The 144179-nt window shown below is 39.1% G+C and overlaps 4 protein-coding genes and 2 long non-coding RNA genes across 8 annotated transcripts; 4 read left to right on the plus strand and 2 right to left on the minus strand.

The window, feature by feature from the left end:
- Positions 1-2172: 2172 nt before the first annotated feature.
- Positions 2173-7314, plus strand: LOC144901682 (uncharacterized). The gene is made up of 3 exons (XR_013629737.1): positions 2173-3608; positions 3644-4266; positions 6346-7314. It is a non-coding gene; the product is annotated as an uncharacterized LOC144901682 (long non-coding RNA).
- A 5447-nt stretch (positions 7315-12761) lies between these two features.
- ranbp10 (RAN binding protein 10) lies at positions 12762-38500 on the minus strand. The gene is made up of 15 exons (XM_058075465.2): positions 38213-38500; positions 31566-31677; positions 30929-30981; positions 22207-22374; positions 22065-22087; positions 20180-20364; positions 19967-20079; positions 18372-18480; positions 18062-18210; positions 16483-16699; positions 16264-16403; positions 15971-16122; positions 15063-15174; positions 14556-14697; positions 12762-13433 (listed from the first exon to the last, which is right to left on the minus strand). The coding sequence occupies exons 1-14, from the start codon at positions 38409-38411 to the stop codon at positions 14567-14569; spliced, it is 1863 nt and encodes a 620-aa protein (XP_057931448.2). The 5' UTR covers positions 38412-38500; the 3' UTR covers positions 12762-13433; positions 14556-14566.
- Positions 38501-39646: 1146 nt separating this feature from the next.
- nutf2 (nuclear transport factor 2) lies at positions 39647-46472 on the plus strand. Of its 2 annotated transcripts, none has more exons than XM_058075467.2 (5): positions 39647-39750; positions 42604-42716; positions 44134-44205; positions 45470-45568; positions 45745-46472. In XM_058075467.2, exons 2-5 carry the CDS (start codon positions 42615-42617, stop codon positions 45856-45858), a joined length of 387 nt encoding a protein of 128 aa, XP_057931450.1. In that variant the 5' UTR covers positions 39647-39750; positions 42604-42614; the 3' UTR covers positions 45859-46472. The 2 variants fall into 2 exon arrangements, with proteins under 2 accessions (XP_057931450.1, XP_057931449.1); XM_058075466.2 differs by lacking the exon at positions 39647-39750 and adding an exon at positions 39764-39911.
- An 840-nt stretch (positions 46473-47312) lies between these two features.
- On the plus strand, positions 47313-75419 carry edc4 (enhancer of mRNA decapping 4). Of its 2 annotated transcripts, none has more exons than XM_058076170.2 (30): positions 47313-47514; positions 48918-49083; positions 49211-49322; positions 49627-49726; positions 51502-51688; positions 51921-52071; positions 52643-52747; positions 52887-52999; positions 53089-53172; positions 53282-53377; positions 54015-54114; positions 54207-54387; positions 54461-54527; positions 55497-55585; positions 55716-55897; positions 56972-57054; positions 59714-59837; positions 59918-60210; positions 60342-60542; positions 62159-62260; positions 62345-62500; positions 64118-64154; positions 64310-64457; positions 65971-66123; positions 66950-67065; positions 67207-67372; positions 69517-69703; positions 70390-70609; positions 70754-70917; positions 74628-75419. In XM_058076170.2, exons 1-30 carry the CDS (start codon positions 47427-47429, stop codon positions 74809-74811), a joined length of 4155 nt encoding a protein of 1384 aa, XP_057932153.2. In that variant the 5' UTR covers positions 47313-47426; the 3' UTR covers positions 74812-75419. The 2 variants fall into 2 exon arrangements, with proteins under 2 accessions (XP_057932153.2, XP_057932154.2); XM_058076171.2 differs by having other exon boundaries at positions 62357-62500.
- Positions 75420-80874: 5455 nt separating this feature from the next.
- Positions 80875-141778, plus strand: nrn1la (neuritin 1-like a). The gene is made up of 3 exons (XM_058076445.2): positions 80875-81084; positions 123686-123836; positions 141037-141778. Exons 1-3 carry the CDS (start codon positions 81021-81023, stop codon positions 141326-141328), a joined length of 507 nt encoding a protein of 168 aa, XP_057932428.2. The 5' UTR covers positions 80875-81020; the 3' UTR covers positions 141329-141778.
- On the minus strand, positions 131133-132394 carry LOC131131601 (uncharacterized). Its single transcript, XR_009130211.2, has 3 exons — positions 132277-132394; positions 131656-131784; positions 131133-131484 (listed from the first exon to the last, which is right to left on the minus strand). It is a non-coding gene; the product is annotated as an uncharacterized LOC131131601 (long non-coding RNA).
- Positions 141779-144179: the final 2401 nt, after the last annotated feature.

Below are 144179 nucleotides of genomic sequence, written 5' to 3' on the forward strand. Positions count from 1 at the left end.
ATATCGGACAGCAGCTTTATGATGGGTTTTGGGCTTGTTTGAGACTCGACTTGTGTTGTGTTGTACCTCGCCTACAAGCGCATAAAAAAAAGGCTCAGCAAGAAGAGAGCAGATATGAATTGAAAGATATTGAAGCAGGGACTAAAGAGCTGTATGTGTTCATGCTAGCGTATGCGTATGGGTGTGTGTTCTTTTCAGGTCTTAAGAGCTCTTATGGCCGAGCGATAAAATATAGAGCATAGCACTCCCTGACCTTGACGGTCATTTCATCTACCTCCAAATGTCACAATTTCACAGACCTTTGTTGCATCTTGTCTGTGTGTATGTGTGTGAGGGGGAAGTAGGGACAAGTCACTTTTGTTCCTTTCCATAAGCAGCACACCTACAGACATTATATACAAAGACCACCCATACATTTTCTGTGTGGGAGAATGGACTGTATGAATTTTAGGTAGGTTCACCACTGGAGAACCTCATCCACACCAGAACTCCGGTCAGAGAGCGAGTCCGGACACAGTAGCAGAACTGTGTGAACTTTATTACTTTACAGTTCAATTTCCATCCAACAGATTAATTTGTGAGTCGTATGTCTTAATGGGTCTGGTTTCTGTAATGGATAATAATAATAAAAAATACATTTTATTTGTATAGCGCTTTTCAGAGTACTCAAAGACGCTTTACAGTAGAGAAAAAAAAATAAAAATAGAGTTGAGTAAAAACAGAGTAAAAGATGCATTAAAATACAATAACCAAACATTCATTTATTTATTCATTTTCTACCGCTTATCCTCACGAAGGTCGCGGGGGTGCTGGAGTCTATCCCAGCTGTCTTCGGGCGAGAGGCGGGGTACACCCTGGACTGGTCGCCAGCCAATCACAGGGCACACATAGACAAACAACCATTCACACTCACATTCATACCTATGGACAATTTAAAAAATTTACAAAATAAAATAAAAATAAAATAAAATAAATAAAAAATGTAAAAATTAAAAAAATGTAAAAATTAAAAAAATGTAAATTTTAAAACAATTTAATTAAAAATTTAAAACAATTTAATTAAAATTTAAATAAAATTTAATTAAAATAAAAAAACTTCAACTATATTAGGAAAGCAGGAAGTGAACAAATGTAACAGTTACTGATTGTAAAAGTACCAGATGGAGGGGTAGGATTTAATAAGCTTTGCTTCTTCCTACTCCTTTTGGACATGTGGAACTGTGAACTGATTATGTGATGCATTCAATTGTAATCTGATGCATGTTCAAATGAAATTAAACCATTACCATTACCAATTAACCTAGCATGTTTTTGGAATGTGGGAGGAAACCGGGAGAACATGCAAACTCCACACAGAGATGTCCGAGGGTGGAATTGAACTCGGGTCTCCTAGCTGTGAGGTCTGCGCGCTAACCACTCACCAACCGCTGTGCAGCCTTCCAAACATTGATTCAGAGCTAAAAACAAGGCTAAAAGCGAGGCGGGGCGTAGCAGTCAGATATAAAAAATTAGACATTAAAAACGGATTTAAACAGGTGGGTTTTGAGTTGTTTTTTTAATGAACATTAGCATAAATGCAAGTCACAAGCTTAGAACAGCACATGCTAATTTACACACACACACACACACACACACATATATAATGTAATTGGAAAGGGCGGCAACAGGTTTTAGCTAGCACTTGAACTGTCAGTACAATACACTGGCGAACACAAAACAATGGGCGGTATTCCCCCCCTAATTTGCATATAAATAATGGTCGCGAACGATCGTTAACGGCCCATTAACTTACCTTTATCACGAACGCAGACAGACATATACAGTACGAGAGTAAGCATTCTGACTTACCGAATGGCTACCTGTGGTCCTACTGAGGACCCCTTAGTTGCCCTGCAAGTCGCCTGGTACAAACTCAAGTCTGCCCTGAAAAGTGCCTGTACAAAACATGACATTAACAATGAGATTACATTAACAACAACTGTTGTGGAAAGTTTGTTTTTGATTCAAATTAAATTTCAAGACCGGACGAAGGAAAAACTGTCAATACGGAGTTATTCCAACAAGTGAAAGAAAAACTCGAGGAAGTCGGTGTCACGTGATGTTGGTGTTTACGTTTTACTGCGCATGCCCCGTTGACTATTCTGGTTGAATAGACACACGATTGGATTTCCATGTATACCATTGCTTTCGGAAAGAGAAAAACTCCTCATGTAAATGTGGCTATTGACAATGTTAAACAATTATTTCCGGGGTATAATAATTACAAACATAACAACAAAATATAACAAAATGGGAGCACATTTCTCAACACATTATCTCTGCTGCTTATCCTCACTGGGGTCGTAGGTCATACTCACATTCATAAATATGGACAATTTAAAGAGTCGCCAATTAATGTGGGAGGAAAGCGGAGTACCTGGTGAAGACCGAGAACGCAAACGTAGTAACTCAATTGAAAACAATTCATATGATGTCGTCATGTTTCAAAGATACCCTAACGTTCTAGTTCATTTCATAGAAATAAATAAGAAGCAATGAAGTCTGTAAAATTAAATAATAATAATAAAAAAAATTGTTACAACTATAATGATGAAAATGGTAATATTAATGATGATTGTAATAATGGTGATAATAATAATAATGGTAATAATGCCAAAGATTATAACATTCATTCATTCATTTTCTACCGCTTTTCCTCACGAGGGTCGCGGGGGTTGCTGGAGCCTATCCCAGCTGTCTTCGGGCGAGAGCTGGAATACACCCTGGACTGGTGGCCAGCCAATCACAGGGCACATATAGACAAACAACCATTCACACTCACATTCATACCTATGGACAATTTGGAGTCGCCAATTAACCTAGCATGTTTTTGGAATGTGGGAGGAAACCGGAGTACCCGGAGAAAACCCACGCATGCACGGGGGAGAACATGCAGCTCCACACAGAGATGGCCGAGGGTGGAATTGAACCCTGGTCTCCTAGCTGTGAGGTCTGCGCGCTAACCACTCAATCACCGTCTGTAAAATTAAATAATAAAAAAAAAATCCAAAAATTGTTACAACTTTAATGATGAAAATGGTAATATTAATGATGATTATAACAATGGTCATAATAATAATAATAGTAATAATGCTAAAAAATTATAACAATAATGATAATAACAATAATAATATTACAATGATAATAATAACAGGGGAAAACAAGACTATGCAAAAAAGGGGTAGGCATTTATAAGCTTTTGCTTCAGCATACAATACAAATGTAAATAATGGAAAGTTATATTTTAATTGATGTAAGAAATGCACTGTAATGTTTCATATATTTGCCCAAATAAAATTAAAAAATAAAACTAAAAATAAATCAAAAATAATGACGTAGCAGTGCAATATGGGCTAATATTGTGGTGCATTTTTCTGCTATTAAAGTATAGAATAAAAAGCGATGAATGTGAGTGTGAATGGTTGTTTGTCTATATGTGCCCTGTGATTGGCTGGCGACCAGTCCAGGGTGTACCCCGCCTCTCGCCCGAAGACAGCTGGGATAGGCTCCAGCACCCTTTTGAGGAAAAGCGGTAGAAAATGAATGAATGAATGAATACCAACTGCGAGGTCAGATGCTTGGATTATTAACAGGAAATAGGAAGTAGCCGAGTTTGTTTATAAAAAGCCATTACCATTTCATTTCCAGGATATTTGACATTCGCAGCACAGCCTGAACCGCCAGATCGTTGCCGTCGGTTGTCTCGACTCAAAATAACAACATGAAAACAGTTAAATCGCAATCATTTTTTGCACCTTCTAGTTTACTTTATATTTATTTTTTTTATGTTTTCCCTTCACTTATGCTTTTACTCCCTTTCATCCTTCCTGTCCTTTACTTTCTCTTCTCATGTATGTCCTTTTATCCCCGCCTTTCAACACCTTACGGTCCCTTCATTCCTTCCCTCCCTCTCCTTTATCTTCCTTATCCTGCGGAGATCCAGCTTTATTGCTCGACCTTTAGATACCAATACCGGAAGATTAAACTTGTGTGTTTTAGTGTTCTGTTATTAAAAGAGACGCTCCGCCACACAACTGTGTGCGGTGCCGTGTGTACATACGGTACTTGTCGCCACGCTGTAGCTCATCTTGTAGGATTTGCATCTGCTCTGAGGTAAGAATTGGGGTTTTGTTAGCGGCTGTGAAGCTCCTGAATGAATTGAACAAAATTGCTTTGTTTCTCAGCAGGTTAGATATCATCTCACCTTGATGCTTGGTGCAAACACAGGTGTGTGTCTTTCTCTTGTTTTTATATCTCAATAATTCATGAGTGGAGTGTAATGTGCAAGCATGATGCTGTTGATGATTCTACACTTTCTATGCTTTATATTATATTTGTTATATGATAAATGTGTACCTGGCGATGGTTGGTGCTAAAATCTGTGATGAAGTGTGACACATTGTGGAAGACTAGTGATTTTGTTGTTGTACCTTTGCATCTTGACAACAAGTCACAGTCTACCTCACTGGGCCTCATACGTACATCCTTCCTAACTACGCTTCATGGTAATGGTTGTATTTCATTTGAACATGCATCAGATTACAATTGAATGCATCACATAATCAGTTCACAGTTCCACATGTCCAAAAGGAGTAGGAAGAAGCAAAGCTTATTAAATCCTACCCCTCCATCTGGTACTTTTGCAATCAGTAACTGTTACATTTGTTCACTTCCTGCTTTCCTAATATAGTTTAATGTTATTTTTAATTTTTAATTTTTAATTTTTAATTTTTAATTTTTAATTTTTAATTTTTAATTTTTAATTTTTAATTTTTAATTTTTAATTTTTAATTTTTAATTTTTAATTTTTAATTTTTAATTTTTAATTTTTAATTTTTAATTTTTAATTTTTAATTTTTAATTTTTCTATCAATCGATAGAACCCTCTCTCTCTCTCTCTCTCTCTCTCTCTCTCTCTCTCTCTATCTATCTATCTATCTATCTATCTATCTCTCTCTCTCTCTCTCTCTCTCTCTCTCTCTCTCTCTCTCTCTATCTATCTATCTATCTATCTATCTATCTATCTATCTATCTATCTATCTATCTATCTATCTATCTATCTATCTATCTATCTATCTATCTATCTATCTATCTATCTATCTATCTATCTATCTATCTATCTATCTATCTATCTATCTATCTATCTATCTATCTATCTATCTATCTATCTATCTATCTATCTATCTATCTATCTATCTATCTATCTATCTATCTATCTATCTCTGTATCTCTCTCTGTATCTCTCTATCTCTCTATCTCTCTCTCTCTCTCGCTCTCTCTCTCTCTCTCTCTCTCTCTCTCTATCTATCTATCTATCTATCTATCTCTCTATCTCTCTGTCTATCTATCTATCTATCTATCTATCTATCTATCTATCTATCTATCTATCTATCTATCTATCTATCTATCTATCTATCTATCTATCTATCTATCTATCTATCTATCTATCTATCTATCTATCTATCTATCTATCTATCTATCTATCTATCTATCTATCTATCTATCTATCTATCTATCTATCTATCTATCTATCTATCTATCTATCTATCTGTCTATCTGTCTATCTGTCTATCTGTCTGTCTGTCTGTCTGTCTGTCTGTCTGTCTGTCTCTCTATCTCTCTCTCTCTCGCTCTCTCTCTCTCTCTCTCTCTCTCTCTCTCTCACTCTCTCTCTCTCTCTCTCTCTCCCTCTCTCCCTCTATCCATCTATCCATCTATCCATCTACCTCTCTCTATCTCTATCTCTCTCTCTCTGTCTATCTATCTATCTATCTATCTATCTATCTATCTATCTATCTATCTATCTATCTATCTATCTATCTATCTATCTATCTATCTATCTATCTATCTATCTATCTATCTATCTATCTATCTATCTATCTATCTATCTATCTATCTATCTATCTATCTATCTATCTATCTATCTATCTATCTATCTATCATCTATCTATCTATCTATCTATCTATCTATCTATCTATCTATCTATCTATCTATCTATCTATCTATCTATCTATCTATCTATCTATCTATCTATCTATCTATCTATCTATCTATCTATCTATCTATCTATCTATCTATCTATCTATCTATCTATCTATCTATCTATCTATCTATCTATCTATCTATCTATCTATCTCCATCCATCCTGGCAGCTCTAAAGGCAGCATCCTTCTACCAATATATTCACTATCTCTCCTCTGACTTTATCTCCAAGGCCTCTAAACATGTCATGTCCCTTTTATGTCCCTTTTTATGTACTCATCCCTGATCCTATCCATCCTGGTCACTCCCAATGGGAACCTCAGCATCCTCATCTTTGCTACCTCCAGTTCAGCTTCCTGTCTTTTCTTCAGTGGCACTGTCTCTAGACCAAACAACAGTGGTATGAAATATATATATTTGAAATAAAAGAAATCCCACAGCTATGAAGGTGAGTACTAAAGACTAAACGTGAGCTGATGTGTTCATTATACCCTGTACACGTGTGAATAAAACAACATTGGAAGTACTGCTCATGACTTTCCCCGTGTGTACATTATGGACTGTACCTGAAATAAAGTGACAAGCTTCAGTCTGTTGGTGTGAGTTGATTAATGTTCCACGTTCTCCATATTTCACCCCATTGTACATCGCGGGCAGACTCCTACTGTGGCAATCAATTCAATCAGCGGCGCTTATGAGCCCATTACAATCTTGCTGAGAGCAGGCGGGGGCTGCATCCTTCAAAATGGCCTCACAGTCATGATTATTCAGTCAAGGCCCCAGAGAAGGAAGCATGAATAGATGGAGAACCGGGTGACGAAAGATATAAAACATGTCCCCCCGATGACTGTTGTGTGTGACTATGAATATGCATTAAAAGTGATTGGGCAATAAGAGTGGGTGTTGTGTATTTACACCCCCCCCCCCCAGTTGAGAACATGGCTAGTTGCCATGGTGATTTCTGTGTCCCATAGCAACCACGCTAAATGCTCCATGCCCAATTCCGAAGGCCAAGAGGTCTCACAGCGCCTGCCGAGGATGTCAACATCCTTCAAGGGTTCAATACAAAAAGTGTGAAGAATCCCTGCTGTGCTCACCTTGATAATAATTACAGGCTCCGCTCTCTGACTGAACAAGAAAAGAAGTTCGGCGACGCTCTGAGTGAAATTTCCAGCTTGTGTTTGAGATTTCTCTTGGCCTTGTGCTTATTCCACCACGGTTAGACAGCGGGACAAGTTTTTCAAGACTCAATACGCTCAAAAAAACATAAAAATAACATATTTTCACCATATTTAGAAGGTAATTGGAACCTGCAGATTCATCCAACCAGATATTTTCTATACTGCTTATCATCATTAAGCCTATAAGTGAACTGGAGCTCATCCAGCAGACATTGTGCAATACGCAGGGTACACGTACTGTATAGACCAGGGCCAAATGTGGCCCGCAGGACACCAGTTTGAGGCCCCCACCTTGATATGAAAGTTTAATGTTAGTGCGGCCCGCGCAAGTTTGATATGGATGCTGTATGGTATCATGTACCCAGAAAAAATTATTACGTTTGATTAATGTTCATGTTAAAGGTTAAATAACTGTTAATAGTTATCCTCCCTATCCGTGTGGAAGTGGTAAGCTTTTGGCTATTTAAGTTTAAAGGAAATAACTTGAAGGCAAGCAGCTTACATGTGCATTACCGCCATCTGTGGAACAGAATCTAAACCAGGGGTCTCAAACACACGGCCCGCGGGCCAAATGTGGCCTGCAGGACACTATTTTGAGGCCCCCGCCTTGATACGAAAGTTTAATGTTAGTGCAGCCCGCGCAAGTTTGATATGGATGCTGTATGGTATCATGTACCCAGAAAAAATTATTACGTTTGATTAATGTTCATGTTAAAGGTTAAATAACTGTTAATAGTTATCCTCCCTATCCGTGTGGAAGTGGTAAGTTTTTGGCTATTTAAGTTTAAAGGAAATAACTTGAAGGCAAGCAGCTTACGTGTGCATTACCGCCATCTGTGGTACAGAATGTAAACCAGGGGTCTCAAACACACGGCCCGTGGGCCAAATGTGGCCCGCAAGACACCAGTTTGAGGCCCCCGCTTTGATATGAAAGTTTAATGTTAGTGCGGCCCGCGCAAGTTTGATATGGATGCTGTATGGTATCATGTACCCAGAAAAAATTATTACGTTTGATTAATGTTCATGTTAAAGGTTAAATAACTGTTAATAGTTATCCTCCCTATCCGTGTGGAAGTGGTAAGCTTTTGGCTATTTACGTTTAAAGGAAATAACTTGAAGGCAAGCAGCTTACATGTGCATTACCGCCATCTGTGGTACAGAATGTAAACCAGGGGTCTCAAACACACGGCCCGTGGGCCAAATGTGGCCCACAGGACACTAGTTTGAGGCCCCCGCCTTGATATGAAAGTTTAATGTTAGTGCGGCCCGCGCAAGTTTGATATGGATGCTGTATGGTATCATGTACCCACAAAAAATTATTACGTTTGATTAATGTTCATGTTAAAGGTTAAATAACTGTTAATAGTTATCCTCCCTATCCGTGTGGAAGTGGTAAGTTTTTGGCTATTTAAGTTTAAAGGAAATAACTTGAAGGCAAGCAGCTTACATGTGCATTACCGCCATCTGTGGAACAGAATCTAAACCAGGGGTCTCAAACACACGGCCCGCGGGCCAAATGTGGCCTGCAGGACACTATTTTGAGGCCCCCGCCTTGATATGAAAGTTTAATGTTAGTGCGGCCCATGCAAGTTTGATATGGATGCTGTATGGTATCATGTACCCAGAAAAAAATTATTACATTTGATTAATGTTCATGTTAAAGGTTAAATAACTGTTAATAGTTATCCTCCCTATCCATGTGGAAGTGGTAAGTTTTTGGCTATTTAAGTTTAAAGGAAATAACTTGAAGGCAAGCAGCTTATGTGTGCATTACCGCCATCTGTGGTACAGAATGTAAACCAGGGATCTCAAACACACGGCCCGTGGGCCAAATGTGGCCCGCAGGACACTAGTTTGAGGCCTCCGCCTTGATATGAAAGTTTAATGTTAGTGCGTCCCCGCGCAAGTTTGATATGGATGCTGTATGGTATCATGTACCCAGAAAAAATTATTATGTTTGATTAATGTTCATGTTAAAAGGTTAAATAACTGTTAATAGTTATCCTCCCTATCCGTGTGGAAGTGGTAAGTTTTTGGCTATTTAAGTTTAAAGGAAATAACTCGAAGGCTACCGTTTAGGTCGCTAGCTCTCTAGTTTGCGAGTTAGCATGTGTCTCAAGACCTTGCAGTTGCGCAATATGTTGTAAATAAAAAGAGTATAAATGTGACTATAGTCGTGTTTTGTCATGTCTACAGGGCTCTAATAATGCTTTGTTCATTTTAATCTGAAAAAAATAGTTTGTCTACCCACCAACTATATGTGGTTTCTTAAGTTTTTATTATTTGCCGTTTTATTATTATTATATTTATTTATTTATTACTGATTCATTTTCTTTATTTTTGATTTGTTTATTTATTTTTCATCTTATTTTGTGCAGAAAAATAAAAATTAAGATATTTGAGAACAGTGGAATGTTTTATCAGAGCTTTTATTGTAGAAAATCGGAACCAAAGCACTGAAAAAGTTTGTATATTTTTCTGTTTTTAATAATTTTTTTTTTTTTTTGAAAAACCTGATGCGGCCCAGCCTTGCCCAGACCTTAGCTCCAGTGGCCCCCAGGTAAATTGAGTTTGAAACCCCTGCTTTAGAGCATCAGTAACTCCAGTGGCAGTGGATGATTTAATAATATCGGAGACCAAAACTCTCAAATATGTTATTTCATTTCAAAAATGTGAAATAAAAGGAGGGAATTGTGAGTCGATATGTGTTGGTTTAGCTTTGACCGCTAGTTAAGTGATGGTGCGAGATGTCAAAGCCATTAGGTGCATAATTATAATAATCAGTCAATAAAAAGTATGGAGCTACAGCATCATACATTCTCTAGTCATTGCTGTGTTTGCTTATTTGGTCCAATCATCTTGGAGTTTACTACAGTGTCTGCCAGGTCAACTGATGCCAATCAAAGTGCTGTACTTGATGGCTTTTAAATAGCCGAGTGCTGCCATCTAGCGTCCAACCTGGATAAGACATGATGACCATTAATAATGACAATATTCATTGGACTAACTTAACTAACAAGGACAATAATAACTTTTCAGATCAAAATGATGCATTCAAATGATTTGTACAAAAAAAAAACACAAAAAGCCATCAGTCATATGCTCATGGATGTATTTTAATAAAAAATAATTCTGTCAAAACAGAATACAATATTTCTTTATTTGAACACATTTCCGGTACATACCCCCCCTCCCCCCCATTATAATGTTTAACTTTTTTAATAGATCATGCTAAGTAGACGCTTAACTTAAAAAAAAAATCCTTTATTGTGCTAAAACGTAAAATATGAAATCAAAATCACAAATAGGAGTCAGTTTTGCACTGCTTTTTACGCGATGCCTTACGCCAATTCTGCAGCCTCTTCAGGAAAAATGGCTGTGAGGCTTTGGAACTTTGGACTCCGATCAGTCACTATCAGACCAGTGGTCGTGGTCTATATGCAAGGAATCAAAGCAGACCCGGACTCAAACAACGGCAACGGCAAGGAGCTTGCTTCCTTCAGGGATGAAATGGAAGGTTTTGTGTAACAACAGTCCTATGAAATTGAACAGTCTGTGAGAAGAGAGTCAAGTTCTTGACTTATTACACGAGTGGACGTGGATCCATGTGTCATTTGCCAGGATGGAAAACTCATTGGAAAAGTCTCCAATGTGGCTGAATTGCAACAATTCTGCAAAGATGAGTAGGCCTAAATTCCTCCACAGTATTACAGAAGACTCACTGCAAGTTATCTTAAACATTTGATTGCAGTTGTTGCCGCTAAGAGTGGCGCAACCGGTTATTAGCTTTGTCATTGACTCATATCCTAATTTGTTTGATGATCTCAAACACTGAGTACAATAACAAATCGATGTGGGGGGGAAGCATAGCATAAAAAAGTACAGGTGGTCCTTGGGTTACGTTGTTGCCTGGTAACTTATACGCTCCCAAAAACTTTTTAAAAAGTAATGAATGTTCGACTATCACGAATACAACATTAAGGATGAAGATCGAATCATTCAGCATGTTAAAATGTTATTCAAGCGACAGTAATCACCAAGCACCGTGGTCTTGTTTTAGTGGTAGTATGTGGGCTTTAAAAAAAATAAATAAAAAGGTACAGATTCTGGAAGATCTAGAAAGCTATTATTGTGTGTAACTGAAAAAGATATTCATTCATTTTCTATTTATCCTCACGAGGGTCGTGGGAGGTGTTGGAGCCTATTCCAGCTGTTTTCGGGCGAGAGGCGGGGTACACCCTGGACTGGTCGCCAGCCAATCACAGGGCACATATAGACAAACAACCATTCACACTCACATTCATACCTATGGACAATTTGGAGTCGCCAATTAAGCTAGCATGTTTTTTGGAATGTGGGAAACATGCAAACTCCACACAGAGATGGCCGAGGGTGGAATTGAACACAGGTCTCTTAGCTGTGAGGTCTGCATGCTAACCACTCGAACGCCGTGCAGCCCAACTGCAACTAGCTCACTGAAAACAAGACAGAAACTACAGTGAACTTGGAAATTTGGGAATTTTAAGTGACCTTAAAAACCTAAAAACAACAGGATTTGTTGGAATTGAACTCAGGTGTGAGGTCTGCATGCCAACCACTCGATCACCGTTCAGCCCAACTGCAACTAGCTCACTGAAAACAAGACAGAAACCTAGTGAACTTGGAAATTTTGGAATTTTAAGTGACCTTAAAAACCTAAAAACAACAGGATTTGTTGGAATTGAACTCAGGTGTGAGGTCTGCATGCCAACCACTCGACCACCTTGCAGCCCAAGTGCAACTTCAATATGTTCAAAATATAAATATTATTATCAAATGCTTACATCTATTGTATAAACTGATGCGATTTTGATGTAAAACAATATCATTAAATATCTTGCATACAATAACCAGCGCAGTTATAATTTTTATCTCTGAAGCAGATCAAAAATATGTAGGTCCTGAAGGTACAAGATCTGATTTGCACCAAAACACGACTTATATCTCGGCCCAGGAACAGAACCTGAACGTAACTCGAGGACCACTTGTACAATTCAGATGGAAACTTGCTTCCAGATGAGCAAATTATCTTCTAAATCATCCAGTTATGTAACAGAATTACAAGTTTAGGGCTAATTAGGACATTATATATTGATATGAATAATTCCCTTTGTAGTAGTCTCACACATGAATCCCTATAGTTTGTATTTACCTTACATAGAATGGTAAATACAATAGAATAGACTGGATGCAGGTGAAGAATACATTCATTCATTCATTTTCTACCGCTTTTTCCTCACGAGGGTCGCGGGGGTGCTGGAGCCTATCCCAGCTGTCTTCGGGCGAGAGGCAGGGTACACCCTGGACTGGTCGCCAGCCAATCACAGGGCACATATAGACAAACAACCATTCACACTCACATTCATACCTATGGACAATTTGGAGTCGCCAATTAACCTAGCATGTTTTTGGAATGTGGGAGGAAACCGGAGTACCCGGAGAAAACCCACGCGTGCACGGGGAGAACATGCAAACTCCACACAGAGATGGCCGAGGGTGGGAATTGAACCCTGGTCTCCTAGCTGTGAGGTCTGCGGTGAAGAATACAGACGCAATATATTATTAAAAAGAGTTACTGTAAGTAACAATGTCGATTTGCATAAATGAGTAGCGAATGTAGCTTATTTCTGAAAGAAACGTAAAGGCGTTGACCACAACGGGCTAGCATTGTGCTGTACTCTGCTTCTGATTTAAATTGTGAAAACAACATGGATACACTTCCAAGTGTACATTTCAGGGACTCGTATCTTATTAAGGGTGACCTACAGGTGTGATAATCACCATGGTAACTAGCTGTGAACATCGTGATGCAGGATATGGTGAACATCAAAAGTGAAATATTTATTTAGGAGCCAAAATCCACCCATGAAAAAAAAAAAAAAGGGGGATCATGACTGAATGTTTGTCGGAAATGTGGAAATGAGCACAACAAACTGACAAAAAAAAAGAAATAAAATGTCTAGATAAACAGAAAATTGAATTAATATTCTTTAAATAGTGTCACACGTTTATTTGATAATACTAAATTAAAAAGGAAGCTTTCTTTTCTACTCTCTGCTCTTTTTGTCTGGGCCACTGGCTCCGCTTCTGATAGTCAACCAAACACACCAATCACACGCATGCTTTCTTCTCCGTCGCTATGACAACTACCTGCTGGACTTGCCCTCTTTCAGTGCAACCGTAATATAAACCTGTGGAGACACAAACATTGGTTTCAAGAGTAGCAATTTGATATAACATTTGTTTCACAATGAAAGGCGACTTGCTGATTTAAGATCAGGCTACTGATGGGTTCATTGGAAATTATTCCATTATTTTCCTGTGTCTTTAGTTACTTTAGTTTAGGGTTATTATTATGAATATGAGTTTACATGACGAGTTTTCCCTCTTTCCGTAAACAATGGTATACATGGAAAGAAATATTCCAATCTCTTGTTTACATGCGCCGCTATAAACAAACAGTATAGTCAATAGGGCATGCGCAGTAAAGCGTTAAACATCAACATCACGTGATACCGGCTTCCCCGAGTTTTTCTTCCACTTGTTGGAATAACTCCGTGTTGCGAGTTTTTCGTCCGTTCAGTCGTGAAATAATTTAGTTTGTATCAAAAAAACTTTTCGCAACAGTCCAGTGCCGAGTTCTCGCCTCCATTTTTTTACACAGAAAGAACGTCTCGAGCTGCGTGTTACGTCATATCCGAGCATGCGCTGAAAGAACGCACTCGCGATAAATGTAAACAGGAAATGATAAAATTCAATCTTGCTAATATTTTACAATTAAACTCGGGACATGTTTTATATTGATATATATTTTCTTTTTTTAATAAAAAATTGGACTGCTTGCCAACCGCCAATAAACAACAACAACAGAAGAAGAAAAGCACTACGAAAAAGAGCAACTTTTTGCTAACTTTCCGTTTGAGTGGGTACAAGCTACTTCAATCGGATTGGTGAAAGGAATATTCCACCCATGTGAATCCGATTATATATTCATTCGGATTGGCACTTTTCTTTCGGAATGAGGTGTATACAAAGGTTAAATTCTTTCCGTTTCAGCAAATAAACCGAATACAATTGGAATATTTGGGTCCATGTATACGCGGCTACAAATGTTCAAACCATGACACCACAGACAACACACCAGAGCTGCTGGTAAAAAAAAACAAACACCTCAGGAAGTGCTGGATTAAATAAATGGAATATTAAATGTATGGGTATTAAAACTATCAGCAAGTACCAATATATACAGTATTTTTGATTAATTTTTGTTTCAGTTTTATTTTCAATTTCTGTTCTTTCTAGTACATACTTACCAACACAGGGGCTAGAGCAAAAAGTTGTCTACTCTGGCAAAGGAGCAGGAACCAGATCGAACCCGAGCCATAAGCTGTACACACTCGGTAGCCTGACCCAGCGCTAACACCAGAGGAGGCTGCTTGGGCAGATTTTGGGACTCTGAACATGATAAAACACAAAAGGCAGAATGGATCTATGTCAAAATTGAACTATGTACACATGTTGTATAATGATGGTTTCCACAACAGGGACTTTCTATCAGTGTTATATAATCGATGGTCTGGGGACAAATGATCTCTTTCGGTATTGGTACATCGATTTCTTATTTTTTTTTCTTCCAATTGTCCTTATTACAGTACTTTCTAATGGTTTTCTCATTTAGATGTGATAATAAAAGTAACATAAATAGGCCAACACTATTTTGGGCTTATTTCTTCCAGTGCCGCCACTTCGCACACACACACACACAGACATCGTTTTGATTGTACACAACACATTCATAATCAGCGAGTGCTTTTCTTTACCCAGTATGGCGCTGTTGAGTGCGGAGCAGAGTGACTCTCTCTGTGTGGGGTCTAACTGCTGGCCCACAGGGCAGTTCCACGGATCCGAGTACGCTAGCAGACTGAATGCGTCCTGCACAGACACACACACAACATCAACAACATTGCAGTGTCTTCATTACCAAGCAGAGACTATGACCCTCGAATAAACATCACTCTTTTCTGTATTATAAAATATTTGAATTGAATACAGCTGCACGAGTGGTTAGTACGCAGGCCTCACAGTTCAATTCCACCATCGGTTCTCCCTGTGCATACGTGGGTTTTCTCCGGTTTCCTTCCACATTCCAAAATCATGCTAGGTTAATTGGCGACTCCAAATTGTCCATAGGAATGAATGTGAGTGTGAATGGTTGTTTGTCTATATGTGCCCTGTGATTGGCTGGCCAGGGTGTACCCCGCCTCTCGCCTGAAAACAGCTGGGATAGGCTCCAGCACCCGCGCGACCCTTGTGAGGAAAAAGCGGTAGAAAATGAACGAATGAATGAATGAATTGAATACAGCTGCACGGCGGATGGGTGGTTAGCACGCAGACCTCACAGTTAGGAGACCCGAGTTCAATTCCACCATCGGTTATCTCTGTGTGGAGTTTGCATGTTCTCCCCGTGCATGCGTGGGTTTTCTCCGGTTTACTCCCACATTCCAAAAACATGCTAGGTTAATTAGCGACTCCAAATTGTCCATAGGTATGAATGTGAGTGTGAATGGTTGTTTGTCTATATGTGCTGTGATGTTCCTCTCGCCGGAAGACAGCTGGGATAGGCTCCAGCACCCCTCATGAAGGAATGAATTTAATACACCAATACAAGTAGTAGTATAGTAATGTAGTTTGTGGAAGCAGAGTTGTGTGCTTGTGTGCGAGTGCATACCTGCAACATTTTCTTGTGTGTTGTGTTCTTGCCGTAATCGCGACACAGCTTTTCGTTTAGTGCCTGCAGCTCCCGTCCAAACTGTATCATCCTCTCTGTGGCCGCCTGGTTCCCTCCGCAAAGTTGTCTACTATTTCTATAACCCTCATCCTCTGGCGCCCAGACACGCATGTGAAAACACAAATGCACGTATTAAGCAAGAATCTTGTCGGATGATAAACATCCAAATGAACAAATGAAAAAAATGTGCCAATTATTTTAAGCATACCGCATATCTGCATGGATTTGCGTACCTGTGACACCATTGCCAATGCTGTTGTCATCTGGCTGAAGGATCTCTTCGTGTTTATATGTGCCATTCATGATCCGAGCAGACGGCACCTCAACAACTCCATTGGTGTAGTGTTCTGCTTCTATTTCCATCTCACTGTCACTACACACGCACAAACAGCCATGTAATCATGGCAAAAAAAAAAACTTTTTGACTTTTTTTTACTTGGCATCCTCCCTACCTGGTTTCTTGGTTGCTATTGGCGCTGTGTGGCTGGCTCTTGGTGGAGTCGGAGGAATTAGATTCTGAGTAGTTGATGGATGAAGGTGAGGAGGAGGTGGACGAGGAGGCTGAGGAGGACGTGCTGGGGTATTTGACGATGCTGCTAATAACGCTGCTGTGGCTCTTGGATTTTTTGGTGGGAGTCACCCCATTACTGCAGGTTGGGCTGTCTACACCTTGGTACAGAGAAAAACGCATGGATTCGTCTTTGTGGTTGGTTTAACAATAATGAAATACAAACTTAAGGCCCTTTCCACAGCCATGCTGGCAAAAAGTACAAAAGACATGAAAAAAAATCAGAGACCCACAATTAAAAAAAAAGTAGAAACTTACAGCTTTTTCACAAAATGCTTAAATACAATACAAAAATACAGCTAAAAACACCAGGAGTCTCTCTATTTGTGAGAAGGGATGTAAATCTCTTTGTGGTAAGCGATTTTTCCATCAAAATATACGTATTAAGATACGATTCAAAAACTGAATATTTTAAAAACAGAATGTTTCTATATGATTTCATACATTCTCATACATTCTAAGAATGTAACCTGGCAAATGTTCAGGGGCAATGGGAAAAAAAACACCCAACTAACAATTACTTTTGTCGTACTTTGGTACGTGAAAAAAAAAAAAAAACTATATTATGAAAGCAGGAAGTGAACAAATGTAACAGTTACTGATTGTAAAAGTACCAGATGGAGGGGTAGGAATTAATAAGCTTTGCTTCTTCCTACTCCTTTTGGACATGTGGAACTGTGAACTGATTATGTGATGCATTCAATTGTAATCTGATGCATGTTCAAATGAAATAAAACCATTACCGTTACACCAATGTGGAATACCCCATTCAAAATTGGAATTGTCTTCTAAACGGCGTATTCACTGATTCATGCTTTATATATACAAATTGCTTAAATGTGCATATGTATTTAACCATGAAACAGCATGATTTGATTCATTTAAACCATGATAGAGTTAAGCTGCAAAATGTGAATCACAATATTATAAACAGTTACAAACATCAAAAACAGTTCAATATAGTAAAATACGGGCTGCACTGTGGTTGAGTGGTTAGCGCGCAGACCTCACAGCTAGGAGACCCGAGTACAATCCCACCCTTGGCCATCTCTGTGTGGAGTTAGCATGTTCTCCGGGTACTCCGGTTTCCTCCCACATTCCAAAAACATGCTAGGTTAATTGGCGACTCCAAATTGTCCATAGGTATGAATGTGAGTGTGAATGGTTGTTTGTCTATATGTGCACTGTGATTGAGTGGATGGCGACCAGTCCAGTACCCCGCCTCTCGCTCGAAGACAGCTGGGATAGGCTCCAGCACCCCCCTGCGACCCTCGTGAGGATAAGCGGTAGAAAATGAATGAATAGTAAAATACTGTACCAATCAAAACAAAAACAACCTGAGCCTTAAATGTGCATATTGGTCAGAATTCAATTGAAACTGAAATCAAATTACAAATTACACAATATTACACATGTATTGGGATGCAGCTGAATGCTTGTAAAGTTTATATAAGCAGGCGTACCTCCAGTGTGTGAGTGTGAATTTCCAGCTCCCTGACGAGGGCTAAGATTGGGTGAGCCAGGGTAACTGCTCTGGGACTTGGGAGAGCGGATGGTCAAGCAGCGGACCTCGCTGTCTGTACCGTTCACCATTTCCACAAACTGACGACACCTACAAGACAGAGCATAACAGTTTTATGATAATAGTTTAGATAAATTTTTTCCATGTCTGTATATGTATAACAACATGTACAGTATATTATATTATTATCCATGCTAGTGGTAACACTGATAGCATTTCATTCATCTGTAGTTGTGTTGCTTTAAACTTACTTCAACATAAATAGAAGGTTTGGGTTGTGTTCTAACAGGCCAGGATAAAGTTGCTGAGTGGCGTCGATGGCTTCGCCCACACGTCCTTCCAGCACCAGTTTCTGTATTCCTGTTGGGCAAAACATAACTCGATGTTATTTCCAATAGAATGTTTTCAGTGCAGGTTATTGTCTGTAGCTTCTCTATTGGAGTCTCAATACTCAATACAAAGTAGGGGTGTAACAAAATATTGTTTCGGCGATAAATCGCAATACTTCGTTCCACAATACTGTTTCGATATTAAAAAGTATGATATGGATATTTTTAGGCATTTATCATAGACTGTATATGGTATTTATGCAAGTGCAGACACGGCAAAGGTTCATTTCTGATTTGAATTGAAACCTCCGATGGTTAGGTGGCAGCACTTACGTAGTCAATTAGGCAAGGACGTTGAACGAGATTGACAAGTGAAACGTCCTCACACATAAACACAGTTCAACATGGCGGAATGCCAGCACATAACAGCGGCGTACAAGGTACTGAAGTGCGGACACATTTTGGATTTCTACACAAAAGTAGGGTGTGCAGAAATGGACAAAACCCATGCCGTTTGTAAAATGTGTCGTGTTTCCTGAATAAAGTATTGGGGAAACACGACAAATCTGCGAGTCCACTTAGCGAGACACCATGAGGACCTGCCGCTAGCAAGCAATGCCAAGGTCCTTTTGTATACTACAAAAGTAGTACTGTGATATTGTTTTTCAAATTGATATCACTATTTTGTTAAATAATGGTTATTTCAAGCATCCTAAAAGGACTTTTTACTGATGTTAGTTACTTTGTTCCACAAAAATACTGTTCTGATGGTGGATAAGTCAGGGACTGTATACTCTGCATTTTTTCACAGCTAATAGAATGGGAACATTTGAGCAGGATCTTGACACATAATTTAATTTATTTGGTTTATATGTTCAATTCCACCCTCGGCCATTTCTGTGTGGAGTTTGCATGTTCTCCCCGTGCATGCGTGGGTTTTCTCCGGGTACTCCGGTTTCCTCCCAGATTCCAAAAACATGCTAGGTTAATTGGCGACTCCAAATTGTCCATAGGTATGAATGTGAGTGTGAATGGTTGTTTGTCTATATGTGCCCTGTGATTGGCTGGCGACCAGTCCAAAGACAGCTGGGATAGGCTCCAGCACCCCCGCGACCCTCGTGAGGAAAAAGCAGTAGAAAATGAAGGAATGGTTTTTATGTTTTTTTTTTAAATTATGCTACACTTTTAAGTTTGTGATACAGCATAACATACTGTTATAATCGAATAAAAATGTGTTTAGTAAGTGCAAATTGCTGGTGTAATTCAGTTTTTCCAGGAAATGATCTACAAGATCTAACTACAAGAAAAACAACAAAAATATCGCCTTGTTAACAGTATCGTTATATATCGTATTGTGAGCCTAGTATCGTAATATCGCCAGATTGTTGCCAATACACACCCCTAATAAAAAGGGTCAAAAAAAGAGTATAATAGGTCGCCTTTAAGTGTAAATGTAGACCACTACACTACACAGTTTGCGCCAAATAAATGAATTTGAGTGTGCTTCATTCACATACTCTGTCTGTTCTTTATAGATGTCTGGTCTTCTTGTATCATCGTCTCTGTGGCTCTTGCAAAGGTTGTAGCAGTGGCATAGTATCCATGGTGGACTAGGTAACTGGATACCATACTGGAGGAAAAAAAAATCACTTTTGAATGGAACTTGGACCCATAGCTAAATACGTATATTAAACTAACTCTGACCTCATATTTACATAATGTAAACTTACTTTTGCAGGACAGCTTGCCAATCACCCAGCCTTTCTCCGATGGGAAAGCGAGCGATCATACCATGGATCTTCGCTCGCCATTCACTCATGTAGTCCTCAATGTCAAAGACAAATGGCTGCTGTCCAAAGTTTGCATCTACAATCTCACCCGGTGTTTGAAGCCCCACGGTGGGGTACAAGTTGGGCTGGTAGAACAATCAGAAGGTTGTTTGAGTTTCATCGAAATTGGGTGTTATGGAAGAAATATACAATGTACAATACAGTGGAACCTTGGTTACTGTCATTAATACATTCTACAAGATTAGATTAGATTAGATTCAACTTTATTGTTATTGCTCATGTCACTGGTACAGGGCAACAAAATGCAGTTAGCATCCAACCAGAAGTGCAAATTTATAAATACCTTATTAGTAAGTAAATGTAGAAATACAGTAAACCTCGGATATATCGGAAATTCGCTCACAACGGACAGATAAAAAAGAACCGATTTTCTGTAATGCATTTCCAATAAAAAATTCATTGCATATATCAGATTTTTTATAACGGATTTCGCCTATTTCGGACAAAATCTCCAGTCCCGTTCCAATTTCCCTCGCATATATCGGATGGCCGCATCGTGTCTTTCTCCTGGCTCCAGATTTAGGACAAATATAAAAGTGAGTGACGTCAATAATACTAGCACAGCAGTGAATGAGATCTTAACCTCACTATTGGAAATAACGTAGGCCTGACGGGCGTAACAGGGCCTAGCTTAATTAACAATTTGTTATGCTCAGAGTCCAATAAAGTTAAATTCTCATTACCTTACGTCTCTTTTCATTGCCCAGTCCAGGTACATTGGAAACATAGTCAAGGAAGTGCCTTTTTATAACGGATAAAATCCGATTTACGCATATACCGGATATAAATCCGATATATGCGTAAAACGGACATTTTCCGGTATACGCATATAACGGATTTCGCTTATATCGGACAAAACCAGTGGGAACAATTGAATCCGATATATCCGAGGTATACTGTAGAATAGAGCTGTAATTGGACAGATATATGTACAAACTATAACAGGCTATGACTATGATACAGTGTGGATATATACAGGGATATACATAAATGACTATAATATGGCTATTGCAGATTATAAAGATTATAAACCGTATGTATGAATGTGATAAGATATAATAACAGATCTGACTGTAACCAAAATGTACGCTTACCGAATCAATATCCTAAAAGAAATAACGTAGATCCTATTGCATTGTAGAAAGAACAGGAAGATGGTGTCTGTGTGCTGTTTCGCTGCCACATTGTGCCTTTGGGAACAGTCATGTCTCCAATAAAGGTACATAAGTGTAACCTTAAATATTCGTTTATCCCTTTCCTTGATCATTTATACGCATTTAAATTATTTTATGCGGGTGAAAACCAACAGCATATATGTATCTCCAACTCAAACACTACGCTGCTTTTAAGTATGCTTGGAAAATCCCCCAAATAATACACTCAAATCATGAATTCAAGTGAAATAACTTGGTGTCTTTGAACGCGACCCCACTTGAACCAAAGCGGGTTTCAAATGTTCTGCTACTATTAAAGAAAACCAAAGAAACGTGTGCTATCATTTACCTTGATTTAAATAGACCGTTGATACATGCAAATAGGGTTGAGCATCTTTTGAATTTGAACGATACCGGTTCAGATTCCTCGTTCTCAAGTGAGTCGCATGGGTGCTAACTCGAGTTCTTTTGGATGAAATATATATTATAATTGTTTTGTTGTAAAAGCAAATGCAATGGATGCTGAAACAGTAATGTGCAAGGATCCATTGTATATCAAATATGCCAATAAATAGTTGTGTGGCTGGCATATCGGAAATGCTGATACTTACCGGGAGGTCTGTGAAAGCCACACCTTTGAAGCAAAAAAAGAAATTTCTGTGAATATGCATGACGATTCTAAGAAAGTTTACAAAAATAAATCAGGACTTCATAATATTATTTTGTAATTCATGTTCATCCACTTCCACTGACCTAAACTGATGCCATTTTTGGTGTAGAAGCATGTGTTGTTGATGAGGTTGACGCAACAGCCAATCACGTCACCCGTGGTGAAGGTTGGTCCATATGGTTGGCCAGTCCCAGAGGAGCAGAAGGAATGGCCGTCATCTCCATGGTAACCATATGAGTGCTTGTCCCATCCTAAAATAGGGCAAGGATTAGGATTAGCTTTTACTTTGTACTTTCAAATCTTGTGGGGGAAAAAAAATGCTGTTGTCAATTCAAATTGCTGCAACTTTCACTTGAATCGTTGGCTGTTCATTTAAACACAAATATCCTTGAAGGAAGGGTTATCGTATGGAAATCCACGAGCTTTCTGTGGTTGTGATGCAGTGCACGACGCTGGCTGAGGTCATCAGTGTACATGGAAATATTTTTAATGAAATAATATCCTCATTATGAAACTTTGCTATTATTTTGCACATCACTGCTCTGTCTGTGTTAATGCATCACACATTATCCACATTTTCTATGTCAACATTTTGGTAAATGACAACATAATTTTTTTAAAACTCATACAAAGTGCAAATAAAGCATACATCAAAAACGGACATAAATTAGAGCATTTTAATCAAAATGCTGTAATTGAGATTTCAGTAAACAGTGGCCTACTGTCATGAAATATATCAAAATTTAATATTTTATAGTTATACTTTATTTTAACATGCAAATTGGTTAGAAAATCACTTACATGTTTGTTTGCTATGACACATTTTAGTATTCCTACCAGAAGAATGACCAATATATTCATTCATTCATTCATTTTCTACCGCTTTTCCTTATGAGGGTCGCGGGGGTGCTGGAGCCTATCCCAGCTGTCTTCAGGCGAGAGGCAGGGTACACCCTGGACTGGTGGCCAGCCAATCACAGGGCACATATAGACAAACAACCATTCACACTCACATTCATACCTATGGACAATTTGGAGTCGCTAATTAACCTAGCATGTTTTTGGAATGTGGGAGGAAACCGGGGTACCCGGAGAAAACCCACACGGGGAGAATATGCAGAACATGCAAACATGCAAAAAAGGTGGAATTGAACCCTGGTCTCCTCGCTGTGAGGTCTGCACGCTAACCACTCGACCGCCGTGCAGCCCTGACCCATATATGTCTCAACTCACTCCACTATTGCTCTCTGGTTCTACCACATCTTACTTATTGTGGGGAAATATGGGCTAATAACTATTAAAGCAATCTTCACTTGTTAAATGTACTGCAAAAAAGGTCAGTAAGGATAATTCATAATGCCGCCTACAGAGAACATACCAACTCCTTATTTCTAAAATCACAAATACTTAAACTTGCTGATATAGTTCATCTTCAAACAGCTAAAATAATGCATAAGGCTAAAAATAACCAATTACCTAAAAAATGTCATCCAATACTTCTCTACAAGAGAGGAGAAATATGATCTCAGGGAAGAACTACATTTGAAACACGTATATGCTAGGACTACGTTAAAAAGCCATAGCATTTCAGTATGTGGAATCAAACTATGGAATGGATTGAGTAAGACCCTCAAACAATGCACAACGATGAGCCAATTCAAGAAACAATACAAGCAGTTGATGTTTGCTAAATACAAGGATGAAGAGTCTTGAACCAGTCATGATGTGCTATATATATCACTATATTGACACTTACTATGGTACCCATTATGTCATTGGATGCTCATATCACCTTGTACTTCGGTACGAGGTGCATTATTAAAAAAAAAAATCTTAAACTGTATTATGGAAAGCAGGAAGTGAACAAATGCGACACCCACAATGCACAATGCATGTTGGACATACTTGGCAAATAAAAGATAATTATGGTTCCATATATGCTTGAAACACACACAGCAGTAGCCAGGCCAGCTCCAGGCTAAGACAGTCCCGGCACAAACAGCAATCATGCCAACTCCAGGCTCAACACTACTAGCAGCAGCAGCTGCCAGGTCAACTCTAGCCTAAGCCAGGCCCAACACCACTTTCAGTATCAGCCAGGCCAGCAGAAGGCTGGGCCAGACCCGACACCGGCAGAAGATGCAGCCAGGCAAGCTGCTTGCTAGGAGGCTAGCATGGGCCTGCAGGGAAAATAGATCACTGCATACAATATGACATGGAGGAAATTAAAGTTTAAATTCCATGTCTGGGGAGATTTTCAGACTAACAAATCGACAGGAAAGCCTACTAACGGTCGCAAGCAAGTTTCTTTCGGCTTTTTACTGATTTAATTTGACAAAATGAAATATTCATTCATTTTCTACCGCTTTTCCTTGCTGGAGCCTATCCCAGCTGTCTTTGGGTGAGAGACGGAGTACAATTTGGACCCCAATTAACCTAGCATGTTTTTGGAATGTGGGAGGAAACCGGAGTACCCGGAGAAAACCCACGCATGCACGGGGAGAACATGCAAACTCCACACAGAGATGGCCGAGGGTGGAATTGAACCCTGGCCGCCCCAATGTTAAGCATGTCTGAAAGAATATACCATACCACTCTGTGTATAGGATTATCTTTAAATATAAAGTATATTCTTATTTCTCAATAGCAGTCATTTTGCATCACTTTGTATGTGTTTGTGTCATGTGGGCGTGGTCTCTGTATGGTGAGGTATTAGATTAATCTGCTGACAGGGATATTGCCTCTAAAGCCGGGCTCACTGCTCCAACATGCTAATGAAATGGGCAGGTCTCCCACAGCGGGATCAGACACAGAGGTCACCAGTAGAGAACACTGTACTATATTAAGGGAAACACGTGCAAAGATGCAGGCGGCACCTCTCTTGCTGGCATGTGTACATATGGGAACAAGAGAAGTACAAGCGATAGAAAAGTACTGTTTGTGGATCCAGAACTGAATTTGGCTCACATGTAAACAGCCAAACACAAACAGTACTCATTCAGACTTAAAGCAATCAGTAGTATCTATCTAGCAGGGCTACTGTCCATTGGAATGCTAGCAACCAAAAATATTTATGACTAAATGTTTGGACAGGGTCAGAAAACAACATTCATGTGTGCAACACTGTTCCATGCCGTTCCACCCAATGACACATTGTAATCAAGAACCATCTTTGTGTGCATATGCATCAAGAGTCAGATGAACCGGCTGGCCCCCTTGTGTCCACTGCATTCTACAAACCTCGACCGACAAACAGATCTTAGCTGGTCAATAAGCAGGTCAAATGGCCCCAGACGGGGCTGGAAGCTCGGTAATGTGACTGGTTGCAGCAGAGGTTGTGATGTAATCAGGCTCTCGGCTACTATATGGCCGTTACTCTTCATCCTGTGTGCTTAGCTTCTTAGATGTCTTTGTATGTGTGCAAATCTGTCATTGAGATACTGTTGTGTGTATGTAAGCTTGTTAAATAAAGTTTGAAAGAATTTAGCAGACGGTGCTTTTTTTTCTCGCCACAGTCTCTCACTTTTCCAGGCGGTTTTAACATGCAGTACAGTGTATCATAAACAGGAGAATTGCACTTAAGAGTTTATAGTTTAAACAATATTGGAATTTATTTTATGACGGTATATGGTAATGGTGTTATTTATTATATTTTTATTTATTTTTATTGAGTGCATCACATAATCAGTTCACAGTTCCACAGTTCCTACTCCAAAAGGAGTAGGAAGAAGCAAAGCTTATTAAATCCTACCCCTCCATCTGGTACTTTTACAATCAGTAACTGTTACATTTGTTCACTTCCTGCTTTCCATAATACAGTTTAAGGTTTTTTTTTTTTCCCAATAACGTACCTCGTACGATGTGATATGACCATCCAATGACATAATGTGTACCATAGTAAGTGTTAATATAGTGATATATATAGCACATCATGACTGGTTCAAGACTCTTCATCCTTGTATTTAGCAAACATCAACTGCTTGTATTGTTTCTTGAATTGGCTCATCGTTGTGCATTGTTTGAGGGTCTTACCCAATCCATTCCATAGTTTGATTCCACATACTGAAATGCTATGGCTTTTTAACGTAGTCCTAGCATATACGTGTTTCAAATGTAGTTCTTCCCTGAGATCATATTTCTCCTCTCTTGTAGAGAAGTATTGGATGACATTTTTAGCTAATTGGTTATTTTTAGCCTTATGCATTATTTTAGCTGTTTAAAGATTAATTAACTAAGATATCAGCAAGTTGAAGTATTTGTGATTGTAGAAATAAGGAGTTAGTATGCTCTCTGTAGGCGGCATTATGAATTATCCTTACTGACCTTTTTTTGCAGTACATTTAGCGAGTGAAGATTGCTTTTATAGTTATTAGCCCATATTTCCACACAATAAGTAAGATATGGTAGAAGCGGAGAGCAATAAAGAGTGTGGAGTGATTTCTGATTGAGAACAAATGTTTACTTTGTTCAATACTGAAATATATCTGGCCACCTTATGTTGTATATTTGTAATATGAGGTTTCCAGCTCATATTTTCATCTACTGTGATCCCCAGAAATGTATTTTCTTTCACCCTTTCAATGTCTACACCGTCTATTTGTATTTGCTGGTGTGTGTCCTTTCTGCTGTTATCAAACAACATGATTTTTGTTTTATTTAGGTTCAAGGACAACATACAACAATGCTGTATATACTGGTGCTCTGTGTATAATACTGAATGTGGTTCTCCTGGAAAGCTGCGCTCCTCGCTCAGCGAGGAGTATTGGACTGTTATCTTTGCTGTTTAATTGTTAGGGCTCGAGCACTGACCAGTGCGAAAGCCCTATTGTAATCGTTCCGTTTTTTATTCTGACGAAAGGACGGCCATTTTGAGGGCCTTAACATGCCCGAAAACTCACCAAATTTTGCAAGCGCGTCAGGTCTGGCGAAAATTTCGATCTGGTGGGGGTCCCGAAAACAATGTTCCAAAATTGACTCTCTAGCGCCACCTTTAATTTTTGAAAAAATTGGCCCCCGCCACCAGTTTCACCTATCGTCACGAAACTTGGTGGAGACGTCTATCGTGACAGGACGGACCAAAAAGTCTCAAGAACCCATATTGGAAAACGAACAGGAAGTTGGCCATTTTAGATGGCGGCGGCCTTTTTCGTGCCAGAAGTTGGGGTCGTATCTCGACGAACTCCTCCTAGGGGGTTTGACCAAATGAGTCCGTTGTTGCATCAACGGACACTAGACGGATGGCCGACGTTAAATTGCGAAGGATTTTGGGATATTCCATACGATGTGGGCGTGGCACGCCCCCAAATTTTGCCCATTTTCATATGTCCGGGCCTTGCACGCTGAGCGTAACTGTAGACGTGAATAACTTGGCTCCACGTGGTCAGATCTTCATCATACTTGGTACATGTGATCATGGCCCCGCCCCGAAGGTCCCCGTAGGTCACTTCCTGATTTCGTCGCAGCGCCACCTATTGGCGACAGGCTAAAGGCGTGTCATCTACATGAGGCCTTTTCTGCCAGGAGATTCATCAGATGAACATCGGGGTCACAAGGTCACTGCCTGACAGCCTGGTGAAGCCTGTTGATGGACCATGATGCAGGAAAAGCGCACGTGGTGGGCGTGGCCTGGCGGCGAATGCTCAGGCCTCGCCATTTACATAGAAAAGGTCATCATTCGCCCGCAAAAGGTCGCATGGGCTTGAAAACTCATAGGGGGGGTCAGAATCCAGGCCTGAGCGGCCTGGTGTGGCCCCCATATGAAACCAAGCCAAATTGACTCACTAGCGCCACCTAGAAGTTTTAAAATAATTATCCCTCGCCTCCCGTTGCACGTATCGGCATGATTTTCGGAGGAGACATCACTCGTGACAGGACGCACAAAAAAGTCTCAATAACCCATGTTCTAAAACCAACAGGAAGTCGGCCATTTTAGGTGGCGGCGGCCATTTGGGGGCGGATGTATGGGTCGTATCTTGACGAACTCCTCCTAGGGGGTTTGACCGAATGAGTCCGTTGTTGCATCAACGGACACTAGACGGATGGCCCACGTTAAATTGCGAAGGATTTTGGGCCGCTCCATAGGATGTGGGCGTGGCACGCCACCAAACTTTGACCATTTCATATCTGGCCCTGCCTGGTGTCTGGCCTTGCCTTGAAGCAATGTACATCAAAGTCAATACACAGTTTGACTGACAGACTGATGATGTCAGTTGATGGACTATGATGTGTGTAAAGCACATGTGGGGGGCGTGGCCACGCCGAATGCTCAGCCTTCGCCATTGACCATCGAAGGCTCTTATTTTGCCCGCAGAAGGTCACAGGCTGCTGAAATCTTACACGTAAGGTCATAATCCAGGCCTGAGCGCCCTGGTGGTGCTCCCATGTGACACCAATCTAAATTGACACACTAGCGCCACCTAGAAGTTTCAATTCATTATCCCTCGCCACCCGTAGCACGTATCACTATGATTTTTGGTGGAGACGTCTATCATGACAGGACGCACCTAATGCTCCAGAAGCCATGTTCTAAACACAGCGCCACCAACTGGTGGAAATGTATATCTGCCGTAACTTCCTTATGCATGGTTGGATCGTCTCCTAATTTTTTTGGGTGGGTTGGGTCACCCTCCTGTCTGTGACTGTGTGTGTATATAGACTCTATAGCGCCACCAACTGGTGGAAATGTATATAGCCGTAACTTCCTGATTCATGGTCAGATTGTCTTGAAATTTTTTTTGGTGTGTTGGGTCAATCTCTGCTCTATGACTGTGTGTGTACATACACTCTATAGCGCCACCAACTGGTGGAAATGTATATCTGCCGTAACTTCCTCCAACATGGTCGGATCTGCTCGAATTTTTTTCTGGTGGTTCGGGGTACCCTCTGGTCTATGACTGTCTGTGTACATAGACTGTATAGCGCCACCAACTGGTGGAAAAGTATATCCACCGCAAGTACCTACCACGCGGTCCAATCACCGTGAATTTTTTTACGGCGGTTCGGGGCGTCGGACGGGATGTGACCGCACACCCGCCTCGCCACCGGTGTCGCCCCCTCCTGGCGGAAATTTGTAAATGCCGTAACTCCCTTACCGCTTGTCCGATCGCCGCGGTTTTTCCTACGGCGTGTCCGCGCGCCTGTCCGGTCACGCACGCGCCCGTCCGGTCCCGCGTGCGCCCCCGACCCGCGCGTACCCCCGACCCGCGCGTACCCCCAACCCGCGCGTACCCCCGAGCGCGTCGGGGTGCTCGAGCCCGCTCATCACTGCTCGCAGTTTTAATTATCTTTGTTCTTTAATTTCATCACTGTGTTGTTGGAAAAAGTAAAATCTTTACCCAGAGGTAATGACTATTTCTATTTCATTCAACTTTCTGTAATTATACTGCTTTATCCAGGCACAGTCACTTATTGAGACCTAACTAGCATATGGTCGGGATCTGCAAATCAATCCAACATCACAATCTGCAGATGTTTATTAACTGCATTTTACTTTATTGCCGTCCTCCATTTTGACTCTATTGTGATTGCCCAGCATCTCAGGCACTGCTCATGCAAGCAAACATTAAGACAGTTATCTCTGACAATTACAATAGCAGCACAAATGATTGGTCCCATTGAGTCTCGCTGTTTATCTGGAGCGTTTAATCGTCACAATCACAACATCACTGAAGAATCAATTGAGTGAGCTTTTTGTACTGAAAATAATTATGTTGTTGTCAGGATGCATTTTCCTCCAAATATCTCCAAGCAGAGAATGTTCCTGCTCAAACCTTACAAATACAAGGTATAATTACTAGCAATTATATTCATCTATGTTTTATATTTCTTAGACACATATTTATGTTTAGGGACAAGTGTTAAAGAGATGCAAGTGTTTTGTTTTATTTTATTTTTGTGGCCCCTAGGCCACACCTTGAACACCCATGTGTGTTTCGCCAGAAAGTCGAGGTGCTGCCAGGCGACAGAGGAGTGTGCCCAAGCTCTGGTTGGGTTTCATTGTGGAGGGGTTTGTGCCGCTTTCACACCAAATATAACGAACGTAAATACAACCGCCTTGTGATTAAGTGTGCATACAAGTGCTAACAACTACATGTTAGGGGACCTATTATGCTCATGTTTTAGCAATTTGTATAGAGTTGTGGACTATAGAGCAGCTACACGTGATAACCAAGCTTCATAGATCTTCCAGAACCTGCACCTATTCAGCTGTATTTATTTGTATTTTCTGGTTCCCGCTGTGGTTGGTCACACTCCCACGTGCATAGAAACACTTCCAGTTTGTGTCGCTAATGGTATATGAGTTGATAATAAACAGCTAACGGCTTTTAACATACAGCCATATCTGTTGGGTCCTGAATCTGATCTGGAAGAAGAGACTGGAGAGTCTGAAGTTTTTCAAGAAAAAGAGGTTACTTCAAGATGTCTCTCAATGGTAAGTAGCTTTAGCATTTTAGCGTTAGGTTTTCTTCAGCATCGGTAACGTCTAATGTGGACTACGGTAGGTTGGACTGCATTGGAAGAAGGTGTGGATCCAATAATATCTGCCACTTCCATATTACATTTATTATCATTCATAGTAGTGATGCCAAACTTCAAAGTCTGATTAGCTTCTGGTTGTCCTGTTATTGTGAGACAGCTTTTCTCCAAGGGAGAAATTCTCATTTTTATCTCACAAGGTCTCATGACAAATTTCAAACACAATGCGGAAAAACAGACTTTTCAATGGTGTAAAACAGAAGCAATTTTACAACAAACAAGGTATACCTACCAAACACAATTTTCAAATATCAGTCACTAGTTACTCACCAGGCAGTCTGTTCATGTTGACTCCCTGAGCAGACAAGCCGATTCCCATGTAGCTGCATTGCAAAAGGAGAACATGTTAATCATCAATGGTATGGGTGCATTTCTATATAAACATGTAAATATATAGTATGATAAACCATCAATGTTTTGGACCTGTAAATTTTCACTGTGTGTGCTGAAAATATTCCTATTTGAAGCTCTGGGACAGTATAAGCAAGAAAAGGTATTTTTAATTAAAAAGGTGCTACCTTGGATAGGTACTGTAAAGGAGGTGAGAACTTTCTAATTATAGCCCGGCCTCTTCCTGTTTCTACACAGCAATTCACACCGCATCAAAAACACTTGCATGTACATTAGTTATGTTTGTAGTCAGCTAATAATAGCGATTTGACAAAGTTTAGCGACTAACATTAGCTATTAACTCATGAGATGACTCAATATGATGAGATTTTAGCATAAATGTTAAGAAAATTACAATGAAATAATATAACTGCACAAACAACCTTTTTCATTTAAGTCAAAACCATAAATATTTATTGTTGCATAATATGTAATAATGCAATATTTGTTAATATCTGTTAATGCGACTAGTAGGGAATATGCACTAAAGCCGATACATAAAAAGGTATTTGCTTACCCATCTCGACCTTTACTGACAATTTTGACTTCAAAATAGTAGATCCCACAGGCAGCAGGGATTGGATGTGTGGCTCGTACTGATGCGGCATCCTTGTGGTTTTTCCCGTGGCCTACAAGTGAAGTACAAAAAAGGTGCCATGAAAAAAAGAAATGGATATGGTGTACAGTGACACGACGCTTAGATTTGGACATCTGTTGTGTCATGAGATGTTTTAATGTTAAAAAACAATAAACAATAAAGAAGCAAGAAAAAGTCGCAGTCGTATTATATATCTCCCTCACTATATTGTGTTTATTCAGAAATTAATACATGAATAATGCACCACTTGGAGCATTATTGGAGTTTTGATATTCGTATTATTACGTGGTGTTTTTTTGGTCTTAAGCCGATATGGTGCTAAATGTGTGCAGCATAGGTGACAAAAAGGTTGACAATTTCAATAAAATTTTACTTAAAAAAGGTAATTTCTTTTTTATATCAAAAAATAGCATCAAACCTTAACACAAACGTATCGAAACAGAGAATTTTGTGTATCCTGTGTGAGCTCAGATTTTAAAAAAGGACTGAATAAGTCTTGGATATTGAATGAGTTAAGACATGAAGTCCGCATATTCGAGTGAAAAAAGGTTCTTCTCCCATTCCGTGGGGAAGTGGTAAATTTTGGCTTTTTAAGTTTACATTAAATCGATTTGACGCAGGCTGCACAGTCGTCGAGTGGTTAGCGCGCAGGCCAAACAGCTACAAGACCTGAGTTTGATTCCACCCTTGTTCTCCCCGCGGGTTTTCTCCGGGTTCTCCGGTTTCCTCCCACATTCCAAAAACATGCTAGGTTAATTGGCGACTCCAAATTGCCTATAGGTATGAATGTGAGTGTGAATGGTTGTTTGTCTATATGTGCCCTGTGATTGGCTGGCCACCAGTCCAGGGTGGACCCCGCCTCTCGCCTGAAAACAGCTGGGATAGGCTCGAGCGACCGCGACCCTCGTGAGGATAAGCGGTAGAAAATGAATGAATGAACAATTTGAGGCAAACGGGTTAACTTGTTAGCTTATTAGCTTTCTCACTCACGATCATACTAGCAAGAGACCGTCTTGAGCAAATTGGAAAAATGTATTAAAGGTATTAAATGGGATTTGAAATTAAATCAATCAGGTATCTTTTAAAACTGAGGAACATAATAAAATGTAAATAGTTGGTTTGTGTGAAAACAATACATTTTAAACACTGAATTCTGAACAGTAGGGTCATAACACTAATGTTTAATATCTAGGGCAATTACACTCGAACACAAGCCATTACGATGTGTGATTTCTTTTTCAGATTGCTGCTTATGCAACCCCCCAGGTCATGGCAGAAAGTGGCTACCACCATTCAGCAGTGTGTTGTGTAACGGCCATTCAGCTTCTAAAGTGCGCTCGTGCATCTGAGATTGACGGGTACGTAACGGGTCATAGTAGTTCCATTATATGAATCCACATGTATAGCTACATAGCGTTGACGTAGCCGGCGATCAAAGGTCAGTGTACCTTTACATGTTTTCTGTATTGCCGGGAGTCGCTCTTATATGATTATTACAGTAATAATGCCACTATCTGCATACACATATGCTTGTGTTTCGACTGGCCAGTTGAATGAGGTGCAGGAACATCTATTTTTAGATTATCTCCTGAAAACAAACCATGGTGGGGGTCAATTTCTGACAAACACCAACATAAACTGCATTGCCAAGTCAAACAATGACTGTTTTGTGATCACTTTTGGCCAGTTATAATATGATAACTGCCACCTTTTACACATTAAATCAATAGAAAGACTATGAAATAATCCAACAAATATGGTTTTTCGCTACTCCCCTAATTTGATGGTGGGGGAAATGTTTGAAGAATATATATACAGTATATAAGCCGTGCGGCTAATCACGTGATTCACATTCCAAATACATGCATGTTAGGTATTCGCCCCAAGTCAGCTGGGATAGGCTCCAGCATACCCCCGCGACCCTAATGAGTTTGAGTGGCATAGAAAATAGATGGATGGGGTTGTTGCCATGTCGACGAGAACTACTACTTTTTGAAAATGATGATGTCTCTGTATGTAATTCTACTTTATCGTGAGACAAGCCTTGGAAAGCAGAAGAGTGCCACAGTACGTATGTATTACAGTATGTATTACAGTATGTATTACAGTATGTATTACATTGTTTTCACCAGATGATACGTTCCCGCCTGGATGCGCCTATTTACTAACCTGGCACAATGTGGACGTGAATTATATATTTTTTTTAATTAAAAAAAAATATACCAGGAATGTCCTTAGCAGGTTTCAGCCCCGAAACCCATAACACATAATGCAACACAATGCTAATACATAATGGTAATGGTTTAATTTCATTTGAACATGCATCAGATTACAATTGAATGCATCCCATAATCAGTTCACAGTTCCACATGTCCAAAAGGAGTAGGAAGAAGCAAAGCTTATTAAATCCTACCCCTCCATCTGGTACTTTTACAATCAGTAACTGTTACATTTGTTCACTTCCTGCTTTCCATAATACAGTTTAAGTTTTTTTTTTAATAATGCACCTCATACCGAGGTAATTAATATAGATAGGGATATTGTGTGATAGATGCACCATATTCAGGTTTTGAGGACTCTAATATATAATGAGGGAGGTATAATTTAGCTTGTTTCCAAACGTTTCTAAAAGTAGTTCCCTAGCCAAGAATATTTATGTTCCTCCAGCATAACATAGGTTACCTTATTTATAGTGTGCACCTTGGAAAAATGTTGTACAGTACAGTCTTTTGTGATTTTCATGATTCATGATCTAGTTCAATGTGTCCTACAAGACAGTGCAGTGCAGTGGGAATGTCGACTGTTGGGGTTGTTTTGAGGAGTAATTAGGTTCTTGTATAACTGAACAAAAAGCTTTGTCTTCTATCCGTGGCACTTTGTTTTATGGACTGGCCAGTTTGGAGGATGCTCATTGCTCTTTGGTAACCTCAACATTAATGTCAGATCTTTGCATTTGCTATTTTTCTGTCAGCATTGTCAAACTGTGACCTACTTCACCTAGGGAGTGTGGCAAAGGATGTTTAGTAGAGTGGCTGTGGAACTTACACGGTTTATTCTAAAAATAAGTGTTATTTACTCTATTCACGTTCAAATTAACTGAAATACAAAAATAAGGGACTCGGAAAACACATACAGTAATGTTGACATGATGATATAAATAGATTATCCCCCCCCCCCCCAAATTACATTAGATTTTTTTTTTGGTTTACATTTTCTCCTGTTCTCTCCTTTTTTTATTCTGTTTTTGCCCCATCTTAAATGTATCTTACCATCATATAGTATGTGATTTAGTGATTAAAATGTCAATTAATTCAATGCAAAAATAATGTATTAAATATTTATCAATGCAGTACATCACTGGCCAATTTTCCCCAGTAAATTACAAATGGATGCAGTTTGGCTGACTTTTCAGGGATTTCAGCCTCTGCACACACATTGCTAAAAATGCTATGCTTGTGATTAAGGAAGATGTAGTCACCAATGCAATTCCATATGCATTATTAATGTAAAAAAAATGTATGACAACACCCTTATTTTGTCTATACAATGAGATGAGATGTGGCAAAGAGTGCTCTTATTTTGAAGGCTGTGTTTAGAATGTCTTTTCACGGTTAAGACGAGCTCGGTGCAAGAATAAACCTGCCTCTCATCGTGTAAAACAGGGGTCTCAAACACGCGGCCCGCGGGCCAAATGTGGGCCGCAGGACACTAGTTTGAGGCCCCCGCCTTGATATGAAAGTTTAATGTTAGTGCGGCCCGCGCAAGTTTGATATGGATGCTGTATGGTATCATGTACCCAGATCAAAATTACGTTTGATTAATGTTCATGTTAAAGGTTAAATAACTGTTAATAGTTATCCTCCCTATCCGTGTGGAAGTGGTAAGTTTTTGGCTTTTTAAGTTTAAAGGAAATAACTTGGAGGCTACCGTTTAGGTCGCTAGCTCTCTAGTTTGCGAGTTAGCATGTGTCTCAAGACCCTGCAGTTGCGCAATATGTTGTAAATAAAAAGAGTATAAATGTGACTATAGTCGTGTTTTGTCATGTCTACAGGGCTCTAATAATGCTTTGTTCATTTTAATCTGAAAAAAATAATTTGTCTACCCACCATCTATATGTGCTTTCTTAATTTTTTATTATATGCAGTTTTATTATTATTAGTATTATATTTATTTATTAGTGATTGATTGATTTTCTTTATTCTTGATCTTGTTTTGTGTAGAAAAATAAAAATGAAGATGTTTGAGAACAGTGGAATGTTTTATCAGAGCTTTTCTTGTAGAAAATCGGAACCAAAGCAAAGTTTATTCATTTTTCTGTTTTTAATAAATGCGTTTTTTTGGTTTTTTTTTTTTAAACCTGATGCGGCCCAGCCTCGCCCAGACCCGAGCTCCAGTGGCCCCGAGGAAATTGAGTTTGAGACCACTGTTGTAAAACGTTCCTTACATTAAAGTCGCGCGAACACACAGCCGCACTAGCATGCTCTACTAAACTATGCTAACCCCGCTAGCTTCCATTCACGCTCCTCAGAGGAGTTCCCGACAAATTTTTACAGTGTTTTAGGTCGTTATTTCAACATGTTCAGTCCATGAGGGGGCGGTTTAATGTTTGTGATGGCAGTCCTTCTCCGCATGATGACATAGTAGTTTCATTCTCATTTTCAATTTCCGCATTTAACAGTAAATTTACTGGACAATTCGGAAATTTAGTTAACTCAGAAATCATAGGGCCCTAGAAACTCAGCATTTGGTGGTGTTCATTGACTTCTAAGTATAAAAAAAAATAAAAAATTAAAAAGTCAGTCACATTGCCCAAATTTGAAGCCCTTGAAAACAGAGGAACTAGCAAATGAAACACATTGGATTGGGGACACCGCTACCAAGTACGGTTTCCAAAGTCATCCAAGCCTTTGGGAGACATGCAGCATTTTAAACAAATAAACAAAAATTCAGATTTTTTTTTCGAGAATTTAGAAGTACATTGCACTTTATAGTTTTGTCTTATTTACAGCTTTATGTTGGCTGATTTTTGTCTTTTAAAACTATACATTTAGGATAAACGGATTGTATTCTGACAGATTCTCCGTGTTCTGTATAAAAAGAATGTCTCCAGTGATATTGCATGCTATTTGGCTTTGAATTTGAAAAATGATTCTAAAACAAATAAATTATCGAGCAATATAGTATTTGTCATGGAAATCTAATAAATTAGCTTTGTTGGATACAAAGTTCAAAGTTCTCTCTACACCGGTATCTGTCTTAAAACGGAGAAAATTGGCACTTTGGTCAAAATAGCATTCAAACCACAAGAGTGAAAGAGCTAGAGCAACTAGAAGTGGCCTATTAATGTGTTCTCCCTGAACACTTTTCAGTCACATTAAGAACCAACCATGACATGGCATGTTTTGATTAACATGGTCTCCGTTGAATTGAATGCAACAATAAAACAATCAGAAGTATTGTTTATATAATAATAGTACATTGTAATGCATGATATGTCTCTGCATAACAGTGTTTTTCAACACATATTAGGCTTTGGTTGCTATTCATAAATAGACATTTAGCAGGAATGTGCCTTAAATGGGTAAAACTGGTGTCCTACCATGATAGGTTGAAGTGATGACAACATGAGCTAAATCTCATGTGTTGACTGACCTAAAGAAAAAGTAACAGAAAAGAATGCCAGAATCCCAGCCAGGCTTGACAGAATTGATGCCGTGATATCTTTATACAATTACATAACAGACAATTTACTCATCGGCGTGCGGAACTGATTAAACAATTTGTTTATCTTGTTAGGCGAAGGACGACGATCAGATGGGCCAGAGGATCGGTGCATTTGGCCTTATGTATGCGCAGAGGCCTCCAACCTTGGCAGCAGCTGCTGAAAACGAGCTGACTGCCTGTTTGTTAAGAGGCATCGCACTGTTGTCCTCACTGCGAAAACTAGACTAATATCGTTGGTTAAATAACTAACACGCAGTCATTGAAACCAGTAATAAATACTTTGATTTTCAGTGCTTGTTCGTAAAAAAAAATTGTGCCTTCTACTCAGTGCTGTCGTGTTAAAGGTTAACACGTAAGGTTCGAATCCATCTTGTGGCCTGTTTGTCCCGTCGTCCTACACTCCCCGATGTAATGTTTATTAGTTTTTTAGTCTCAAGTAAAAACAGGTTAGTAAATGATAGTTAGCTACCAAGCTAACTAGCATGCTTGCATAAGTTATAGCTTAGCTAGCTGACAAAATAGTAGCACAACATCTCGATGTGAATCACTATTGTTGACTTAAAACTACACAGTGCCTCAAATACAATGTTTTGTAACAACAAAACAATAAGCCGTGTTACTGAATGGGTATTGTCAGTGTTATGGGGCGACTTGTCGAGGGTGAGGGAGTTCTCTAATGTCTGCTAATTTGTGAGCAAAGCAAGGTTAAGACCAGAAAGGCAGCTATTACAGACAGTCAACACAATTGCAGACTTTAGTGACAAATATGAGCTATGATACTCTTGTCAGGTTAGAGGAACGCTACCACCACAAATACTTCATCCTAGGCCGGATTCTCTAACCTTTGTAATGGACCCTCAGGTTGTTCTGTGACAGCCCGATGTAGCTGTATTTATCCTTGGGGCTCCAGGAACGAGGTAAAGGGGTCTCTTCTTCGTTCACGGCCGGGTAAAGCCGCTTGAGTCGCTCATTCAGTTCGTGTTCCTGATAATTAACAGTAGGATCCCACAACGATAGGCTCCCCGTACCAAGCTCTGCCATTTCGGCTTGTTTTGTGTCTTTAATCTCCCTTTCTCTCAACTCCAAATGTACGCTGAAAGCGAGAGGAACTGGAGAGGAGAAAATAGCAGCAGTGTGACATCCCCCGGATAAGCAGCAGAGTGTAGTCACTGTATGTTGCAGTGCCGCGTGGGTGTTGTAGTTTTTACTAACGTTCATCTCCATGCCAACGTTTCCAGAAAAGACTACAACTGCTTTGCTACCGCCCCACCGAGGGGGCCTTCACTGTGTGAGGTGCCGAGAAAATGTAGTTTTTTCCAGTTACAGTATGTGGGCTAATATGTTTTGCACACTTTTACATAGTTTTACAAAACTGTTTTCACTCCTTATAGTTTATTTGACATATGAGTAAAAAAAATACGATATATTAATACGTGTTGATTACTAACATTGAAATAATTCTAGATTGGTTTTATTCCTTTTTAAAAATCAAATCGTATATTTTCAACTGGAATTATGTTGATATAACGTGGACGTTTATGTTCTTTTAGGAATAGAATTTATTTCACTTGAAAAACATTCAGGCGCACCGTGGTCTCCTATCCATGTTGCTACTTCCGCGTTGCTCTTGGAAACCCATGACAATTCTGTGACGTGGGCTTGAGCAATACAGACCAATTCATACAACCTTAGAGGAGCAAGAACTTAGAAAATATCAAGTCTTAATATTTTTAGTTTTCTATGCCACCAGACAAAAGCTTCATTTTATTTTGGCAACCAAAATAACAAAAATGGCATCAAAAGCGTAAGGTAAGCAATAGGTTGTTTTTCTACTAACATCACTGATTCTGCTGTGTTGGCTTCAGTCATGTTTGTGTGTGATGACCGTGTTTTAAAAATATTTTTAATTTAGCACAGTGATCTTGGTGTCATAGTCAGAATTTATCTATTTGAACTACCAAATATTCAAATAGTTATTTCCAGCTCTGTATGCATGTATTTTTGCAACTGCACTTTTCATAGACGCATATTGGTTTGGCTTTCAATACTCACCGTTTTCCTTTTAATTATTTAAAAAGCAGATGTTTTGCTCAGTTCAAATAATATAATTTTAATTATATATATATATATATATATATATATATATATATATATATATATATATATATATATATATATATATATATATATATATAATTTTTACAAAATAAAAAAAATTCCATGCCGTTAAAACACGTTCATAACATCATAACCGATGTTTAATACTACAATCCCCACAATACACTGCGCCAAGTGACGTATCCCATTCAGTGGTATTTGGTTCGTACAAGAACAGCTACGGCACTGTGTCATCCGCATCCGGCCCTGATTTAGGATAGAGGTAAGGATTGTTGTTGTATGAAATAACGAACGTAAAAGTTTCAAAAATAAAGGTTACGCTTAGGCCTCACATTCAGTCGAAATAACAAGAATCTACTTGCGTAGTTGACTGGCTCATGAGGGGCCAAAGTTGGGCACGCCTCTGTCGGTCACTTCGTCCTGGTAAGTGCCGTATTACTGCGTGCTGTGAGCCGGGAGAAGACAACACTTTTATATTTTAATAACCACCGAAAAGCTCAACAAAATAACCAGTTATATGCCCCACGGTGGCCGAACGTGTATATTTAGTTGGTAAAGATGAAAACATAACATCGGTTATCGTCAACGCTCGCGAGGCGGCTCAACAGCTAATAGCTAGCTATGGCTAACTGTCCATATGAAGGCATGTCTGCCATGAACGTTAAAAATAGTCTGGTCATTCTTCGCCCTGTCTGTCATATGCGTGTATAGCAAGTCTTTGCTAATTTGATGTGTCTTGTTGTGCTGTTCTAAATATGCTAGAATATTCTAGCAACGTGGTAAGCAGTAGAAGAAGGCGGCAATATGAAGTGTCGGTCAAGTATGGTACTGGTTTACCGCGTGATAGAATGACACACGCCCTACTGTGTGGAGCTTGATCGTTTAATAAGATTATACTATAAATGTTGTTGTATGATTCAGGCGGTCGTACTGTACTTTTACCAAAATAAGCCTTTTAGGCCTGGCCACGACTCTAACCGTTTGCACAATGTAACCTAATACAATAACTGTATGAAAACTCTCCCTTTACAAAAATAATACTATGTTGCACTTGGTCTCCATTGGTACTATCTGCATATTACTTATGGTGTAGTTTACAGTGGTCTTGAACTGCTGCATCATCCGGTCTCATCAGTACAGTGGCCGACAGGAGCAAAACATAGAAATGATCTCCAACTGAAAACACTAGAAATGGACACATGTGGAATGTAAAGATGCATTCAACTTTCTTCTGGGAATCCCGCTCATGACTTTAATAATGGATATCCCCGGTAGCCTGGGAAATTTCGGCTTTGTTTCATAAACTTGGAGAATTTCCCTCGTGCAGTATTTTTATTTTTATTTTGCAGTGTATGTTACGTGCTAACGATGGATCTGCGCGATCGATAGCGCTATGCCCGAGATGGATCCATCGTTAGCGCACAAATCGATATATGGTATATTACTGCGCCCGGGATGGATGTGTGTAGTTTGTTTAGATGCCAACAGATGCTGAGCGTTGTTACTTACAAGAATCAACAAGAAGTCGATTCATGCAAATTTCAAATCTTTGATTAATTGTCAAGCAGTTCACTTTGGTACCGTTCTCGGCGGGGGGGAGTGTGAACCCTAACCCCTAACGCTGTCATTGAATGCAATTAACAGATCAACGATTGTCATTATATCGTCAGCGCAGTGTCAAAGCATCGGTCTCCATCGCAAGGCAGTTATATCCATCGTGAGCGCAGAAATCGATCGATTTGTGCACCAACGATGGATCCATCTCAGGCGCAGCGCTATCGATCGATCGCGCAGATCCATCATTAGCGCATAATATATGTATTTGCACAATTTGAGGTATTGGCCAGTGTAATTTTGGGTCTAGTTTGCAGTAGTGTTTAACTGCACTGTTTCTCTTGAGCTCTCCGTATGATGCAGTGCACTTATACAGCACTGCAGACTACACTCACAACAATAAACATCTTGTTTATAAGAGAATCCCAAACACAGAGAATGTCCCGGTGATGAACTCTAGGACAAACTATTGTACAGTATTGTAGACCTTAATTAAAAAACAAAAAAAATCCAATCTTTAGGGGGTTAAGTTGGCAAGGAACCAGGAAAGCTAAAGATGATAAATTAAAATAAGTAAGAATAAAGTGCTTGTGACACGAAACATTTTCAACAAAATGTAAGTACTCACTTAATAAAACATTTTGGACATACCGCAGAGAAATAGGAGTGAAATGAAGTGATTCTTTGGAACTGACACCATCTTGGCTGTGATGTTACTGCCAGAATACGTACCAGAAACCACATTCAAACACATGCCGCCCAGAAAGTGACATATTCATAACAATAACATGGTAACATTCACTGGTATTGTGTTGTGATAACTATGATATAATACATTATAGGACAGTGCAAAATAAAATGCCAGCGATTGCTGTTTATTTAGCCTTCAGGAATTGTAGTCCTTGTGTGTTTTTGTTTTTGTGTTTGTTTTTTTACTTTGCCATCTGCAGGCAGTATTGAAACATTTGTCCTACAAAGAGTTTGCTGATAATCTGATGAGGCGATGTGAACAAGCTTATTCCATCTCTTTGAGTGTTCTAGCAAAAGCCTTCAACATAACAAGTGGGCATAATATAAAAGAATATACATAACAGAAATTCATGGAGAACTGGAGCATAATAACAGGGAATGCATTGTTATGAATTGGAACTTCCGGGTGGGACTGTGTGGGGTAGACATTGCTTGTGCCGCCCAAATTAATCCCAAATGAATCCCAAATTAATCAATTCTGACTGTCTGTCTCCAGACCTGGGAGAAGTGATGAAAAATGTACACATTTCAATGTTATTTTTCACGGCAGATATAAGATTAACGTGTAGTCATAAATGGTTATGATCCAAATGACTCAATTGATGGGTTTGCTTCAATGAAATTACTTCGACATTATATTATAAATCTACAACAGAGACAACAGCAGGGTCGTAGCGGCACTTCTCAATGCTAACGAGGCCATCTATCATAATACGATTTGACCTTAAATGACCTTTTTAAATGCTTCTGTCTTGTTCCCACCACTTCTTTGTGATTGTCTTTGCTTGCTTTCCTCTTGTGTCCCATGCAGCTTCATTCAGGATGGTGGATCAGCCTCCTCTGTGGGAGCTGATAGGCACTGGCTTCGTGCGGCACTACTACCACTTATTTGAAAATGACAGAGCAAAACTTGCAGATCTGTATGTGAGTGCAACTTTGGTATTGAGTAGATTTTCCCCGCAGTGCATTGCAACTCATGTCAATGTAGTACACACGCATTCGGTATAAATGTTTAGCGTGGTTTGGAAGTTTTATCGGTAAGTCGTTACAAAATGATTACCGACATTGAAGGTTTGGTTGACAAATAGTGCAAGCCGTGCATTTCTTAACAAAATACATGATTGTTCCAAGTGATATGAAGATGCTTTATATATAAATGATGTCATTTCTAGAGTTAAACAAGATGAAATACAGTCAATATAAATGGAATGGCCTTTATTGTCATTATACAAGATGTACAACGAGATTGGAGAGCTTCTCCTTTCAGTGCAGTAGTCAAGTAAAAAAAAAAAGTATATAAAAGTAGAGTTAAAAAAAAAAGACAATTTAACAAGATATATCCAAGATATCCAAAATATACACATAGTAGTATTGCGCAGGAGCAGACATATTAATTTTAGTGCAATGATAAATGGGTCAAAAAGTTGCCACCGCACCTACCTAATTTCAGTTAATTGCACATTTGCTGTCTGACAATGTATTTCCCAACTGACTACATCACACCTATTTACAAACAATAGAAAACTCACTACATGGCTATGACAAGCCAAATGCTGTTGCTTTGTTTAAAGTGCTATAAACCCGCGAATAACATGGAATTAATCTTTAGCGCTGCTTTTTTTTATTAATAAAACTTTCCTAAATATATGGTTGCCATATTAAATAGAGCTGTGGTAATTGTGTCACACTGAAACACACGCTCAGACATTCTCATGCGATACATTATGGCTGTGTATAATAATAATAAAAAAAAGCTGCTATACTGCTATAAAATAATTAATGTAATTATTCAGGGAAATTAATATATTGTAGTTGGAGTTGAAAATAAGTCAACAAGACCTTTTTTTAGTAAAAGAAAATGGAATTGACAATAAATGTGTACCGTACCAGTGTGAATAATTTAGCCTTGAAAGTATAAAGCCTGTTATTGACGTATATTTCATTACAAACACAGATCATAAATCATAATGGGAGGATCTGTATTTGTAACTATTCATCTTCATATGAATCATTATTAATAAAGACAAAAAGAATATTAGTACCCACTCAGACATTTGAAAAATACATTGCTACTGCTGAAGCTGTCCAATAGCAGTCTTATTGTTTGTTTTTAGAAAATACTTCCCATGAAAGTAAACATTTTTTGCTTTAGACAGCAAAAATGGATGCCAATATTTTTAGAAACATGTTTTAAAAGTCTGTATTGGATAACTGCTTTCCAATAGCAGCTCCAGGAAGCAATGCCAAAAAAATGCAACATTTACACTTGGCTTGAACTGGAGTACTTTTTTTATTTTGTTTTTGAAGATGTTAATTAATTGAACTTTTGTCTACCACACAGATTCAGGAGTCGTTACTAAGCTGGGAGGGGGACATACTCCGTGGGAAGGAACCAATTATGAAGAAACTCCTTGTAAGTGTATCTGCTTAAAGTCTATTGCAAATGGAGGATATACAGTAAAGTCTCGTTATATCGATATCGGTTATAACGAATTACTACTTATTACGATACTATTTTCATTTCCCGGGAAATTTCTAGTCTTTTATGATATAATTAGTTCCGTTAGTACGATACCCGGTTATTATGATAATCCGGTTACTACGATGCCCTTTTAATCTCCCGCCTGCCTGTATAGAATCTATACACACGAGAGAAACCACGAACGCAGTTGGTTCTTCTGTTGCAGGCATGTGTTTGGCCAGCTATGTGGGGCGGGTTGAGCATGACCTGTGAACCAGGAAGTGCGGGAATCGGTGTGTGTGCTGCGCTCTGGTGGTGGAAGTGTGAAAAATAAAGTTGACTGGAAGCAGCCGTTCGCCGTGTTCTTTTTTGGTATTGAAATCCTTAAGCAAAGATTGATTTAAGCTGTGCATTATTGCCCACTTTTAATGCAGTTCGGCGAAGGATCGGATATATGGATAGTCCGGTTATATCGGTATTTTTTCCGACTCCCGAGAATGTCGATATAACGAGACTTTACTGTACTAAGTGACGGGCACATGTACACAAGAAATCTTACATGAAGTTAGGGTTTGTTTTAGGAAAATGAACTAGTCATTTTGACTGTTTGTGTATGAAATATATATCATTATCACATACTACAGTATTAATTGGCCCTGTACTCTAGAAACCGCCCATGAATGATACGGGAAAAGGCCGAAATGATACTGTGTCAAAGCCCAGGGCAGTGATACTGATAAAATATAGAGTTTAACCATGTCCAGTATCAGCCCCCGTAGCTGTCCACTCAGAGCGTGCTGCTCTGGTATTGTGCCCGTGAAACAACCAATCAAGAGAACAGCACAGGAGTGCTTAGTGCCTAGTGCTTCTCCAGTCACCAAAAAACCCAAACTTGATTAATGGAACTTTAATTGTCAGACATTGATAAGATAAGACTGTTGATAAAATATTATTGTTGAAATATTTTTGCAATTGTTTACACTGTTTAGATATAATACATGTAATAAACAAAATGGTCTTTTGATTAAATAGTGCATGATAATAAGCTCATGATTAAATAGTATGTGATAATAAGATCATCACATGGTTTGTCTGGTATCAGGCCCAGTATATTGTCCCCCGTGTGCCAGGGGCATGATACCTGCCCTGATACCAGACAGACCATGTGATAACCTATAAATATCTAATGTACTGGCATTAATTTCCTGTGTGACAGAATTTGGACTTCAAAAAAATAGAGCATACAATTACAGCGCAGGACCACCAGCCCACCCCAGACAACTGCGTCCTGAGTATGGTTGTGGGACAACTTAAAGTAAGTAGCGATACACATTTTCTGTTTCATGTTGTTGATCAAGCGATATTGATGGTAAAAAAAAAAATATATATATATATATTCCTTGTGTGTCAATGTAGAGCTTAACAGCTCAACGCGCGCATGCGTTTCGCGTGTGCATGGATAGATTAACAGACGATGTTTGTGTTTTACAGGCTGACAACGATCAGATCATGGGTTTTCATCAGATTTTCCTCCTGAGGGAAATAAACTCTTCATGGGTGTGCACCAACGAAATGTTCAGGCTGGCGCTTCACAACTTTGCTTAACCAGTTCCTTCACTCTGATGGGCAAGAATGCTGTATAATGATAAAAGAGAGGGAAGACTTGGGCTTGGAGAAGATGTTAAAAGCCCACGCTTCTATTCTTCTATCTGCTTTGTTTGTCGAACAAGCATGTGAACACCAGAATTTGGATGTCAAACTCATAGCCCAGTCCTTCCCATCCTGTAGAAATACACTTCCATATTGTTTTTTTTTGCTATCAGGCAAGACATTTGCTCTACTATTTGCAGGTTTAGTTCATTCTACTCACCTCTGATAATGTTTCGATCAGGCAGTTACAAATTAAGCTTGGCTTTATCGCTTCCATTTTGCATCTTGCCATGCTGAGATGCTACGACGTCTGCTCTAAATTGCTTCAACAACGTGTAGTAGCTGAGATTTTTTAATCTTCCTTCGGCGAGTACTTCATTACCATGCCAAGTGCTCAATTCCCATGTCACCAAAGACTCACATCAGACTACAGTATATGGTTTGACTTGATTATGTTGGACTGCATTTTTTTTTTCTATCCATCTGTCTTTTACTTTTCTTCCACAGAAATATTTGGCATTTTACTTGAACAAAAAGCCACAATTCACAATAAAACCCGGACTTTTTTTTGTAATGCTGTGGACTCATTTGTTTACATAATTACATTTCCAAAAATGGTATAGTCATACTATCATGACAAGCATTGTCTTTCATTGCTATCGACCAAGCTACTGTTTACAAACCTATAAGTGTTATGATCATACTTAAAATATAATTTTTAGTCATTGCTGCAATTGCAATTAACTGCAACTGTATGAAAAAAACATACCATTAATAGTTAAACCTAAAATACAGTCATGTAAAAAAAGATTATTAGACCACCCTTGTTTCTTCTGTTTATCTGTCCATTTTAATGCCTGGTATAATTAAGTGTAATTTTGTTGGACAGATGAAAAATAGAGAGATATCTAGCAAATTTAATGGTTTTATTGTACTGACAAGAATACTGCAGCATTGTACTGCCAAAAAATTACATTCTTATGAGCTGGTTTTGTTAAATTTGTCCAAATAAAGGTATATTTAGTTGTACCAGCCATTAAAATGATAAAGAAATATATATGCTATTCATGCAGGTGCAGCAGCAAAGCTCTGTCTTTATTTTCCCGAGTCACGTCACGTTTGTGAAGCTACTTGTTGCTACGCAGAATACGTGTTGCAATATCAAAATCCCAGTTTGAATAAAAACAATTAGAAGAAATGAAAGTGGATACGAATCGCTTCATTTTTTATTTCACTGCACACATTTGATACCTGAATCACAATTATGTAAAAACTGTTTACAAATCAAACAAACTTAAGGAAAACCTGATTAGAAATGTGATTTGTAATTCGACGTTGACTCTTCTGCACACCGGTAAGATTGGGTAGGAACCAAAATACATTGCATTGAAACTAGCCGGAGCATTAGACGTCAGGCACACCGGAAGTTTAGACCGTTGCTCCGGGTGAACGAAGTGCATATTGACAACCTCACTTCAAATCGAATATATTACTCTTCCCCTCGGTACCCCATTCCCTCGCCCATGGCGTTCAGTTCTCATATCGATGTTGAAGGTGCGACACAGCATCTCCGAGACATTTTGAAGCTTGACCGCCCTCGTTCCAGTACTGGTGAGTTTAACCGGGAATGGGAAGTAGATGCGCTGGTTTAGGCCGCGGGAGCTAGTCAAACGTTAGCTATCTTGATTGCTAGCTGGAAAATATGTTCCATCGCTCTATTAACAATAACAACTCCAGTATAAAATGAAAAAATCCGATTAATAAAATTGTTTGCCATTGTGACTTTATTTTATATAGTGAATGTCACGATGCTTCGCTAACTGCGACGCAGCGGTCAGTGTCCCTGATGCTAGCCGAGTTAGTAGCCACTATTCTGGTGTAAAATACGTTGTTTACTGTACACGGAACTGAGTAGCATGCTGTATGAGTTTAATGGATAAACATTCCTCAATGGTCGTGAGGTACGTTTTAGGCTATTTTGTCAAAACGAAACCAATTCAGTTTCCACTTACATAGTCTTGAGGTGGATCCAAGATTTATTTTCATCTGTTTCCGTCACACCAGTAATGAATGCTGATTAATTACAGTCCACATAGAGAACAGGTGGCTCTAATACAAATCCTTTATAAACAATAGCCTCTGGCATTAGTATAGCTTGTCTTTATTGTTTTCAAATATTTAACCAAGAATTTGCAGTGGTTATGAAAACAACAATGTAAGTCAAACATTACTACGTTTGGTAATTAATTCAAATCTAAAATGACCCGTTATTGTTATACATAATTTCTTGTTAAAACTGTGTATATATACATACGATAACAAAAACAATAGTGGTTATAAACACACTGGATAAACCAATTCATCTTTTCCAGAAAGTAAGAAATGTTAACACAAAACATGTTTTTTTGGTTTACATGCAGAAACTAATTTGAAATGCATACAGATGAATGAAAGACATACATCAACATTTAAGGTTATATTTACCTTCATTGAAGACGTGATTCCTCACCTGTCTGAAAATAGGAACATGGTGGTTGAGCTAGCAGCTTTGGGAAAATTCACATCTTCAATGAAGTTAAAAAAAAAATAACTTTACATATTCATTTATCCCTTTTATTCGTCACATATAACATTCTAAAATAGTTTTATGCATGTAAAACTATAATTTGTAAAAGTGTAAAAACAGGTTTTTGAGAGTCAACTGCTGATGATGTCCTGGGTGGATGACTTCCTATTCACGTTGCCATTTTGTGTAGCTAATAGGTTGCTAACAAGGACGGATATTTTGTGATTTAAGAAAAAATATACACTAATGTAGGACTCGCGCATTGTGTTAGTAACACAAGACATATGCCATATTGTACACTAACTGGAGGCAAAATTTTTGCATGAATTTTTGACGCTAATCAAGGTTCCACTGTATATTTGCTAAATAAATGTTTGTTTTTTTTATGACTGGAAATAAATGCAATGTTGTTTTTCGATCACCGAAATGTAAACATTTCATTCAACAGATGCACAATCAGGTGATGGTCAGAGAAGGATGTCCTTTAATGGAGAGCTGAACGGGCTATTGGGGACAGCAGGTCTTCTCGGAGGGGGGGATTTGTCAGCCATGTCAGACTCCACCAGACCGATCTCCACAGATCAGATCAGCGCCGCTCAGGATACCCAGATAATGTCAGTTTGGTCAATGAATTAAGTTTGTAATTTCAGCACCCTAAACTACCTTTCTGACGTGTATAACAAAACATGTATAACATTTCTAACAAAAAACACTGAATGATTAAATGTGCTGCCATTTCAGCCTCCTTTCTGGTGATGATCGATCAACCTGTATCGCCATCACCTCAGACAACGTGGAGATTGTGGCGAGTCAGGACTCCAGCATCGATAGCAAGGCTCGAGGTAGCAACATGGTAAGATTTAAAATATGTCCCAACTAACAAGTATTTATTTTGGTTTACGAGCCATCTCTCGGCTGATTTATTTATTTATTTTTGACTTTAAACTGCTAAATAAAATGTGTTAGGAGCTACTAGTTTCTGGCAGGCATAGCCGAGGACAGCTATTTGTGATGAGAATGGATGTAAATAATACTAACAGCGAACTAGCTCGTCACCGGGAAAGATTTTCAACACATCAGCAAAACATCCGTAGATTATAATGATCAAATTTACCTTATTAATTTTGAATGGTGAATTTGTTGTGTGTGTTTTTTAGGTGAAAATCCAGCCTGTTGCCAAATATGACTGGGAGCACAAGTATCATTATGGAAGACTCATTGCTGTGTCAAATTCCTTCATGGCCTATGCAATTAGAGGTGAGCGATTGACTATGAGAGGTACAATACTGAACAAAATCTTAAGACCAGGAAAAATGTTGTGCAGGTGAATTGTTAAACTCAAATTTTAATTCAATAGCAGTAAAAAGCCCAAATCTGCACTTGATGTCATTCTGTGAGAAATATACACAGTCATGACCTTCTGATGTCAATGGAAAAAGTTTATTTACATTTTTTTCTCGACAACCCTCACTGTTTTAAGGAACTATAAAGTCACAATTAGGGATCGACCCATATGGTTTTTGCGATTTATTTTCCATCACCCTTAGCCGATTTTGTTTGGGCCAATATCTGTGGCCGATACTGCTTTTGCTCCCCCAATTTACATGAAAAAATGACCATGATAACAAATATTCCAGGTCTCAAGTTTAAACAAATACAGTAAAGTCTCGTTATATCGATATCGGTTATATCGAAGTACTGCTTATTACGATACTATTTTCATTTCCCGGCAAATTTCTAGTCTTTTATGATATAATTAGTTCCGTTAGTACGATACACGGTTATTATGATAATCCGGTTACTACGATGCCCTTTTCATCTCCCGCCAGCCAATTTGGTCTGCTTATATCGATACAAAAGCAGCTTAAATCAATCTTTGCTTAAGGATTTCAATACCAAAAAAGAACACGGCGAACGGCTGCTTCCAGTCAACTTTATTTTTCACACTTCCACCACCAGAGCGCAGCACACACACCGATTCCCGCACTTCCTGGTTCACAGGTCATGCTCAACCCGCCCCACATAGCTGGCCAAACACATGCCTGCAACAGAAGAACCAACTGACATAGCATACACACCTATTCCAACGAAGACACAAGCGTACAAATACATGTATTTAATTGTGTTGTATTCAGATATCTTTTTATCGCTTGCAATAATCACTGTTTTTCATATGTACATGCTGGCGTTCGTGGTTTCTCTCGTGTGTATAGAACAATGTCGAGTGCATTATTGCCCACTTTTAATGCAGTTCGGCGCAGGATCGGATATATCGATAGTCCGGTTATATCGATATTTTTCCGACTCCGAGAATATCGATATAACGAGACTTTACTGTATTGATTGAAATGCAAACACAGTAGGATTCAGCTTTCTTAAACACACATTTAAACGGCATTATCAACTTATCAAGGCACGAATATCCAACCATGTGCAAAACATTGTGAGGGAGGGCGGAGGGGTACCGTGACTGCATGTGTTGCAGAGTCCTCGGGCAACACAAAGCTGCCCGGCGGATGCCTGTCTGTAAATCATGCGGTGTAAAAATGCATCGGCGAACCCACGCGCGTATCGGCCGATACCGATTCAATTAAAGAACGCATATATCGGCCGGCCGATGTATCGGTCGATCTCACAATCTGAGAGGCGAGAGACCTTCGCTTCTGCAATTCAACAATCTCGCCACATTCTAAGACAAAGCCTTTTTGCCATTGCCATGTGCAATGTGACTGTCTCACAAAAAACGATACAAAAGCCTGACTTTAGCACATATATCGTGACTTTTAAAGGGTTTAAACTTGTGATCAGCTGATGAACAGCCTGTTTTAGCAGCTAAAAAAATAATTCTTTATTCCTTATTTAGACCAGTTTGTTCTTTTTGCATTTTGATGCTGCACGAATACTTTTTCTAAAATCTTACAATAATGCTGTGGAGTGTACACAAGATGCATTTTTAAAATAATACACATTGTTGAGCGGTATTATACTTGTACTAATGTATTAAATTTGTATGTATACTTTGTTTCCTACAGGAGCCAACAACCAGGCAATGATACGGGTATTGAGTGTGGGCACTGCAGAACGCTCCCTACTGAAAGGCTTCACTGGTGCGGTCACAGATCTGGCTTTCGCCCACCTCGACTCTTCTATGTTGGGTTGTGTCGATGAAGCTGGCAACCTGATGGTTTGGCAGCTCACATGTACCGGAAGTACAATACTGTATCCTAACTAAAAATTATTTTTGCTAAGTCAGTTTGGTCTTTGGCCTTGCAAGAATGCCAGAATACCTACCGGAGACACGTATAGCTAGAAAAGTCTTAAATGCATTAAATCTGATGTTTAACAGATTGTTGTAACACGTTTATCATCCTCTAATGCAACTTGCTTTGGCTTAGTAGACAAACAAGAACAGTTTGCATCATTTTCTTTCCTTAATGCATGTGCCTCAAAGAGATCAGATAGTGATTCATATCCGAAGGCCACAGGACACTCCGCTGAACTCGCATCGGCGTCTCATCTGGTGCCCTTTCATCCCGGATGATAATGAGGACAACAACCAGGATGACGCCAACCAGACCTTGGCCCTTCTACATGAAGACAGGGTATATATATTTAGTGCAGATATGTGACTTTCAGATTGATGAATTGCACAAAAATGCAACCCAAAAGACTTTTTTTATGCTAGTCGTAATTTTCTCGCATGATCTGTATCCAACCTTGGTGTATCTAACAAGTAGAGGATATGATGAAAAAGCATCAAGATACCCTGGAACAATCCTACTGAAACTACAGAAGCTGTCACATGTGTAACATGCCAGCCGGGCTGTCGCACGCGTAACATGCCATCCGGGCTGTCACATGTGTACGTTGGTCAACCTCACTCTGCCTTAAGAGGTGCGCTGAACGTTTGACTGACAGTCCGGGTTTTCGGCCAAGCGGGCAGCGTTCTCGACGCCCATAATGAACGTTGTGCGTTCAATCCCCGGTGTAAAGCAGTTCCACATTGAACACATCGGATCCAAAAAAAAAACAGGAGGTTCAATACTTGAGGAATGGTTCTGTGCCACACACTTGGAGAAGCATTGCGGCATTGCCTTTTAGAATGTGGGATAAGAATTGTATCTGTAAATGATTCCTTGGAACGCCGTTCTAATGTACATTTGTTCCTTCCAGGCTGAAGTGTGGGACCTTGAAGTCTTGAGGGCCAACAATGTCAGTTGGCCTGTCGATGCCACAGATTTGAAAGAAGGCCTCATCACAGTGAGAGGTTACACTCAGGTAGGCCCCCTCCCAAAAAGTTTTTAGTGAAAGAAAATAATGGGAAATGAGTAGAATCTGTTAGAATCTAACCATTTGATACCTTTTATAGAGACACTTGCATTGCTGAAATACAATAAAAATGTTACTTTCTTACCAGCGTGTCAGTGAAGGGGCCCTATCTCCAGATGGAACTGTGTTAGCCACAGCCAGTCATGATGGCTGCATCAAGTTCTGGCAGATCTACATAGAAGGTGGTCAGGACAAGCCGAGGTACGCGATGAGTGACCCCATTTTATTTGGCTAATTCATGCTTGTGTCCGTTACTCACATTTTTTTTTTAAATGTGGTTTCTCAATTAGATGTCTGCATGAATTGCGTCCTCATGGGGGACGTCCCCTTTCCTGCCTTCTTTTCTGTGACAACCATAAGAGGCAGGACCCCGAGTGAGTAGTGAAATGCATAATATATAGCCAGCAAATAAGTTTGCTAACATTTGGCTTCATTTACACTGCAGCTATGTTTTACGGATTCTTTTTCTGTTTTTCTTGATAGTGTCCCATTCTGGAGGTTTCTCATAACCGGAGCAGATCAGAACCAAGAATTGAAGATGTGGTGCACCGTTTCCTGGACCTGTTTGCAAACAATCAGGTTATTGCTTACTTCAGTGTTTTAATTACGCCCCTATTATTATAGTTATTGTTATTGTTAAATGTGACCATTATAAAAGAAATGTCCATTGTTATTGTTAAATGTGACCATTATAAAAGAAATGTCCATCACCTGATCAGACATTTAAACTGCACCTTTTGGGGGTTCATCATCATCATCATAATCATCAAACCTTGTGTGAAACATCAACAGACATTTTGCCCTTTTTTGTGCTTTCTAAGGAGAGAAAAACAGCTAGCACAAGGTCGCTAACAAACAACTATTTTGACTATAAAGGCCTCTTAAACTGTTGTATTGTTCTGTATAAAGTACCTGCTGTGACTATGCAGTAATACAGTATTTTTGCCATAATTTGGTCATTTTTAAACATTACTGGAACTTATTTCCTCGGCGCGTTACTTTTATTCTATAGTACTGTAGGTCTTCAACTTTTTCAGCTGATGAACGTTTCAGTTTAGTGGTTGTTGGCAATAAATTGCTTACTTATTTTGAAACTTAGAATCCTCTTAAGATTTGTAATTATTCAAGCGCATTCATTATTGAACACAATGCCTTCAGTTGTATTAGAAAACATCCAACTTTGTCTGAATCTTAAATGCTCGGTGATGTTTTATAGATTCTCTCCAGATCCAGTGAACTCAACAGTTCTGCCTAGTTTGAAGGCAAGCCTGGATCTTTCTGCGGAGTATCTCATCCTTACTGATGTACAGAGGAAGGTCAGTGCAATATAATAATTTAATAAGATACAATACAATGTTGAATTTGAAAAACAAAATGATTATTCCATTTGCCGGTTGCCTGTCGACAGGTTCTCTATGTGATGGAGCTGAGACAAGACCTGGAAAAGGGCAAAGCAAGTTTCACAGCTGTATCAGAGTTTCTATTGACACATCCTGTTCTCAGTTTTGGAGTTCAAGATGTTACCCAAAGCCGTTTGCGACACACTGAAGTTCTTCCCCCAGAGGAGGAGAGTGAGAGCACAACTACAGGTGTGTACCTGAAGTCCTTAGAACCAAAGGCAAATATATATAATATATTTTATATGCATGTATTTTTTTCCAGAGGGGACTCAAGGCCCCACAGAGTCCAAATCCGGCATCCAGATTAAACTCTACTGTGTCCACACCAAGTGAGTTGGAGTCGAACACACCGTACACATTAGCATGCTAAAATACGCAATCCCTGGTGCTGTATTTTTTCAAACAGCCATTTTATTAAATTTCAACACTTCTTGCCCTCATCACCGCTTATCCCAGCTGACTTTATGCAAGACAAAGTGTACATATCGGACTGGTTGTCGGTTCAATACCTGACCGCAACCATTCAAATCTACAAACAGATCTTCCAACTAAGACACATACTTATAGGTTATCACATGGTTTGTCTGGTATCAGGCCAGGTATCATGCCCCGGTCTCGGGCTGATACTGGCACGCGGGGGCATGATAGTGGGCCTGATACCAGACAAATCATGTGATGATCTTATTATCACATACTATTTAATCATGAGCTTATTATCACGTACTATTTAATCAAAAGACCATTTTGTTTCCAGAAAATGTTCAGTTTATTACATGTATTATATCTAAACAGTGTAAACACAATAATTGCAAAAATATTTCAACAATAATATTTTATCAACAGTCTTATCTTATCAATGTCTGACAATTAAAGTTCCATTAATCAAGTTTGGGTTTTTTGGTGACTGGAGAAGCACTAGGCACTAAGCACTCGTGTGCTGTTCTCTGATTGGTTGTTTCACCGGCACGATACCAGAGCAGCACGCTCTGAGTGGACAGCTACGGCGGCTGATACTGGACATGGTTAAACTCTATATTTTATCAGTATCACTGCCCTGGGCTTTGACACAGTATCATTTCGGCCTTTTGCCGTATCATTCATGGGCGGTTTCGAGGTTACAGGGCCAATTAATATTGTAGTATGTGATAAAGTACAGTATATACTTATATAATGTATATACAGTATTTACAATGTGCATTTTTCGCTAAAGCTTTGCAGCTAAAAAGCTCAGAATGTAATAATGTGTGTTATCTATTATTTACATAAAGGTATGTGTGTACTGTTTTTTTTTTTTTCAGGAGTCTGCAGGATGTTCAAATCTGGTTCCAGCCTACTGTGGGGTCCAGTTCAAATTTCCTGTCCCATTCTGATGCTCCAGATGGTTTTGGTTTGTCACATATTTTTCTAACAAGTACAACGGGGCTCACTCAAGTGTTTACCGCATGTGTTTTAAGAAATTTCATAACATCACTCTGTTTGTGATTTTTAACTTTCCAAAAAAATGTGTTTTTAAGCAGGGTTTTCAGACCATCTGACGGACCAGAGTTCTGACAAGGACTCGGGGAGTGGTTCACAGACAGACCTAAGCAACATGCCCTCACTTTCTGCCCCTGTTGATTTCCTGTCAAATACAACCAATGGCAACGGGTCAATGCCGAAGTTGATGACTCCTGATGCCTTCATGACACCAAGCACATCGGTACAAACCTTTCACAATCCTGTGTGTGTGTGCATGGTTAGGCCATGCTTACTACTTCATTTTCTTGTTCATTTTAGTGCTTGGTACAACTAAAGGTACTGTATATTTACTGCAAAAATTGCAAAAAAATAAGTTTGGCATTTCTTAAATCTAAATAATGTTTTTGGTTCAGTTGGGGAGTGACATATCAAGTGCATGCCTGATACAAATTGGGTTACCTGATGAATACACACGATCTGTACCTGCCGTAAAATCGGTCGACTGACGAAGTACTTTACTCATGTGTAGTACAAATCGGCATGACTGCTGCAAAATAAGGCGAGTATAGATGCGTTTTGCACACGCGCCGAACCGATCATGTGGTATGGAAGGAATAAAAAATATGTTGAATGGCAGTCACCCTTTTAGTTATGTTCGAACAGCGTCTGCGTATACATGCCGTTTCCAGCGAGATCCCAATTTTCCACAGAAGGCAGGAAAAGCAGAATGCAAAAATGCCATTGAAGAAAATGATGGTGGTTAGACAATAATAATAAAATAAAATAATAATAAAATAAATAATAATAATAAAATAAATAATAATAAAATAAATAATAATAATAAAATAAATAATAATAAAATAAATAATAATAATACAAAAAATAAAATAATAATTAATAAATAATAAAATAAATAATAATCTTTTTGGCTTCCAGTAATACTGATCACCCTAGTGACAGTAGCTCAATACTGCTTGTATGTGTACTGCATTTTATCTGTAAACATTCCACATTTGGAAGTTTATTTAAGATACTCTAGTTCATGAACATAAATTAACATATCTGTTCATTCTAATATCATACTGTATTACCATCAAAGGAGTTTAACACTACAAATTAAGTAAAATCAAAACAAATGCATTTTTTTTTTGGTTCCCCGGGGAACCACTACATGGAAAACCCATCAACATCACTGCATTAAAGTCAATCATTTTAAATAACTGTTATTGTGGCATGTAATAAGAGAACAGCAAATAATTTTATTCTTGTCACATTTGTTATTGGCTTATTAGCTCACCATTTGTTTACCCTTCAGGTACCTGCATCTCCTGGCAGTAGCGCCAGCAGTCTGACAATAGTAACGGCAATCAGCAGCAACTCAACAGACTCAACCAATAGGTGAGTTGTTCTTCTGTAATGGGAATTGAATGCAAACTGGTAGGTCAGTAAAGCATTGAACACACTTCATTAGGATGTTCCATATTTTGACAAAACATCTGGCGGAGAATTGGGAAATTAGCTCTTGTTTTACAGAATAATCCCACTGCGGTGGAATTATCCCACTGTGGGAAAACCTAATAGAGTTTTCAAACATCACAGGTAAATTTACACGTGTGTAAAGTGTGGATATTTTTGAAAGCAAACATCTCAGCTATGTTATTTTATTTAACAAATGTATGTATGAAAATAAACAAATTCAAGGGACTGTTAACTTTTGAATTCAATGACAATTCTAAGATACAACTCCATAATAAAGGTGGCAGAAGTGCATTTTATAAGGGCTCATCATGCATATCTGCTATTGAAATTCATGCTTTGAACACGCGTGTCAAATGGAGGGCCGAAGCACTGCAGGTTTTCTCTCTTTAATTGATGAGCTCCTTCCCTCCAATTGAAGGTAGTGTTGATCATTAAAATCACCTGCTTTGGTGACCAGCTAGAAAGAAAACCTGCAGCGTCTCGGCCCTCCGTGGCATGAGTTTGACACCCCTGCTTTGCAGGGAATTATGCATTGAGGGAAATTTTAACACATGTACACACGATTCAGTTGCAACATTTTTAAGTATTATTTTTCTTTTTATTTTCATGTAAAACAACCATTTTTTGGGCGGCATGGCGGTCGAGTGGTTAGCGCGCAGACCTCACAGCTAGGAGACCAGGGTTCAATTCCACCCTCGGCTATCTCTGTGTGGAGTTTGCATGTTCTCCCCGTGCTTGCGTGGGTTTTCTCCGGGTACTCCGGTTTCCTCCCACATTCCAAAAACATGCTAGGTTAATTGGCGACTCCAAATTGTCCATAGTTATGAATGTGAGTGTGAATGGTTGTTTGTCTATATGTGCCCTGTGATTGGCTGGCGACCAGTCCACGGTGTACCCCGCCTCTCGCCCGAAGACAGCTGGGATAGGCTCCAGCTCCCCCCACGACCCTCGTGAGGAAAAGCGGTAGAAAATGAATGAATGAATGACAACCATTTTTTGTTTATGTTGTGGCATAGATGTTGAGACAGTTTGGCGAAATATGGTTGAATTTGTGTGAATGTTGGAAATGTATCTTTTCACAAACAACTAATATTTTGCTGAAACGTACCTATGTACTACTGCAGATTACCAAAGAATGTAAAAAGCGCAGAAACAAACATTTTTCTGAAGAAAGATTAGTCTAATCTTGCTTTTGGTTGATACCATGTTTATATAGCCCGAGAACACAATATTCTGTGCGCCTTGAAAAATCAGTCAAAATCATCACAGAGAGTCAGGGTTATGAAAAATAGCTTGGATTGAATGAATTAAGGTCATTACGACATTTTTGCAGAGCTGCGGGAAATGTGAATTTAATAAAGTATCTATCTCTGTCTGGGCCAGTGGAGCGAATTGGACATGAAACGCCTCCCAACCAGTCATACTTTTTAACCTGGTAGTCGTTCTTGTGGGTGGAATTCCCTCATGCAACATAGTGTGCACTGCGGCAGTGAGACGATGTCTGTGCACACACTTCTTTCTACAGCAGAATAGCAGATATTAGACGGACAGCATGTTAAGTCCACACTGAATATCCTTCCCTTCCGCTCCTGCTCAAACTTGACAAAGTTGTGCAAAAACATGGCATGGGTAAGGAATAGCACAGACACAAGGTGTATTCCAGGACATCGGGTTTCCACATAATATTTTATATATATAGATTTTAAGATTCTTACTGGTTTTTAAATGTCTTAACAGCCCTGCACCATCTTATTTATCTGATCTGCTTTTACCATATCAACCCCCGCGGACCCTGCGGTCCTCCGGCACTGGCTTTTTAACAATACCAAAACCCACGGTGAGGCAGCATTTAGCCACTATGGCCCCCACCTGTGGAACAGCCTGCCGGAGAGCCTCAGTACTGCGGAGACTGTTGATATTTAAAAAAAAAAAAAGATTAAAGACACACCTTTTTAATCAGGCTTTTAACTAATATTTTAAACTTTTCTTATGTTTTTATCTTTTTAGTTCTATTTTATGCTTTTAGTCTTTAGCTTTTAACTCCAGTGTTTATTCAGAGGGGATCCTCCACACTGGGGGCTGTGTCGGGTCTGCCATCCTTGGGTCCCTTCGACCCGGCCGGCTGGGGGTCTGTCGGAGTCGGGGGACCCGGGTGCTGGTCTCCAGATGGCACGGCCTGCAGCTCCTCCCAGTGTGGACGGCCCCAAAAGGGGCGTTTCCTTGATCCTCAGTGCCATGCCATGTCTCCCTACTGTGTGTGATTGTGTGTGGGTGTGTGTGTGTGTGTGTATGTGTGTCTCGTATGGAGGGTGGGGCTTTCTTAGTAATTGTTTTTCCTTTTAATTGTGGGAATTGTTTTTAATTCCGTAAAGCACTTTGTGTTGCATGTCTTTGCAGGAAAAGTGTTATACAAATAAAGTTGATTTGATATAAGACAGTTACATTGTATGCAATATTAAGTGTGCTGAGTTTTTGTTGGTTTACTTTGTCACTACTCCAACTTTAAAATCTTGACACATTACAATAAGGGTTGAATAATTTTGTGTGAGGAAAACTTAATCTTCATTTTTTTTCACAGAACTTCAGATGACATTAGCCAGAGTCCCAACAGAGCAGATAATAGTAATAATTTGGCACTCCCCGCTTCCACTAGCAGTCCAAGACCACCTTCTTCCGTCATGCCTGGACTGGAGAACCTCCAGGTAGGACTTGTACTTCTTTTCCCAGCTGTGCCTCACTTTTCCGACTGGTTCCAATCCTACCTAACTTCTTCTTTCTCCAGGCACTGGCATCCCCCAGCGCTCCAATCGGGATTGACAGTCCGCAGGTTCTAGATTCTCCACTCTTGCCACCACTTGCCTCCCCGACCAGAGCCCGTTCCCCTGACGTTATCTCGTCGGCCTCCACGGTCATGTCCCAAGACATGCCGGAGATTGCATCCCAGACCTTACAGCTTCAGCATGGTCTCGTGTCCACTTTGGACTCCTTACCTATGTCTGCTCTACAAACTGATAGCATGACGTCTGCTGCCTCTGCTCTACATTTGCTGACTTCACCCCGATCAGCCAACAACAGGTACATTGAAGTACATAGAGAACCATGATGCATGTTACCGTTTATCCAACCGGAAAAGACATCAATACAGTAATGATAATGCACATAAATTGAAATTTACATTTACATCTACATTTTTTTATTTTTCACAGCCTGTTGCCTCTTGAGCTCGGACGTGTAGATGGACCCGTCACCCATCCCCAAACCCCATCTCTACTGGAGACGGTCTTATCACAGGAAAATTCTGCACTGGGAGGAGGATCTGCAGACAGCAGCATGAGCCATACTTCTTGGCCTGCTGCTCCTGACATCACCAGAGAAACCAGGAACAGGGACAATAGTCTCGGAGACTGGTATGAACATATTTTTGGCTTTTTCACGCTTCTGAAGTATGAATTAATTGAATACTTGAATGAATGAAATACAACCGTCCCTCGCTATATGGCGGTTGACATATGGATGTTTTTTTTCTATCGTTGGTTAAACAATTCCTTGTTTCTTGTAGGTGTCCAAGCAAAGGTTGTTGTAATTTAACGTTAATCAATTGTACTTTGGAGTTGTCATATAAGCCCATCTACATCTTCAGACTCGTTTGCACCCTTAATCACCAAGCAGTTCTATTGGCGCTCATTGTATTTGTGTCCAATGTGTGGTAACGTGGCGCATTGCAGAAATATATATTCATTCATTAATTTTCTACCGTTTTTCCTCACGAGGGTCGCGCAGGGGTGCTGGAGCCTATCTCAGCTGTCTTCGGGCGAGAGGCGGGGTACACCCTGGACTGGTCGCCATACAATCACAGGGCACATATAGACAAACAACCATTCACACTCACATTCATACCTATGGACAATTTGGAGTCGCCAATTAACCTAGCATGTTTTTGGAATGTGGGAGGAAACCGGAGTGAACATGAAAACTCCACACAGAGATGGCCGAGGGTGGAATTTAACTTGGGCCTCCTAGCTGTGAGACCTACACGCTAACCACGCGAACTCCGTGCAGCCCAGTTACATTATTTGTTCTAAATCAACCTCATCACATTGTTTTGTGTGTATTCATTCATTCATTCATTCTCTACCTCTTATCACGGGGATGCTGGAGCCTATCCCAGCTGTCTTCGGACGACAGGCGGGGTACAAATAACCAATGTGGTCATGTTTGAATGCGATGTCATGTTATCTTAAGCTGCTTTGTAGTTGCTGATATTACCAAAGCATTTTGTGACTGCAGTGAGCTAAACCTCACTCCAATTAATTCTCCACCAGTCATCCCTCGTTCCAAAACAATGCAGGTGTGCTTTTGAAATGCTTATTGTCCCACAAATTGATGTTTAAATATATTATTGTCAACATTTGAGACCAAATAACCCACTGTTATGATAATATATAGTAGAATAATAATAAGTAGAATACAGACCCCGTTTTGTGTCTTATCTACACGTCTTTGTCCATTTACATCAGGGCCGTCCACTAGTCGTTTTAATAAATAATATATATATATATCTGACTGCACGGTGTTCAAGTGTATAGTACGCAGACCTCACAGCTAGGAGACCCGAGTTCAATTCCACCCTCAGCCATCTCTGTGTGGAGTTTGCATGTTCTCCCCGTGGTTTTCTCCGGGTACTCCGGTTTCCTCCCACATTCCAAAAACATGCTAGGTTAATTGGCGACTCCAAATTGTCCATAGATGTGTGTGCATGAAGGGGGTGTGAGTATGTACGTGTGCATGGACAATAGGATCTCTGTTCAAAGCGACATGTGTTTTACTGTCATCATGACTGGTCATTTAGATAGAAGTGTGACTTAAAAAATGAGTAAGGCAGCATTTTCAAAATGTAAAAGAATAACAATACGCCTGTTATAAACATGTCCTTACCAGAAATAAAAATGCTAAAGAAAGCCTGTGAGAAGTTATTGAACAAAGTCAGATGAAATGATTACCCGTATGGTTTACCTTGTCACAGCTCTAGGGATGAGTCAAAGGACAGACTGCTGAGTTCACCCTATGCATGCCGGTCCTATCACCTCACACAGAATGACAGCCAGGACCCTGGTGCCGAACAGAGGTAACACAAGTGCATTTGCATATTTTTCATATGCACATAAACAGTACATAATGCCCATATTTTCCCTGAAATTGTTTGACTCAGTGTTGGATTCAGTGACCCTGATGATGAGGTGACTGGCTCGGCATCTTCCTCAGCAAATTCCGCCACTCGCTCCTCTCATAGACTACCGGTCAAAGATTGGAAGACCTCACCAAGAGGCTCACCAAAGCTCAAGAGGAAGACCAAAAAAGATCACGGGTATGTCAATGTTCAATGTGTTATGACATGGAAGAACAGAAAATGTGATGTGACAAAATAAGCAACCCTGATGAATCCTTCCATCCCATGCTATGATTAAATTCATACATTCTGAATTTGGCCGTTGCCAGTTCAGACAATGTAAACAGCAGGTACAATTTCTATTTAATGCCAATTATATTTGCGAAAGATCTAGAACAGGGGTCTCAAACTCAATTTACTTGGGGGGGCACTGGAGCTCGGGTCTGGGTGAGACTGGGCCGCATCAGGTTTTCCCCCCAAAAAAACAACAAAAAAACGCATTTATTAAAAACAAAAAAATTTAAACTTCGCTTTTGTTCCAATTTTCTACAAGAAAAGCTCTGATAAAACATTCCACTGTTCTCAAATATCTTTTTATTTTTCTACACAAAATAAGATGAAAAATAAATAAACAAATCAAGAATAAAGAAAATCAATCAATCAGTAATAAATAAATAAATATAATAATAATAATAATAAAATGGCAAATAATAAAAACTTAAGAAACCACATATAGTTGGTGGGTAGACAAATTATTTTTTTCAGATTAAAATGAACAAAGCATTATTAGAGCCCTGTAGACATGACAAAACACGACTATAGTCACATTTATACTCTTTTTATTTACAACATATTGTGCAACTGCAAGGTCTTGAGACACATGCTAACTCGCAAACTAGAGAGCTAGCGACCTAAACGGTAGCCTTCAAGTTATTTCCTTTAAACTTAAATTGCCAAAAACTTACCACTTCCACACGGATAGGGAGGATAACTATTAAGTTATTTAACCTTTAACATGAACATTAATCAAACGTAATAATTTTTTCTGGGTACATGATACCATAAAGCATCCATATCAAACTTGCGCGGGCCGCACTAACATTAAACTCAAACTAGTGTCCTGCGGGCCACATTTGGCCCGCGGGCCGCGTGTTTGAGACCCCTGATCTAGAACAATGTGCATGTGCAAATGCTCACATACGCCTCAAGCACAGGAAAGCAACTTAAATATAGTAATATATATATATATATATATATATATATATATATATATATATATGTATATATATATATATATGTGTATATATATATATATATATATATGTATATATATATATATATGTATATATATATATATATATATATATATATATATATGTATATATATATGTATATATATATATATGTATATATATATGTATATATATATATATGTATATATATATATATGTATATATATATATATATATATATATATATATATATATATATATATATGTATATGTATATGTATATGTATATGTATATGTATATATATATATATATATATATATGTATATATATATATATATATATATATATGTATATGTATATGTATATGTATATGTATATATATATATATATATATATATGTATATATGTATATATATGTATATATGTATATATGTATATATGTATATATGTATATATATATATATGTATATATATATATATGTATATATGTATATATGTATATATATATATATATATGTATGTATACAAGTAGTATAGTACTAACCATACATATTGTTCCTGTTTTGTCTCTTATTGCAATAGTGAATTACCTCAATCAAGACAATTGGACTCTGGCCAGGTAAAGTACCCACAATAAGTGTTTGTGAAAAATCACCTTTAGCATTTTTGTTTTTCTATAGTTTCCTTATAGTTTTCTATAGTTTTTCTAAGTTTTCCATAGCAGTTTAGATTTTTGCTTGTCCTCATCATTAATTTTGTTCATGCTTGCCACAGGTCAACGCAGATGTGCAACAGGAACTGTTGATGTTCCTCCGAGGCCAACAGAGGGAGTTAGTTGAACTACGTGGACAAGTTGAGGCCATGGAGAGCTTCATAATGGCCCAAGTCGACTACGCTTTGAGCAAACATCAAGAACAAGAAGGTATCCTTCAACTCGTAACATGCCTTTTTTCTTTTATCCATTTAGTATGGCTTTTCGCAGCCTATAACCTTAGTCAGCAACTTCTCAAAACAGCTACAACTGAGTCCTAATGGTAGAGCCAGCGTTTATCCGCTGGTACGGACAAGGGCAGCATGGTACTTTTCCATATTTGGGTATAGAATCAGAGGCAGGAAGATGTACGTATGTGTGAATGCAAGTAACAAGGGAATCAGTTATACATTAATTATGGATATAAACAAGTAAATAACCATTAATGGCAAATGCATATGCATTTAATTGAATAAACTTAGCAATTATTGTGATGTTTTTTTGCCTTGTCTCTGCCTAAGCATGCTAGCAAAGCCTGAGTCTTCTGCAGAGCTGGCGTCATCTTGCGCCGCTGCTGCTGCAAGAGGTGCTTGTACAGTCAGCGTTGTTTTGAAATCCCATGGCGCCTTAGTAGGTGGTTGGAGAGATTTGTTGTGTTGCTATGTCATTTTACTCGACCTTTTACATATTCTACAAAAAAAATGAGCAACTTTTTTTTTTTTTTAGAACATCTCCCTTTTTTGCAAAGCCAAAGTGTTTCTACACACTGGACCGTAATGGTGGCTTAATTATTTCTTGTTTAGTGGCTTCTCCTCTTGCCATCCGCCATGCTACATTTTGTTGTCTGCTGGCGTGTCGCTATGACGTCACACACAGGCAGACTAAATTGATTAACATCTTTAATATTGAACATGCTAAAAATATGAAGCTTAGCTTACCTTCAATCCAATGCTTTATTGCGTAGATGCAATCGATTGATTACCTTTTAAACAGTACATCAATATACTTTGTGTGGAATGGCAACTACATCGATGCAGTAGATGAATCGTTACACCACTAATTGCAAGCCACTTGTCCAGTTTCTGGTGTTTTAATTCAGCCACCCAGATTTTTTTTTTTAAGTTGCCGTTCAGCAATAGTGAAAGGGACTGTATGCTGCAGATTCCTCCAGCTGCTGAGAGGGTGCCAACATTCAAACGTATGAATAGCATTATATACTTCCTCTAAGCCGTGTATGCTTGTTGTGTTTGTTGTCAGCTAATGGTAATGGTTTTATTTCATTTGAACATGCATCAGATTACAATTGAATGCATCACATAATCAGTTCACAGTTCCACATGTCCAAAAGGAGCAGGAAGAAGCAAAGCTTATTAAATCCTACCCCTCCATCTGGTACTTTTACAATCAGTAACTGTTACATTTGTTCACTTCCTGCTTTCCATAATACAGTTTAAGTTTTTTTTTTTTTAATAATGCGCCTTGTACCAAAGTACTCATTTGTGGTTAAGCTTTTCTACTTTTCTTTTTATTAAAAAACAAAAAAAGAAAGAAAGACATAAGTGGAAAATAAGATTTCATCTTAATCAGCGAAGCTGCCTATAATATAGTACAAAATCTCGTCTGATAGCACATCTCCAATGCAATCGACGATCTCCTTGTGAACTTTAACTTTGCATGATCACAGAGTGCCGACTTGAGCGAGTTCTGGCAGAGATACGGACTCAGCAGCAGCATCAGGAACAACTCAGCCAAGAGCTGAGCCATACCCTCTGCTCTTCCGTAACAAACAGGATGGACAAAGTGCTTCGAGAGGAGATGAAGAAAACTGTCCCTCCAAGTAAGGAGAAATGAAAACAATTGATGGACGTGACAAAAGGTTTAGATTTCATCTCATTAGCGTATGTTTTATTTTTTTGCTGCTACCTAAAATTATAAATATAGAAATATGCGCAGGATTTTTATTTTGACCCTTTAGATCTTTGAGTTCAGCTCATAAAAATGGGTGCAAAAAGTGTTGTTTATGTTGTGTATGTATTAACTTTTAGTTGAACTTAAAGAGCCATGGTGGTATAGGATATAGCTGCAAATATGTCACTTTTTTTTATTTTGAGGGACAACGAAGACAGCTGGGATAGGCTCCAGCACCCCCGCGACTCTTGTGAGGATAAGCTGTAGAAAATGAGTGAATGAATGAAAGTTATTCATGAGGTCATTTGAATTTACACCCTTAAAATGTCTGAAATGCTCTTAATATTTCATAAATCCGATGTTAAAGGCTCTTCAAAATAATGTTATAACATTTCTTTTATTTAAATCAAATGAGTAAAGGTCAGTGTTGCTATTAAAATTAATTCAATGTTTTGTGAGATGCTCTAACTTTAAAACGAAATTAAGTACCTGTGCAGCCCAGCAAGCAGCTATTATATTTAATGTGTTTTATACTATTTTGCCAGATTGTTTCCATTATGGTTTAATTCCGATTTAAGTCTTTGAAACTTGCAGAGACCCCTGAATTGGGAAGTGACGGTTTGATTAAAATTTTGCAAAATGACCGATAGAGGGTACCTGATGACAAAGATATATCCTTTAGCGTTAATGACTTCCTGGTTGGGATTTTAGTGATTTAAAGCCAAGGTGTCTTAATAAAGTCGTTTCTTCTTTAGCCATTTCAAAGAGTCTGGAGCCAGTGACCTCTCAGCTGAGCAACTCTATTTCCGCTAAACTGACTTCTGTAGAGCTCATCCTGAAGGACAACGTCGGCAAGGTTGTCAAATCAAAGGTAAGTGTCTGGCTTTCATAACCTGTCTAATCTGCATAGTGTCAGCTGTGTGTTGTCATGTGACTTCTCTATTTAGGTCCTTTAGAACACGACCTTACTCACACATTAGCGGGTTCCTTTTGTTTTGTTTTTTTTTTCCAGAACACAACAGATGCAATTGGCAGAGCAGCAGCGGAAGCAATGCAAGGTCCTATCCAGGCTGCCTACAAAGATGCCTTCCAGAGCATCGTGCTGCCTGTTTTTGAGAGAGGCTGTCAGTCCATGTTTCAGCAAATTAATGACAGTTTCAAGCAAGGAACACACGAATGTAAGTTGATCATGAATGTCTGGAAAAATATCTATGGAGATAGTTATAGTTATGTTCTAATGCAGGGGTCTCAAACATGCGGACCAAATGTGGGCACTAGGACACTAATTTGAGGCCCCCGCCTTGATATGAAAGTTTAATGTTAGTGCGGCCCGCGCAAGTTTGATATGGATGCTGTATGGTATCATGTACCCAGAAAAAATTATTAAGTTTGATTAATGTTCATGTTAAAGGTTAAATAACTGTTAATAGTTATCCTCCCTATCCGTGTGGAAGTGGTAAGTGTTTGGCTATTTAAGTTTAAAGGAAATAACTTGAAGGCTACCGTTTAGGTCGCTAGCTCTCTAGTTTGCGAGTTAGCATGTGTCTCAAGACCCTGCAGTTGCGCAATATGTTGTAAATAAAAAGAGTATAAATGTGACTATAGTCGTGTTTTGTCATGTCTACAGGGCTCTAATAATGCTTTGTTCATTTTAATCTGAAAAAATTAATTTGTCTACCCACCAACTATATGTGGTTTCTTAAGTTTTTAATATTTGCATGTTATTATTATTATAGTTATTTATTACTGATTGATTGAATTTCTTTATTCTTGATTTGTTTATATATTTTTCATCTTATTTTATGTAGAAAAATAAAAAGTAAGATATTTGAGAACAGTGGAATGTTTTATCAGAGCTTTTATTGTAGAAAATTGGAACCAAAGCAAAGTTTTTTTTAATTTTTTTGTTTTTAATAAATGCGTTTTTTTTGGGGGGGGTGAAACCTGATGCAGCCCAGTCTCACCCAGAACCGAGCTCCAGTGGCCCCCAAGTAAATTGAGTTTGAGACCCCTGTTCTAATGCATACTTTGTAGTTAGGAGTTGTACCATGACTGGTCAGTCAAAGTTCATCTATGAAAATCCAACTTTGGCAATGGTGGCTTTTTCCATAACGGCATTGTTTTTTTTGTTTTTTTTACTTTGCCAAAGTTGCCATTCTGTGTGTAGCGGGAGAAGCAAGTTTGTTGGCAGTAAAGCTTACACAATGTTATATACAATAACCCTTAAAAATGCCATAGTGTGTAAATGGGACTATAACTTTGTAAGTGCAGATTTTTAAAATTTGACAGTTAGTGCTGCTTTTATTGTTCAATAAAGTGCAACGCTTTATTGCTCCCTGAAGGTGAAGCCATTTTGTGTAATCCTTATATTGATTGTGATGTGTAACGGTGTTGGACACACATGCATGCTTCACGGCACCTCGCTGGTGCTCTGAGTGAACCAAATGCTGTATATTCTTTATTGGTTTAAACCAGGGGTATCAAACTCAATTTACTTGGGGGCCACTGGAACTAGGGTCTGGGCGAGGCTGGGCCGCATCAGGTTTTCCAAAAATACCCCAAAAAAAACGCATTTATTAAAAACAGAAAAATGAATAAACTTTGCTTTTGTTCCGATTTTCTACAATAAAAGCTCTGATAAAACATTCCACTGTTCTCAAATATCGTAATTTTTATTTTTCTACACAAAATAAGATGGGAAATAAATAAACAAATCAAGAATAAAGAAAATCAATCAGTAATGAATAATAATAATAATAACAATAATAATAATAATAATAAAACACCAAATAATAAAAACTTAAGAAACCACATATAGTTGGTGGGTAGACAAATAATTTTTTTCAGATTAAAATGAACAAAGCATTATTAGAGCCCTGTAGACATGACAAAACACGACTATAGTCACCTTTATACTCTTTTTATTTACAACATATTGCGCAACTGCAGGGTCTTGAGACACATGCTAACTCGCAAACTAGAGAGCTAGCGACCTAAATGGTAGCCTTCAAGTTATTTCCTTTAAACTTAAATAGCCAAAAACTTACCACTTCCACACGGATAGGGAGGATAACTATTAACAGTTATTTAACCTTTAACATGAACATTAATCAAACGTAATAATTTTTTCTGGGTACATGATACCATACAGCATCCATATCAAACTTGCGCGGGCCGCACTAACATTAAACTTTCATATCAAGGCGGGGGCCTCAAACTGGTGTCCTGCGGGCCACATTTGGCCCGCGGGACGCGTGTTTGAGACCCCTGGTTTAAACGAATTTGAGGATGACACTGGAGTTTGTTGTTTTCATTTTTGTAGATATACAGCAACTCGAGGCCCATGCGAAGAGCAGGAAGCAGAGGGAGACGGATATACGAGACCCTGTGATTGACCAACTACAGCAGATGATGGACAGCTTCCAAAGCTCCACTGACCAGCTGGCCAATAGCATCACAGCTAACCTCCGGGCTGAGATCCAACATGAAATCCAAATGATGGTGGGAAAGTAAGTATCCCAAGTCAGCCAGTCAAAGAATCAGCTTCTTGTGCTTGAGAAGCTCAGGCGGTCTAACCTGAAATTGTACATGCAGACCTATGCTCATTTTCATGACATTTTATACCCACTTAATGTGGTAATGGTTTTATTTTAGAAATTGATACAAGTTATATTGGAATACAACAGATAATCCAATTCACAGTACTGCATGTCTAACAAGGAGTAAAAAGAACCTAAGCTTATTTAATCCTACCTCCCCATCTATTTCACATTAATTACAATACACTTAAGGGATAAGGCAGTATAATAATGTGGTAAAATAGGAATCAAGGTTGTAGTCACTGTAAATAACTTGTGTCATGATTAATAATAAATATATCACATTTATATATTGTACATAAATGTCATGGCACACAGCAGCTCCACAAAACTCACAGCTGTTGCTATTTATATTTATTCTCGTCCATAATCTTTGTCAATATGAATAATTTTTTCCGGTTTTCAAGAAGCCACTCGGTTTTCATTCCAATCTTTTATTGTACAAGCAGTAATTGTAATCTGATGTATGTTCAAATGAAATAATACCATTACCATTTTTTGTTGCCCTAACAAGTATTTATTTATTTTTTTAAATGGGGGGGGGAAACAGGATAACGTCGTCCTTACCCTCAGTCAACCATGATTTTCTTCTTCAGCTTTCAGGAGTCTATTCTTGGTCATGTACAGCGTATTGTCAAAGGGGAGGTGAGCCTGGCGATGAAGGAGCAGCAGGCGGTGGTCACCTCCAGCATCATGCAGGCAATGAGGTCAGCGGCCGGCACCCCCGTCCCCACAGCGCATCTAGACTACCAGACACAGCAAGCTGCCATCCTGCAGCTCCTACAGCAGGGACACCTCAACCAGGCTTTCCAGCAGGTAACAACATGATGCTTATGACAAAGTTACTACATACATGGGGGGGGGGGCAGCTTGTGGAAGAATGTGTAACTTTCGGAGTGAAGGCATCAAAGAAATGTCCATTTAATGAAAAATAAAACAACACTCTTATTGTTTGTCCAGGCTCTGTCGGCAACAGATCTGAACTTGGTCTTGTATGTGTGTGAGACCATCGACTCTCAGCAGGTGTTTGGACAAAACCCGTGCCCTCTCAGCCAGCCTGTGCTGCTGTCACTCATCCAACAGCTTTCCTCCAACCTCACCACTCGCTCCGAGCTCAAAATCAGGTATGTCAAAGGTCATTTGCAGCAGTTTGTTTTGATTTAAAAGTCCTGTTGTTATTACATGGGCATGTGACTAACTAATGATCTGTACTACTGAATATGGAATACACACAGTAATAGGCAAGGGACGATGGTGTGTTAACAAGCCTGGATTTCATATATATGCTGCAGCTCTCAAATAACACCCCTATAGTTGCCTTTATACTCGTATTACCTAGTATAGTAGATATAAGCAATAATAAGATCTAATAACTCACCGTTAGCATTGGGGGAGTTCTTGTTGTATCTCGAGTATGGTCAATCACATGGCATTAAAAAAAAAAAAAAGACGGACATCAGCCTTAGGCAGATTATTCATCCTCACTACGACGTTTGTCACCTGATCGATATACAGGACAGACGATATAACGTTAATCTGATGATGCTGCTAGCTTTGTTTACACCACATTTCGCCCTGCTTGTTCACAAGCTACAGGGTCTCTGATACTGATTCAGCCTCCAATTTATTTATATGTTGGAAACTTGGTGGGCAGGGAGGACAAAGTATGAAACCACTTCCACACAGAATGGGAGGATAACGTAAGATGCAAGAATCAATGGCTGCAAGCTAAGGCGCTATAATGCAAAGAAATGTCTCATCAATATAACATTATTGACATCTAACAGTAATTTAACAAAAAAAACACTAAAGAGTGGTTAGCATGCAGGCCCCACAGCTAGGAGACCCCAGTTCAATTCCTCCCTCGGCCATCTCTGTGTGGAGTTTGCATGTTCTCCATGCATGCGTGGGTTTTCTCTAGGTTTTCTCGGTTAATTGGCGACTCCAAATTGTCTATAGGTATGAATGTGAGTGTGAATGGTTGTTTGTCTATATGTGCCCTGTGATTGGCTGGCGACCAGTCCAGGGTGTACCCTGCCTCTTGTCCGAAGACAGCGATCCTTGTGAGGATAAGCGGTCGAAAATGAATGAATATTAGCACTAGGCTGCACGGTGATTGAGTGGTTAGCGCGCAGGCCTCACAGCTAGGAGACCCGAGTTCAAATCCACCCTCCGCCATCGCTGTGTAGAGTTTGCATGTTCTCCCCGTGCATGCGTGGGTTTCCTCCCACATTCCAAAAACATGCTAGGTTAATTGTCGACTCCAAATTGTCCATAGGTATGAATGTGAGTGTGAATGGTTGTTTGTCTATATGTGCCCTGTGATTGGCTGGCGACCAGTCCAGGGTGTGCCCCGCCTCTCGCCAAAGAAGACAGCTGGGATAGGCTCCAGCATCCCAGTAGAAAATGAATGAATGAATGAATTTTCAATATTAGTGCAGACCTGCCAATATGTAAGAATTTGTTGTACTGTGCAATTTCACAGTTGAAGACACTTTGCTTCACTGCTCTCCATCATGTTGCATTTTGCTGGATTACAGCTGCGATCCCCACAAGGGATGGCTGTATTCACATCATCATCTCGTCATGGTGGAGAAATGCATTAAAAGCGTTATGGATGTTCACAGAATAGAAAAGGTTGGGAATACCTGCACTGATAGGGATACAATAGGACCTCATACTACCCCAATGCATCCATCCAATATTCCTCTTGGCCACACCAGGGAACTAAATGGTGCTGAAGCGCTGAACACTGCTGTTTGTGTTGCTCCGCACCATGGCAGTCCGGGGAATGGGGATAATCCTGCGAGTAGCAAATCTTGCGCCCTTGTAGCATGCAGTTGGGTAGATCAGTGTTAGACTTGCACCATCATTTTTGCCTTATATGCTTCTTGTCTTAACACAGGTTGTCCGACTAGGTATTTTTCCCCACACTAGAAAGGTTAATGTCCCTTCAGAGAGTATATGCTTAACTCTCTTTATGTCGCCATCTCTTCTGAATGTTTGCATCCATTCTCCCCAGCTGCTATTCTTGCTGGGTGAAATAATTCCCTTAGCAAAGCCAAGGCTCTTTACAGCCTGGCGTACAGGCCAGACACCTCTGGTTTGCAGCTGTGATATGGCCCCATAGAGGATGGGGGTGTGGCTTTATCATCCTGAAGTGGTGTAGCCGCTCAGCTGTTTCTTCCCAACTCGATCATCACTGAAAATCTCTGGAGAAATTTCAGTGTCAGGGATCTTATTCCTCATTCCTCATCATGACATTTGCTCACCATTTCTGATGAATGTATGAAATACACAGAAAGAATAGTACTGTCACTTTAATAGCACCGTCACCACCATTCGTGTGTAACCCTGACTGGGGCGCCACCTGGTACTATTCCGTGGACGTGGAGATGAATGGTCGCTAAAACTGATAAGACATAAAACAGCCGCGCCAACAGATGTCTCTGACTGTAAGGATTAATTGGAAAGAGAAATGCAGGGTGGCAGGGGCGGGAGAAAAGGGCGCCTGCAAGGGCAGCACAACTCAATCGTTCCTGTTTGTGGGTCAAAGTACTCATTAATACAAGTGAGCGGGTTTCTATGGTAATGGTAATGGTTTTATTTCATTTGAACATGCATCAGATTACAATTGAATGCATCACATAATCAGTTCACAGTTCCACATGTCCAAAAGGAGTAGGAAGAAGCAAAGCTTATTAAATCCTACCCCTCCATCTGGTACTTTTACAATCAGTAACTGTTACATTTGTTCACTTCCTGCTTTCCTAATATAATTTTTAAAAATTTTTTTCATTTTTGTAATTTGATTAATTTTTTTTATTTTATTTTATTTTTATTTTTATTTTGTCACATACCGAAGTAGGAGGTGATACGACCATCCAATGACATAATGGGTACCATAGTAAGTGTCAATATAGTGATATATATATAGCACATCATGACTGGTTTGAGGGTCTTACTCAATCCATTCCATAGTTTGATTCCACATACTGAAATGCTATGGCTTTTTAACGTAGTCCTAGCATATAAGTGTTTCAAATGTAGTTCTTCCCTGAGATCATATTTCTCCTCTCTTGTAGAGAAGTATTGGATGACATTTTTAGGTAATTGGTTATTTTTAGCCTTATGCATTATTTTAGCTGTTTGAAGATGAACTATATCAGCAAGTTGAAGTATTTGTGATTTTAGAAATAAGGAGTTAGTATGTTCTCTGTAGGCGGCATTATGAATTATCCTTCCTGACCTTTTTTTTTTGCAGTACATTTAGCGAGTGAAGATTGCTTTTATAGTTATTATCCCATATTTCCACACAATAAGTAAGATATGGTAGAACCAGAGAGTAATAAAGAGTGTGGAGTGATTTCTAATTGAGAATAAATTTTGCTTTGTTCAATATTGAAATATTTCTAGCCACCTTATGTTGTATATGTGTAATATGAGGTTTCCAGCTCTTATTTTTTTATCTATTGTGATCCCCAGAAATGTATTTTTCTTCACTGTTTCAATGTCTATATCGTCTATTTGTATTTGCTGGTGTGTGTCCTTTCTCCTGTTAGCAAACTGCATGATTTTAGTTTTACTGAGGTTCAAGGAAAAGCTATTATCATCAAACCATCTTTTTAGTGACCATTTCTTCTCTGACCTTTCTAACGATTTCGTGTGTACTCCCTCCAGAACAAAAAGCAGTGGTATCATCCGCAAATAATACCAGCTTTAAGTCTGACTTGACATTTGAAGCTCAAATAAATCGAAGTAGTGACAACCCAACAATTATCTTTTTGGTTCCTGCTCATTCAGCCTTCATTCACTGACTCTTTCTCATCTGCAGTTACCTGGAGGACGCCTTGATGAATCTGGACCACAGTGACCCCCGAATAAGAGATCACATGGCTTCCATGCTGACCCAGGTCAGATCGCAGCTCTTTGCCTTCCTGCAGCAGGACCCCCACAATCCTCTAACCAGGAGGGCACGGCGCCTAATGATGATGCTGCAAGGACTCGTCAACCACTAGTCAACAACTAGTCCTTCACAAACCAGATGCTCCGTCTTAGAGGAACTCATACTGACTGTTTTCTTATGTCTCCACAAATGGAGAACTTGATTATTTGTAAAATTCAAAGACAACTTCAGTCCACTTTTTTTTTTCTAACCACCCCCCACCCTTGGTGAGATATGACAGTTAATGGTGTTGCTGGAGATGCACCAAAGCGTAAGAGCTACAGGAACTGAACAGCATGGAGGTACTTGAATGCTCGATGGGTAGAATAGGCAGTGGGTCCTCAGGGTGGGGATTTGGGCGGGGTGGGGGGGTTGAAGGGTATCGGCACCACAAGATTGTCCAGCTTTCATTTTGCTCCTATTCGTTCTACTCAAATGTCAAATGTAGGATTTTTCATTCTTTTAATTTCCCATCTAGTATAAAATTATGGGATGGTCTGATTGGGCCATTTTTCTAAGCAGATTTTTTTCAAGTTGACGGTCGATTATTCCGGATTAACCCCCCCCCCCCCCCCCAGGTTGCTAGTGGAGTGCTATGAAACTCCTTTGTTGCAGGTATGCATGACACTTAAAGGAATGTGACATCAAACTGTTCTGGTGTTTTGTTCAAAAGTTGTTTTTTTTTTTTTTTTAGTTAATTATGTCAGAAAAAGGGCGGCACGGCGGTCTAGTGGTTAGCGCACAGACCTCACAGCTAGGAGGACCAGGGTTCAATTCCCACCCACGGCCATCTCTGTGTGGAGTTTGCATGTTCTCCCCGTGCATGCGTGGGTTTCCTCCCACATTCCAAAAACATGCTAGGTTAATTAGCGACTCCAAATTGTCCATAGGTATGAATGTGAGTGTGAATGGTTGTTTGTCTATATGTGCCCTGTGATTGGCTGGCGACCAGTCCAGGGTGTAGCCCGCCTCTCGCCCGAAGACAGCTGGGATAGGCTCCAGCACCCCCGCGACCCTCGTGAGGAAAAAGTGGTAGAAAATGAATGAATGAATGAATGTCGGAAAAAATGTAGGGCGGCATGGTGGTCGAGTGGTTAGCGCACAGACCTCACAACTAGGAGACCAGGGTTCAATTCCATCCTCTGTGTGGAGTTTGCATGTTCTCCCCGTGCATGCGTGGGTTTTCTCCGGGTACTCCGGTTTCCTCCCACATTCCAAAAACATGCTAGGTTAATTAGCGACTCCAAATTGTCCATAGGTATGAATGTGAGTGAGTGTGAATGGTTGTTTGTCTATATGTGCCCTGTGATTGGCTGGTAAACCAGTCCAGGTTGTACCCCGCCTTTCGCCCCAAGACAGCTGGGATAGGCTCCAGCACCCCCCCCCCAATGAATGAAAAAAAAACATGTAACATCAAGAACCAGAAGGGTTTGGTTTATTTACTGATGGCATTTTAGTTAGTAACTTTCCTGTTTCCCTGAATAGGATCATACCAGTCAGTGTGCTTCCTGTTTGATCCTGTTATGGCATTAATAATAGCATTAGTAATAGTGAGGTTGAAAGCATTACCCCCCCCCCCCCCATTAAGGCTTCCTGCTGGATGCAAGTTAATATTAACAGTAACAAATATACATCATAATGTTCGACATCATCTAATAGCTTTTGTGCTGCCGGCCATCCACATAGCAACAGTCCCATGTTTTCTTATACCATTTATGATTTTTTTTTGTTAAAACTTGTTTTAAAAAAATGATTAAAAAAAACAGTGGTAAAGTATTAAAACATGTTATGACCATTTTTTTTTGTTAACTGATATTTTATCTGCAAATTTCAGTTTAAAAACTGGATATGCAGTTACTTCTCACGGCCTGTAGGAGGCAGCACTTGATCAAAGTGTGGGTCCTGTTCATGGCGTCCACCCTAAGACCCAGCATGCACTCTGCTCATGTTTTAGGGGGACAATTTTTGTGTGTGTGTGTATGTATAGCTCCTTTACAAACACCATTTTTGCTTCATGGTCACTGTTGCTGACAGTAAAAGTTATTTTGACATTTGTGTTTGGAATCTGTTGAGTTAGTCGTCCAGCTAAGTGCCTTACTGCGTTTTAGCTTTTTTTTTTTTTTTTTTTTTTTTTTTACATGGATGCTTAATCCTGTTTAGGCCTTTTTAAAGCGCTAATAATGAAGCATTACCACTTAAGGCTGGTTTCTATTGACCTTTACGAGCATTTAAGCTAGTTTTGTTGTGAGATTCAAACAGCACTGCAGAACAAGAGCCTGTTTATTTCGCTTTGGAACATCTAAAACCGATGTTAGTTAAGTACTTTTGGACTACTATCGAACTGTTAAGTTACGCATCTAAAGACGATTGTTTGATTGTTTGCTTCACCCGGAAAAAGGGAGCAGTGTGAAGAGCACAACTGAAGTTTGTGTGTTGTACTCTTTCGACTGTTTACTTTGCTGTTTGGATTGGCTATCTTTTACAGTTTATTTTACTCGAAACATTTTGGAATAAAAAAAAAAAAAAACAGTTCTTGAATTGATGTACTGTGACGTGTGTTAAGATTCTCTCTTGAGGGTCGGCAGCATGATTCTTTGAAATCAAAGTACAGCATTTCACACACAGGCAAAGCTCATAACGAGTCCAAAAAAGTGAATTTTTAAAAATCTATGAATGTGTGAGTATATGCTCTAGTGGGGAAAAACAAAGTACTTTTTTATTTTAACTACACTCAACTGAATTGACTTGCATTTTCATTTTCATACCAAATCAAACACTGTGTGAAATATTCAACTTTTTATGCAAGAAAGTCCAAGATTATGAGTGCAAAACAGGTTTTCTATGCAAGTATGGAATTTTGATTTTATAAATTTCCAGGTCTGGAAAAGTATGGAAAACTTCATGTTTCCAAGACTGGTACTGCATCCAAAATGTGTCGCAAGGCTCGACGAACAGAAACATTCTTCCAGTAAATTCTTCCCAAAAGAATAATTAGCTGTAATTAGTTATTAATTTAATCAATTATGTTACATTTTTAACGCCTCATTGCAAGCCACCGCTCTCTGTTATGTCAGATGACGACACAGTGTCACACGGACTCGACCCGATGCCGTCTTGCACCAGGTCCCTCCGAAAGACCACATGAGTCTCCTACCAGCCTGGTTTAAAAATGGCCCAAATAGCATCACTTACCTGCAAGCTGCATCTCATTTTTTGGACTCCAGTTTTTCTTGTTTAAATTGCAATTACATCAAATTAATTAATCTGAAAACTGTGATTAATCCGATTTTTAAAAGTTGATCATTTGACAGCCCTAGAAATGCTATACATTTATCCTTTCCAGAAAGCTAATGTGTTATTTAGGGGTGTCACAAGGTTGATACATGACGCAAGAAGTTTCTTTGTTCTGACGGATCGATTTTATTTTCGCCCGTTTTTCAGGTTCGTGGCTGTCACAAATTCTCCGTTTTTTGAGGTGCAGAAACGACACTTTTCTGGTTCGGGAGATGGACAAAACCACCCACACATTCATCAGGGGTCCCGGCAGGACGTAAAGAAGGCAAACAAATCCCACTTTTCTGACGGGTCGATTTTTGCGTGTTTTTCAGGTTCAATGCTGCTCATGGTTGTCGTGAATTCTCCCTTTTTTTTGAGGTGCAAAAATGACACTTTTCTGGTCCACGACGTGGACATAATCCACCACACATTCATCAGGGGTCCCAGCAGGACCTAAAGAAAGCAAAAAATCCCACTTTTCTGACGGGTCGATTTTTGCCTGTTTTTCAGGTTCAATGCTATCACGTTTTCTCCTTTTTTTTGAGGTGCCGAAACGACACTTTTTCTGGTCCCAACTGTTGTAAATTTTCCTTTATTTCTAGAAATACATTCACATTCATCAGGGGTCCCAGGAGGATGTAAAGAAGGCAAAAAAAAATCCCACTTTTTCTGATGGTTTGATTTTCAAGTGTTTTTCAGGTCCGCCATTGTCGCAAATTTTCCTTTATTTGAGGTGTTTAAACGACACTTTTCTGGTTCGGGAGGTGGACAAAACCCATCACACATTCATCAGGGGTCCCAGCAGGACCTAAAGAAGGCAAAAAAATCCCAATTATTCTGTTGGTTTGATTTTCGCCCATTTTTAAGGACTTTTTTGAGGTTGCACCAATGTAGTATAAATTAATGTAGTAGATTGCAATAAGGTATTTTGTCATTTTTAAATATTTTTCTTAATTTCATTTTAAATATTTTTTAAAAATCCCACTTTGCTGATGGTTCGAATTCCACCCGTTTTTCAGGTCCGCTGCTGTCGCAAATTTTCCTTTTTTTTTTGAGGTGCCGAAACGACACTTTTCTGGTCCAGGAGGTGGACAAAACCTACCACACATTCATCAGGGGTCCCAGCAGGACCTAAAGAAGGTAAAAAAAAAAAAAAATTCCTGATGGTTCGATTTTCGCCCGTTTTCAGGTCTGTGGCTGTCACAAATTTTGATGAATTTTGATTTTTGATGTGCCGAAACGACACTTTTCTGGTCCGGGACCTGGACAAGACCCACCACACATTCATCAGGGGTCCCAGCAGGACCTAAAGAAGGCAAAAAATTGTTTTTTTTCTGATGGTTCGATTTTCGCCCGTTTTCAGGTCCGCGGCTGTCACAAATTTTAATGAATTTTGATTTTTGATGTGCCGAAACGACACTTTTCTGGTCCGGGACTTGGACAAGACCCATCACACATTCATCAGGGGTCCCAGCAGGACCTAAAGAAGACAAAAAAATTATTTTAGATTTTTGCCTGTTTTTCAGGTCCACTGCTGTCGCAAATTCTCCTTTTTTGAGGTGCCGAAACGACACTTTTCCTGTCCGGGACATGAACAAAATCCACCACACATTCATCAGGGGTCCCAGCAGGACCCAAAGAAGGCAAAAAATCCCACTTTTCTGACTGCTCGATTTTCGGAGGTTTTTCAGGTCGCGGCTGTCACAAATTCTTCCTTTTTTTTAGGTTTTCTAACACTTTTCTGGTCCGGAACCTGGACAAGACCCATCACACATTCATCAGGGGTCCCAGTAGGACCTAAAGAAGACAATTTTTTTTTTTCTGAAGGTCCGCCATTGTCACAAATTCTCCTTTTTTGCAAGCAAGACGTAAAGACAAAAAATCCCACTTTTTCTGATAGTTTAATTTTCAACTGTTTTTCAGGTCCGAAAATTGTCATGAATTCTCCTTTTTTTGAGGTGCAGAAACAACACTTTTCTGGTCCAGGACCTGAACAAAATCCACCACACATTCATCAGGGGTCCTAGTAGGACCTAAAGAAGACAAAAAAATTTTTTTTTTTTCCTGATGGTTCGATTTTTGCCTGTTTTTCAGGTCTGCGGCTGTCACAAATTCTTCCTTATTTGAGGTTTTCTAACACTTTTCTGGTCCGGGACCTGGACAAGACCCATCACACATTCATCAGGGGTCCCAGTAGGACCTAAAAAAGGCAAAATTTAAAATTTTTCTGATGGTTTAATTTTCAACTGTTTTTCAGGTCCACCATTGTTGCGAATTCTCTTTTTTTTTTTGAGGTGCCAAAACTACACTTTTCTGATCCAGGACTTGAACAAAATCCACCCCACATTCATCAGGGGTCCCAGCAGGACCTAAAGAAGGCTAAAAATTGCCACTTTTCTGTTGGTTCGATTTTCGCCCATTTTTAAGGACTTTTTTTGAGGTTGCACAAACAGTACACAAACACTCCAACGTAGTATAAATTAAAGTAGTAGATTGTAATATGGTATTTTGTATGTTAAAGTATGTTTTTAAAATATTTTTTTCATTTCATTTTAAATATTTCTATATTCATTTATATATATTATATTCTATTATTATATATATTCATTTTTTCAACGACACTGATTGCATGGTTTGTATCACCCCTGATGTTAACACAAAGACCCCCTCCAGGTGATGGATGTTTCTGGGGGGGGGGCATAAGTTCCAGAACCCGATCCCCACTGTCTGGTAACTTTTGGCCGAATGTTCTCCCGCGTGCAGATCAGATGTGTTGGTGGTGCTTCATCAGACCCCTCCCACTCCTCCTCTTTCTCCTCCTCCTCCTCTTCCTCTGCACAGAACCTGCCCTCCCCATCTGAGGAGCGCACTGTTCCTCCTCTCAGCCACTGTGGACTTACACGCTGCAGCAAACACAGGAGAAAGACTTTTTTTTTAATAGAGATCCAAATCACCTGACACACAGCATTGGACATTTTCCCGCCTTGGCGTGTCATCATCAGCATCATGAACTCTGCGTGCTTCTTCTTCTTCTTCTTCTTTTTCTCCTTGCCTGTTGCTCTCATTCTGAGTAAGTCCAACAATTTTTATCTCTTAAGTTCTTTTTGTGTGTCGTGAATCACTTCCGGTGATTCGAGGAGTTCCGGCAGTTTCGCGTCAAACCGCACGTGCACCCATTTTGCCGCAAACAACGTTTCAGACACGTGATATTAGTTACTGATAGCTTCCTGTTTGTACCGGGTGGTTTTTTTTTTAATTTTATTTTTATTTTTTGCAGCCCACGTTTCCCTGCGCCAGTTCCACGCTGCAAAATAATGCTGACTCATAACTTGCGACTGTCACAGATTAAAAAAAAAACCTGAAAGTAGAAGCACTAAACTTGACAGAAGTTTTAAGAATAACTTCATTTATTCCCCTTTTAAGTCCACCATCAGTCACTATCACTGATCAGCATTTCATGCCGGAATTCAGAGCAATGAAGATGAGAGGCGGTTGGGGGGGTGGATTGGGGGGGGCATAAAGATAAATGATGAATGTATTGCATCTGCTTCTCCTTCTTCTTCTTCTTCTTCTGCTCACAGTTGAGTCTCAAGGGGATTCTTCTCAGCAGTTTCCACGTCAAAAAATCCTCCTTTCTAGTCCACCTTCTGTCATTCATGTCAATCATTGGAGATCTTTACTAACAGGAAGTCATCACTTCAGCCATATTGGAGCTGTTTTTAATGGTTACGCTATTTATGGTTCTTAATGTATTTCTGGGGCTGCACGGTGACCGAGTGGTTAGCGCGCAGACCTCACAGCTAGTAGACCCGAGTTCAATTCCACTTTCGGGCATCTCTGTGTGAAGTGACATTACAATTTTTTTTTTCATTCTAAACTCATATTGGTACATGTTTGTATACTCATTATTGAGTAATATTGAGTAATGACCTTCTGCAATTTTCATTTTTTTTAATAAAATATAATTGTAATGGTTGAGTGGTTAGCATGTAGACCTCACAGCTAGTAGACCTGAGTTCAATTCCACCCTTTTACCATCTCTGTGTGGAGTTTGCATGTTCTCCCCGTGCATGCGTGGGTTTTCTCCGGGTACTCCGGTTTCCTCCCACATTCCAAAAACATGCTACTGATACAGCCTCCAATTTATTTATTCTAAATCTAAGATGTTGGAAACTTGGTGGGCAGGGAGGACAAAGTAAGAAACCACTTCCACACAGAATGGGAGGATAACGTATGCAAGAATCAATGGCTGCAAGCTAAGGCGCTATAATGCAAAGAAATGTCTCATCAATATAACATTATTGACATCTACTGAACAATAATTTAACAAAAAAAACACTAAAGAACGAGTGGTTAGCACGCAGGCCTCACAGCTAGGAGAACCCAGTTCAATTCCTCCCTCGGCCATCTCTATGTGGAGTTTGCATGTTCTCCCCGTGCATGAGTGGGTTTTCTCCGGTTACTCCGGTTTCCTCCCACATTCCAAAAAAACATGCTAGGTTAATTAGCGACTCCAAATTGTCCATAGGTATGAATGTGAGTGTGAATGGTTGTTTGTCTATATGTGCCCTGTGATTGGCTGGCAACCAGTCCAGAGTATACCCCACCTCTCGCGTCCAAAAACAGCTGGGATAGGCTCCAGCACTTTTTCTTGAATATTTCAATGTTCAGGTTTCACGGTTAGCGTGCAGGCCACACAGCTAGGAGACCCAAGTTCGATTCCACCATCTCTGTGTGGAGTTTGCGTGTTCTCCCCGTGCATGCGTGGGTTTTCTCCGGGTACTCCGGTTTCCTCCCACATTCCAAAAACATGCTAGGTTAATTAGCGACTCCAAATTGTCCATAGGTATGAATGTGAGTGTGAATGGTTGTTTGTCTATATGTACCCTGTGATTGGCTGGCCACCAGTCCAGGGTGTACCCCGCCTCTCTTGTCCGAAGACAGTTAGGATAGGCTCCAGCACCCCCCCCCCCCCCCCGCGACCCTCGTGAGGATAAGTGGTAGAAAATTAAAGAATATTACAACTTCCAATAGCCAATTTTTTCTTGAATATTTCAATGTTCCCGAAAGACATCTGGGATAGGCTCCAGCACCCCGTTGTGAGGATAATCAGTAGAAAATGAATGAAAGTCCTGGTAGATATCCAACAATGTCCTGAATAAGCTAAACATTTTGACGTTGAATTTGTTTGAATCGTTAGAGAAATGTGTCAGAAGTTAGCGGACCAAAAAAATGCGGCGGAATAAGGAAGAAGTCGAGGAAAAAATGGTGTGGAATTTTATGTGTGAATGTGGTGTAGGGAAGCAGGTGAGTCAGCGTGAAATTGACAGTAATGTAGTGTTATACGGATGTCTGCTGGGTTCTGTCATCCAGTTTAAGAGGTAATTCGTGTTCCAGCAACACACCCGTTGGTCTCAATCCTTTACAATCCTCTGATTTCCTGCAGTTTTTAAACACATCATCCTAGAGTTTTAACACATTATTCACTCTTATCTGAAGCCAAACCAATACACTGTATTTCTGTACTCTATTTCCCAATTGTAAATGTAAATAATCCATATAGGGCGGCACGGTGGTCGAGTGGTTAGCGCACAGACCTCACAGCTAGGAGACCAGGGTTCAATTCCACCCTCGACCATCTCTGTGTGGAGTTTGCATGTTTTTTCCGGGTACTCCGGTTTCCTCCCACATTCCAAAAACATGCTAGGTTAATTAGCGACTCCAAATTATCCATAGGTATGAATGTGAGTGTGAATGGTTGTTTGTCTATATGTGCCCTGTGATTGGCTGGCGACCAGTCCAGGGTGTAGCGGTAGAAAATGAATGATTGGGCTACCAAAGGTTCTAATTGCATCGCCAACACACACACACAAAAAAAAGTGGAAATTGCAACTAGTTATAGTAAAGGTGCGATAGTTTGCTTCCTGAACACTGTCAAGGTGGCCTTGAGCAATCCAACAAATCCCCCTTGACTGTCTGAGCTCCAGGCGCAGCGCAGATGTGCTGCCTTGTTGCCTCTTGAATAGGTTCTTTGTTCGGTTTGCTTCTACAAAGTAAAAAAAAAAAAAGATGACATTTTCGAACAGAAAAAATTGTTGAATAAATTATATTATTTAAGTCCTTTTAAAGAGGACCTATTATGCTAATTTTTCAGCCCTATGTATTCAGTTGTGAACTCCTATAGAACACTACACAAAGCTTTATAGTTTTTCAGGATCTGCACCTATTCATCTGTATTTTTTAAAAAAATTGTGGTTCCCGCAAAAACGGTATGTTTTAATGTATTCCAGGCACGGCCACTCCGCTGTGGTTGGTCGTACTCGCCGCTAGCTGAGAACGGTTGCTTCTGATCCGGAAGTAGAGACCGGACAGTCCGATGTTTTGGATATACTAATTTATTATTATTATTATTATTATTATTTTACTGTTCTTACCTCACAGCAAGGAGACCAGGGTTCAATTCCACACATCACCCTCAACAACTGTTGACACCCCTATTGCATTTCAAGAAATGCTGCAAATGTTTGACAGACACTACGAATTCCCTGTGAGAATATACAAATGCAGACCAGGGTTCAATTCCACCCTCGGCCATCTCTGTGTGGAGTTTGCATGCTTTCCCCAGGCATTCGTGGGTTTTCTCCGGGTACTCCGGTTTCCTCCCACATTCCAAAAACATGCTAGGTTAATTGGCGACTTCAAATTGTCCATAGGTATGAATGTGAGTGTGAATGGTTGTTTGTCTATATGTTCCCTGTGATTGGCTGGCGACCAGTCCAGGGTGTACCCCACCTGTACCCAACTGCATACTGGCCATACTGGATTGTTTGACGAAACAATCCAGTGTAAAAATGCCGTTGACATATTAAAATGCATTTCTTTTGCTGGTCGGGAATCAGGAACTCCCGTATGAGCCATTGCTAACACGTAAACAGAGGAGCAGAGCTTGTGGGAGGGCAGGCAGAGAGCTTTGTTGGCTTACAGCCACTCCCTAATAAGGAAGTCCCTGTCCCTTTGTGACATCACAAAGTGGCAGATTTAACCACGCCCCTTTGAAATTGAGCGTTTTGAGCTATCCCAAACATCTTTCAGGACTCACTTTCAAATGCACAAATCTCATTATATGAAACTTTGGCAATTGTTAACAGGAGAATACAATGTTGTAACGACATTCACGTATAGGTCAAAAAAAGGGAAACATTTTATTTATTCATTTTTTATTTTTTATTTTTTTGAGACAAAAAAAATAGGTCCTTTTTAAAACGATTGTTTGGCTCCCTGCTCCACCTCCTCCACATATACACCCAGTTGACACGTTTGGGCAGAAAAATATGAAAAAATTAATTTTTAATTTTTTGATTTTTTTGACACAAAAAAAAATAGGTCCCTTTTTAAAGCGATTGTTTGGCTCCCTGCTCCACCTCCTCCACATATACACCCAGTTGACACGTTTGGGCAGAAAAATGTGAAAATTTTATTTTTTATTTTTTATTTTTTGAGACCAAAGAAAGAAAAATAGGTCCCTTTTTAAAGCGATTGTTTGGCTCCCTGCTCCACCTCCTCCACATATACACCCAGTTGACACATTTGGGCAGAAAAATGTGAAAAATTAATTTTTTAATTTTTTACTTTTTTACTTTTTTACTTTTTTAATTTTTAAAAATTTTTTTTTTTTTAAATTTGTTTAATTTTTTAATTGTTTTTGAGACAAAAAAAATAGGTCCCTTTTTAAAACGATTGTTTGGCTCCCTGCTCCACCTCCTCCACATATACACCCAGTTGACACATTTGGGCAGAAAAATGTAAAAAATTATTTTTTTAATTTTTTTAATTTTTTTAATTTTTTAATTTTTTAAATTTTTAAATTTTTTTTTAATTTTTTTTAATTTTTTAAATTTTTTTATTGTTTTTGAGACCAAAAAAAAAAGGTCCCTTTTTAAAACGATTGTTTGGCTCCCTGCTCCACCTCCTCCACATATACACCCAGTTGACACATTTGGGCAGAAAAATGTGAAAAATTAATTTTTAAATTTTTTAAATTTTTTAAATTTTTTAAATTTTTAAAATTTTTAAAATTTTTTAAATTTTTTTAATTTTTTTGATTTTTTTAATTTTTTTAATTTTTAAAATTTTTTTAATTTTTTTGAGACAAAAAAAATAGGTCCCTTTTTAAAACGATTGTTTGGCTCCCTGCTCCACCTCCTCCACATATACACCCAGTTGACACGTTTGGGCTGTAACAAACTACAGATGGAGGTCCCACTAATTACGTTTGTTTTAGATAATTATAACGATTTGCCACTTTTCCACCATTGAGACGGATGAAGACCTTCTTTTGTCCCAAAACTCCAAAGTCGGGCAAAGATTTCTATGCACACTCTACTTCTAGCCTCCTAGCCTCTCTCTGCTTTAGCCTTATGGGCCTTATTTCCAACGATTAAGAGCTTTTCTGCTTCCATCTCCGCCTATAGCTTCATATCATATTAAAATGAATGAATGTACTCTGGAGTGACCTATGATGTCCTGCCTTTATACTGACAGGATGGATAAATACAGGTCACGATCTCTCTGTGCGTCTACATCCTGTCTTTTTTTACATCTCCTATCTTTGCTCTGCTTTCTCCACTTGTCCTTTTGCTTACTCTCTTTGCTCCATATTGCAGCCTTCATGTTCATGGCTCCCTGGACAAAATAGTACACACTCTTGTGTGTGTGTGTGTGTGTGTGTGTGTGTATGCCATATAAAATGATGAGAGCACCATTGACCTTGAATTTTCATTTTTACTGTGTTACTGTGTCTTGTATAGACTATGAGACTTTATAGGACTATCTATTCATCTATTCATCCATCCATCCATCCATTTATCAGCAAGCACACACCTGATGGAGTTGCTCTACATTTTCATAATCACTCTAATTGTATTAATCACTCCGTACATGCGTGTGTTTGAATATTTATGTCCTGTTTAAATAAAAAGAGAGTCAAGCTCCGCTGCTACTTTTGTTAATGCTATCTGTTAAAAACACACGTACGCTGTCAGTCAAAATTTGGACACAAATCGTTAAGCTATAGGATGAAAATGAAGCTATGGGTGTCCACATCAGTTGCGATGTAGAAAATGTCAATAAAAAAAATGAAAAACAGACACTACAAATTCCCTGTGAGAATATACAAATGCAGACCAGGGTTCAATTCCACCCTCAGCCATCTCTGTGTGGAATTTGCATGTTCTCTTTGTGCATGCGTGGGTTTTCTCCGGGTACTCCGGTTTCCTCCCACATTCCAAAAACATGCTAGGTTAATTAGCGACTCCAAATTGTCCGTAGGTATGAATGTGAGTGTGAATGGTTGTTTGTCTATATGTGCCCTGTGATTTACTAACGACCAGTCCGTGGTGTACCCCGCCTCTCACCTGAAGACAGCTGGGATAGGCTCCAGCACCCCCTACGACCCTTGTGAGGAAAAAGCAGTAGAAAATGAATGAATGAATATACAAATGCAAATTCCACAACATTACAGAGTGAAAGATGACATATTAAAGTATATGTTGCATTATTTTGACATACAGTAAAGTCTCGTTATATCGATATCGGTTAAAACGAATTACTACTTATTATGATACTATTTTCATTTCCCGGCAAATTTCTAGTCTTTTATGATGTAATTAGCTCAGTTAGACTCCCGAGAATATCGATATAACGAGACTTTACTGTGTTATTATTTATCCAGTGCCGCTTAATCCTCCTAAGTGTAATATTATTATTTGGTGTTTTATTCATGTGTCTTATGATACCCGAATATGAATGTAGAGCTAAGGGGTGTTGCCTAAACTCAAAATATGTGTGTTAATACTTTGGTACACTTCCATAAAAAAATAATTCAGTCATATTGTACTAGTTGAAAGAGTGTGTGTCTCCATGGACATTTACACACAAACATACGTATCGTGTGTGTGTGTGTGTGTGTGTGTGTGTGTGTGTGTGTGTGTCTGGGGAGCGAGGCGCTAACTGTGATAAGTTACAGCAAATGCTTCAGATGCTGAAGTCAATAAAAGCTCATTAACTCTGCAAGAGGGTCGGTGGCTCCGTCCACCACGATACACCTGCCACTTTGTCTTCCTCACAGGGGGGCGTGTGGGGGGTGAGGGGGGGGGGGGGGGTAAGGTGTGTACAAAGGTGGAAGGTGTTTTCTCCGCGTATGCATTCATGTGTGAGTTTCCGGATCAATGGCAGCGCATGGTTCATTTCCTCGGACTTTAGAAAGAGATTGAGGGTGGAAGAGAAGGAATGGAAAGAAACAAATGAACAAGAAAAGTAACGATATTATGATGAATGAATATTGTCAATGTGACATAGTTGGTTATAATAATTTACATTAATGACAACTTTTATTAAATGATTTCCTGGCCTTTAGGGATCATTCATTCATTCATTTTCTACCGCTTTTTCCTAACGAGGGTCGCAGAAGGTGCTGGAGCCTATCCCAGCTGTCTTCGGGCGAGAGGCGGGGTACACCCTGGACTGGTTGCCAGCCAATCACAGGGCACATATAGACAAACAACCATTCACACTCACATTCATACCTATGGACAATTTGGAGTCGTCAATTAACCTAGCATGTTTTTGGAACGTGGGAGGAACCCACCCATGCATGCAAACTCCACACAGAGATGGCCGAGGGTGGAATTGAACCCTGGTCTCCTAGCTGTGAGATCCACGCGCTAACCACTAGACCGCCGTGCCGCCCCTTTACGGATCATTTCCTTTCTATTTACTTAAAAGCAGAATAACTGACTCCAAATTGTCCATAGGTATGAATGTGAGTGTGAATGGTTGTTTGTCTATATGTGCCCTGTGATTGGCTGGCGACCTGTCTGTATTGTACCCCGCCTCTTGCCCGAAAACAGCTGGGATAGGCTCCAACACCCCCCGCAACCCTCGTGAGGAAAAAGCGGTAGAAAATGAATGAATATTAATTTAATCAGGGCTGCACGGTGGTCAAGTGGTTAGCGCGCAGACCTCACAGCTAAGAGACCAGGGTTCAATTCCACCCTCGGCCATCTCTGTGTGGAGTTTGCATGTTCTCTCGTGCATGTTTTCTCCGGGTACTCCGGTTTCCTCCCACATTCCAAAAACATGCTAGGTTAATTAGCGACTCCAAATTGTCCATAGGTATGAATGTGAGTGTGAATGGTTGTTTGTCTATATGTGCCCTGTGATTGGCTGGCGACCTGTCTGTATTGTACCCCGCCTCTCGCCCGAAAACAGCTGGGATAGGCTCCAACACCCCCCGCAACCCTCGTGAGGAAAAAGCGGTAGAAAATGAATGAATATTAATTTAATCAGGGCTGCACGGTGGTCAAGTGGTTAACGCGCAGACCTCACAGCTAAAAGACCAGGGTTCAATTCCACCCTCGGCCATCTCTGTGTGGAGTTTGCATGTTCTCCCCGTGCATGTTTTCTCCGGGTACTCCGGTTTCCTCCCACATTCCAAAAACATGCTAGGTTAATTAGCGACTCCAAATTGTCCATAGGTATGAATGTGAAAAACTCCTCATGTAAACGTGGGTACTGTTAACGAATCAATAAATATTGTTGCAATACTATATTGTTATATCTTTTTGTAATCACTTAGTTAGTGACTGCTGTATATTTTGCAATGAATTATAATTTATATACATTTTGATGCCTCAGATCTCCTGGTTCAGACTTCCCTGACCAGGACCGATTTAGCATGTAATTGAGGCCACCTGGTTTTCCTGATAATGTGAAGGCACTAAACAATAAGACTGTTTAGTTGGTTTCTATGCCATGTGTTCTCTGTAGACTTACTCTTTGCTCAGAGGGCTCCAAATGATGTGAGCGCGTACCTCCGGGAGAATTTGTAATTCTTGCATCAACATGTTCCCTCTTCACTGTTGAGGGCCGTATCCACTGTCATTGTCACGATTATCAACCAGAAAAAATTGATATCGTGACAAATCTAGCACCGTGCTTGAAACGTGTATCGTGTGTACTGACTTCAGAAGTGGTGCCAAACTGACGGACGAGTGCCGTTTTTTTGTCTCCTCTCCGGGATGGCAAGGGCACAGAAGAGGGGGTCGGCTGCATCTGCGGTTTAAAAGGCAGAAGATGAGGTTAGAGGGGCCCAGCAGAGGCGGACAAACCTGCTTTTCATTCAGGTTTTCAGTTCATAATGTGAGAAGACTAGAAATAAATGCATTGTAAAATACAAAACATGAGTTATGGATATTTGCATTTTGTTCATGTTAAGCTATAAGCTAAATACATTTATATAAGAGTCTTGAACCAGTCATGATGTGCTATATATATCACTATATTGACACTTACTATGGTACCCATTATGTCATTGGATGCTCATATCACCTCGTACTTCGGTACGGGACAAAAATTACAAAAAAATGTTTAAAAAATTAATCTATATCTGGAAAGCAGGAAGTGAACAAATGGATATTTGCATTTTGTTCATGTTAAGCTATAAGCTACAAAAACAAGTTGCTCTTGGCCATTTAAATATTTTTTAAAAGTAGCTCTGACAAGAAAAAAACCTTGGTGACCCCTAATATAGCCGGTAGTACATCGGGATCAGTATTGGAATCATAAAACCCTGATCGGAACATCCTTAGGCAAAACTGTTGATTGACCTAGCATGTTTTTGGAATGTGGGAGGAAGCCGGAGTCCCCGAAGAAAACCCATGCAAACTCCTAGCTGTGAGGTCTGTGCGCTAACCACTCGACTGCCGTGCAGCCCGGATTATTGCATGTAATTAACAAAAATTTTATCCACTAACCGAATTCACTAGCGAATTCAAGAAACAATACAAGCAGTTCATGTTTGCTAAATACAAGGATGAAGAGTCTTGAACCAGTCATGAAGTAATATACATATCAGCGGTTACTAAAGTACCCATTATGTCATTGTATGGTCATATCACCTCGTACTTCGGTATGTGACAAAAAAATAAAAATACAAAATAATAATAAAAAAATAAAAACTTAAACTATATTAAGAAAGAAGGAAGTGAACAAATATAACAATTACTGATTGTACTCTTTGTGTTACTATGGTAACCATTATGTCATTGTATGGCCATATCACCTTGTACTTCGGTATGTGACCAAAAAATACAAAATAATAAAAAATTTAATAATAAAAACTCGAACTATATTAGGAAAGCAGGAAGTGAACAAATGTAACAATTACTGATTGTACTGATTGTGTTACTATGGTACCCATTATGTCATTGTATGGTCATATCACCTCGTACTTTGGTATGTGACAAAAAAATAAAAATACAAAATAATAAAAAAAAATAAAAACTTATATTAGGAAAGCAGGAAGTGAACAAATGTAACAATTACTGATTGTACTGATTGTGCTCATATCACCTCCTACTTCGGTACGTGCCAAAATAAAATGTAAAAAAAATTTACATTACAAAAAATTTATTTAAATTTTTTTTTTATAAAAAAAAATTATTTTATTTTTTTTCAATAAAAAAATAAATAAATTTTTTTTTATAAAAAAAAATTTAAAGAAATGTTTTTTATAAAAAAATAAAATATTTTTTTTATAAAAAAAATTTAAATAATTTTTTTTAATAAAAAAAATAAAATAATTTTTTTATATAAAAAAAATATTTAAATTTTGTTTTTAACTTAAACTATATTAGGAAAACAGGAAGTGAACAAATGTAACAGTTAGTGATCGTAAAAGTACCAGATGGAGGGGTAGGATTTAACAAGCTTTGCTTCTTCCTACTCCTTTTGGACATGTGGAACTGTGAACTGATTATGTGATGCATTCAATTGTAATCTGATGCATGTTCAAATGAAATAAAACCATTACCATTACCCATAAAGCACTTCTCAGTGTCAACGCACTTATGCACTCAAGTGCGAAAGTGCACAAATGAAGACACTGTCCATGTGCTTCTATTAAGTCCCAACAGCGCCCCCCCCCCTTCCAGCTACTGCTGCTTTATTACTTTACATAACACCACCCAACGAAATAGTTTTTTTTTTTTTTTTTTTTTACACATCAATCTTTCATTATGGCTGCACTGTTGGCTCCTCAACAAGCTTTTAGACTGCATAATGTAACAACTTGTGGCCATCGGCCTCCTGCTGATCTGCATTATCATCGGTCAGATTTATAGTCACGTTGCCAGATCATGGTCACTCCAAGTGACACGTTGCCTTCAGACAATTTTTGAGGGTTAAAGTGCCTTGCTAAATGCAGCGCATACAGTATATAAAATATGCAGAATGGGGGCAGGCCTTGTTGTGTATATTTTAAGTGGAACACACAATTGAACATCCTCCCAGGACGGTTCTGTAGCTGCCCTTCGTTGAAGGAATATGCATGAAATAGACAAAACTCTTGGGACATGACTTTGTATAATTTTATGAACCAAGGTTGTGCTTAAGTCCTTAGTTTCCCCGGACTTTTAATTCTTTAGCTTACTGAGGCATTTTGGCCAATTTTATGCATCCAACTCCTTTTTTTGGATGAATGGACACAAATCCCACAAACTGTTAAGTCTAAATCTAAATCTAAGACGATATTTCTCAGGTATGTGATGACCGGAGGTCCTGATCACACTCCCTATAATCATATAAAAAATATATTAGCACTAAGCTGCACGGTGGTTGAGTGGTTAGCACACAGACCTGACAGCTAGGAGACCCAAGTTCAATTCCACCCTCGGCCATCTCTGTGTAGAGTTTGCATGTTCTCCCCGTGCATGCATGGGGTTTCTCCGGGTACTCCGGTTTCCTCCCACATTCCAAAAACATGCTAGGTTAATTGGCGACTCCAAATTGTCCATAGGTATGAATGTGAGTGTGAATGGTTGTTTGTCTATATGTGCCCTGTGATTGGCTGGCGACCAGTCCAGGGTGTACCCCACCTCTCGCCGGAAGACAGCTGGGATAGGCTCCAGCATCCCCCGCGATCCTTGTGAGGAAAAGTGGTAGAAAATGAATGAATGAATATTAGCACTAGGTTGCACGGTGATTGAGTGGTTAGCGCACAGGCCTCACAGCTAGGAGACCTGAGTTCAATTCCACCCTCGGCCATCTCTGTGTGGAGTTTGCATGTTCTCCCCGTGCATGCGTGGGTTTTCTCCGGGTACTCCGGTTTCCTCCCACATTCCAAAAACATGCTAGGTTAATTAGCGACTCCAAATTGTCCATAGGTATGAATGTGAGTGTGAATGGTTGTTTGTCTATATGTGCCCTGTGATTGGCTGGCGACCAGTCCAGGGTGTACCCCGCCTCTCGCTCCAAGACAGCTGGGATAGGCTCCAGCACCTTATCGCTTATTGTGAGGATAAATGAATGAACTTTCAATATTAGTACAGACCTGCCAACATGTAAGAATTTGTTGTACTCATGCAATTTCACACTTAAAGACACTGCTCTCATTTATGTTGCATTTTGCTGGATTCAATTAAGATTTCAGTCTACACAGTCCAGATAAATAAATAAATCGATATTATCAGTTGCAATGTAAAAAATGTCATAAAAACAGGAAGTGGACACACCTTTTCATCCCATAGCTTGACGATTTGTCCCCGCCTCTTGCGGGGTACACAAGTGGTAGAAAATGAATCAATGAATGAATGTTAGTACTATTAATAGTTGGTGCCTCCTGGGTAAAGGTCATAAAGGTGGATGGCACCTTTAATGACTCAGAGAAGGATTAGAAATGTCACCGTATCAAGTAGGTCAAGGCCAGCCTGGACACAAATGTTGTTGCACGGAATAAATCAGCTGCATGGGTTGCAAATGTTCCAAAATGTCTGGTTGAGGAGAAACTTATTGACTACGGCACAGGGGCCACATGCGGGCCACCAAGAGTTTGAAACCGGCCCACCAGTTGCTTTCTAAGTATTTCAACTTAGAACCCTGAATTGAACCCTGGACTCCTAGCTTTGAGGTCTTCACGCTAACCACTCGACCACCGTGCAGCCTTCAAGGTCTCAAACATGCGGCCCGCGGGCCAAATGTGGCCCGCAGGACACTAGTTTGAGGCCCCCCGCCTTGATATGAAAATTTAATGTTAATGTGGCCCGCGCAAGTTTGATATGGATGCTGTATGATATCATGTACCCAGAAAAAATTATTACATTTGATTAATGTTCATGTTAAAGGTTAAATAACTGTTAATAGTTATCCTCCCTATCCGTGTGGAAGTGGTAAGTTTTTGGCGATTTAAGTTTAAAGGAAATAACTTGGAGGCTACCGTTTAGGTCGCTAGCTCTCTAGTTTGTGAGTTAGCATGTGTCTCAAGACCCTGCAGTTGCGCAATATGTTGTAAATAAAAAGAATAAATGTGACTATAGTCGTGTTTTGTCATGTCTACAGGGCTCTAATAATGCTTTGTTCATTTTAATCTGAAAAAAATAATTTGTCTACCCACCAACTATATGTGCTTTCTTAAGTTTTTATTATTTGCCGTTTTATTATTATTATTATTATATTTATTTATTACTGATTGATTGATTTTCTTTATTCTTGATTTGTTTATTTATTTTTTATTTTTTTTATTTTTGTTGTTGTTTTTTGTTATTTTTCATCTTATTTTGTGCAGAAAAATAAAAATTAAGATATTTGAGAACAGTGGAATGTTTTATCAGAGCTTTTATTGTAGAAAATCGGAACCAAAACACTGAAAAAGTTTGTATATTTTTCTGTTTTTAAAAAATGCGTTTTTTTTTTTTGGAAAAACCTGATGCGGCCCAGCCTTGCCCAGACCCTAGCTCCAGTGGCCCCCAGGAATTACTTTATATTCATCTATTTTCACCAAACCATATGTAGTACAACAAAGCGTGTCTAATACCAAAGTCCAGGTGTCAGTAAACACATCACTAAATGAATCTGACAGTGTAAAACTAAACGGATGCTTATTATTTACAACGTTTTTTGATACAGCTCTTTTACCGAATCTCATTGGATTGTGCAGATGTAGCGTTGTAGCCCGTCTGTGTCTTTTTTTTTTTTTTTTTTTTACAGAAATGAAAGTGAGAGCAGCTGTCTTATTAACTAAATCGACTGTCTATCAAGACAGATGATGCTTCCATTCTGTGTGCAGTCGTCGGGAGCCTCATTTGTGCCATTTCGACGCTCCGTGATTTGCTCTTATATAATGTCTTACATTCTGCTACATGACACACACGCTAATCCTACATAGTAGCTGCTTGTGAATGGATTGTATGTTTTGTTTTTTTTTTTGCATAATTCCGACAGCGAGTAAGATAATTAATCTCTGAGCATGTTTAAAATTTACATAAGCTCTGCAAAGGAATCAGAAAAGAAAGAGGATTATGTAGAAGATAATTATCTCAGGGTTTGGCAAACAAATTGTGAGAAAGTGATTCTGCAACTGCGTCAAAATGAAATTTTGCATAGGTGGAGTTTTTGTTTATTCGTAAAAAAAAAAAAAACAAACAAGCTTTAAAGCGGTAGGGGATCCACATATTTGATAGTTAGGCAAAGATGACTGAACATAAAAATGAATTGGTGACAAAGTCGGCTTTAATTTGTCGGTGACACGCTCCGAGCCGATGGGAGCAAACTCTGTCTGTTGAATAAAACACTGGCACAGACCTTAAAAGCTTTCTGCCAAAATGATTAGATCTTCTACCTCCTGAGGTGCGCCATGCATGTGTGTGTGTGTGTGTGTGTTAGTGTAATGCATTCAACTTTTCAATGCCAGCGAGGATCCCAAACCACTTTACGCACGCACACACACTTTGAACATTGAATAGACAATCCTGAACCAACACCATTTGTTCAAAGGTCTTTTTAATCACTCAGTGTTTCTCTGATGGGACTGAAACTGAGATGGGAGTGTGTGTTGTCAAAATTCAATGTGTGTGTGTGTGTGTGTGGGTGGGCCTTCATATACCAATAGGGAAATCATGAAGAGCAATCACGGCCACACATCAATGCCTTCTTTGTTGTAAAGGAAATGACTGACAAATGATTCAACCACAGCAGACAATCATGTAGCCATCATTTTTTTTTTAACAAGTAAAAAAAATGCTTATATGCTAGGACTACGTTAAAAAGCCATAGCATTTCAGTATGTGGAATCAAACTATGGAATGGATTGAGTAAGACCCTCAAACAATGCACAACGATGAGCCAATTCAAGAAACAATACACGCAGTTGATGTTTGCTAAATACAAGGATGAAGAGTCTTGAACCAGTCATGATTAAAATTAAAATTAAAATTAAAATTAAAATTAAAATTAAAATTAAAATTAAAATTAAAATTAAAATTAAAATTAAAATTAAACAATAAAAAAAACTTAAACTGTATTAGGAAAGCAGGAAGTGAACAAATGTAACAGTTACTGATTGTAAAAGTACCAGATGGAGGGGTAGGATTTCATAAGCTTTGCTTCTTCCATTTTTGGGTGCTCCTGGGGACCCTGTTGAGTGTGTGTGAGGTTTCCCTTTTTTTTGACCAGAAAAGTGCATTAGAAGCAAGTTGAAAAACAAAAAAAATTAAAATTAAAATTAAAATTAAAATTAAAATTAAAATTAAAATTAAAATTAAAATTAAAATTAAAATTAAAATTAAAATTAAAATTAAAATTAAAATTAAAATCAAAATTAAAAAAAAACCCTTAAACTATATTAGGAAAGCAGGAAGTGAACAAATGTAACAATTACTGATTGTAAAAGTACCAGATGGAGGGGTAGGATTTAATAAGCTTTGCTTCTTCCTACTCCTTTTGGACATGTGGAACTGTGAACTGATTATGTGATGCATTCAATTGTAATCTGATGCATGTTCAAATGAAATCAAACCATTACCATTACCACAACAATACAATATACTTTGCCACATACTCACTTTAGTCTGTGTAATTGACTTGCCAAGGTGACCGCCTCTACCGCGACTCCTCCTGTCTCCTCTTTTTCTTCTCACAACCTTCCTGTAGTTCGTTCCCACTTCTTTCTGCCTTCTCTCTCTGTGTGTCACACACACAAACACACACTTTTTTATCTTTGTGGCTTTTTAAAAGACTTCAAACTGAGCATTTTCTGCACTGCTCATTAACCATCCAGCAAATACAAAATGTCTCAATGGTTCCTTCCTATTCTTATTTTTGGCCACCTCCTGTTCCGCTCGGCCTGGCTGGATGATAATGATGAACAATTGTCAATGAATAACTGAAAGATTCAGAATGTGAAGTGGAATAAATTGAGCTCATTGGACTAAGAACACCAAATATGGGTTGTGGATGGCTTTTGCAATATAAGGCCAGGGCAACAAATGAGTGCACTATAAAAGCAATCTTCACTCGCTAAATGTACTGCAAAAAAAGGTCAGTAAGGATAATTCATAATGCCGCCTACAGAGAACATACTAACCAGTCATGATGTGCTATATATATCACTATATTGACAGTTACTATGGTACCCATTATGGCATTGGATGCTCATATCACCTCCTACTTTGGGACGTGACAAAAAATAAAAAATAAAAAACTAATTTTTTTTTACAAAATTAAAATATATTAAATAAAATAAAATAAAAATAATTTAAAAATAAAAAAATAATAATAAAATAAAGTAAAAAAAAAACACAAAAAAACTTTAATTATATTAGGAAAGCAGGAAGTGAACAAATGTAACAGTTACTGATTGTAAAAGTACCAGATGGAGGGGTAGGATTTAATAAGCTTTGCTTCTTCCTACTCCTTTTGGACATGTGGAAGAGAGGCAGGGTTTGAAAATTAGGGTACAAAATTTAAAAAAATATTAAATAAAAAATAAAATTAATTTTAAAATAAAAAATATATATAAAAAATAATAAAATAAAATAAAAACACAAAAGTGACAAAAAATAAAAAGTAAAACACTATTTTTTTACAAAATTAAAATATATTACATAAAATAAAAAATAATAATTAATTTAAAAATAAAAAAATAATAAAATAAAGTAAAAAAAAACACAAAAAAACTTGAATTATATTATGAAAGCAGGAAGTGAACAAATGTAACAGTTACTGATTGTAAAAGTACCAGATGGAGGGGTAGGATTTAATAAGCTCTGCTTCTTCCTACTCCTTTTGGACATGTGGAACTGTGAACTGATTATGTGATGCATTCAATTGTAACCTGATGCATGTTCAAATGAAATTAAACCATTACCATTACCATTATTACCATTGGGTAGTGACCATATAAAGGACAATATTGCAGGTGAAAGTGAAAGCTGAAATGGGTTTCCTCTCGGACACTTGGATCATAGCCACTGCTCCTCAGATGACGGGGCGTTGCCATCTGATAAGGATGCCTCCCAAAACCTCACTTTGGAATCCTCTGGGAGGAGCTGGGCGAAGCAACTGGTAAAAGGGAAGTCTGAGTTTCTCAACTTAGGCTTCTGTCACCATCTCGGACATGAGGAAGAAGATTGATGGAACCTCAGTGAAAATACGTGGAGAGAACTGAAAACCTGGAGTTGCCAGTTAGTTATCAACTGTGATTGGGGGGAACAAAAAATGGAATTATTACAGAGATCCTCCGACTGAACTTGAAGCACTTTAATAACTCCCCCCTATGTTTGTTTGTCAGTGACCAGTGTAGACTTATCAGAGAGTCGCTGTAATTGGCTCTGCACCAACAACCTGAAGCCGATACAGTCTCATTACGTGGCTTTTCCTCAGTAAATCCTTCAATGAAATTAACTTCATGTGTGGATAGTTAGCAGCACCTACAAACTTTTGTTGTTCACTAAACCACCCATCCATTTATTTTCTATACCGCGTGTGCTCATTAAGGGGTCTGGGCAAGATGGAGTCTATCTCAGTTGACGTTAGGTGAGAGGTGGGCGACACCAGCCAATCACAGGGCACATACTATGGACAATTTAGAGTCTGCAATTAACCTGACATGTTTGAAATGTGGGAGGAATGTGTAGTACATTGTGTAGCCAACATGCTAACTGCTAACCAAAACATATGGTAATGGTAATGGTTTAATTTCATTTGAACATGCATCAGATTACAATTGAATGCATCACATAATCAGTTCACAGTTCCACATGTCCAAAAGGAGTAGGAAGAAGCAAAGCTTATTAAATCCTACCCCTCCATCTGGTACTTTTACAATCAGTAACTGTTACATTTGTTCACTTCCTGCTTTCCTAATATAATTAATTGTTTTGTGTGTTTTTATTTTATTTTATTAATTTTTATTTATTTTTTTTAAATTTTAAATTAAATTTATTTTTTTCATTTTATTTGATATTTTTTAATTTTGTACCCTAATTTTTAAACCCTGCCTGTCTTCCACATGTCAAAAAGGAGTAGGAAGAAGCAAAGCTTATTAAATCCTACCCCTCCATCTGGTACTTTTACAATCAGTAACTGTTACATTTGTTCACTTCCTGCTTTCCTAATATAATTAAAGGTTTTTTTGTCTTTTTACTTTATTTTAATAATTTTTATTATTTTTTAAATTTTTTAAATTAATTTTATTTTTTTAATTTTATTTAATATTTTTTAATTTTGTACCCTAATTTTTAAACCCTGCCTCTCTTCCACATGTCCAAAAGGAGTAGGAAGAAGCAAAGCTTATTAAATCCTACCCATCCATCTGGTACTTTTACAATCAGTAACTGTTACATTTGTTCACTTCCTGCTTTCCTAATATAGTTATTATTATTTTTATTATTTTGTATTTTTATTTTTTTTGTCTCATACCGAAGTAGGAGGTGATATGACCATACAATGACATAATGGGTACTTTAGTAACCGCTGATATGTATATTACTTCATGACTGGTTCAAGACTCTTCATCCTTGTATTTAGCAAACATCAACTGCTTGTATTGTTTCTTGAATTCGCTAGTGAATTCGGTTAGTGGATAAAATTTTTGTTAATTACATGCAATAATCCGGGTTGCACGGCGGTCGAGTGGTTAGCGCACAGACCTCACAGCTAGGAGTTTGCATGGGTTTTTCATCGGGGACTCCGGTTTCCTCCCACATTCCAAAAACATGCTAGGTCAATCAACAGTTTTGCCTAAGGATGTTCCGATCAGGGTTTTATGATTCCAATACTGATCCCGATGTACTACCGGCTATATTAGGGGTCACCAAGGTTTTTTTCTCATCAGAGCTACTTTTATAAAAATGAAAATGGCCAAGAGCTACTTGTTTTTGTAGCTTATAGCTTAACATGAACAAAATGCAAATATCCATTTGTTCACTTCCTGCTTTCCTAATATAATTTTTTAAACATTTTTTTGTAATTTTTGTCCCGTACCAAAGTACGAGATGATATGACCATACAATGACATAATAGGTATTATAGTAAGTGTCTATATATAACATATTGATATATATATAGCACATCATGACTGGTTCAAGACTCTAAAATGAATTTAATTTGGCATAAGACGAATACACAAATGGATGACCAGAAAAGACATTTTCCCGCAAGCTCTTGTTCCAACCGTTGAATCCTACGGTATTGATCGGACTGCCACAGATGTATAGTGTAACACCTGGTGGAGACACGATATACCCATTAGCAACATGCAGTCACTTGACTCTTTTCAATGGTGCTGGGAGTTCTCTTAAAGCTTACTGCTCTGTGCTAAAGACAAGACCTTAATGGCGGCAAAGCGTACGTTGAAATGGACCCGTGCTTATTTTGTCATTGTGTTTTGGCGTATTTCTGGTTTGCCACAGTCTGAACAAACAATACAGTATGTCGTACGTATGTACCATGTGATTGATTGGCAACAAGTAAAGGGTGTACCCCGCCTGGGGTAAACTGCAACTCTAAAAATTGTCATCTTTTTGCATTTGTTCACTTCCTGCTTTCCATAATACAGTTGAAGTTTTTTTTTGTTTTTTTTTTAATAATGTACCTCGTACCGAAGTACAAGGTGATATGACTATACAATGACATAATGGGTACCAAAATGGGTACCAAAAATCTAAATTTATAAATGAGATTTAGCCACTATTGTCTCGGAAGCAGATTGAGTCCAAAAAATTGTAGACCAATGTAACAGGCCACTTTAGCCGAAATTATCATCTAGTACTTTTACAATCAGTAACTGTTACATTTGTTCACTTCCTGCTTTCCTAATATAGTTATTTTTATTATTTTGTCTTTTTATTTTTTTGTCACATACCTAAGTACGTGGTGATATGACCATACAATGACATAATGGGTACCATAGTAACCGCTGATATATATAGCACATCATGACTGGTTCAAGACTCGTCACCCTTGTATTTAGCAAACATCGCCTGCTTGTATTGTTTCTTTTTGTCATCTTTTTGCAACAGTTGGTTGACTTATTTCCAAAATATCTACTTATTGTTTGTCTTTTTCCTTGTGACTCCTCCTCTTTTTACGCAAAAAAAAGAAAGATTAAATTACGCCAAAAATTATGCAAAAAAAATGCAAAAAATTATGCAAAAAAATTATGCAAAAAATTATGCAAAAAATTATGCAAAAAATTATGCAAAAAATTATGCAAAAAATTATGCAAAAATTATGCACAAATTACGCACAAAATTATGCACAAAATTATGCAAAAAAATTGCAAAAAATTTAACATAATTAATTAAATAAAGCAGTTACTGCTGTTGTGCTATTGCTCAAGAAACTTTTACTTTACTTTTACTTTACTTTACTTTTACTGGAAATAACTGGTTTTATTTACGTAATGGTTGGTTGATACCAAAATTTGCCATTTAACCCACCCCTCTACTGACCACGTGTCAGTTCTAGTTGAAAGGAAACAAAAAATTATTTACTTCAACGAGCATGATTTTTAGCATTTAGAGGTACACTAGTTTAGAATGAATCAACAGCGCCTCTGCTGGTTGCAGCTAAGAAGTGCACAATATTTTGCCTCACTTGCTTCAATATGTGATTAATCAGTAATCCATTTTTACACAATGATCAGAATGGTCAATGGTGGATGAATTGACTACTCTATTATTATTATTATTTATGAAGATATAAGTTATTCAATGAAGTGAATGTGGCAGTAAACTGCTCTTATTTGCTCAGGAGATTGGACCGCATGCAAACAGGATAATTTGATGCGATTGCAAAGTACGGGGGGGGCCTATTGTGGTTGTCAGAGTACTTCTTCTTGATAGTTCAATGCTTGTAAAGCCCGGTGGGACCGGTCTTTATTCACTTGTGTGTCTTTTTGTGGTGCAGAAATACACATTAGCAGTGCGGTGCAATGCAACAAAAGTCATTGTTTGTGCTGCACATATGTTAGTTTAGAGCCAAAACAGGGCCAACCTGAGCAGAATGAAATTGATTTTTTTCTCAAAGATTGTTTGTATAAAGCATGAAAGTACGGTAACAGTAGAATACCAAGTAGAAGAGGAAGTATAGGAACACTTGTTCTTTCTGCAGTTTATCATTCTTTAGCGTTTTGGTTGACTCTGCATGAGTGACTGTGTTAGGCTTGTGTCAACACACATGCATGTGAGGTCTTTTTTTTTTTTCCTTTATTTGGGCAAATATATGAAACATTACAGTGCATTTCTTACATCAATCAAAATATAACTTTCCATTATTTACATTTGTATTCAAGAGTAGGAAGAAGCAAAGCTTATTAAATCCTACCCCTCCATCTGGTATTTTTACAATCAGTAACTGTTACATTTGTTCACTTCCTGCTTTCCTAATATAATTAAAGTTTTTTTGTGTTTTTACTTAATTTTATATTTTTTTTTATTTTATTTTTATTTTTACATTAATTTTATTTATTTTTTATTTTATTTAATATTTTTTAATTTTGTACCCTAATTTTTAAACCCTGCCTCTCTTCCACATGTCCAAAAGGAGTAGGAAGAAGCAAAGCTTATTAAATCCTACCCCTCCATCTGGTACTTTTACAATCAGTAACTGTTACATTTGTTCACTTCCTGCTTTCCTAATATAATTAAAGTTTTTTTGTGTTTTTTTTACTTTATTATTATTATTTTTTATTTTTAAATTATTTTTTTTTATTTTATTTAATATATTTTAATTTTGTAAAAAAAAATTAGTTTTTTATTTTTTATTTTTTGTCGGCTGAAGCAAAAGCTTATAATGCCTACCCCTTTTTTTGCAAGATATAATCATGTTCATGCCACTGTCTTGTTTTCCCCTGTTATTATTATCATTGTAATATTATTATTATTATTATTATCATTATTGTTATAATCTTTATCATTATTACCATCATTATAATCATCATTAATATTACCATTTTCATCATTATAGTTTTTTCATTTTTTTTTTAATTATTTATTTTTCGGTGGAGTGGTTAGCGCGCAGACCTCAAAGCTAGAAGGACCAGGGTTTGATTCCACCCTCAGCCATCTCTGTGTGGAGTTTGCATGTTCTCCCCGTGCATGCGTGGGTTTTCTCCGGGTACTCCGGTTTTCCTCCCACATTCCAAAAACATGCTAGGTTAATTAGCGACTCCAAATTGTCCATAGGTATGAATGTGAGTGTGAATGGTTGTTTGTCTATATGTGCCCTGTGATTGGCTGGCGACCAGTCCAGGGTGTACCCCGCCTCTCGCCCAAAGACAGCTGGGATAGGCTCCAGCATCCCCCGCGACCTTTGTGTGTCAATTTATTAGCCCACTTTTTTTTGTGACATTTACTTATTTTCTGAATTGCATGTGTCTAATCTTGTGCATTAAAAAAAAACAAGAACTTAAGACTGTGTCTGGACAGGTAAGACCAACCCAAACATCAGTATCTTCTTGTTAAACCCTACCTGAGGTTTAACAAGAAGATACTGATGTCTTACTTGAAGAAAAGTACTGAAGTACTGAATCAGCACTACTGATCATAGGATAGATTGTCTCTGCACTCAATTAGCATGTACTAAGTATTCAAGCGTCCCATGGAGGAGGATGAACAGACACAGCCGTATTTCACCACTCTTGTGAATGTAGCCTGGGTGTGTTCGACGTTCTGAGGATAAACTCCAGCTGTGACCTCACATGGGATATGCTGATGAATAGTCACTCTCATACATAGTAACACACTCCAGTCAGCAGGGGACAAATTGTTTCCACTACTTTCATATCTGTCCTTTTTGTCCTTTTTTTTCCCCCCCCTTTGAGTTCCTGCCATGCAATGCGATAGTTCGCTAGAAATGTAGCTAGACCTCCAATTTGAGAAATTTCAATCACACCGGATTAAAATGAAGACACGTACATTCAGGCATTCCTGTTATTAAAACCAATTTCATCAACCATCGCAAGCTTTAGACTAAAAAGTCCTGGGTAAACTATGAGCTGGAAACCTCATATAAAAAATATATAACATAAAGTGGCCAGAAATATTTCAATATTGAACAAAGCAAAATTTGTTCTCCACACTCTTTATTGCTCTCTGGTTCTACCATATCTTACTTATTGTGTCCGAAATATGGGCTAATAACTATAAAAGCAATCTTCACTCGCTAAATGTACTGCAAAAAAAAGGTCAGTAAGGATAATTCATAATGCCGCCTACAGAGAACATACTAACTCCTTATTTCTAAAATCACAAATACTTCAACTTGCTGATATAGTTCATCTTCAAACAGCTAAAATAATACATAAGGCTAAAAATAACCAATTAGCTAAAAATGTCATCCAATACTTCTCTACAAGAGAGGAGAAATATGATCTCAGGGAAGAACTACATTTGAAACACTTATATGCTAGGACTACGTTAAAAAGCCATAGCATTTCAGTATGTGGAATCAAACTATGGAATGGATTGAGTAAGACCCTCAAACAATGCACAACGATGAGCCAATTCAAGAAACAATACAAGCAGTTGATGTTTGCTAAATACAAGGATGAAGAGTCTTGAACCAGTCATGATGTGCTATATATATCACTATATTGACACTTACTATGGTACCCATTATGTCATTGGATGCTCATATCACCTCCTACTTCGGTATGTGAAAAAAAATTAATAATTAAAAAAAAACTACATTATGGAAAGCAGGAAGTGAACAAATGTAACAAATACTGATTGTAAAAGTACCAGATGGAGGGGTAGGATTTAATAAGCTTTGCTTCTTCCTACTCCTTTTGGACATGTGGAAGAGAGACAGGGTACACCCTGGATTGGTCGCCAGCCAATCACAGTGCACATATAGACAAACAACCATTCACACTCACATTCATACCTATGGCCATGTCTTTGGATCGAAGACATTAATAATTCATACGTTTCACAAGTTAGTTAAAATGAATGTAATAAATAGCTAAAAGTTCTAATAAATGTCATTAAAAACGCTAAGATTAAAAAGTTTACAGAGTGAGACATCTTCTCTAGAAAGTATCGTTTTGGGCCACTAGAGTGCTTTGACAAGATTTGTTGTTTTCTTGCAGAAATGCTTGTTTCTTAGGAAATGATCATCTTTGTAAGTATATTGGTGTATAAAGCACTTACATAGATGTTTTTTTTATTTCAAAAGTTGTACTTGTTTTGTCAAGTTCGCTAACTTCATGCTAATGCTACCTTCCATTTGTAATTGGGGTACGTGTGTTAGCTAACTGTTAGCTGATGTGTGTTTAGCCTGCAACATGAGCAGTATTGGAATTTTATTTTATTTTTTTCTGTATGTTTCAGTTACCACTTTTTTTTTTTTACAAGAAAGCTTCATAAAGCAAGAAAAGCAAGTCTTGTGTGCGGAGTTTTCTTCATTGGTTTGCTAGCTGTCTAGCGCCATACAGACCGCACACCTATGGACAATTTGGAGTCGCTAAATAACCTAGCATGTTTTTTGGAATGTGGAAGGAAAAACCCACGCATGCACGGGGAGAACATGCAAACTCCAAACAGAGATAACCGAGCATGGAATCGAACTCGGGTCTCCTAGCTGCGTGTCATACGCGCTAACCACTCAACCACCGTGCAGCCCAAAATGCAAATACATTTTTTTTATTTTACAAACAGCTTGTGGGAGCTGACTTGCGGCAGGACATATACAGTATCCACTTCATTCTACCCGTCATGACGGAGGTGAGCAATAGATGTACCTGAACATCACCACCTGAGCACAAAGCCTGCTTGTTCGTCCTTTTTTTACAAAACAAAATGGTGGTCTTGCAAAACAGCTGCAGTCTTATTCAAACACTGGAAAAAAAAATCAGGAATTCTATACATTTTTTCATAAATGTGAATTTTGGCATTTTGGGGACACCATCTTTGTACTTTAGTCAGGAATGTGTGAGCTGTTTTGTGTGGGCGGGGCAATCGAACTAGCTTGTTATGTGCAATATTTTATGAAAAAGACTATACTCTGGCAAGCTCACCGCAGTTATTAATATATTATTTAGATCTCTCTACATGTTAGAATATGTCGATATTAAATGGGTAATCATCCATTTTTTATACCATTTGTATTTCATTAAAGTCACATTAATACCTAATCAAGAGGAGTAATATAATAAGAATATTCCAAAAACATGCTAGGTTAATTAGCGACTCCAAATTGTCCATAGGTATGAATGTGAGTGTGAATGGTTGTTTGTCTATATGTGCCCTGTGATTGGCTGGCGACCAGTCCAGGGTGTACCCCGCCTCTCGCCTAGAATCAGCTAATGGATCCTACCCTCTCGCCCAAAGACAGCTGGGATAGGCTCCAGCACACCCCAGCAACCCTCGTGAGGATAAGTGGTAGAAAATGAATGAATGAATGTCTCCAAATGACATGAATACAAAAAAATAATAATAACATAAAAAATAACAACATGGCTCTACGGTGTAGGAGGGGTTAGCGTGCAGGCCACACAGCTTTGAGACTCAGGTTTGATTCTGTGATCCACTAATATTAATGCATCATACTTTCTATATTTGTTTCTACAAAAAATTGCGGCCTACAAATTGCACGCGGGCTACACTTTGGACATCATTGGTTTACATATTTCTGTGCTGTTTTTGTAGCGCCATCAGGCTGAGACAGGCTGCAGGCTTCCACAGTGGTTCACACACACAATAGGCTTTTGGAGGTGCGCTAAAAAATAATAATAACATAAAAAATAACAACATGGCTGTACGGTGTAGGGGGGGGTTAGCGTGCAGGTCACACAGCTTTGAGACTCAGGTTTGATTCTGTGGTCCACTAATATTAATGCATCATACTTTCTATATTTGTTTCTACAAAAAATTGCGGCCTACAAATTGCACGCGGGCTACACTTTGGACATCATTGGTTTACATATTTCTGTGCTGTTTTTGTAGCGCTATCAGGCTGAGACAGGCTGCAGGCTTCCACAGTGGTTCACACACACAATAGGCTTTTGGAGGTGCGCTAAAAAATAATAATAACATAAAAAATAACAACATGGCTGTATGGTGTAGGGTGGGTTAGCGTGCAGGCCACACAGCTTTGAGACTCAGGTTTGATTCCCAGCGAAATGAACAGGGTCATCACCCCTAAAATACCCTTTCAGTCCATTCAGTTGCAAATGCTTTTTTTTTTTTGAGTGGCTGGAGAGTCAGCTGCACGGTGATCGAGTGGTTAGCGTGCCGACCTCACAGCTAGTAGACCCGAGTTCAATCCCACCCTCGGCCATGTCAGTGTGGAGTTTGCATGTTCTCCCCGTGGGTTTTCTCCGGGTACTCTGGTTTCCTCCCACATTCCAAAAACATGCTAGCTTAATTAGCGACACCAAATTGTCCATAGGTATGAATGTGAGTGTGAATGGTTGTTTGTCTATATGTGCCCTGTGATTGGCTGGCTGACCACTTCAGGGTGTGCCCTGCCTCTTGCCAAAAAAGACAGCTGGGATAGACTCCAGCACCAACCACGACTCTTGTTAGGACAAACGGTAGAAAATGAATGAATAATGAATAAACAGACATTACAGAAACATCAAAACAGTTTACATTGTATTGTCTATTTTTCCTTGAAAAATACATAAGAACAAGCACCGCTTAACAAGCGAGGAATAAAATTACCCAATTTATACGTCTCTCCTCTGCAGGCTGTTTCATTCTGCTGGTCTGACATCAGCATAACTCATGAAAATTATATGAATTACACATTAACTGTGACTCTGTGAAATGGTCCCGTGTAGATAAAAGATGAGCTGTAATTTCAAGAGTTGTCATCCGAGGTGGATGAAAGTAGTCCTGCGTGGGAGGAACTTCTTGCTTCCAAATGGAGCATCACATGACTTGAAAAAAAATTGACTTTATGAACAAGTCCAACCAGCACATCTCATTTATGCTAACAGATATTGACCTTGTCCGCAGAGGATCCTTGTCTTTTCACAGCTTACTCAATCCTAAGTCACTTACTTGAAAGGGTGAAGTACCCACTCGCTTTTTTTCTTCTAACTCGCTTTCACAGTATTATTATTTAGTATTTTTGTCACGAGATGTCAGGTTCAAACTCCTGTGACACTTTTAAAAACACTTAAATACAGAAATACAGAAGAGACAGACAACAATATTCAAAGTTACTCGCAGCGAGGAGAGTGAAACCACATACCCAGTGACATGCCACTCGCTTTCACAGTATTATTATGTAGTATTTTCGTCACCTGATGCCAGGTTCAAACTCCTGTGACACTTTTAAAAACACTTAAATACCGAAATACAGAAGAGACAGACAACAATATTCAAAGTTACTCACAGCGAGGAGAGTGAAACCACATACCCAGTGACATGCCACTCGCTTTCACAGTATTATTATGTAGTATTTTCGTCACCTGATGCCAGGTTCAAACTCCTGTGACACTTTTAAAAACACTTAAATACAGAAATACAGAAGAGACAGACAACAATATTCAAAGTTACTCGCAGCGAGGAGAGTGAAACCACATACCCAGTGACATGCCACTCGCTTTCACAGTATTATTATGTAGTATTTTCGTCATCTGATGTCAGGTTCAAACTCCTGTGACACTTTTAAAAACACTTAAATACCGAAAATACAAAAGAGACAGACAACAATATTCAAAGTTACTCGCAGCGAGGAGAGTGAAACCACATACCCAGTGACATGCCACTCGCTTTCACAGTATTATTATGTAGTATTTTCGTCGTCTGATGTCAGGTTCAAACTCCTGTGACACTTTTAAAAACACTTAAATACAGAAATACAAAAGAGACAGACAACAATATTGAAAGTTACTCGCAGTGAGGAGAGTCAAACCACATACCCAGTGACATGCCACTCGCTTTCACAGTATTATTATGTAGTATTTTCGTCACCGGATGTCAGGTTCAAACTCCTGTGACACTTTTAAAAACACTTAAATACCGAAATACAGAAGAGACAGACAACAATATTCAAAGTTACTCGCAGCGAGGAGAGTGAAACCACATGCCCAGTGACATGCCACTCGCTTTCACAGTATTATTATTTAGTATTTTCGTCACCTGATGCCAGGTTCAAACTCCTAGGACACTTTTAAAAACACTTAAGTACAGAAATACAGAAGAGACAGACAACAATATTCAAAGTTACTCACAGCGAGGAGAGTGAAACCACATGCCCAGTGACATGCCACTCGCTTTCACAGTATTATTATGTAGTATTTTCATCACCCGATGTCAGGTTCAAACTCCTGTGACACTTTTGAAAACACTTAAATACCGAAATACCGAAGAGACAGACAACAATATTCAAAGTTACTCGCAGCGAGGAGAGTGAAACCACATACCCAGTGACATGCCACTCGCTTTCACAGTATTATTATGTAGTATTTTCGTCACCGGATGTCAGGTTCAAACTCCTGTGACACTTTTAAAAACACTTAAATACAGAAATACAGAAGAGACAGACAACAATATTCAAAGTTACTCGCAGCAAGGAGAGTGAAACCACATACCCAGTGACATGCCACTCGCTTTCAGAGTATTATTATGTAGTATTTTCATCACCAGATGTCAGGTTCAAACTCCTGTGACACTTTTAAAAACACTTAAATACAGAAATACCGAAGAGACAGACAACAATATTCAAAGTTACTCGCAGCACGGAGAGTGAAACCACATACCCAGTGACATGCCACTCGCTTTCAGAGTATTATTATGTAGTATTTTCATCACCGGATGTCAGGTTCAAACTCCTGTGACACTTTTAAAAACACTTAAATACCGAAATACAGAAGAGACAGACAACAATATTCAAAGTTACTCGCAGCGAGGAGAGTGAAACCACATACCCAGTGACATGCCACTCGCTTTCACAGTATTATTATGTAGTATTTTTGTCACCTGATGCCAGGTTCAAACTCCTGTGACACTTTTAAAAACACTTAAATACCGAAAATACAAAAGAGACAGACAACAATATTCAAAGTTACTCGCAGCGAGGAGAGTGAAACCACATATGCAGTTCACACTCCTCTCTTTTGGGGGGTCCCTACTACATGGTCGTGCAACTCTAAAGGAGGGGGGCAGTCAGTTGGAGTCAAACAGTCTGTATTTGTTTGTCTATGTGTGTGTGTGTATGTGAGAGTGATTACTTTTATTGTTTTATGAGTTCTTATCTTGACACATTCTTGCAGGATTAACATGGGGGGTCGCCGGGGGTCTCTGATCACGGTCTCGGGAACATTCTTTCTTCAGCACATTCAAACACTCTTTCTATTGTCTAAGCAAATAGATATAAGGGTGATAACTAATATTATATTCTTTCTATCTACATTTTATTCTAACACCCGACAAACACAACGGCGACACACGGCGAGCTGTTAATGGAGAGGCACTCTAAAGCGTGTTTCCAAGCCAATCACATTACGTAGGACTCTAATTATAACACCTTTACTTCCATAAACACACAGGGAGCCAGGCCAACACACAAACACACACACACACACACACACACATGCATCTAAGTAAACAGTGTGTGGTCTCAAAGGTACACGCTTTCTCACGCAAGCTCTGCCAGCCGGAGCACCGTCATTATCTTCTAAATATGTTTTTCATGAGAAGGTGCGTCACAACTAGAACCTCCTTAGCAAAAGTTGTCATGGCATCACTTACTACTGCGACATGGATTATTGGCAAAAGGGGTGATAACATGGAGCTGGGTGTATCATTTAGGGATGGATTGACAGCTGAAGAAAAATAGCTGCAGGTCTAATCAATTTGAGTCTCTGTGTGTGTGTGTCAGGTGAGGAGAGCAGCAGGCATCAGCAGCATTTCCGTCCAGTCAGCAGTGATCTTGCCAGCCTCTGCACAACTGGACTCATGAATAGATCAGTACTGTGGATGTTTGTGTGCAAGCATGTATCAAGATGCCATCTGCATTCTTTCCGCCAACAGTGAAAAATAACAGCTGTAGTGTTGGGCAACACCTTTCATGCATTTTAAAGCACCACCACGAGTAGTTAGAGGAACTGCAGCGGAAGTTCATAGACACGATTTCCCAGTGTCGGATCGTGAGATGTAAATATGACTTTGCAGGGATGTGCGCTTAGCTTAACACAATTTTATTATGACACTCAAATAACATACACAGTAATTTTTCCAGTTTTATTTCTATATTTGTTTCTACAAAAAATTGCGGTCTACAAATGGCCCGCAGGCTACACTTTGGATATCATTGGTTTACATATTTCACAGGGATAGAGCGTGTCTGTGCTGTTTTTGTAGCGCTATTAGGCTGAGACAATGCTGCAGGCTTCCACAGTGGTTCACACACACAATGGGCTTTTGGAGGTGCGCTTCCGCCACAGTGCTTTTTCTTGTTACTTTATGCTTTTTGTTTGTAAACCAATGAAGACAGCTGGGATAGGCTGTGTGGAGTTTGCAGGTTCTCCCCGTGCATGTATGGGTTTTCTCCGGGTACTCCGGTTTCCTCCCACATTCCAAAAACATGCTAGGTTAATTGGCGACTCCAAATTGTCCATAGGTATGAATGTGAGTGTGAATGGTTGTTTGACTATATGTGCCCTGTGATTGGCTGGCGACCAGTCCAGGGTGTATCCCGCCTCTCGCCCGAAGACAGCTGGGATAGGCTCCAGCACCCCCGCTCATTCAACACTCAGATGTTAGGCTTGGCTTGGATCATATTGGACTTCTTAGTTGTATTTCATCAGAAAATGTGCAAATTCAGCAATTTTTATTTAAGAAAATCTTAAATACAACAGGAATCATACAGAAAATGTATTTATAACACAGTTCGACGAACAAATATTTATTTTATGTTATCATTATTCATCTGTCTCCCCTGATATGGTCCATCGGTGTTGCATTATAGTACACCTCATGTCAGTATCCTACACGTTTCACATTTATCCATCACACGCCCCGGGCTTTTGCCTTTATCAGTTTTGAGGTTCAGAGGCTGCTATAAATGTGGGCTCATTATCCCATCCGCTTTCGTGCATCTCAGCACACAGCAAATTTGAAGACTTATTCCACACATTAAAGTCTATGGAGAGAGATGAATAGTTTCCCCCTACAGGTGTGGCTATGTCTCTGTGTTATGAAGACCATCAATCAAAACAAATCTAGATGTTCAAAACTGGCAATAGATCAAAACTCCTTTTAGTCTGGATGCTATGAGAGAGGACAATGAGAACCGGTATCTTATCTTATTTGTTTTAGATGAGTCAAGGACAAGATAATGTTTGAATCAGTGTGCTTCCGAAAGTCGGAAAAATCACTATTGTTGTTTCTTCAGGCAGAAAGACTTCTATTGTTTAGATTCCAATGCAGATGCAGAGAAAACAAAAGATAGGGTGCAGACAGGAGCATGAAAAAAAAAAACATCTTATAATTCAAGGATGAACAAACTGATGTAGATCTATGAGTGCTAAGTCTATGCTTATTTCTTACATTTATTTTTTGTTTGTCTGTACTGTGATCAGCTTTATCTTATGTATCTTCCACCGATGAAGCACTTTGCGACACTTTCCCACAAAGGGAAAAAATGCGTCCGTACATCTAAGATACATCCGTCTGTGCTTGGGAGAATGGTAGATGGTGTGTTCAAGGACCGTCAAACAAAGTAGGATTAATCGCCGCCGTTTGCAGTTTTGATTTAATTGATTTATTAATTAATTTATTACATAATTTAATCAAAATTAACTGAAATAATTAAAATGTAATTAATTTATTAAATTTAATTGATTTAATTTAATGTTTTATGACTATTGCTTTGTGTTTTAGGTTATTGCATTATGATAATTATATTTCATGAAGGAAAGCTGCATTGTGGAATTTTTTTAAAATAATAATCGTTACCTCCTGCTCCTGAATTACTTATTTCTTACATTTATTTTTTGTTTGTCTGTACTGTGATCAGCTTTATCTTATGTACCTTCCACCGATGAAGCACATCCATACATCTAAGATGTACATCCGTTTTTGCTTGGGAGAATGGTAGATGGTGTGTTCAAGGACCGTCAAACAAAGTAGGATACAAAGTAGGAAATTAATCTATTAAATAAATTTAATTAAAATTTATTAAATTAATTAAAATTTAATTTTAAATTAATTTAATTAATTAAATTTAATTTATTTATTTAATTGATTTAATTTAATGTTTTATGACTATTGCTCCGTGTTTTAGGTAATTTCGTTATTTCATTATGATGATTATATTTCATGAAGGAAAGCTGCATTGTGGAAATTTTTTAAAAATAATAATCGTTACCTATTGCTCCTGCATTACTTATTTCTTACATTTATTTTTTGTTTGTCTGTACTGTGATCAGCTTTATCTTATGTACCTTCCACCGATGAAGCACTTTGCGACAACCGCCTACCCCATCATCTCGACATGCGTTGAGCTAAAATCTCATTTTTGATTGAAGGAGACTCTCCTAAAACATTCCTCGGAGGCATTCAATTCCACAAATCTGACACATTTCAAGGCCACGCTCTGAACATGGCAGTTGATGACTGAGATCAGAATCCAATTTTAGAAACTCAGTCGCAATCCCATCTACGTATAGTACTGTATATGTGATACATAACAAGGGCCTCATTTATCAATAAGTTTTTTAATGAGTGACTTCTTATGTCATATCTTTGACTTTTTTTTTTTTTTTTACCCAACTGAATACATTTTGAGCCTGAATGTTCCCACATTGGCTTCCCAAACGTTGTACCCTCTGTAAGGGATGACACTGTACACAAACACACACACAGAAAAGCTGGCAATATTTTGACATTTTGATCACAGGGGGATGTTTGTTTAGACACTCTCATCTACAGAGCCTGTAGAAAGGGGGGGGGGGGGGTATCTTGCCTGTATCTTGTCATGTTTATGTCGGATATTTATTGACAAAAGGAACATATTCTCAAATGGTTGTGGTTTGTAACTGACTATTAATTGTAATTTTTTCATTTTTTTTACCCATCATCTACAATTCTTCAAAGTGGTGAAAAACTGTTAGCATAAGACAGCTAACAATGCACATATTGAGGATTCACCGCATCCACATTTAAGAAAAAAAATCCATTGTTTTATGGTTCTATATACACACGGTGACCATGTGGCATGATGCAAATTCATGATAATATGTAATACTTGATTATTTTAAGCATTGATTCCGCAACGTTAGGTCAAACAATAACATTTTCCAACATTTTTACTATGGTACCCATTATGTCATTGGATGGTCATATCACCTCCTACTTCGGTACAAGGTACATTATTAAAAAAACAAAAACAAAAAAAAACCTTAAAGTGTATTATGGAAAGCAGGAAGTGAACAAATGTAACAGTTACTGATTGTAAAAGTACCAGATGGAGGGGTAGGATTTAATAAGCTTTGCTTCTATGCATTCAATTGTAATCTGATGCATGTTCAAATGAAATAAAACCATTACCATTACCATTCTTGTAACGTTGTCGTGTAGCACCAGTGGCACATATAGACAAACAACCATTCACACTCACATTCATACCTATGGACAATTTGGAGTCGCTAATTAACCTAGCATGTTTTTGGAATGTGGGAGGAAACCGGAGTACCCGGAGAAAACCCACGCAAACTCCACACAGAGATGGTTGAGGGTGGAATCGAACTTGGGTTTCCTAGCTGTGAGGTCTGCGCACTAACCACTCGATCGCCGTGCAACCAACTCTCCAGCCAATCAAAAAAAAAACATTTGCAACTGAACGGCCTGAAAGGGTATTTAAGGGGCGGTGACCTTGTTCATTCCGCTCACAAAAAAGAACCAGTTCTTTTGATCTGTTCGTTCATTATCGACACATCACTAGATTCCTCTTTTCTCTATAGCTGCAATGTCATTACTTACTTGTCCACAGTTCAATGGAAAGAAATCTCGATGGGAATGCAAACATATTCCAGCTGCTTATAATTATATACTGTAGTTTCCGAGAAACTTTGATGAAAAAGTCAATTTCTGCTACCGTTCATGGAATTTCTCGACATGAATGCATTTTATCCACAAAACTCAAACATATGTCCAAAGTCTAGACATATTAAAGTGAATGTATTGGAAAGAGCCTTTCAGATAGAACCGGTTACTTGAAGACATATGGTACATTCTGATAAACTGCACTGCGTTACTCGCTACTACAGTTTTTCTCGATTGTTTAAACACATTTTCTGAAAGGATGCCTCATATTCTCAGAACTCTACACACAAATCCAAAAATCGTTTCTGAAAAAACCCTCAATTCTCAATTCAAAACAGTCTTCGTTCTTCTCAAAATGGCGTTTTGTCTCCAAATGATGCACACAAACCACTATATGAACAAACATTTAAGATTAAGATATGCCTTTATTCGTCTCTCAGTGGGGAAATTTGAGTACAGAGTCAGTTAAGCAGTACAAAATACACAATATAGAAAAATAAACAATATAAACAACCCAAGTATTACATTTATATGAAGCAGTTGAACACTGATGTGCTCAGTGTAAAACACTGTGATTCCATCATATTCATCATGAATCGGACCTTTTTGTGTTCAGTGTGACACTTATTGCAAAATGTTTTAGAATTGTTTTTTTTGGTATTTTTTTGACTCAGAACACAAAATTACACAAAAATATATATTTTTATTTTTCACAGAAAAACAATCTACAAAGTGTTCATCACAGCCAACACAAAGTTCCACATACAGTGGTCTGCATCTAAATGTATACAGCTTCAGTTAAAGAAATAATAATAATCATCAACAAAAAAATCAATCAATAACAAAGCAAAAGACTATGCTGCATCACGTCTTCTGTTTGGGTCAGGCCACAGCACCTCATCTACATCACATGCAAGGTTTTCTCTGGCCAAGCAGCGGGGGAAATATCGCCTAGCATGGCGAATCCAGCCATGGAAAGCATCCGCTGGAATGTCTCCACATGCATCTTCCATAGCTTGGAGAAGGGGATTGTGTGTTTGTGGATTTCTGACCCTTTTCCCAGCCTCTCTCATTGTTAGACCGTGAATTGTAAAAATGTGTGACAGGTGACCCATGTGATGAGTCAGTGTGAATAATAGGAATATTAATTTGACTGTTTTGAGTGACATTGTGTTCTTTGTGAAAACAAGAAGTTTACTTCATGAAAATTGTGCCAAAACTGAAAAAAGTGTGTTGTAGATCTGCATTCTGAATGTAAAAGCAGGAATTGTGCTTATAGTTTAGAAGACTTGGTTGATGGAGTTGGTGCATTGGTTTATATATGTTGTGGTCATTGGGTCTCAGGTATCACAAATTGTGTGTAAACAATCGAGAAAAACTGTAATTTGACTGTTTTGATCGGCATTGTGTTCTTTGTGAAAACAAGAAGTTTACTTCATGAAAATTGTGCCAAAACTCAAGAATTGTGTGTAGTGTTTTGGAAAAAAAAGTGTGTTGTAGATCTGATTTCACTATCGTGAAAAACTGTAATATAAAGCCCCGGCTTATGTAACAAAATGATCTAAGTAAACTTTTTCCGAAGTATCTCTCCGGTAGTGTCATTGAAAACTGCAGTTAGACATGTAAAGGACAAATTGTTGGCGTTTGTTTCGGAGCTGAGTGAATTTAAAACATCACAACACTCAAGTCTTTTTTACTCACCTTAACTCTCTTTTTTTTTTTTTTTTTTTTAATCAGTCAGTCTTCGACTCATTTCTCCTTTTTTTTCCATCTCCTTTCTCTCATATGTGTCTTCATCTTCCATTCCACAGTCATTTTCCCATCCTCGGGTCTTCATTAAAACTTGATGGAGATCACTGAAGCCAATAATCTTCAGGGTAACCGAAGTACCCTGCTTGAAATCAATAGGTTTCCAGAGAAAAAAAAAAAAAAAAAAACACTGATGGAAATGGAGGAAGGGGCTGCTTTATTAAATATTAAACAGTGCATCGCTGTGGCGAGAGTAGGAAAAGTTCTGTTGATGCAGCGACTGACCCAATTAGTATCTCCTGCTCACCTGCCAGCTTCCAGCTGTGCTACGCTCTGACTTGTACTTGTCACGACAAGAGTTTTTCCGGGACAGTAACACACTCCAGGAGTGTTATTCCTACCGTCTTGGAAACTAATCATGACATGATGCACCTGAAGCCGTCACACGCCAGAAGAAAGCCATCTCGGCGATGTCATCAGCAGTCAGTAAAGGATCTCTCTCTCTCTCTCTCTCTCGCTCCACAAAAGGCTGAGCTCAATAAGACATCCCGGGCTTCCTGTGGGAGTTATCACTTTTGTAAGGATGCCTCTGGGACTCGGATCATCTACTCCGAACACCCCCCCTCTTTGCACAGGTTCAGTTCGATGCAGTTAAGTCCTAAATTATTCATACCAACGCCAGGCCAAACTTTGAGTTAAGGTTTATTCTTATTGGTTGTATGCGTAATTTACAGAAATGGTAATTGGGCTAATAAGCGTTTATAATTATTAGCGTTCATTCATTCATTCATTTTCTACCGCTTATCCTTACGAGGGTCGCGGGGGGATGCTGGAGCCTATCCCAGTTGTCTTCAGACTTGAGGTGGGGTACACCCTGGACTGGTGGCCAGCCAATCACAGGGCACATATAGACAAACAACCATTCACACTCACATTCATACCTATGGACAATTTGGAGTCGCTAATTAACCTAGCATGTTTTTTGGAATGTGGGAGGAAACCGGAGTACCCGGAGAAAACCCACGCATGCACAGGGAGAACATGCAAACTCCACACAGAGATGGTGGAATCGAACTTGAGTCTCCTAGCTGTGTGGCCTGCACGCTAACCACTCGTCTTCCGTGAAACCTGAACTATGAAATATTCAAGAAAAAAGTGCTGGAGCCTATCCCAGCTGTTTTTGGACGCGAGAGGCAGGGTATACTCTGGACTGGTGGCCAGCCAATCACAGGGCACATATAGACAAACAACCATTCACACTCACATTCATACCTATGGACAATTTGGAGTCCTCTTGCCAATTAACCTAGCATGTTTTTGGAATGTGGGAGGAAACTGATCAGAGTTGTGATCAATAAATATTGAATTTTCCACCACAAAGTGGTTTACATCCCTAATAATTATAGGAAATGTTTCATTGGTTTGTCTGGGTTCTGATGTAATACAATCTTAACTGGACCCAATCGACTTAATCCAACTTTAGTCTTTTTAGGAACTACATTTCCATATTGTCACTACAGAACTGTGAGGTGCATTCAGGGACACCCCAAACATCACAAGAGAGTCTTTATTATGCATGAAGGTGCAAATGGATATTTCATTCATTCATTCATTTTCTACCGCTTTTTCCTCACGAGGGTCGCGGGGGTTGCTGGAGCCTATCCCAGCTGTCTTTAGGCGAGAGGCGGGGCACACCCTGGACTGGCCGCCAGCCAATCACAGGGCACATATAGACAAACAACCATTCACACTCACATTCATACCTATGGACAATTTGGAGTCGCTAATTAACCTAGCATGTTTTTGGAATGTGGGAGGAAACCGGAGTACCCAGAGAAAACCCACATGTGCACGGGGAGAACATGCAAACTCCACACAGAGATGGCCGACGATGGAATTGAACCCTGGTCAATCTCAAGAGACGCTTGCCGCCTGAGTGCACCTTCTCAACCTGGTGTTTGTGCACCACTGTGGAGGACTGTATTTAGCCTTTGTTATAGTGGGGGTCGAATTCGGGTCACTGGGGTGCTGGAGCCTATCCCAGCTGTCTTCGGGCGAAAGGGTAGGATCCATTAGCTGATTCTGGGCGAGAGGCGGGGTACACCCTGGACTGGTCGCCAGCCAATCACAGGGCACATATAGACAAACAACCATTCACACTCACATTCATACCTATGGACAATTTGGAGTCGCTAATTAACCTAGCATGTTTTTGGAATGTGGGAGGAAAACCCACGCATGCACGGGGAGAACATGCAAACTCCACACAGAGATGGCCGAGGGTGGAATTGAACCCTCGTCTCCTAGCTGTGAGGTCTGCGCACTAACCACTAGACCGCCGTGCCACCCCAAATGGATATTTATATCACTCAAATTAAAGTACAATCTACACTAAAAACGTGAATTGAACATTGATTATGTGGATTATTTGAACACAACCCCATAATTGTTCGGTTGAATCTGGCTTTTGTGAGCTTATACTGTTAAAAAATAAGCATCAGTTGTCATATGTATATTCATCCAAGAGTATGACAATTCTTAGGACAATTATGACGCTAAAAAAAGCTGTCAAACCTCTGATACAAATATGACGTAAAATTGACTTGTTTGATACCCATAATTTGTATAATGGTAGGTGTTGAAATTGACGCACAGTGAAGAGACACCACCACCTAAATGATTTTAATGAGAGACGACCACTGGGATGTACCAACTATTGTTGTTTTTCAGTTACACAACAGCGTTTAGCCGTCAATCAATCTAACCTGACATGCTCCTCTAAAGAGCTGATGTGTGAAACAAAGCTCTAGAAAATCTACTGGAGTCGAGTTGATAGAGCATCCTCGATGAGCTTCTCTGCCTTTTCAAGTGCAGGGTGGCTTAAGTCCAAAAGAACTTGACACTCATTGCTTATAATAACACTTAAAGTGGGATTCAAACGCTCTGCTACTATTAAAGAGACGAGTGTTGTGACAAATACATTTTTAGACATGTGTGGTATTTTTTATCAGTTCATTTATCCATCCGTCCATTTTCTGTACCGCTTATCCTCACGAGGGTCACGGGCATGCTGGAGCCTATCACAGCTGTCAGGGTACACCCTGGACCGGTCGCCAATCACAGGGCACATATATAGACAAACAACCATTCACACTCACATTCATACCTATGGACAATTTAGAGTCGTCAATTAACCTAGCAAAAAAACTTAAATTATATTAGGAAAGCAGGAAGTGAACAAATCTTGAAATACAAAAAAAGTCCTAACTATGAATTGATACGTACTTTGGTACGGGACTAAAATTTTTAAAAAATTTATAAATTAAAAAAACCCCAAAACAAAACAAAATAAAAACCTTAAACCATATTCGGAAAGCAGGAAGTGAACAAATGTAACAGTTACTGATTATAAAAATTCCAGATGGAGGGGTAGGATTTAATAAGCTTTGCTTCTTCCTACTCCTTTTGGACATGTGGAACTGTGAACTGATTATGTGATGCATTCACATAATGCATTACCATTACATATAAACAAACAACCATTCACACATTTGGAGTCGCCAATTAACCTAGCATGCATGTTTTTGGGGAGAACATGCAAACTCCACACAGAGATGCCCGAGCAGGGAATCGAACGCCAGTCTTCTAGCTGTGTGGACTGCACGATATCTACTTCCACACCATGCTGCCTCAATTAATTTTTCATTCATTCATTCATTTTCTACTGCTTATCCTCATGAGGGTCGCGGGGGTGCTGGAGCCTATCCCAGCTGTCTTCGGGCTGAGAAGCGGGGGTACACCCTGGACTGGTCGCCAGCCAATCACAGGGCACATATAGACAAACAACCATTCACGCTCTAGAAAACGAGCATGCATGTTTTGGGGGAGAACATACAAACTCCACACAGAGATAGCCAAGTGGGGAATCGAACCCGGGTTTTCTAGCTGTGTGGCATGTGTGCTAACCACTCAATCACCGTTCTGCCTCAGTTCATTTTTATTACTGTATATTCTAAAGCAATGTAAACAGCCAAAAAGAACCAGATTTTCCCAAAATTGTAGAATTGAAATAAATGACACACAGAAGCAGTGGGCAAGTGTACAGCCGTGAAAGGATCGCAGGGGGTTGGGTGCCTCGGACAAAGTCCCCTGAGCAATGGCGTTGTTGTGGGGATGCAATTGCAGAGGGGTGCTTCTCATCCAAATTCCACATTTAGCCACCTGTCCAAACTCATTTGCATCACATCAGCTCCATTAATTCCTTTCTATCTCCATAAGCGGGTAGCCGTTGAGTGGCTTTAGTGGGCTGTTATGTGTTTTGTTATGGATTGCATAATATTAATAATGCGATGCCGTTCTAATTGTTACCATTCTTTATTCATTGGTGTTGCCTTTTTCGTTTATAGTCAAGCGTTCCCACTTCGGGCTTAGTAAATCCACTTGCAGGTAGTCTGTCAGGTGATATGAGCTTCTAGACGAATGAGTTAGCAGATGAATTGTGGCATGATAAAGCACACATTCGCTGCACTTTAACGTCTGCTTTGCACATGACGTGATGGCGCAGGGATGCTCACTTTTAATTGAATGTTTGTGTTTGTTTTTTATAACCGTCATATCACATCATTTTTAAAGTGATCTGGTAACAACTTTGCTATGTGGGTTATTTATTTTTAATGAGCGGTTGAGTGACGACTGCCTTGTTCTCCATTCAGTTGAGGACGCAAGCGATAATAACAAAGGGGAAAGGACTAAGATACGATGATAAGATATGATATGGGAACATATAATTGGTGAACGTGTGATGCTAATATTTGCTATTTCCGATTACTTGTTGTTTAGAGTCTTATCAGACACTTTATTTGCACCCATTGTTGAGAAGATAGCTGATTTAAAGGCCGCCTTGCTATAATTTCAAGCCTCTGGAAGCCATTCTACAATGCAAAAACTAATATACAGTAAAGTCTCGTTATATCGATATTGGTTATAAGGAATTACTACTTATTACGATACTATTTTCATTTCCCGGCAAATTTCTAGTCTTTTATGATATAATTAGTTCCGTTAGTACGATACCCGGTTATTATGATAATCCGGTTACTACGATGCCCTTTTCATCTCCCGCCAGCCAATTTGGTCTGCTTATATCGATACAAAAGCAGCTTAAATCAATCTTTGCTTAAGGATTTCAATACCAAAAAAAGAACACGGCGAACGGCTGCTTCCAGTCAACTTTATTTTTCACACTTCCACCACCAGAGCGCAGCACACACACCGATTCCCGCACTTCCTGGTTCACAGGTCATGCTCAACCCGCCCCACATAGCTGGCCAAACACATGCCTGCAACAGAAGAACCAACTGACATAGCATACACACCTATTCCAACGAAGACACAAGCGTACAAATACATGTATTTAATTGTGTTGTATTCAGATATCTTTTTATCGCTTGCAATAATCACTGTTTTTCATATGTACATGCTGCCGTTCGTTGGTTCTTCTGTTGCAGGCATGTGTTTGGCCAGCTATGTGGGGCGGGTTGAGCATGACCTGTGAACCAGGAAGTGCGGGAATCGGTGTGTGTGCTGCGCTCTGGTGGTGGAAGTGTGAAAAATAAAGTTGACTGGAAGCAGCCGTTCGCCGTGTTCTTTTTTGGTATTGAAATCCTTAAGCAAAGATTGATTTAAGCTGCTTTTGTATCGATATAAGCAGACCAAATTGGCTGGCGGGAGATGAAAAGGGCATCGTAGTAACCGGATTATCATAATAACCGGGTATCGTACTAACGGAACTAATTATATCATAAAAGACTAGAAATTTGCCGGGAAATGAAAATAGTATCGTAATAAGCAGTAATTCGTTATAACCGATATCGATATAACAAGACTTTACTGTATCATGATTTGGAAACACACTCGCCTCCCTCAAGGACAACATACCGCAAAACAAAAGTTTGCAGATGACACTGCTGTGAATGGACGCATCACCGCGGGGAGCGAAGCGGTCTACAGGATGGACTGCAGGAAAATGGAGTTGAATAAAAGCAAGTAAACAGAATAAAAGATACGTTAAAATACAACATTCATTTGTTTATTTTTATTATTATTATTATTATTATTCTAATTTATAATTATGGCCGGCACGGCGGTTGAGTGGTTAGTGCGCAGACCTCACAGCTAGGAGACCAGGGTTCAATTCCACCCTTCACCCTCGGCCATCTCTGTGTGGAGTTTGCATGTTCTCCCCGTGCATGCTTGGGTTTTTTCCGGGTACTCCGGTTTCCTCCCACATTCCAAAAACATGCTAGGTTAATTGGCGACTCCAAATTGTCCATAGGTATGAATGTGAGTGTGAATGGTTGTTTGTCTATATGTGCCCTGTGATTGGCTGGCGACCAGTTCTTGTGAGGATAAGCGGTAGAAAATGAATGAATGAATGAATATATTCCTTTTGTTGTCTAAAGTAGAACAACTACATAAAAATCATGACTATTATTTATCGCTATCTATCACTGCTACATCATATTGTATACAGTATGTACTATTTAGTGTATGTGTGTTTTAATTTGGGGTACTTTGTGTATTTTCCAGTGGCGAGCCCTTCCTCTATCAGTGCGGTTTCAACCAGAAGGTGTCATTCCATCTACAAGAGCTTTGCTGAGTGTCTCATGGCTTTGGGCGACAGCCTGACAGACAACGCACGCAAGGATGAAGACACACATGAGATACATTCCATCTGCAGGTTAGTGCATTCACTCAAGAGTTTGGAGAAAAAAAATAATCCCAAAAAATTTAATTATATTAATAAAAATAATAATAACTTTGACTTTGTATTCAATTTCCGTTTGTTTACACCACATTGAGCAACGTTTATGTGGAGACCGGATCTCTGCAGGGCCTCCAGTTTATGTATTCTAAACTTAAGACGGGACAAAGTCAGAAGCCAGAATTGTACCACTTCCACATGGAATTGAACCTTTTTTTCACTGTAATATCAGACTGCAGTACAAGTTATGGTAAAGTAATGTAAGGTAATGTCTCATCAATGTAAAATTACTGATGCCTAGTGACCACAATGCTATATACGTATGACTTTCAATATTTTCCGAGTGGTGAGCACGCAGGCCTCACAGCTAGGAGACCCGAGTTCAATTCCTCCCTCGGCCATCTCTGTGTGGAGTTTGCATGTTTCCCACATTCCAAAAACATGCTAGGTTAATTGGTGACTCCAAGTTGTCCATAGGTCTGAATGTGAGTGTGAATGGTTGTTTGCCTATATGTGCCCTGTGATTGGCTGGCCACCAATCCCGAAGACAGCTGGGATAGGCTCCAGCAACCCCCGCGATCCTCGTGAGGATAAGCAGTAGAAAATGAATGAATTAATAAATATTGAGTCAGTGGTTAGCACGCAGACCTCACAGCTTGGAGACCAGGGTTCAATTCCACCCTCGGCCATCTCTGTGTGGAGTTTGCATGTTCTCCCTGTGCATGAGTGGGTTTTCTCCGGGTACTCCGGTTCCCTCCCACATTCCAAAAACATGCTAGCTTAATTAGCGACTCCAAATTGTCCATAGGTATGAATGTGAGTGTGAATGGTTGTTTGTCTATATGTGCCCTGTGATTGGCTGGTGACCAGTCCAGGGTGTAGAAGACAGCTGGGATAGGCTCCAGTACCCCCGCGACCCACATGAGGATAAGCGATAGAAAATGAATGAATGAATGAATAATACGCCCTAGTCCACAACAAAACAGCGATCAATTACTAATTTATTTTTGTGAGAATGACGGAACGAGGTTTGATGTAGCGAGGGACAACTATATTACTAAATTAGTTGTTAATTAGTTTTCTGTCCCACTTTAAACGACCTTAGCACTCGCTACTCAGCAATTTAAGCCTCTTGAATGGACACCACATCATGTTTTGTCATTTAATCATCGCCGTTTAATTCATTCAGCTAATTTTAGCTTGCGGCTTGTGTAGCTTCTTTATTTGCAATCGATGCAGTAAACGTTGTTATTGAGCTAGTAATATTTTGTTATGGGGATTGCTATACAGCTTTTCACAAGCCTTGTAACACGATATTGGATATTTCACAGGCTGGGCATGCAAAGGTTTTTTGCCTTATTTTGCATGTTTTAAGTTTTTATAGGTGTGATTAAATCATTTTAATTATGATAGCTGCAGCTTATCGGTCACCGTGACCAGGATAAGTGGTACATGACTTCGGTCTTGTCAAAAGAAAAGGGATGCAATCATCATCATAGACGTACTCGGTAGTCTGTGCCTGAAAACAAATGGCGTACTCAGCAAAGGAGAGGTTTCCCTGGACTACATCCAAGAGTGCATGCCTCCTTAGGCAGAGTGGGTGGTCAAAAACAATCCTGCACTTCCGTGAGAAAAGTTTGATAGGCGGAACTAATAGTGAGCTCATTATGAACACTATTTAGGACTTGGTCCTGGACAAAAGTATATGTGGGTGCTGCTTAAATATTAGAGAGTGGGTGGGATAGTGGGGGGATAGTTCTGTGCAGGCACAATTGCTTGGGCAATGGATTGCAAGACCGGGTCAATGTTATCCAGTGGAGTGGGAGTGGGAGTGGCAGCATGGTTGCTGAGCTGCTGTAAATTAAATTTGAAGAAACACTATTAATGGCAGTCGAGTGGTTAGCATGCAGACCTCACAGCTAGGAGACCAGGGTTCAATTCCACCCTCGGCCATCTCTGTGTGGAGTTTGCATGTTCTCCCTGTGCACGAGTGGGTTTTCTCCGGGTACTCCGGTTTTCCTCCCACATTCCAAAAACATGCTAGGTTAATTAGCGACTCCAAATTGTCCGCTAAAATACCCTTTCAGTCCGATCAGTTGAAAATGCTTGTTTTTTTTTGAGTGGCTGGAGAGTCAGCTGCACAGTGGTCGAGTGGTTAGCATGCTGACCCGAGTTCAATCCCACCCTCGGCCATCTCTGTGTGGCGTTTGCATGTTCTCCCAGTGGGTTTTCTCCGGGTACTCCAGTTTCCTCCCACATTCCAAAAACATGCTAGGTTAATTAGCGACTCCAAATTGTCCATAGGTATGAATGTGAGTGTGAATGGTTGTTTGTCTATATGTGCCCTGTGATTGGCTGAGGACCAGTCCAGAGTGTACACCGCCTCTCGCCCGAAGACAGCTGGGATAGGCTCCAGCACCTCTGCAACCCTGGTGAGGATAAGCGGTAGAAAATGAATGAATGAATTTTCGTGCTCATCCTGGTCCTTCCAGCTGTTTGTTTGAGCTGCATGCCACTGTTTAGGATGTAGAACATCTCTCATCCATGTTATTTTCCCACTTCCTTTCAGTTACCACTACATTGCTCTTTATCCTGTACCCATGTGTCATCCCTCCCCCTTCACTTTGTCGCTATTCTATTTATACATACTCTTCTTGTGAAGTCATACGCTATCGACCAAGGAAAATCCATTAATGTGCTAGTCTTGGAACAGGATCACTGATTTGAGTGCAGTGTTTCTGTCAAGTAAAATTTGTACAAGAGCTAAAATCAGACGGAATTTATGTGAAGTAAATGGAATGGTCTCAGTGAATGGCACAGGAGATGTCAGTCAAAGCTGGCAGGATTGTAGAGCTGACTGTTTCAGCAGTTGGGACCAGGACTTTCACTTCTTGCACGATACATAATGAAGAAGGCTTTTACCCTCTAAAAGACACTTAATCTGCCAGTGAAGACATTTATGTTCTCACGATAACGCCGCATACATGTGATGGAATGTTCAGCATCCTTAGGTTTGTCGTTATTAATAACTCTTAGAAGTGAGAACTGGTTAGAAGGCATATTACAATTTTGGCCACTGTGGGTCTTAATCTTTACCCTTTCTAAGTACTTGGGCATGCAAGATCTGTTTGGCGACTCCCCTGCCATCCAAGCATCTGCAACCTCGACCCTTCTGGGGCTAGGTGGACATCCTGTTAGTCATAGACGGACTGTGATTACCAGAGAAGCCTAATAACCATTTTTCCCAATCATACTACTCTAGGTCACACTTTCATTGTCAACATGGGCATCATTGAAAACCTGGTAGAACTATAGAATCTTTAGAAAAGTCCTCCTTCAGCGCACTTCAATGGGCCCCCAAGAAGGACTAGTCAGTAGCGGTTCTCCAACTCTTTGGTGCAGATACGCAATGACCTCATTCAGCGATACCAACATTTCACCACTGTGGTTCATTTGGGTTCATAGGCTTCAATCACTCTTGGTCCAGACCATTACCTTAGGACCAACCAACAGTGTACTGGGACTGTTTGCCAGAGTCTTCCACCTTTGGTCTTCAAGTTCAACGATACCAACATTTCACCACTATGTGCTTTTTTTGGGTTGGTTTCGTAGGTAGGTTCCCCTTGTTGTTTTGATTTGACAGAGGTCTTCGTAATCACTCTTGGTCCAGCCCATTACCATAAAACCAACCAAGAGTGTGCTGGGACTGTTTGCCAGAGTCTCCCATCTTCGGTCTTCAACTTCTACCTTCAATGATACCAACATTTCACCACTATGTGCTTTATTTGGGGTTGGTTTCATTGGTAGGTTCCCCTTGTTTTGATTTGTCAGAGGTCTTCGTAATGACTCTTGGTCCAGCCCATTACCATAAAACCAACCAAGAGTGTGCTGGGACTGCCAGAGTCTTCCACCTTTGGTCTTCAAGTTCCACCTTCAACAATACCAACATTTCACCCCTATGTGGTTCATTTGGGTTGGTTTCATAGGTAGGTTCCCCTTGTTTTGATTTGACAGAGGTTTTCGTAATGACTCTTGTCCAGCCCATTACTCTAAGACCAACCAAGAGTGTGCTAGGACTGTTTGCGAGAGTCTCCCATCTTCGGTCTTCAACTTCTACCTTCAATGATACCAACATTTCACCACTATGTGCTTTATTTGGGGTTGGTTTCATTGGTAGGTTCCCCTTGTTTTGATTTGTCAGACGTCTTCGTAATGACTCTTGGTCCAGCCCATTACCATAAAACCAACCAAGAGTGTGCTGGGACTGCCAGAGTCTTCCACCTTTGGTCTTCAAGTTCCACCTTCAACAATACCAACATTTCACCCCTATGTGCTTTATTTGGGTTGGTTTCATAGGTAGGTTCCCCTTGTTCAGGGCACCCAGAACGCCTTTGTTTTGTGGATGAAAGGCTGAAACGATAAAATACTTTGCTGCTTCAACCTGAAAACAATGATCAATTAGTACGATGGGTCAAACACAAAGACAAAAAGAGATACTTCTCAATGTAAACAAAGTTTTAAACAGGGCTTCATAGAAGGACTTACAAGTAAAAATGTCTCCAAGTACATCATCTTATTTCCAACAGTACTTGTGTTCAAGTGACCCTACAGCTCATCCGTATAGCACCGTGTTACTATTGTACAGTTGGTTCTATTCCTTGAGGTACCAATTAAAGCACTTATCCTGAAACCATGTCACCTTAGCTGTAGCGGGATAATGGAGCTGAAATACTCACACAATCCATTTTTACACATACAAAACTTTTCCCCGAGCATATCATTGGATCCTATAACGCTCTCTCAGCATCATCACTCCCTTTTGTTTATTTGCTCATGTATACCTGTCTCTCTACTGTATGTACTAAAGTTACTATGGTACCCATTATGTCATTGTATGGTCATATCACCTCATACTTCGGTACGTGACAAAAACTAAAAAAATATATATAAAAATTTATTAATTTTTTTTATATTATATATAAAAAATTAAAACAAAAAAATTATATAAAAAATTAAATTAAATTATATAAATATAAAATTATATAAAAATAAAATAAATTACACAAAAATTACAAAAAAAACCTTCATCTATATTAGGAAAGCAGGAAGTGAACAAATGTAACAGTTACTGATTGTAAAAAGTACCAGATGGAGGGGTAGGATTTAATAAGCTTTGCTTCTTCCTACTCCTTTTGGACATGTGGAACTGTGAACTGATTATGTGATGCATTCAATTGTAATCTGATGCATGTTCAAATGAAATAAAACCATTACCATTACTCCAATCCTGTCGCTATTCCCATAGACATCTAATGAGAGCACACATATGCACATATGAATGCAGAGCTACCGTAAGTGTAGACTGAATAGGAGAGCGGTGCATTGCATCTAGGCCAAGGCTGCACCATTGTCAGTGGCATCCCAGGAGTGCAGCTTTGCTTTTTATTCCTCATCTTCACAATAGGTATTGTGGAGTTGCAATCTCTCTTGGTGGCTTCTGATCAGGCGAGATGAAAAGGAAAATATTAGAGGCTAAAGATGCAAGCGCATAGAAATGCTCAATAGAATTAAACCGTGACCTTTTGCTGCAGCTGGGGAAAAAGAACTGAAGCGATGCATATGAAAAATAGTTGCTGTGTTACAACAAGGCAAACTTATGTACCGTAAAGGTTACTTGCCAACTATCATGGCATTAATAATAAACGGGTACAAAAAGCGTGACATAGCAAAAATTAGTTATTTTCTCACCAATTTGCATATTAACATAAAGGACCACTTGTTCTGTACAAGAATAACACTAAATACTTCCTCAAGGTGTATTGTTTGGAAAAAATAGATCAGTAGAAAACCGAGTTGGAACCCATATCACGGACACGATGCAATATTTCATATTTTAAATTTTCAATGGATGCAATTTCCAATTAATGTCATCAAGAAATTAAGAATTTGTTATCTCGTCGGTTTAGCCATTGCCTCTATTCGTTGACCGGTGGCGGTGATAAGAGGACAGTGATGTAATCTAACATGATGAATGCAGAAATGGGATTTGAACCTAGCACCTTTGGGTTAGGAAGCACATATACTTTATCAACCAAGCCATGGCGTGCATCACTGTCAAAATATAACAAAGTGATTTAAGTGACTTTTTTCCAGCAGAGTGTGCTATTTAAATTGGCCATTCATTTCTAATGGGAAATTAAATTACACTAAATGTGGGAATATTTGGAAAAATCTCACCGAACATTAAAATAACATTACTGACACCTGGTGACCAGTGTAGAATACTACATCTTACAATTTGAATGTTTTGTAATTACTTGTATTTGTATGTTATTGTCCACTACACGGCGGACAAGTGGTTTGCGTGCAGGCCTCGCAGCTAGGAGACCTGAGTTAAATTCCACCCTCGGCCATCATCTCTGTGTGGAGTTTGCATGTTCTCTGGCTTCCTCCCAGATTCCAAAAACATGTTATGTTAATTGGCGACTCCAAATTGTCCATAGGTATGAATGTGAGTGTGAATGGTTGTTTGACTATATGTGCCCTGTGATTGGCTGGCGACCAGTCCAGGGTCTACCCCGCCTCTCGCCCGAAGACAGCTGGGATAGGCTCCAGCTACCCCTGCGACCCTCGTGAGGATAAGCGGTAGTAAATTCAAAATTTGGAAAAATTCATTCATTTGCTTATCCTCACGAAGGCCGCGGAGCCTATCCCAGCTGTCTTCGGACAAGAGGCGGGGTACACATTACAAATTAGTAATTGATCGCTGTTTTGTTGTGGACTAGGGCGTATTATTCATTCATTCATTCATTTTCTACCAATTATCCTCACAAGGGTCCGGAGGGGTGCTGGAGCCTATTCCAGCTGTCTTCAGGCAGGAGGCGGGGTACACCCTGGACTGGTCACCAGCCAATCACAGGGCACATATAGACAAACAACCATTCACACTCACATTCATACCTATGGCCAATTTGGAGTCGCCAATTAACCTAGCATGTTTTTTTGGAATGTGGGAGGAAACCGGAGTACCCGGAGAAAACCCACGCATGCACAGGGAGAACATGAAAACTCCACACAGAAATAGCCGAGTGGGGAATTGAACTTGGGTCACCTAACTGTGATGTCTGTGCGCTAACCACTAGTCCGCCGTGCAGCCCAATTTGGAAACATCCATATTTTTAATACTGGAGCTTCCCCCATAAAAAAACATGACGGGAATATAGTGGTTGAAGTCTTTTTCCTAAACTGAATATAACATTGAAAGTCGTTAATAGTACTAAATATCATCAGTGTTTCTGAAGTACAGAAAGTGAATGCTTAAACATTTGTATTATGTAACATACTCGCTGCGTGAATCTACTGAAGCAACTTTTGGAATGTATGCTGCTGATGTTAGTATTCCCATAGCATAAACTCCACAGCACTTCTGGTCACAATCTTACTTCCATTTATTTCAACTAAGAAAAGTAACTGCAAGAACAAATCTCAGAAAAGGGTTTTGGAAGTCTTAGGATGACAGCCATAGCATGTTAGCAGCAGTAGAGCAGAACTCTCTTGGGGGTTTTTGGTCTTGTCAGAAGCAGCTGCGTGTCTGTTAAGTGTCTTTGCAGTGTTTCTGCACCACCTGTGAATTGAGGAAAATTCTCACACACGCTGATGCAAAAACACACGGAATTGGGCAATGTTGAAAACTTATATACCTTCCGGAAAAAAACACATTCATATTATGGAGTTTCCCTAAAGGGGAAAGTGATATTTTGTCCGCATGACCTGACAGTGTAAACAGACTACTTACCCCCATAAATAAATGAATGCCAGAGCGCACACATACACATCACCATAATACTCTCCATCATCTGCTCTTCCCGTAGCAGCAGGCATGAAGCCGTCTGATCCGTTGGCAGACTGCTGGAATGTTTAAGACCTGGACACAGGCCAAATGTGTGTGTGTCATTTTGGATTGATGACTGATGATGGGAAAAGTGAAGCATTTCAAACCGGGAAAATGACTCTTGATTGTTAGCTGATTTACATAATTACGAGCCACAACATTAGGTACACCCACTCAATTGAATCAATCTGCCGCTATATGCCTAACTCTAACTATATGTGCTAGACAGCTAGCGAACCAATGAAGAAAACTCCGCACACAAAGCTTGCTTTTCTTGCTTTATGAAGCTTTCTTGTAAAAAAAACAATAAGTGGTAACTGAAACATACAGAAAAACTAAAATAAAATTCCAATACTGCTCATTTTGCAGGCTAAAAACACATCAGCTAACAGTTAGCTAACACACCTACCCCAACTACAAATGCAAGCTAGCAGTAGCATGAAGCTAGCGAACTTGACAAAAAAAGTACAACTTTTGAAATAGAAAACACTTCTATGTAAGTGCTTTATACACCAATATACTTACAAAGACGATAATTTCCTAAGAAACATGCGTTTAGAGCAACTTTCAGCGTGTTTATGAGGTTTTCCCGTTTCGTTTCTGCCGTGAGGACAGCCTGCTTTTCACCGAGAGAAAACGACAAAGCTTGTCTATACATGCGAGAGCACTCACTCTCGAGTGGCCCAAAACGATACTTTCTAGAGAAGATGTCTCACTCTGTAAACTTTTTAACGTTAGCGTTAGCGTTTTTAAACAATATTTATTAGGACTTTTAGCTATTTATTACTTTCATTTTAACTAACTTATGAAACGTATTAATTATTAATGTCTTTGATCCAAAGACAATGAAAGAGTGGGTTCTACCCTTTACCCCTTGAATTGGGATTCAGGTTTAATCCACACAGAGATTCTCAATGCCATGCTAAAAGACAAAGGAGGCATCTTCTACTGCATTCAGACAGTAAGCCACGCAGTTTATATGCAGCACCTTTGAAACAATGGTATAATGGTAATGGTAATGGTTTAATTTCATTTGAACGTGCATCAGATTACAATTGAATGCATCACATAATCAGTTCACAGTTCCACATGTCCAAAAGGAGACGGAAGAAGCAAAGCTTATTAAATCCTACCCCTCCATCTGGTACTTTTACAATCAGTAACTGTTACATTTGTTCACTTCCTGCTTTCCTAATATTGTTTAAGGTTTGTAAATTTGTAAATTTGTAAATTTGTAAATTTGTAAATTTGTAAATTTGTAAATTTGTAAATTTGTAAATTTGTAAATTTGTAACGTACATTTAAAAATTTTAAAATTTTAAAATTTTAAAATTTTAAAATTTTAAAATTTTTTACATTTTAAAATTTTAAAATTTTAAAATTTTAAAATTTTAAAATTTTAAAATTTTAAAATTTTAAAATTTTAAAATTTTAAAATTTTAAAATTTTTAAATTTTAAATTTTTTACATTTTTACATTTTTAAATGAAACATGAACTATATCAGCAAGTTTAAGTATATTCTACTGCATTCAGACAGTAAGCCACACAGTTTATATGCAGCACCTTTGAAACAATGGTAATATGGTAATGGTAATGGTTTTATTTCATTTGAACATGCATCAGATTACAATTGAATGCATCACATAATCAGTTCACAGTTCCACATGTCCAAAAGGAGTAGGAAGAAGCAAAGCATATTAAATCCTACCCCTCCATCTGGTACTTTTACAATCAGTAACTGTTACATTTGTTCACTTCCTGCTTTCCTAATTTATTTTATTTTATTTTATTTTATTTTATTTTATTTTATTTTATTTTATTTTATTTTATTTTATTTTATTTTATTTTATTTTATTTTATTTTATTTTATTTATTACCATCCAATGACATTGTGGGTACCATAGTAAGTGTCAATATAATGATATATATAGAACATCATGACTGGTTCAAGACTCTTCATCCTTGTATTTCATCCTGTTTCATCCTTGAAACAGATTCCAAAGTTGGTACTACAACCATTCCAGTGTTTCCTTCATCAGCCTGAAGTATCAGCTCCCGTTGTCATTATTATAGATCCGTATTGTTGTTTGTAATGAAATTGGAGGACTTTTATTGGTACTTTTATCACTAAAGTCTTCTCCACGCCATAACCTCCAGCTGTATGCCATTTTCTTTGGGCCTTGACTGCAAACTGACTGCAAACCATAATAAAAAAAACATTGTTAAATGAATACTACTCTGGGTTTTTTATGACATTTTTGAGGGCAGAATCTTTGATAGTTAGGTTCTAGGAAGTCTTTGGATTGTGAAGGTGTTGTAATGCTGTAAGTTGATGAGTCGTGATGTAAGGATCGATACTGAAATATCTTCATCGGTGGGAGCTTTTCATCTCATCTTTTCATCTGAGTGCATAATGCATAAGCATAACGGCAGCTCATTCAGTCTGTTGAAATGATGACTGATCGTAAACAAAGCCATGGAGGAATTATGAATTAGTTTTTGTTGTTTTTAATAATGAATAATTTATTTTAATCGCATTAGTTTACCTTTTTTTTTTTTTCAAAAACACAATTTTGAAAGGGGACCTATTATGATTTTTCCACTGTTCTGACCTTGCACACGCATAGTTCAGTTGCAAATGGGAAAATTGTACATAGTTTATGGTGTCATATTTGTAAAGAAAATGTTTATTTTTATGTAAACAAAATAGGTTTTGTGTGTTTGTGTTGCGGGATTATTGATTAGACATTTTGGCTAAATATGTATGACTAAATTTGTATGAAAATGAAAGTTATGCTTGAAATGGGAGAATTGTACATAGTTCATCGTGTTATACGTATTTGTAAAGAAAATGTAAAGAAAATGTTAAAACTAATTTTTTTGTGCGTGTTTGTGTTGCGGGATCATTCATTCGACATTTTGGCTAAATAGTATATATTGCTAAATTTGTATGAAAATGAAAGTTATGCATGAAATGGGAAAATTTGATCCATCCATCCATCCATCCATCCATCCATCCATCCTGGCAGCTCTAAACGCAGCATCCTACCAATATATTCACTATCTCTTCTCTGACTTTATCTCCAAGGCCTCTAACCTGTAATGTCCCTCTGATGTACTTGATGTTCCTGATCCTATCCATCCTGGTCACTCCCAATGTGAACATCAGCGTTCCTCATCTCTGCTACTTCCAGTTCTGCTTCCTGTCTTTTCCTCAGTGGCACTGTCTTCCTTTTTTTGTTGAAACTTCCCAATGTTCTACTGCTGATTACTAAAAAACAAAGACCACAATATTCGAGGTGCCTTGAAAAATCAATAAAAATCATTAAAAATGGCCGATACCGACAGGGGACGGCTTGGATTGAATAAGTTGAAGTCAAAAGTAATGGTAATGGTTTTATTTCATTTGAACATGCATCAGATTACAATTGAATGCATCACATAATCAGTTCACAGTTCCACATGTCCAAAAGGAGTAGGAAGAAGCAAAGCTTATTAAATCCTACCCCTCCATCTGGTACTTTTACAATCAGTAACTGTTACATTTGTTCACTTCCTGCTTTCCTAATATATTTTTTTTTACATTTTTTTAAACATTTTTTTATTTGATTAATTTTTATTTATTTTATTTTTATTATTATGTTTATTTTGTCACATACCGAAGTACTCGGTGATATGAGCATCCAATGCCATAATGGGTACCATAGTAAGTGTCAATATAGTGATATATATAGCACATCATGACTGGTTCAAGACTCTTCATCCTTGTATTTAGCAAACATCAACTGCTTGTATTGTTTCTTGAATTGGCTCATCGTTGTGCATTGTTTGAGGGTCTTACTCAATCCATTCCATAGTTTGATTCCACATACTGAAATGCTATGACTTCATAGCTTCATGCCAGTTAGGACAGCTGCGATTTTGTGTGATATCCCACAAACCTTCAAAACCCTTGGATAAATATCACCTATGCCATAAAATGTATAACTATATGCAACTATGCACCTGCTTTCATATAACAAGAATATAACCTCCAGCTCTATGTCTTGTTTAGAACTAGTACAATAAAAGCTTAATTATGCTTTTGACTGCTTAATTTGTTCCTTATTTGTGTTGCACCAAGTAAAAAAAACATCACTTTGTCATGTTAATGAGCTTCAAATGTGATTTTCATTGGTGGGAATCTCCACGGAAGGTGTTTAAACGCCTTTAGGTTTTGAGTGTTTTGCGTCAAGGAGGGTTTTTATTTTTTTTTCATCAGAACCATCTGCTTCTGCTGTCTTTACCAGCTCGCTCTCTCTCTCTCTCTATCTCTCTGATGGCCTTGTCATCACTCTGCCAGTGTTTCCTCTGAGAGAAGTTAGCCAACATTGTGTTAGTACACATTAACAGCCATTTGTAGTCAGCCAGGCACAGCTCTCGACATTTAGCTCGAAGGTTATTTGAATAAAAACTAATATTCTGCTTCTTTAGTAAAAAAAAAAAAAGTTGTTATGTAAGTTCCATAGCTTAGTTTTCCTTTTGACCTTAAACAGTGTCAAGCACATCATACAGAAATTATTGAATTTTACTTTTGTAGGTTGTCATTCAAACAAGTGATTTAGTATTCCATTGACTGTGTCTCACAAATTCCAGTTCAGTTTCTTGAATTTGAATAGAGTTTGCAACAGGAAGTAGAATCCATTCTCAATAATCCTGATAATTTTGGTGTTTTCCAGAAAGGTTCTCACCTGGTTTGGCTATAAATTATATTTAAAGGGACAACTGTTTGCAGCACAACATTTTTTATAGTGAGCATTCTTCAGCATATATCTGCAGCTGTGTGTCGGTCGGATCAGAATCAGTATCAGAATCGGCTTTATTGTCGTTGTATTGCATACAACGAAATTTGAGTCGGTGCATTTTCCTTTCATTATTTATTATTATTTATTCGTATTCTTCTAATTCTTCTATTCATTCTTTATTTATTCTTCTAATTTCTTCATTCATTCATTTTCTACCGCTTTTTCCTCACAAGGGTTGCGGGGGGTGGTCGCCAGCCAATCACAGGGCACATATAGACAAACAACCATTCACACTCACATTCATACCTATGGACAATTTGGAGTCGCTAATTAACCTAGCATGTTTTTGGAATGTGGGAGGAAACCGGAGTACCCGGAGAAAACCCACGCATGCAAACTCCACACAGAGATGCCCAAGGGTGGAATTGAACCCTGATCTCCTAGCTGTGAGGTCCACTAGACCACTAGACCGCCGTGCTGCCTCTTCTAATTTCTCATTTCCATATTTTGTACTGTCATTCTGTTTTACATAATGTCTTACACTGAAAATGGAGCTGCTGCAATTTCATTCTACTATATGTAAAATGACAATAATTGATGATTCTGATTCTGATTTTGTAGAAAGTAAAAATAAGAATAAGGAAAAAAATAAAAATAAACCAAGGAATAACAATATAAATATAAAAGTGGCAGGTGCTGTTCAAAATAAGTGTAAATATATATATATCAAAACAATAACCTATACAGTAACAAGATGTAGAATTACTGTAACCAAAATGTGGACCCACCCTTTCGTTCGAGTTTGACAAAGTCGTCCATAAACATGACACATTTCACAAGCGGAAAGCACAGAACACGAGGTGCATTCAAGGACATTAGGTCATTTTTGACTCACTGAAAATAGCCCATCACTGCTTTACAGTATATTCCATATATGGAATATTAGACAAATATTACTATGAGCTTCATGTTGTTATAGTCTAATTAAATCAAATGTTTTAATTATAAATGATGTTTGATGTTTTTCATCAATTAGAATGCTTCTGCCTCGTATTTATTTCGTGCCTCATTATTATTTATTTATTCATTTCGTTAATTTACTTGATTTAGGCCAAGAATATATACTGTTTGCTTTAACAGTATATATTCAACCATGAAACAGTGTAATTATTATTATTATTTTTTATTCTAAAATAATTATATTGTTATATATGTATATATATAAAATATATATTATAAAAAATATTATTTTTTATATTTATTTTTTAATAAATATTATTATTATTTTATTATTATCTTCTTTTGTCTCTGGTATTATATGGGAGCCTGGCAATTTCACTTGTTCCTGATCCTATCCATCCTGGTCACTCCCAATGTGAACATCAGCATCCTCATCTCTGCTACCTCCAGTTCTGCTTCCAGTTCTCCATCCATCCATATCCATCCATCCATCCATATCCATCCATCCATCCATCCATATCCATCCATCCATCCATCCATATCCATCCATCCATCCATCCATCCATCCATCCATCCATATCCATCCATATCCATATTCATATCCATATCCATATCCATATCCATATCCATATCCATATCCATATCCATATCCATATCCATCCATCCATCCATCCATATCCATCCATCCATCCATCCATCCATATCCATCCATCCATCCATCCATATCCATCCATCCATCCATCCATCCATCCATCCATATCCATCCATATCCATATCCATATCCATATCCATATCCATATCCATATCCATATCCATATCCATATCCATATCCATCCATCCATCCATCCATATCCATCCATCCATCCATCCATCCATATCCATCCATCCATCCATCCATATCCATCCATCCATCCATCCATCCATATCCATCCATATCCATATCCATATTCATATCCATATCCATATCCATATCCATATCCATATCCATATCCATATCCATATCCATATCCATCCATCCATCCATATCCATCCATCCATCCATCCATCCATATCCATCCATCCATATCCACTCACCCACCCATCCATCCATCCATCCATCCGTCCGTCCATCCATCCATCCGTCTATCTATATGTGCCCTGTGATTGGCTGGCGACCAGTCCAGGGTGTACCCCGCCTCTCGCCCAAAGACAGCTAGGATAGGCTCCAGCATAGCCACAATCCTGGAATGGATGGATGGAATAATGTCAGAATGCGAGCCCAATATAGCAATAGACTACCACATAACTAAAGTGAAGAAGTCATATAAATATTTAGTTTTATAGCCACTCCACACTGCTGCTACTGGGTGTCATCAATTCTGTTTTACTTGTAGCTTCATGGCATGTGTGTATGAGTTTGTATGAGTGTGTGAAAAATGTGCCCGCATCATGAGCACACAGGACATCTTCTACTGCTCCAACACTGCATTGCGTCTCTTTCCAAAGAGGTCATTTTTAGGGTGGAGGGAGGCTCAATCACAAAACACTTTCTCCCTGGCGGCAGATGGAAGGGCATCTTGCTTGGGAAGTTTGTGTCCGCCAGTTCCTTCAGAGGGAAGCTATAACAAACCAATGTAAAATATGTTGGCAGTATTTGTGGTGAGTAACCGTATTTCACAATTTAACAATAAGCCTCAGATGATAAATATTTTTGAACTGACTTTTCAAATCGTTACCTATACACCAATGTGAGCTGAGATGGTGTATCCCGTCTTGAAAGACCTAAAATATATCTTTCTTGGAAGTGTCATGGACGGTTGCAGAAATTGACTTTTACATCAGAGTTTAGAAGGCAGATAGTTATAAGCAGCTGGTGGCAATATGTCACTGAAGATACACTTTTTACATTACAAACTGTGGAAACGTAAGTGACGTGAGCGTTGTTCAGATCTTGAATTAAGGGAACTTTGTTGTTTTAAGTCATACTTTTGCTTCTTTATTTCATTTCATTACCAGAAATGGTGGCAAATATGCATAAATCTATTTTATAAACAGATGCAATTTTGATGTAAAACAATATATTAGTTAACCAGCATAGTTGTTTATTGATTTTCAGTTCATTCATTCATTTATTCATTTTCTACCACTTATCCTCACGAGGGTTGCGGGGGTGCTGGAGCCTATCCCAGCTGTCTTTGGACAAGAGGCGGGGTACGCCCTGGACTGGTTGCCAGCCAATCACAGGGCACATATAGACAAACAACCATTCACACTCACATTCATACCTATGGACAATTTGGAGTCGCTAATGAACCTAGCATGTTTTTGGAATGTGGGAGGAAACCGGAGTACCCGGAGAAAACCCACGCATGCACGGGGAGAACATGCAAACTCCACACAGAGATGGCCGAGGGTGGGATTGAACTCGGGTCTCCTAGCTGTGACGTCTGCGCGCTAACCACTCCACCGCCGTGCAGCCCCACTCCTTATATATTTATCTAATATTTGTTACAAAAATTTTCCTCTATACATGAAAAAAATCTGACAAAATAATCAAAAGACAAATAAAAATCATGCTTTTGTGTTTTGCAGTCAATTTGAGGAGGACAGGAAGTGACATCAGGGTTTCAGAGTTGCGTTTTTGCGTCAATGACAATACCAAATTATAAAGAAGGGATCTTACTTTATGTAAATTTGCTTATTGTCATTAAGGTCGCGGGGGTGCTGGGACCTATCCCAGCTGTCTTCAGGCGAGAGGCAGGGTACACCCTGGACTGGTCGCCAGCCAATCACAGGGCACATATAGACAAACAACCATTCACACTCACATTCATACCTATGGACAATTTGGAGCCGCTAATTAACCTAGCATGTTTTTGGAATGTGGGAGGAAAACCGGAGTACCCGGAGAAAACCCATGCAAACTCCACACTTAGATGGCCGAGGATGGAATCGAACTCAGGTCTCCGAGCTGTGAGGCCTGCGTGCTAACCACTCCGACACCATGCAGCCATTTTTAGTTCATTCATTCATTCATTCATTTTCTACCGCTTTTTCCTCACAAGGGTCACGGGGGTGCTGGAGCCTATCCCAGCTGTCTTCGGGCGATAGGCGGGGTACAACCTGGACTGGTCGCCAGCCAATCACAGGGCACATATAGACAAACAACCATTCACACTCACATTCATACCTATGGACAATTTGGAGTCGCCAATTAACCTAGCATGTTTTTGGAATGTGGGAGGAAAACCGGAGTACCTGGAGAAAACCCATGCAAACTCCACACAGAGGTGACTGAGAATGGAATCGAACCCGGGTCTCCTAGCTGTGAGGCCTGCGCGCTAACCACTTATCCACCATGCAGCCATTTTTAGTCCATCTTATGAAAATAAATGAGATTTAGCCAGTTTTGGAAGCAGATCAGGACCAAAAATATGTGGACCAGTGTAACTTGAAAAGTTCTTTCCCAGGATTTTTTTCCCAGGAAAACGTTAAAATTCTGACTTATCGGATTGTTTGTTTTTCCTAACTCAAAGACGCTTGTTAATTCTTTTTCTCCAGGTCGTGGGATGAGTTTCACGATTGTGCCAACGCAGCCATGGCCGCATGTCCGGAGGATGCCGCAACAGTGTGGGAGTCTCTCCGCCAGGAATCCAAAAAAATGCAGTTTTCAGGAAACCTCTACGACATGTGCTCCAACCGCAACAGTCACACGTTAACCTCGGCGTCCCCGCACGGTTCCCACATGCAGGGCGAGCTCAACCAAGAGTCTTTAAGAGGGCGAGGTCGTCATTTGACAGCCCGCTACCACCTTCTCATGCTTCTGTCTCTTCTTCTGTTCCAGTTGTTTTGAACAGGACTGCCTCACCGCAATGGGACTTGTGTAAATATGAACTTTGTGCATTTTCTTCTTCAACCTCAATGTCCACCTTATTTCCCTCAATGTAAGAAGAGAGGCATGCACGCTTTCATTCAGTATTTTAATCTTTCATACGATGTGCTGAGCTACAACGTGTACATAGTGGAACAGATGTTTTGGAGCAGATGAGGTAGAAATGCTCCTCTGCAACCACATATTGTCACTGGGTTCTCCGGAGACACAATTTTGGATAAGTCAGACCCATTTAGGAGTCATTGCATGAAATTCCTAGAATTTAAAACTGCCCCAAACATTTGATCACACTCAAAAATAATGATAATGTAATGATGTAATTATGGATCGACTGATAGGTTTTTTTTTTCGGGCTGATGCCGATACTGATTTTTTTTCCATCACCCTTAGCCGATGGACGATTTTGCTTGGGCCGATATTTGTGGCGGATACTGCATTTGCTCCCTAAATTTACATGGACAAATGACAATGATAGGCTGCACGGCGGTCGAGTGGTAAGCGCGCAGACCTCACAGCTAGGAGACCAGGGTTCAATTCCACCCTCTGTCATCTCTGTGTGGAGTTTGCATGTTCTCCCCGTGCATGCGTGGGTTTTCTCCGGGTACTCCGGTTTCCTCCCACATTCCAAAAACATGCTAGGTTAATTAGCGACTCCAAATTGTCCATAAGTATGAATGTGAGTGTGAATGGTTGTTTGTCTATATGTGTCCTGTGATTGGCTGGCCACCAGTCCAGGGTGTACCCCGCCTCTCGTCTGAAGATAGCTGGGATAGGCTCCAGCACCCCAGTGACCCTCGTGAGGATAAGCGGTAGAAAATAAATGAATGAATGTCTCCAAATGACATTAATACAAAAAATAATAATAACATTAAAAATAACAACATGGCTGCACGGTGTCGAGTGGTTAGTGCGCAGGCCTCACAGCTCAGAGACTCAGGTTCGATTCCCTGCTCGGGCATCTCTGTGTGGAGTTTGCATGTTCTCCCCGTGCATAAGTGGGTTTTTTTCTCCGGGTACTCCGGTTTCCTCCCACATTCCAAAAACATGCTAGGTTAATTAGCGACTCCAAATTGCCTCACAGCTCGGAGACCTGAGTTCGATCCCATCCTCGGCCATCTCTGTGTGGATTTTGCGTGGGTTTTCTCCGGGTACTCCGCTTTCTTCCCACATTCCAAAAACATGCTAGGTTAATTAGCGACTCCAAATTGTCCATAGGTATGAATGTGAGTGTGAATGGTTGTTTGTCTATATGTGCCCTGTGATTGGCTGGCGACCAGTCCAGGGTTTACTCCACCTCTTGCCCGAAGACAGCTGGGATAGGCTCCAGCACCTCCGCAACTTTAATGACAATAAGCTAATTTACATAAAGTAAGATCCCTTCTTTATAAATGAATTGTCATTGATGCAAAAACGCAACTCTGAAACCCTGATGTCACTTCCTGTCCTCCTTAAATTGACATCAAAACACACAAGCATGAGTTTTATTTGTTTTTTTATTATTTTGTCAGATTTTTTCCTTTATAGAGGAAAGTTTTTGCAACAAACATTCCCTCATTGTTTGTTTGAATATTGAATAAGTAGAAATAGATAAGAAGTGGACTGCAGGGCATAGTTTAGTTGCTGGCATGACATAGTAGTTTCCTGGAAAGCAAACTATAACTTCTGTAGCTCAAATCACTGGAAAGTGAAAGTGTGCTTGAGCTGTTTTTTTTAATTGGTTCTTGCCCAGGTCTGGAATCCTCTAGGGCTCCTTTTCTTGGCATCCCGCTCCATAGCGCTACATTATGGGACCAATATGTGCTCCTGACAGCACTGCAGCCCTCATCACAAGCTTAGTGTATTTCATGCTTGGAGGAAGTGTAAGTTTGAGCCCGTCGGCTTGCTGAAAATGTTTGTTATTCTAACCGGCGACGGGGAACAGATGCTTTTGTCTGGCCGAGGATCAGAAATATTGTCACTTTAGAGTCAGATGGGGGGGGGGGGGGGGGGAGAAAAAAATAGATGGAAAACAATCACTGTTCCTCACGGTTTGAATGCAGTAAACTGAATCCACTGTCGAGTTGTGCGTGTTTAACACAAACTGCTTTAGGTTTTATTCAGAATCAGAATCAGAATCAGAAAAGGGTTTATTGCCAGGTATGAACACATACTAGGAATTTGTTTTGGTATAGTAGGTGCAGACACATCTATTAAAAAAAAATGAAAAATACAAAATATACAGATGGTGGCACGGCGGTCTAGTGGTTAGCGCGCAGACCTCACAGCTAGGAGACCAGGGTTCAATTCCACCCTTGGCCATCTCTGTGTGGAGTTTGCATGTTCTCCCCGTGCATGCATGGGTTTTTCTCCGGGTACTCCGGTTTCCTCCCACATTCCAAAAACATGCTAGGTTAATTGGCGACTCCAAATTGTCCATAGGTATGAATGTGAGTGTGAATGGTTGTTTGTCTATATGTGCCCTGTGATTGGCTGGCGACCAGTCCAGGGCGTACCCCGCCTCTCGCCCAGAATCAGCTAATGGATCCTACCCTTTCGCCCGAAGACAGCTGGGATAGGCTCCAGCACCCCAGTGACCCGAATTCGACCCCCAATATAACAAAAGCTAAATACAGTCCTCCACAGTGGTGCACAAACACCAGGTTGAGAAGGTGCACTCAGGCGGCAAGCGTCTCTTGAGATTGTGCCCTGTGATTGGCTGGCGACCAGTCCAGGTTGTACCCCGCCTCTCGCCCGAAGACAGCTGGGATAGGCTCCAGCACCCCCCGCGACCTTCGTCAGGAAAATTGGTAGAAAATGAATGAATGAATGTGAG

The sequence above is a fragment of the Doryrhamphus excisus genome, linkage group LG1 (genome assembly GCF_037039965.1).
Source record: "Doryrhamphus excisus strain RoL-2023G ecotype Guam linkage group LG1, RoL_Dexc_Guam_v1.1, whole genome shotgun sequence".
NCBI classification, from domain to species: domain Eukaryota; kingdom Metazoa; phylum Chordata; class Actinopteri; order Syngnathiformes; family Syngnathidae; genus Doryrhamphus; species Doryrhamphus excisus.

What these genes read in the sequence shown, in the direction of transcription:
- edc4 (XM_058076170.2), top strand. Translation starts at nt 47,427, where the DNA reads ATGGCGTTCAGTTCTCATATCGATGTTGAAGGTGCGACACAGCATCTC. An exon ending in TGATGCTCCAGATGGTTTTG is followed by an intron (nt 55,586 to 55,715) that starts GTTTGTCACATA and finishes GTTTTTAAGCAG; the next exon opens with GGTTTTCAGACCATCTGACG. An exon ending in ATCCAAATGATGGTGGGAAA is followed by an intron (nt 69,704 to 70,389) that starts GTAAGTATCCCA and finishes TTTCTTCTTCAG; the next exon opens with CTTTCAGGAGTCTATTCTTG.
- nutf2 (XM_058075466.2), top strand. Translation starts at nt 39,866, where the DNA reads ATGAGGGGCCAAAGTTGGGCACGCCTCTGTCGGTCACTTCGTCCTG. An exon ending in CAAAACTTGCAGATCTGTAT is followed by an intron (nt 42,717 to 44,133) that starts GTGAGTGCAACT and finishes TCTACCACACAG; the next exon opens with ATTCAGGAGTCGTTACTAAG. An exon ending in TGGTTGTGGGACAACTTAAA is followed by an intron (nt 45,569 to 45,744) that starts GTAAGTAGCGAT and finishes TGTGTTTTACAG; the next exon opens with GCTGACAACGATCAGATCAT.
- ranbp10 (XM_058075465.2), bottom strand. Translation starts at nt 38,411, where the DNA reads ATGGCAGAGCTTGGTACGGGGAGCCTATCGTTGTGGGATCCTACTGTT. An exon ending in TGGCTTTCACAGACCTCCCG is followed by an intron (nt 20,365 to 22,064) that starts GTAAGTATCAGC and finishes TTGTTCTACCAG; the next exon opens with CCCAACTTGTACCCCACCGT. An exon ending in ACTCAACAGCGCCATACTGG is followed by an intron (nt 14,698 to 15,062) that starts GTAAAGAAAAGC and finishes TATCATGTTCAG; the next exon opens with AGTCCCAAAATCTGCCCAAG.
- nrn1la (XM_058076445.2), top strand. Translation starts at nt 81,021, where the DNA reads ATGAACTCTGCGTGCTTCTTCTTCTTCTTCTTCTTTTTCTCCTTGCCT. An exon ending in GCCTGTTGCTCTCATTCTGA is followed by an intron (nt 81,085 to 123,685) that starts GTAAGTCCAACA and finishes TGTATTTTCCAG; the next exon opens with TGGCGAGCCCTTCCTCTATC. An exon ending in GAGATACATTCCATCTGCAG is followed by an intron (nt 123,837 to 141,036) that starts GTTAGTGCATTC and finishes CTTTTTCTCCAG; the next exon opens with GTCGTGGGATGAGTTTCACG.